Here is a 132,500-nt window from a genome sequence, read left to right as displayed (position 1 = left end):
GTGAAAATTTTGTTTCTTCAATGAACCAACAAAGCCAACAAAGCACCTCATTTGAAAATAGCCAAAGAAAGAGGAAAATAGCTGTGGGAAGTTCAAGTGATGGAATCGAGGCAATTATCAGTGGACTGAAAGATTTTTATGTTGAAAGTGGGAAGAGGATGCAAATGGTAACTGAAGCTTTAGTTCAAGGTACTGCAAATCATAGTGACATAGCTAACGAACTTGAAGCAATGGGTCTTTCTCCTATGGATCAAATTGATGCATTGTCTCTTATTTTGGAAAAAACCACAAAATGTGGGAGTGTTCAGGGCAATCAAATCGGAACTCAAGAAAGTGTTCGTCCAAAGGCTTTTAAGCAACAAAGCAAGCGGATAAGTATATTATGTGGTGCCTTTTGACATGGATGTATTTTATTAATCGTACAATCTTATGTTATGGCTTATAACTTAGCTTTGCACTATAAAGTATTTTGGTTAATGTTAACTAGGATTTTGTAAATTATGGAGATCTACTTTGGAATGCTATACTATAGTTCACTGGCATTTTGTAAACTATCATGGATGAAAGTTTAGTGAATGATGTTTTAAGAGTCAATTAATGGCAAAGATTGACTTGTCACAAGTATCTTCTTATGTACTTGTATTTGTTGAAGTTGCATGTATTGGGCACTATTCTTTTTCTTCTTTTGGGTGATATAGTTTAAACCAAGCTACATTTGCAAATTAAACTCAACTATTTATAAATAGTATGTCCCAACTATAGTATGTCCCAATTCTATTAGCAGGTAATAGAAACAAAACAATTGTCCTTTTTTTTTAAGATACATAATATACATGGCAAAAATATGCTCCAATTAACCCATATCATGAGATTTGTATAATTACTCTATTACACAATGGCAAAAATTTGTAATCCTAGTCTAAGCAAACACAAATATGGTGAACAGTACTGTTTTTATTATCCTGCTTCTTAGTCTGACATTGCATCAAACGCTTCACTAAGTTAGTCTAGCTTAGTCTAGTTTAAGCCAGTCCAACTTAGTCCTTGCAGCTAGTTCAGTCCGAGACAGTCTGGCGCAACAAACGCACCCTTATGGTCTAAGTGGAACTTTTTGGGCTTCTTCAAGTTCTCTATCTCCTCATCTCAGTTAATCTAAATCCCCTCCTAATGGCTTCTCTCCCTCCTTATGTAAGTGAAGGCTTATTTTCTAGGTTTCAAAGGAATATCCCTTCATTGTTTGGTATTCCCCTCGTTTCTCCCTAGCTATCCTATTATTCCCTTTTTGGGGTAAACTAGCTGCACTGTTAAGACCTGCAGATTGTTTCTTCCCGAGGCATGACTTTCCCATGGCGCTAAATCTGGTAGCACGCTTCATGACTTTTGCCCATTGGCTGTTTATGTAGGCTGGGAAGGGAAAGTCAGCATTAAATGATTAACTTGTTGCGCTTAACATGCATTTAATGCAAGAATCTAGTTTAATCCTAACTAAGGGGGTTGGCTTGATAGAGAAAGAAATAAACTAGGCTAGTTCTCTCTCAATGATGCATGCGTGAAATACAAAAGGATATAGGCTTTAGATCTTTGGGCTCCCAAGCAGCCTAAAGTCTTTAATGACCCTGATTCCATGTAGGCCGGATAATCTTCTATAACCATCCACACCACAATTCACTTGGCAAGCCCTGAATATGTGACTTGGGCTTAGCATGATTTGTGGCTAAGGAAGCACGGTGTGATGAATAAGCATGAACATGGCGTGGCATGGCAGGGCATGTTTGTAAATATATTCCTCATCGATCCCGTGCCTTGACGTGTGTTTGAACTTGAATGTAGGCTTTGCATGACAATTGGGCATTCAGACTTAGTTGGGTTGGTGTGTGACATTTTTTGTAGGGGTGGGCACGATCCGGTTCAGCCCAGTTCCACCTTCAAAATGGAACCAAAATCGAAAAATTTCAACGGTTTGATTCAATGTGGTTCCGCTTAATTTATTACTAAAACCATATGGTTCAGTTCATGCCGGTTTACGGTTCTAACCAAAATTATATATATGTTTTTTTTTCTTTCTAATTTTCTACTTCCAATACCAAACACATATTTCAACCACAAATTCAAATAAATTTGAGTTTCCACAACTAGATCTACAAGATTTGTGACTGGAAGATAGAAAGTGTGCTTATAAATATATATCAAAAGATAGAAAGGTTCATATCAAGACCAAAGCGTATAGAAAGGCTCATATCAAGACCAAAGCGTAGATTTTAAACTAAAACTAAAATGTACATAATGCATAATATACTAGAAAATAATAGAGAAAAATAATGTAGGGGGAGAAAAGTGATAAAACAACAAAGGAGGGGGAGAGAAGTGAAGAAAAATATTTGGCTCATGCACATGGTCTTCTTAGAAAATGTCTTATTTATATAAAAATAATAATAAAACAATAATTTATATTAAAAGCGGTTCGGTCCGGTTCTTCCGTTTTTTAATATTTCCAAACCGGAACCGTTTGAAACATTTTGGTTTGGTTTTTGTTCCGATTTTGACTTTTTTGATCAACATAATTTTTTACTGTATTTTTTTGGCACGGTTTAATTCGATTTTTCAGTTTGACGATTTTTATGTCCACCCCTAATTTTTGGGCCCGAACATAGTGTCATAAATAACGAGACTAAACGATTTATTTCACATATTTTTTATTAATATAAAAAAACTCTAGATACATCAACGGTCCAGAATTATCTAGATAATACTCTCTGTCTCCATCTCGAGAGGGAGAGAGGAGAGCAGTGGAGCAGTTGGTCACATCTGAAGGGGACCGCCTAATTGAATTGGTTGTATTACAGAGCAACCGCAACACAAAGAGCCAGCTGCATACATAACGCGTGTTTACACGATCCAATTGTTTATTCCTGTTTCTCGCGAATCCCGCGTCAAAGGTCAGTACGTGAGAGTGAAATACACGTGCGTACGAGAGAGTAGATATCTCATCAATTTTCCTACTCAATTCCACTAGCCAACATTTTGAGAGGCGGAAGGAAAGAACAATGAGCCTGAGAGGACGGTGGTGGGCATATACGAAGGAAATCAGCTACAGTCGGCTCCACGATGTGAATTCCTACGTGGCTCCACATCATTGGCACGTCATACCAGTAAGTTCCTTGTCATGGGACCATCGACGGAGTGGAGCTTCTGCTCCGCCAATGGAATTGGTACACGTGTGGGAATGGCTCCTCATGGCGACGCAGCTCCTTGAGATCATAACCTTCGCAATCATATCGGAGGCTGGCCAATCAGAGCCCGGTAAAAAACCACATGAGGGCCCCACCTCCCTCAAGTTGCAACAGAAAAACAAATTTGACAAGGGTTTCTTATTTTAGAAAGCTTCATTTTAATTCTTTACAAATCTGATTTTTAATGTATTAATTTTATTTTATTATAATTTTTATTTTCATTTCATTTATTATAATATATTTTGTTGTAAACATTTAGATAAATGAATGTTTGTTATACAATAACAATATATTTCGATGTACTTTGTCTTCTTCATTTAGGTACATTAAATTCATTATAATATATTTCAGTGCATACATTTAATGTGACATCCCACATCTCCTAGGGGAGTGATCTTTAAATGTATATTCTCATCCCTATCTAGCACGAGGCCTTTTAGGAGCTCATTGGCTTCAGGTTTTATAGAAGCTCCGAAGTTAAGCGGGAGGTATTAGAGCCAATTCATGGCCGGAAGTGTGCCGACAAGGACGTCGGGCCCCTAAGAGGGGTGGATTGTGACATCCCACATCGCGCAGGAGAGTGATCCTTAAATGTATATTCTCATCCCTACCTAGCACGAGGCCTTTTGGGAGCTCACTGGCTTCGGGTTTCGTAGGAACTCCGAAGTTAAGAGAGAACGATGCCAGAGCACTTTCACGATGGGTGACCTACTGGGAAGTTGCTCATGAGTTCCCAAAAACAAAACTGTGAGGGAATGGTAAGCCCAAAATAGACAACATCGTGCTACAGTGGTGGAACGGGCCCGAGATGTGGTGGACCCGGGCTGGGATGTGACATTTAAGTACACACATTTAGGTACATTAATTCAATATAATACATTTCGATGCATACATTTCGGTACACACATTTAGGTACATTAATTCAATATAATACATTTCGGTACACACATTTAGGTACATTAATTTAATATAATACATTTCGGTGCATATATTTTTGTACATACATTTCAGTACTAACATTTAAATACATTAGTTCAATATAATATATTTCGGTACACACATTTCAATACTAACATTTAAGTACATTAATTGAGTCTTTCAAGTTTGAAGAATGACACGCCCCGATCCTGATATTTCCCCGAATACCAGGATAGGCACGTGCTGGCCGACACCCGAGGGTGACGAAAGCCATTTATTGAGTGCAAATGCTGAAAACAAGGAATAATTAAGACTTATAAATATAAAAGAATAATGAATATGCATTTAAGGAACGTGTTCAGAGCACACATCTAATCTAGAAAATTAAAAGAATTAATATAAAATTTGAATGAACACAGAAGTGGGTCCTACACCGAGAGGACTCGAAGATATTGATGCGGAAGTGCCTGGATGCTGGGATTGTATACCTCGATTCTAAGTCCTGAAGGGGGCGCAAAACAAACATGAGTGGACCAAGTTGATATATATATATAATAAAACAATTATCAACGTACTAACCTCCCAGGTTTTATGAAAACACATATATAATAATAAACATAGGTTTTCTGAAACCTAGCATGCCGTGCAATGTCTCAAATCATAACTCATATATAATAATCACTAGTGAATTGTCCGATAACCCCCAGGCCCCATGCCGGCTCCCCGTCTCTGAGCAGACAGTCAAAGGAAAATACACTTCAGGCCCCATGCCAGCTCCCCGTCCCTGTGCTAAATAGCCAGAGGAAACACACTCCAGGCCCTATGCTAACACCAAACCGTCACCCAGGACGGACCAGAATCTAACCCTACGTCCCGTAGCGGAAATGACCACTAGGTAAGTACAAAACCATTGAACATATATATATTGAAAAACAACTTCATAGTATAAAGTCATCCATCATCTATACTATAAAGAGGTGTTCGAAACATGTTCTAAATATCATATCGTCATCCATCAGATATTCTATAAGAACATGGGTTATAGGAAAAATAGTAATAATTCAAAGTGGCCTCAGTAAGCATGTTATCTTACAAAACGTTTCATAAAACGTAATCATCAAATCATGCTTTTCATGTATGCATTTCTACTATAAAACATGCATTTTAGAAGGGGTCCACTCACCGTACACCGATGCTGCAAAGCTATACCAAAAAGGTATAACGGAATCATCGATAATAATTGCACCTTCCTTTCGTCGTGGAACGGCTGAAGATGGCCGGAAAGTCCCCCGACACTCCCGATGTCGCCGAAGATGGGTGTGCCTACACCCGTGGTGGTTTCGTCCTCACCGGGAAAATACAAAATCTCGCCGGAGTTCCTTTTTTGATTTCTGGGGTCGCGGGAACGAGAGGGAGAGAGGGAGAGAGAGAGAGAGTGTGCAGGACGCGATGATGAAGGGTGATGGGTCATCCTCGCGCAGGGGAGATGGTGTGCGTGTGTGTGTTGCGGTGCAGAGAAGAGAGAGATGAGTGAGAGCCGAGAGGGAGAAAGACAGGACAGACAGAAACGAAGAAGAGGAAGGAAGAGGTTCACAGGGGGGGACAGAGAGAGAAGTGAGAAGAGTGAAGGGGGTGCTGCCACGTGGCAGCTTGTGGGAAAGAAGGGAATCCATTTTCAGATTCTGATTTGTAGACAAAAAGGACCAAATTGCTAGATTTAAAACATTTAGGGGTAATTACACACATATATTTTTATAACTAGGGGGCGGGTGTTACAAAGAATGTTAAATAAAATTAATAAATTAAAAAAAAACTCTTTTTTGATAAAAAAAAATAAATTAATATTTGTATATTAATAAATTTAAATATTTAATGGGAGACATTAAATAAAGGGAACTGTTATTGGCACTCCACAAATCTCATTTTGCACTCCAAACTTTCTATAATTGGAAAGAAAAATACACTTGTGAGGAGTGTAGAATGAGATTTTTGGAGTGCTAATAACAATTCCCTAAATAAAATGCACAATAATTATTTTGAATTAAAGACACATTAAGGGATTGTAATCAATATGTAATCTAACACCAAGTTTATTTTAAATTTCAATATTCTTAAAGGATTCAAGTTAAAAAATCCCTTTCTTATTTCACCAATAAAGGAAAAATACAAAATAATACTAATAAAAAAATAGTTTGATCTAAGTTTAAAATTTTTAGTTTTATTAGATTTAATCTAGTGTCATATTTTTTTAATTTAATTAAATTTCTTAATTTAGGCCCTTTTACTCATATGTTTAATTTGAAATATTTAAATATGAAGATCTAACCAGTTTACTGAAAAATGGTTAAAAGAAAATTCGCATATCAACATATATGATGCTTACATCATATGTTGATTAAATACGTTCAACCTATAATGGAGGTAGAATAGACGAAATTGAATAAAACTTAATCTACCTATCATTCATGAAAATAGTTTACAAAAATTTAATCTTCATACAATTATAAATCCATACTAATATATATGTTGATATCGTATTATCGTAATTAACTTGTGATGGAAGTAGAAGAAAAAAGTTGAGAAATAGTTAACACAATTAACTTGTGATGAAGGTAAAAGAAAGAATTGAGATACAGGTCTGGAGTAGGAAGAATGAGATACAATATTTAATTCTAAAATTAAGTAAAAGATAATCCTATAAATAAGAGGAGAAGAGATAACATGTATCACAATTTAATTAGGGAATTGTTATTGGCTTTCCAAAAATCTCATTTGCATTCCAAACTTTCTATAATTAGAAAAGAAAATACATTAATGAGATTTTTAGAGTGCTAATAGTAGTTCATTTTAATAAAAAAAAGATAATAAAAAGAAGGTGATGTTAGTAATCAGTGAATGAACTAACGTAACAAAGTGAACTAAACTTAATAAGAACTTATATCAAGTTTACTCTAATAAAAAAAATCATGTTGTTTTATTTTTATTTTAAACAAACGATTGGATTTAGATTGGATTTTCTTATTGAGACCCAATATATGAGGAAGTTTTTTTTGTAGGGCTTTCAAATTTGAGTTAATTTTTTACACTATGCATGGTTAGTATGGCATCGGATAAGACCAAAATACAAAAGTCTCATGCTTTTTTAGCACCTACTTCCAACTTTTGTGCGCCAATGTAACATTTCAAACCAATAATGTAGTTTAATTGGATTTTAATTTCTATGGATGCGGTAGTAGCATACATAAGCGTGAAGGTAAGTCTCACTTCATATCTTTGTGAGAGGTATTCAACGGATGAAGAATATATTGTATAAAAAGCATATGAAGAGAGCATGCAAAAGGGTAGGCAAACATGGTTTTCCCAGCCAGATAGGCAAAAACTTGCACAAAGGGAATAAGCAAAGGAGTTAGCAAATTATATCACTCCCCCAAAGAAGTAACATGCTACATTTCATGTAATACAATTTTGCCAACTTGATTTGCATATTCTCTTAGAGATGCGTTAAACAATCGGAACAGATGTATCATTTGACTGTTCACATGAAAGCATTCTCCATATTTTGGTGGTCCCACCAATTTTACATATTCCACTCTTATAAATTGCCTGGCATTCGTGTCATATGTTTCATGTTCGTGTCATACCCGATAGTTTAACAAGTCATGTCGTGTAACCCTCGTTAAAATAAACGGGTAATATGACCCGACCTGTTAATATTATTAGGTAATATGACTCAACTTGTTACCCATTAAGAAAAATATATTTAAATCAATAAATAATGAAAATGAAAAACATAATTTGATCCAAAAATATGTAAAACATAATACTAAATTAGTATATACATACCACATTGTTACATAAATATTACTTCAAAACATAATTAAAAAAAAAACATTTGTCTTTCAAGTTTACATACTCCGAAATAAGAGTCTAATGAAAAAACATTAGTGCATGCTATAAAATACAAATGTTCAAAGATATGCAAAATGAAGAGAGTTGCGTTTCAAGGTTGAGGAACCTTGCATGTTTTTGACAATAAAACCCTTCAATTTTCATCAATCACCAAGGGAAATGGTATTGGAACTTTGGTTTGATATATTGTTTTCAAGCGTTATGTTGATGATGTATTCACTAAGATTTTCCATAATCCATAAACTATAGATCTAAATTTAACCGTTGATTGTCGTTTATATTTACGTTCCATTCTTCTCACCAATTTTTTTTTTCTTTTCGGATTTTCTTTTTTGAAAACATGATCTCTTAGAGAATGCAGGAAGATGAACAGTTCAGATCGTCGATATTACGTTTAGAGCGTTACCATTAGTGAAAATATAGCTCAAAGTTTATAAAGTCTCTAGAAACTATATAACATCAACTCATATTTTTAGTTAACCGTAAATATCGGAATGTCGTATTAACGATCCGAACCGTTCATTTTTCTAATCCACTAAAAGACCACTTTTCAAAAAAGAAAATCTAAAAAATGAAATTTGGTGAGTAGAATAAAGTCTAAATAACAATGGACGGTTCAATTTAAATCTAAGGTTTATGAATTATGGTGTCAGATTTCGGAGTTGACCCCTTCCCACAAGTTATAAAACTTGTCATTATGAGTGATTGTATATATTTTTTTTTTACATTTTCACACTTCTACAATAATTATTATTAATTTTTCACTAAAATAAAAAACACTATTCATGAGATTTGGATGGTTTTAAAAATTTAAACGACCATATATGTAATACCTTGAAAAATTTAAAGATATGAATTAGATAATATAATTATGAATATGTGGAGAAAATCGAAAATAAATCGATTTATGGTTATGAAAATAGAATTGGGAATTTTAAAGTTTTTATTTCTTGAAATTATTATAATTTACGTTGTAAATTTTATCGATACGTGGGAAAAGGAAAAAAAATGCCCTAGTGGTATAATGTAGATATACGAGGATGTATTCTAATATATCTTGTCGTATTTCTTAGCATAATTTGATAGAATTTGATTCTATGAGTGTGTAGGCGAAAACCATTCGTCAAGCGGAATTATAACGAATAAAATAGAAACGGACGAGCATAGGGGCAAAGTGGTCATTTTACTATGAATCTAGAAAGCTCCATAATTTTGGGAGCTTGTCGTGGAAAAGAGGGAAGGAAAAAATAAAAATAAAAGAATAAAAAGAAAGAAAAAAATGAAGGGAGAAGGAGGGGGGAGAAGGAAGAGAGTTGCAGGAGGAAAATGAGGAAGAGGAGGGCGAATCAGGAAGGAGAACAGGGAGGGAAAGGAGGGAGTGGAGAGGCACTCAACCAAACCTCATTTTCCCTTGACCCATCTCCAACCCGTGATCTGTTTCCAAAACCGGTCACATCGAGTTGATTCCGGTGCAATATTCACTATTTTCCCCGGTGAATTGGGACTTCCCTCACCTGCAAACATCATCATGCTCCTCCTCCTTAGTTAATCACCCATAGATTCGAAGCAAGGGTGTCCTTTTCATGGGGTATGGCAACGATGGTGCCGTGGGACTGTTGGGGAAAAATTCTGAAAGAAATCCGATCAATTTCCTCCACCATTAGACTCTTCTTGAGCACTGGAACAAAGCCCAATTATTGGTTGAGGCGTTGGAACGGTTTTGGAGTCGAATTGAAAACACCATTTTTCTAGGGTTCCAACGGGTTTTAGTAAAATTGGAGCTTTTCCCAGCCAAATTGGACTTGGCCCGGCCAAATTGGACTTGGCCATAAGTATAAAGTTTGCTTTACTCTTTGAGATCTTCATTTCTATAATTTTTGAGAATTTTTAGAAATAGTTAAATTTTCTGGTGAGTCGGGGCGACCGACTGTCACCCGCGGCGGCACGTGCGGTGGCGCACGGCCAGGGAGCAGAAATTGTGTTTTTATGTGAGTTTCGTTATTCTAATTATGCTTTTGAGATCTATTTGTTGTGGTTTGAATATTAACACAATTGTGGTATATATTGGATTAATTGAATATATTCGGTTTGAATTTTGGAAATGTGAACTACAAAAGGCTTGATCCCGCTCAAGGGTACGTAGGCAGTCTAATAGAGTTTGGATGTAGTCTTAAATATTCGAGAACTAATATTGAGAGGGAAATTTTGATCTAAGCGAGGGAAATGGTTCTAAATTGGAAGTGAAATTGTATGTTTTGGTAAATGAATAATGGTTATGGATTAGACGTGGGATGAATGAAAATATATGGAGAATGATGACTAATGTTAGTGTATTAAATCATTACTTTAAAGATATGTTTTGACATTTAGAAAAACATGGATAGTTTTGTACGGAACTAAATTGTTCGAAGTAAAGAAATGTAAGTAATGGTAATAAATTAACCATGATTCTAAATTGGGCCTATCATTGAAATTAACTCCCGAAATAAATATATTTTGGGGCGGGGTGTGACAATATAACCATCGTCTAAGCATAGAAGATACAACCATGTAACCATCGCCTAAGTGTAGAAGATGCAATCACGAGCCTTTATATATGTTTTCACATTTTTCAGACTTATACATTAATAATTATGAATTTTATTTATTTTGAACTCCCTTAAAAATACTATTCATGAGGGTTTGTATGGTTTTAAAAATTCAAACGACGACGTACCCATCCTCAAAGCGTAGAGGATGCGATTACGAGTATTTGCATATTTTTTTCACATTTTTCACACTATTAAATTAATTATTATAATTATTTAATATTTTTGGTATTTTTAAATTTCTTGATATTTTTATTTTTAATGTGTTTTATAATTTTTTTTATCTCACTCTTTGCCTATAGTATACTATAAAAATAAATAAATAAATACATAAAACTTAAATTTTTAAAATTTATATAGAAATACAATAATATTTAATCAACAATATATACATATCCATTATATCTATTGTATTTTATAGTAAGTTTTTTTTAGTAGTTTAAAAAATTAAAATCATCAAAATAACAATTTTCTTATCGTGTCGAAATAGATTACCCGTGTGTCACTCTCGTGTAAACTTGTTAAGGACATGTTATTAACAAGTTCTTATCATATGATCCGATAACGACTCGATTAGTTATTGTGTTAACTCAAAATCCGTTATTTTCGTATTATTTACATGTCGTGTTAACGTATCATGTAAAAAACTGCTAGATCTACTTATAATTATCATACTACGACAACCATACTAAAGTTTTGTTTTTAAGAATGACGTTGTCGGGCAACCCTCCTAAATTTGTCGTAAAGTCATTAGAGGGGTGAGCTTCCATCAATAATCATAAGCTGCCAACCCACTGTTTCCTCACAACTCAAAAATAAGAAGGAAATTTTGACCTTATTTTTATATTTGTTATGAAAAATCAAACCAATAAAAATAACCCCAAAAACAGAGAGAGTTAGTATTATAATAAGAGGGAACTTTTTCATAATTTGAAGTATCTACAAACACCTTACCCTCCAATCACTGCCACCCACCTTCAAACTCTCTCTCTCTCTCTTCCTCCCTGTCTCTCTCTCTCTCTAAAGATATTAGCAAAAATTGAGATTCATTTCTTGAAGCTTGCTATAGTTTTCTCTTTCCATTCATAGCTCAAACACTACACTTTTGTTTTGTTTTCTTTCTTCTCTTTTCTTTGTTGCTCAAAGGGCCGCCAAAGAGAAAAGAAAAAGAAAGGAGAAACCTTTCCCAACTTTTACTTCTCACTCCTCTGAAATTCAGAGCCTCTCTCACTCCTCTCCCCAATTGGGGTTTCCCCATTCTTTTCAGTTTCTCTCTCTTTCCAAATTGGGATGTGTTAGAATTGAAGAAGAAGAAGAACAAGAAGTTGCAGGTACAAGTGAGCTTTCCTCTTTCTGAAAACGTTTTCTGGTTCTCGGTCTATGATCTTTGAAGCTTCAATGGGTTCAGATCCCATTAGGGTTATTGGGGTTTTTGGATTAGGTGCAAGTTAGGCTAATTTAAGTTTCTTGATTTGGAAAGATATTTGTTTGGATTTCGAAAAGTTGGGTTCTTTTTAGATTCCTCAGAAAAAAAGTATTCTGATTCCTTTCAAAATGCCCCTTGATTTAACACTCATTTCATCCCTCTGAAACCTCCACCCTCTCTCTATCTCTCTCTGCATTCCCTCTTAAGGGTTCTCCTTCCCCTGCTCTGTTTCTTCAAATCCTTCGAGTTTTTCGGTATGCGAGCGTGAATTGGAGCTCTTTAATTCGATAGTATGAAGTTTGAGATGGAGATTCTGTCCCCTTCGTCCTATTTTTCGACTTCGAATAGGCTTGTCGAAGAGAGCAAGGGCGCGAGATGGACTCCGGCGGAAAACAAAATGTTCGAAAACGCCCTGGCGTTGTACGACAAGGACGCGCCGGACCGATGGCACAAGGTGGCGGAGATGATACCGGGGAAGACGGTGAGGGACGTGATGAAGCAGTACGAGGAATTGGAACTTGATGTTGGCAAGATAGAAGCAGGGCTTATTCCGATTCCGGGATACAGCCCCTCTCCATTCACATTGGAGTGGGTGAACAGACACGGTGGCTATGATGGGTTCAAACAGCAGTCTTATGGGATTGGCGGCAAGAGATCTTCGTCGAATCGCCCTTCGGATCACGAAAGAAAGAAAGGGGTTCCGTGGACCGAAGAAGAACACAAGTAAGTTTCCCCAGTGAAAATTTCAGAACGTAATGTCATTTAGTAAGCATTTAAGTTTCTAACTTCTTCCGAGAACATGATCTCATTGAAGTTTTATGTTTTTCGAGCACGAAATTTAGATATAACTTTGGTATTGCATCTGAAAATTATGTTGGTTAAGAATTTTTTAAAGTGATTTATTTGTCAGACATTGTTTTGACATGATATTTTGATGATTGTTTGCATAGGCTGTTCCTAATGGGACTGAAGAAGTATGGCAAGGGGGACTGGAGGAACATCTCGAGGAATTTTGTGGTGACACGAACACCGACTCAGGTCGCTAGTCATGCACAGAAGTACTTCATCAGGCAGCTTTCCGGGGGGAAGGATAAGCGAAGAGCCAGCATCCATGACATAACAACTGTCAATCTCAACGACATGAGAACTCCGTCTCCAGACAACAAAAGTCCTCTCTCTCCAGAGCTGCCTCAGCATCCGAATTCTGCTGCCACCGCTAGGGCTCCATTTCAGTGGCATCAGCCGCAAGGCGGTGGAGTAAACTTGGGTTTTAATCAAGGGCATGGAAATATGTTCATGTCCTCCCATCCTTATGGGATTAGTTCATACGGACAAAAAATGCAGGGGCAGGATCTGCAGCACAAAGGTGCTGCTAATAACTTGTACTATGGACCGCAAAATTTGGGTTTTCAGATGCAATCCTCGCAGCACTACCCGCACGGATGATCTATCAGTGGCAGTTCTCCTGTCCTCAATCCTCTGCAGCTTCATATGCCATTATGGTCCTTTAGTTCATTAGTGTAGCTTGATCCGACCCTTTTTTTTTCATGGTTTAATGTAAATATGTTGTTCACAACTTTGAGTTAGCCAAGCAGTATTTGAGGGGAACAGGATTCAAGTTTTTTCTTGGAATTTCAAATTATGAAATATGAAACTGAGTTGAAGTATCTCAAACCCTATGGATTTCATGTTCTGCCCCTCTCTGGATTTCATATTCTTTTATGTGATAAGGTAGTGGTGAATTATTGCAGAAGACATCTAAAAGATGAACAAGAGCATGGATGAGAGAGATAATGATTTTACTTTCTAGAGTCCGGTTAGCGAAAAAAAACTTGTGTACGGCAGTCCAATCAGCTAGATGAGTAAGATGCTTTCTCAAAGGAACGGGCCCAACATCTAACCCCACATAGGTCATACTTCCAATGCACACCGGACTTTTGTGAGAGTGGCTAATCAACTTGTCAATGAGGCTGCCTTACTGAATATTTTCTCCCGACTTAAGAATCTTAAAGCAAGACGCTAAGCTGAACGGTTGACTGTTCTCTATCTTATACCTTAAGAATGATTCCTCTAGTGAAGAATGGAACCTGGAAGGAGATAATACACCAGATCAGATGGCAGACATAGAAATTCCAAGTTTTAATGGTAATGAAATAACAGGCACAATCAAGATAAGCATCTTTTGTCAAATTGTGAAAGCATAATTAGAATGAATCTTGTGACCAGGATTAGTACTAATTATGATTAACTTAATACGCACGGGGATCTTCCAAGCTTTAATTTTTCTTTACTCTTTGAATTTTAGTCAAATGTATATGACTTCTAATTTTGCCACTTAATATAATTAGGGAAAAATTAAAATTACAGAAAAGTCTATGAGCATCTCACATTGTGCTTTGACTGCTTGGAATAATATAAAGAGAATGATTCATGCATGCTCATTTTCTCATTTTGCACAATTCTATTTATTTTTGCCATTAATTCTCTTTTATGATTGATATGTCATGGGGTCGAGTCGTAAAAACAATCTTTTTGTAAATCAAGGGCAATGATGAGTATGATAGTCGTTTCCCCAGATCCTTACAAAGTAGGGAGCCTTGTTGGCTTGAGGTTGCTTTTATCATTAGATTAATTCAATCAGAAATAAATAGAAGTTTATCGAGGGAGAAAAGACATTTGCGGAAATCACTTCCCTAATCTAAATCTTTCCTAACTAGCCTTTGGACTGTGCAGTTAAACTAGTTGGTTTCCACCACAAAAATCAAGACCGTGGATGCTGGGTTTTCAATTCAAAGAGGCCAAGTCATAGAGCACTTATGTTTCGAATTCGATGGTAATTGGCAATTCAGACGGCCTACTTTTAACTCTTTTTAGACTGTCTCACTAAACTTTGGTACAAAAATGGGCAAGTTGACTAGGCAAGACTTTCGAAGTCCAAAACTTTGATCAAATGCTGACCAAATACTTACTCTTCCCTGCACTAACTCAAGTATCTTATGCTTCTTCAGTCACTTTTCCGGCATTGTTACTATGAGATCCTCTTCTAATTAGGTAAGAAGATCCCTACTAGGGATGTTGATTAATGATTTAATTACACTAGAAATTACTCGGCTCGTTACATGCAAGAAGTATTATTTCCTTGAAAACACAATTTGATGCGTGAACATAAAGTCTTTTTTTTTTCGTGGTTATGATTTTCACATTCCTTCCTTTCCCTTCCACACTCCTCTAATTGTTTATGTTCATTGATTATCTTTTGATTTGTTCGATCCATTAGACATAAACAACGTGAGGATTGTGGAAATCATTTTGTGATTTTAATAACTCACTTCAGTATATGTGTCAACCTGTAATTTATCGTTAGTGACAAATGACTTGTAACTGTAAGGAGTCAAACAGTCCTCATTATGAATTTATAATAATATATAGCACTAAACAGGATATAGAACATATTTGATTTGGTAAGTGAATCTAATTTTGTGGTTCATGTTTTCTGTGCAGGATTTGGTTTTGATCATGGTGGTTTTGTGATTCTAAGTGTACGGCACCTACCAACTAAATAAATAGGGTAAATTACATAAAACTACCTCAACTATTAGGTCATTAACAATTTCATACCTCGTCTTTGAAAAGTTTCAATGTCATACCTTATCTTCGAATTTGTTACAATGTCATACCTTCGGTCAGTTGTCTGTCAATTCCTCTGTTAAATGTTGACAGGGCCCACTTTCTATTAAAAAAATTAATAAAATATTAACTAAATATTAAAAATTTTAAATTAAAAAAAAACCAAACCCCATATCCCATCACCCCTTCCCTCCCCCCACCGCCGCCCCACGAAACCCTTAAAAATTAGAACCCAGATTGTCTAGATCATCGCACCCCCCAACCCTTCCTTCCCCAGACCACCTCATCTTTCTCGTTGAAGTCGGACCACCTCAACTGGTGGTTTTTTTTTAATTTATTTTTTAATGAGTTCTGAATGGGAGGTGAGGTGAAGAGAGTGGAGGAGAGGGAAGTGGGGGTGGGGTTATGGGTTTGGAATGAAGGTTTTGGGGGCCGCCGGGGGGGGGGGGGGGTGGTGTGTTGGTGATGGGATTTGGGTTTGGCTATTTTTTTTTTAATTTTTTAATTTTTAATATTTTTAATATTTAATTAAATTTTAATAGAAAGTGGGCCTCGCCTCGTGCCACGTTAGCATTTAACAAAGGAATTGACAGATAACTGACGGAATGTATGATATTGCAACAAATTCGAAGATAAGGTATGACATTGAAACTTTTTAAAGACGAGGTATGAAACTGTTAATGACTTAATAGTTGAGGTAGTTTTATGTAATTTACCCAAATAAATGTTAAAAGAGTTTTGATTGTTCTCTATTCAGATTACTAATTAAGTAGCTTTTTATTAGCAAAAAGACTACTTTACCCTTTTCTCTTAGTCAATGTATTATTATAATTTCACACACACACAGGATTTGAGATTCTCTTTTGTTGGAACTAACGAAAGATTTGAAGTAAAATTGAGCACATTAGCATTTTAACATTCATACAGTCGGCCCTACTAAACTTGGTTGTTGTTGTTTGTATTTGAGATTCTCTTTTGGTGGGAATATGATTGACTTGTATGTATTTCCTTTAGCCTTCCTTCTTTTATTTATTTGGAAGAAGAATCTTGCTCCTAATTAAGTGCTACTTTGAACTAGTTATATGCAATGCCATCTAGTAAGACAAGCTAACAATTATTACCTACTATTTAGCTCCATAAAGTCCAATGACACTACAAGCATACTTTTGGAAGTTGAGTTTTCCATCTCTATCCTTAGAATGAGGGAGTATTCAGTAAGGCTGCCGCACTACTGTGGTACAACAACAAATTCAAAGAGTGACGGACATGTGCATTGGGTGAGGGTTAGAATATAGGAGACGAGATGAGCCACATGGTCTGGATGCTCGTTTTGAAGTTTTTTCTCCCTCATAACAAGGTTTTTGTGGAACTGATTTCGGAGTTGGACTAATGATCTATAACCATACACAGGTTCTGTTAGGTGATACTATTTTCCTACCCTTATAAACCCATGAATTGATCAAACTCATTCATATCCGGTGTAGGGTTTCTGTCCATAACATTCACCCCTAATCGAACATAAAACCTCTCGTCTTCATCGTTGAACACCTTGCCTATCCGTCCATCCTATGTGTAACCCCTCGGCGGATTCAATCCACCCCTAATAATAACGTTGTGCACGTCATATAGTAGACATTCCGATGTGTTACTTTTCTCCAACAGATGGTTAAAGAAAAAGGTTGAGAAAATTGAGGGAGAGAAAAAAAATGAAAAACTAAAAACAACTTCTGGTGATTTACTACTTGAAACTTCAACTTTATACAAAAGGAAACTCGCTATTCCAGAGCATACCAGTTAAACAAAATGGCAAAACAATGAACACAGTGCTCTAGTTGCACTGTGGTGTTTTTCATTTTGTTCCAATTTCGAGATAGGCATATAGAGTTATACCCCCACATGTTGGGCTAAATCTTGGGTGTAATAGGGAATATACCCTTTCTATCCGTCTCACTTATTGCGTAACCGTGCCAAATATAATTTTCTCGGTCAATGAGATACTGTTTTATTCAACCCTGCATATGGAGTAAAGAATCTCGACCAACATGGGCAATATAGTCATTTTAGGGTTTTTCACAGTCAAATGACAAAACTAATCACCATTTTTTTCCAACCCCCTATGCAACTTGGAGAGGAAAGCATCCTATACCACTTTATTCCTAGTTTGATTAACATATCAAAAACTAATTCTAACCACATACATATAGTATCTCACTATCCCTACTACTTTCGGCAATCTTGTTTTCTCTCCATTTTCTCAACTTATATTCTGATTCTTCTCTCTCAAATTGCCAGTAGCTAAAATGCACAGCAGAATTCCCTATGGGGGCCTAAGTCCCCCTTTATGCTACAGTTAAACGGGCTCCCTGCTAAGAAAGGGCTCCATAGTCTCTAATTCCTGGTTTATATCAAAAGCAAAGATATGGGTGGACTTTTCAATAGGGTTTGATTCTATGATGCTTCGCTTCAGTGGCCCAATGGAGATATCTGGGAATAGTCTCTTGTGGGGGACCTATTTCTACTTATCAAAGTAAAGAATATGGATGGTCGGAAAGCAGAAGATATATCATATGTGAACAACATTAGTTAATGTAATCACAGATTAAACGATTTCATTTCTGTGTGAGTAATAAGAATCGGATAAACAGTTGAACAAATTAAAACATACCATTGTCAATAATATCAGTTGGGATACAAAGCTTTAGTCGGGAGATATGTGACTGGAAACGTTATCCTTCTCTCTCTTTATTGTAATGAAACCGAATTAAACTGACACTGTACATTGATCGAATTTTGACCGTATGATTTGTATCCGCTCTAAGAAAACTTCACAGTCCACAGTTCGTGCCAAGTCAGCTGGCACGAACTATAATGACAAGGAGCCAGCGGCACGGTATAAGGTAACATAAGAAAAGAATAGGATGAATTCATACATTCAATTAAGTACAGAGACATTTGATACTGAGGAGGAAATTCATTCCTGAACTGTGGTTCTGCCCAAACAGACTCAGGAAACTCAGTTTACTCTTGAGAACGGCCTCAGTCATCCAGTGATTTTAGCGCAAGGACTTTCCCTTATTGTATGTCAACCTGAAGCCAAGAGGATATAAGGGGTCATGGGAAGCTGTCCACCACTTTCAAACCATGAAACTGGTAGTTTTCCCTCGAAGTCATAATCTCCAAAGATAACATCTGTAATTCCCTCTCCTTCGCTACCCGGCAACCAAGCAGCGACAAGAGCATCCATCTTTTCCAAGAGTTGGGGCTCTAAAGTGAAGGGTCTTCCTGATATCAGAATCACCAGTGTGGGGAATCTGTCAGTAACTGAGCTTATAACATCAGCTCCATTGAAGGAGATCACAAGCACTGAATTATCACCCGTTTCACCAACAGTTAAGCAAAAGAGACCTCTTGGCGTGCTAAGGTCTCTGTCGACGGACATAGCTCATAAAAAGTTTCTATATCGTCTCGAACTGCCTTCTAGATAGCTTCCAAGATGGTTGTGCCTTCAAATGTAAAAGACATGTTGGCTCTACGAACTTACCTTGCAACCAACTATGTACTGGTTTGGTACTGAGGTGCTTTTATAAAAAGTGGGTATAAAAAAAAGCTGACCTCAAAAATATGTTTGGTAAACACTTAAAAACAGCTTATTTTCACAGTTTTGGATGAAAAAAAGATGAAAACGTGAAGCAGCAAAAATGAGCTTATTCTTACAACACAGCAAAAACAGTTTTTTTTTTCAAAGCACAGCAATACCAAACCAGCCTTATGTCTAGCAAGGATCTAGTGGAGAAAGGATGCTCAAAAAGATCTGCAACAAACTTCACTCTCAGTATTCTTTCAACAGCATCATCTCTCCTGGACATTGATATCTCCCCATGCTCCACCAGACATACCAAATCCTCCACAAACTGCTCATATCTGAAAGGCACCATCACCTGCATACCTTGTCAATTAGACAAAAGAAGAGCAAATCAATGATTGAAACAAACAATTTAAACTTGGAGTTCAATATCTACCATGTCAACTCCTGCATCAACGACAGATGAAATACAGAAACGATAGTCTGAACTTCGAGGTTTGCAAAGTCGGTCAAGTGCTTCCCAGTCAGAAATCACAAAACCCTGCAGCAGAAAAAACCCTGTTATTTATCTGACGTACCACCTTTTAACGTTAGAGAAACTAGTTTGAAAACAACCATGAAATATCTGAAAGTCGCATCTAACACCAATAAAATTGTGCTGTATTAGTTAGTTTGAATTTCACCATATGATTCTAATGTTAGCAAAGTTGCATCAAACGGATCAGTCGGAAGTACATAATTTACTTCCATTCCAGTTGGAATAGGATGCCATAACAGTAGAAACTCCCCGAGAAATACAGTCCCACAATGGTGCCATATGAATCCTCTCTAAGTCCTCGTAGATGATATGGTATTCCCCTCGTTTAGACCTTTATGTGTACCATATGAATCATCTCCGACAAAATGCTTGGCACATGCAATAGGGTATCCCTTTGGATGTCCTTCGGGTGGGTACCCCTTCAAGCCTGTAACAACAGTCGTCATCTTTCTAACAATTTCAGTGTCTTCACTGAAACTCTCATAGCATCTTCCCCATTTGGGATCTCTGCACAACTGTCGAAACTCATTCAAGTGAATTGCTTTACTAATCCATTCAATTTCATCAGTCATTGTAATTTCAAACATATGTCCCTAATGACCTACAGCAACACAACGATCAAAAGGTAGCGAATGCCATTAGCCCCGACTTCAGGAGCAGTTGCAGCACCAATCCTTTCAGCCAAATCAGCATCTCTGTCACACAGTTCATAAAAGATCAAGGGAAATGCAGGACTAAAACAGCACTCGTATCTATAATTTAGTAATTTAACTCCAATTTTTTCTTTTTCTTTTTCCTTTTTTCCCTTCTTTATGTCATTCTATTTAACGCAATGCCAACACGAATCAACCACTACAAGGAAAAAAATTAAAAGGAGAAAATGAACATAAAATAACCACCAACTAGCTGGTAGTTACGCTCTACAAGCTATTAGAATATGAGCATCCCACCCAAAACCAATTGGCAAGCCTCCGTCAAGGAGAAGGGTGTCGAGACCAATTTCCTCGACCAGGCTCAACCAATGGAAACACCTGATCCAGTGTCCAATTTATCAGGATAATTGAACACAACCCACTTGGATGTTTCAGACTTTATTATTGAAAGAAGGAATGAAGTTTATGGGTCTGATTGAATCATTTATGGGTCCGATTGAATCATTTATGTTTAATATACTCTTGTTATTTGTACTTGTGGTTTAATGCTCGCATTTTCAATTCAATAAAAGTAGTATTACAATATGAATAAACTGCTTTTAACTGTTATTTCTTTACTTAGATAACATGGATAAAAATTATGGTTATTCTCAAAACAAGAGCAATGGTGGAGACTTTTGTCTTGCAGACAGCGCAACCATGCATTCAATACTTCGAGATCGAAAGTATTTCTCGAACTTGGTACTTACAAAAGTAAATGTAACAACAATATCAGGACAATCATATGTAATTGAAGGATCAGGAAAAGCCCAGATTATGTTACCAAATGGAACAATATTGTCCATACAAAATGCGTTGTACGCCACTCGGTCTACTCGAAATTTGTTGAGCTTTAAAGACATACGTCTAAATGGATACCACATTGAAACGAAAAGTGTAGAAAATGTGGAATATTTATGCATTACCTCCAATGATACCCAAAAGCATATATTGGAGAAGTTGCGTAGTTTATTGAGTGGATTTTATACACATATAAAGACAATTGAGGCATATACTATCATGAACCAGAAGTTCATTGATTCAAAGGTTTACATGCTTTGGCATGACCGTCTGGGTTATCCAGGATCTACCATGATGCGTAGAATCATTACCAACTCTAATGGACATCCATTATTGAGCAGACACACTGATGTCTCAAATGATAATCCTTTTAAGGCTTGTTCCTAAGGGAAGTTGGTAACTAGACTATCACAACTAAAGGTTGATGATGAATCCCCATCATTTTTGCAAAGAATTCAAGGGGATATTTGTGGACCTATTCAACCACCTTGTGGACCATTTCAATATTTTATGGTTTTGGTCGATGCATCTACTCGATGGTCACATGCTTGCCTATTGTCTACTTGAAATGTAGCTTTTGCGAGACTTCTTGCTCAAATAATTAAGTTGTGAGCACAGTTCCCAGATCATCCCATTAAGTCAAGTCGACTTGATAACGCTGGTGAATTTACGTCTCAAACCTTTGATGATTACTGCATGGCACTGGGCATTGATGTTGAACATTATGTTCCTTATGTCCATACTCAAAATGGTTTAGCAGAGGCATTTATCAAGCGGCTTTAATTAATAGCTCGCACTCTGCTCATGAAAACGAAATTGCCAGTCTCTGCATGGGGACATGCCATCTTACATGCAGCATCATTGGTTTGACTGAGACCCATAGACAGCCACCAATACTTATCAATACAACTCGTGTTTGGACATTGGCCAAACATTTCACATTTACGAGTTTTTGGTTGTGCTGTTTATGTGCCTATTACATCGCCACAACGAACTAAAATGGGACCTCAGTGCAGACTGGGAATTTATGTGGTTTTGATTCACCATCTATTATTAGATATTTAGAACCTTTGACAGGTGATATGTTTACGACTCTTTTTGCTTATTGTCATTTTGATTAGACAGTCTTCCCGTCGTTAGGGGGATAAAATACCGTTCCATAAGAACGGCAAGAGTTGACATGGGTTGTTCCCACCTTATCTCATTTTGATCCACGAAGCACTCAATGTGAAAATGAAGTGAAAAGGATCGTTCATCTTCAAGGTATTGCTAATCAAATGCTAGATGCATTTAATGATGCTTCGAAAGTGACAAAGTCACATATACCAGCTGCAAATACACCTGTAAGAATTGATGTCCTTGTTGGACAAAAATAAAGTGGCAGCGAATGATTTATCCAGTGCATGCTTGAAGCATGGTAGACCCCCAGGTTCAAAAGATTCAGCCCCTCGAAAGAGAAAGATGAGGGCACAGTTGAACCCAAATGAAATCATTCAGGAAAAGAAAATGAATCATAAATCCACAATTCATGATTTTGTATTTCTAGAAAAAGAAATTGTCCTTGATAAGACACCTGTCCCTGAAGAGAGAAGTACATGAAAGCAAAGAAATATCCATAAATTATGCATATACTAATGAATTGTGGGATCGAAATGAAATAATCATCGACGACATGTTTGCATTTGCAATAGCCACTGAAATTATATTAAGCGATGACATTGAGCCTTGCTCTGTTGATGAATGCAAGCAGAGACATGATTGGCCTAAGTGGAAAGATGCAATCCAGGCAGAATTAAATTCCTTGGAAAGGCAAAATGTTTTTGGACCAGTAGTCCAAACTCCGTCTGGTGTGAACCCCGTAGGTTACAAATGGGTATTCACAAGGAAATGCAACGAGAAAAATGAGATTGCAAGATATAAAACACGACTCGTTGCACAAGGTTTTTCACAAAGACCTGGAATTGATTATGAAGAGACATACTCTCCTGTAATAGATGCAATTACGTTCCGTTACTATAAGTTTGGTGATTTCAGAAAAACTTGACATGTGACTTATGGATGTCATCATCGCGTATCTATATGGAGAATTAGATACTGAGATATATATGAAAGTCCCAGAAGGACTTAAGTTGCCTGAAGCAATTAACAAACCACAAGGTATGTTCTTAATCAAATTAAGGCGATCACTATATGGGCTAAAACAATATGGACGAATGTGGTATAATTGTCTCAGTGAGTATTTGATCTAAGAAGGATATATCAACAATGTCATCTGCCCTTGTGTGTTCATTAAGAAATCAAATATTGGATTTGCTATAGTGGCAGTATATGTCGGTGATATGAACCTAGTTGGAACCCTTGAAGAGCTCAATAAAACTACTGAATATTTGAAAAGCGAATTTGAAATGAAAGACCTTGGGAAAATAAAATATTGTCTCGGCTTGCAGATAGAGCATTGTGCTAATGGAATTTTGGTTCATCAATCAACTTACATGGAAAAAATACTAAAGTGATTTGGCATGTGGTGTGAAAAAATTTGACACTCAAATTAAAACCCTATGATTGTAGTATATGAAAGTAGGGATCGTTTTAGGTTGGGGATTAAAGGGGCTGCTAATCTACACAAATTAAACTCTAAAACACTAAACTAGACTCAAAAACAAAAAAACTAGACTCTTATGACTCAAAACTGACCAAATTGACTCAAAACAGCAAAACTAAGTTAAAAAAACTCAAAACAACTACTAAAGAGTGATTTGGACGAATTATAAACTAACTTGACTCAAAATACTAAATGGGGAAAGATTTAAACGAAATTAACTAAACTAAGACACCAAATACGAACTGAGGGGGGTTTTTGGACGAATTTGACAAAACTAAGTAAATTGCAGCAAACAAAGTAAGTTAAAACGAGATTAAGATGAATTCAAGGGTGAAAAGCTAGTTAGAGGGTTCTTCTCCACACATGAAACATATGCACATAAATTGATTTCTAGTATTGTTTCTTCAAACCATGAATGAAAATGCCTCAAATTAATTGTGGACGCACTAATTAACTTTCAGATTTCCTAAGTTCATTGAAATGAATGGACAACGCATCACAACCAAATTATTCTTATCAAGTTCCCTATATGAACAACATGATAGAGATACATATCAATGAACAACATGATTGAGATACATATAAAAAATCATTACGTTCTATGAAAATCATAAGCATTGATAAGGCAATCGTAACTACGAACTGCATGACACTCCTGCTAAGAATCTACTTAACACTATTGTGACTAGAAATCTCCACTACTTTTAATTATAACTTCATAACGATTAGGTGAAATTCCCTTATAATCTAGCATCAAATCCCTGCATGCAAACTAAGTATGCATCCTCAATCAACACACAAGAATAGGTTCTCAATAACGCAAATAAGTAAATCACATTCATGTTTTACGAAACAATAACTGAAAGTAATCAATTCATATTAAACATATGTCCATGACTTCGAATTCACCTTTAACTAAAACGAAATTAGTTCCACATGTTCATAATAATTGAAAAGCAACAGAAAATAAACATGGAAACGAAATGAGGGAAGAAATAACTCTTAGAACTCCAATGGTTGTGGGTGGCTTGCGCACAAGGTCCTCCTTCTCCAATGGAAGCCACGGCAAAGGCTTTTTCTTCTCCAAAGTTGCGGCAAAGGGTGTAATTTGGTGTTTTTGCGGCTGAAAGGGGGTGTAGAATTATATGTGGGGTGGTAATCGAAATTATGGCTAAAAACATATATTTATAGGCTAGGGTTTGGCAGAATTTCTAGAGGAAAAGGCTTAGGGTTTGCGGCACAAGGCTTGGCCCAATCCAAGGGGGAAAATAACTAGGGTTTCTGGAAGATTTTAGGGTTTCTAGAAGGGTTTGGGGCGCCACCTTTCTAGGGCTTCTAGAAAGAAAATGTTTTGTGCAGAAATTGGGACTTCTAGAAGGGTTTGTGGCGCCACCTTTCTAGGTCTTCTAGAAAGGTGGGTGCGGCACATGTATAAGAGAATGGATAGGCCTTCTAGAAGGGATTTAGGTCCCCTTGTAGCTGATTATTCATTTTCGAAGTCTTGAATTAATTTCTCCATCTCTTTAGCACATTCCTCGCTTCATTTGATATTCAAAAACGTCCATTCCTTGTGCTCCACATGCATGCAATCTAATCCAGCCCAAAATTGCTCTAAAATGCTTCAAAATGCACTTTCTTGCCAACTTTGCCAATTGGACCTACAAACATACGAAAATAGCTTAAATCACTATGATAAACACAAACTAACTATGAAAATGCAAGAAAATAAGCTAACTAAGTCGCATAAATATGCTCTTATCAGCATGGACAAGGCTTATCCACTTAGCACCCCAATGGTCATTCGTTCTTTGGACATTAAGAAAGATCCATTTTGTCCAAGAGAAGATGATGAACTGGTCCTTGGTCCAGAAGTACCATATTTGAGCGCAATAGGTGCTTTATTGTATTTAGCACAATGTACTAGACCATAAATAGCTTTTTCAGTTAACTTGTTAGCCAGTTATAGCTTTGCTCCAACAATTCGTCATTAGAAGAGAGTCAAAGATGTTCTACAATACATTTGTGGGACAACAGATATGAGTCTCTTCTACTCAGACAAGCCCACAAATGACCAGATCCTTGTTGGATAAGTAGATGCTGGTTTTTTCTCCGATCCGCATAAAGCCCGCTCACAAAATGGATATGTGTTCACTAATGGGGATACTGCAATTTCATGGCGATCAACGAAGCAAACGTTAGTTGCTACATCTTCCAATCACTCGGAAATAATTACTTTACATGAAGCAAGTCGTGAATGTTCTTGGTTAAGATCAATGATCCATCACATCCGGAATTTATGTGGTCTACCTTCAAAGACAGACACTCCAACTATCATCCATGAAGATAATGTAGCCTGTGTTGCCGAGATGAAGGAATGATTCATCAAGGGTGATAAGACTAAACACATATCTTCAAGATTTTTCAGTGCACATGAGCTTCAGAAGGCTAAAGTTATTGAAGTTAGACAAATCCGTTCCAATGAAAATTTAGCAGACTTGTTCACCAAATCTCTACCAAAGTGCACATTTCAGAAGTTAGTGCAGGGAATCGGATTACGTCGGCTTACAAATTTGAAGAATGCGGAATCAGGGGAGATACAATTCAGAGGGATCATCCATGATACATGCATGTTGTACTCTTTTTCCTTTGATTAGGATTTTTCCCATTGGATTTTTCCTGTCAAGGTTTTAACGAGGCAACATAAGCATGCTTAACACCATATCAACAATCCAGGTAAAGTTGTACTCTTTTTCCTTCTCTAACTTTTGCCTATTTATAACAAATATATCCACATTTAATTCCCAAAAAAGGGGAAATACAAAAGAATTTTGATATGTTACAAATATTTGAAACACACAAAGGTTTCTTACTCTAATCCTCGAGAGAGCCAAATAAATCTGGTAAATTGTTATTGAACACCATATTATCTATTATTATACAGCGGTTACATGGATCATTATACAACTATTTACTGTTTCGGCTTGATCGATCAACAGCCTGTTCATATTTTAGAAGTTTTAGACCCACACTCTACATCTTGGATGGCTTCTAATTTGCCTCTGGCATCAGCTGGCTTTGAAGTCCACCTGCACCTCCATCTACAGACTAACGTTTTCTAACTGGTTCTGGAATTCCTTGTCACTGACTACTCGATCATCAACTTCATTAGTAACTTCTTCAAGAGTCTTTCTTGGGAGAATCTTCGAGTACCTGTTCAATTTAACAAGTTTTGGATTTGTTAGTCTCAAAAACTCAATGTATATAAGATTCTGCTCTTCCAGCTTCTAAAGAGAGAACAAAATTAATGTTGTGAGTATGTGAGTTATATAAAACGTTTTCTTATATATGAGGTTTGTAGAATAATGAGGTCTGTAAAATGTTTGCTTATTCACCGAATCACCAAGAAGAAAAAACATTATTTTCGTGGAATGTATACTTTCTTTACCTTGGTTGTTGTTCATGATACATTTCTATATCTTCACTAGAATCTTTGTCAAGTTTTGATCTCTTCAACTTGTTTTTTCAGTTCTGCAGTAGCCTCAGTGGTTGGTTTTTTCAATCCGGGAGCAACCTCTGTAGCTTTTGTTGACACATTTACAATTTTTTCAATCGGCTTTTTCACCTCAATAGCTTCATCAGTAGCGTTATGTGCTCCATTATCAGTTTTTCCATCTGAAGAAACCCCAGTTGCTTTATGCGAAACATTTCCACTTTCTTCAGTTGTTTTTTTCAATACTGCAACAGGCTCCGATGCTTTTTGTGATGCGTCTTCACTCGCTTTAACTTGTTTGTTTAAATTAGTAGCAGGATCTGATGTTTCTTGTGACACATCTTTGGTTTCTTTAGCTGGTTTTTTCAATTCTGTTGCAGACTCTATTGATTTTCCGGATCCAATTCCTATTTCTTCAGCTGGCCTTTTCAGTTCTCTCGAAATCTCTGCTGCTTTTTGTGACGCTGATTCGCTTTCTTTAGCTGGTTTTTTCAATTCTACTGCGGACTCTATTGATTTTTCTGATCCAATTTCTTTTTCTTCAGCTGGCCTTTTCAGTTCTCTCGGAGTCTCTACTGCTTTTTGTGACGTTGCTTCACTTTCTTTATCTGTTCTTTTCAATTCTGCTACAGACTCTATTGATTTTTCTGAGCCAATTCCTTTTTCTTCAGCTGGCCTTTTCAGTTCTCTCGGAATCTCTACTACCTTTTGTGACGCTGCTTCGTTTTCTTTTGCTGTTTTTTTCAATTCTGCTGCAGACTCAATTGATTTTTCCGATCCCATTCTTATTTCTTCAGCCGGCCTTTTCAATTCTCCAGGAATCTCTACTGCTTTTTGTGACGCACCTGCAATTTCTTCAGTTTGCCTTTTTAATTCTGTTGGGACCTTAGTTGCTTTTGTTGATACACTCCCAGTTTCTTCTGCAGGTTTTTTCATTTCTGAAGCAGCCTCAGTTGCTTTCAATGGTACACTTCCGGTTTCTTCGGCTGTTTCTTTCATTTTTGTGGATGCGTCTGTTTCTGTTTGAGAAACACTTCGAACTTCTTCCGGTGGTTTTTTCAATTCTGTACTATCCTCTGTTGTTTTCCCCAACACATTTTCGGCTGATTTTTTTGATTCTGCAGCAACCACTGATGTTTTTTGTGGTAGATTTCCAGTTCCTTTAGCTGGTAGTATCGATTCTAGGCCAGTCATTGTTGCTTGTTGTAACACATTACCTATTTCTTCAATTGGATTTTTTATTTTTTCTAGAGCCTCTGTCATTTTCTGTGATCCGCTTTGGATTTCTTCAGATGATTTGTTTGATATTGCACGATCCTCTGTCTCTTTTTGTGATGCACTTCCAACTTCTTCCCCGAAAATTTTCAGCTCTACAGTACCCTCAGTTGCTCTTTGTGATTCACTCCTAACCTTTTCAACCGGTTTTTCCAATTCTGCAGTTGCTCCCATTGAAACGTTCCCAATTTCCTCAGCTGGTTTTTTCAACTCTGCTACTGCCTCTATTTTTTTTCCTTGTACGTTTTCAATTTTTTCAGCTAGTTCTTTTGATTCTTTGGCTGTCTGTGATGATTTTTGCAATACACTTCCAATTTCTTCTGCCGGTTTTTTCAGTTCTGAAGGAACCTTGCTTGCTTTTTGTGAGACACTTCCAATTTCTTCGGATGGATGTTTCAATTTTGCAGGAGCATCACTTGCTTTCTGAGATATACTTCCAACTTCTTCAGATGGTATTTTCAGTTGCACCGGAACCTCTGTTGCTTTTTGTGACACATTTCCAATTTCTTGAGCCGGTTTTTTCACCTCTGCAGGAGCCCTGGCTTCTTTTGTTGATACACTTCCAATTTCATCGCTCGGTTTTTTCAATTCTAAAGCAGCTTCTGTTGTTTTTTGTGATATATTTCCTATTTTTTCAACAGGTTTGTTTATGTCTGCACCAACCTTTGTTGCTTTTGTCGATACATCTTCAACTTCCTCAACAGGTATTTTCGACTGTGTAGCTGCTTTTGTTGCTTTTTGTGATACATTGGATGTAGCTTCAACTGGTTGCTTCAAATCTGCATCAACCTTTGTGGCCTTTTCCGAACTATGTTTGATTGCTTCAGCTGGTTTTATCAATTCTGCAGCAGCTTCTGTTGCCCTTTGTGACACATTTACAATTTCTTCAGTTGGCTTTTTCAACTCAGCAACAACCTCTCTTGCTTTTTGTGTCGCGCTCCCAATTTCTTCGGCTGATTTTTTCAAGTCTAAAGTAGCCTCCTCCGTTGCCTTTTGTGACAAAATTCCTGTTTCTTCAGCTGGTTTTTTAAGTTCTGCAGCAGCTTCTTTTGCTTTTTCCGATACTTTTCCAATTTCCTCAGCTTGTTTTTTCAATTCCGAAGTTGCTTCTCTCACTTTTTGTGATAAATCTCCAATTTCTTCAGCTTGCTCAGTCAGTACGATGTTGGCTTCCTCGGTGGACTTCTCTGGAGGCATACATTGTTTCTGTTATATGAAATGTAAGCATCAGTCAAATCGTTTTAATTTTAATTACAATTTTGATTCCACAAATCATGAGAGAACATGTTACTAGAGAAACAAAAAGTCATAAAATCCGATTGAAAGCATGTATCTTTAGTTGCTTGGAGTTACAAACCTGCGACTTCTTTGAGTCAGTTGTATTTGATCGGTCACTAGTTGATTCGTGAACAGGTTGCATTGCAGTTTGAGGCGTCAACAATGTGCTGTCATGTGGCTTCACTGTGGATGAATCATTTTTCACGTTGCCTCCCACCTCAGATTCCGGGGCACCAATTTGTCTTTCAGGATTGTAATTTGACGAGGATGCTTGATCCCTTGAGATATCTTCCAGTAACACAGATGTCGGAGATAATGATGATGATGAAGAAGAAGTGGATGCAACAGCAACATCTTCAATCACCAGATCTTTCTGCATAGCTGATGCATTAAGATCACCAGAAACTCCACATTCCACGGTACCTTGCTCATCCTTTCTGCCTTGAGTTGGGTTTGAGTTTATTTTCGCATCAAGTTCTTTTTTGTCGTCATTTTCAGTTTCCTGTTGAAGATCTCCCTTAATACGATTTGAATTCTTATTGTCCTTGGTAGGATGCTTAGTGTCCAAGGAAGCTTCACGTTCGGCAGTATTCGCAGAATTTCCCTCCAAATGCCTGCTAGATACTGAAATAGTCCCCTCCTTTGCCTTTGACGGCTCTCCCACAATCTCTTGCTTAATCAATATCTGGTCTCCACCGTCTCTGCCTGCATTCATCTTCTCATCTTTCAAACTATGAATAGCATTGGCTGCTGGCGGGTTCACCTTCTTTGTCGTCTCATCAGGAGGATTCGTTTCCTGTTCAATATCCAAACTGATCAGAGAGAGAGAGAGAGAGAGAGAGAGAGAGAGGTATTTGCATGTAAAAGATTAATTGGAAGTCTTTTAGCAGATAGAAAGATATTTACACGAGTCTACGAGAATATGGGCTCAAACTTGGGTGATTTACTTTGGTTGGAATTTGAACTACTCATTTCTTAATTTCTATTAGAATTTTTTTCAGCCACATTACTCTATCACAACATAAAAGCACCGACCTCTAGTTTTGCAGAAGGATGAGCCACCCGCTGTTCATTCGATTTCATTGTTTCGTCTTGATTTTCAAGTGAAAGTACATTGCATGAGCTAGAAGCCCTTAGCTTTCTAACTTTTTCGACTGCTTGCCCGACATCATCGTAACTCTTTCCATTATAACTCAACGAATGGGCTTGCCCGTCTCCATATATTTCTGTTATTGAAGATGACAACGAGCACACATCATCCAGTTCATCTGGTTGCATCGATGATGATTCAGCAGCATCCTTGCTGTTCTTATTGTTTCCCGAAAATCTGATGCTTGCAAGGTCCTTCTCGCTGAGTCCACGCATGTCCCTCGGTTTTGATTCACTTTCTTCTGTTTTTGATGATTGAGACGACGCTGCCCACATGTACTCTTTTTCAAAGTCGCCATCCAATGTCACGGATTCTCTATCCGTGGGTGAATTGGCCCCGTCTGTCAGCGGAGGTGAACCAACCTCCGAAACCTCAACCTGTAGGTCAGAAGCTATAGAGTATGTAGGAGTATGACAAGCACCCCTTTCAGAATAAAACAAGCGTTCTTCCAACCTGCTTCTTTCGTGCGCAGACGGGCTAGAATCATGCAACGGCTCCTTCGCAGATTTGCTCTTAGGAATCGAACAATCTAGGGGTTTTGGTGGAATACGCCTCAATTTTGATCCTGCATTTTGAGAGGGTCCAGGTCTAGCAAAATGAAAACTCTGTTCATCGTCTTCGGAGTATGAAGTTGAGCTTGACTCGTCGTTGCTGTCATCAGTTACGTGTGGCTGCATCTCTACACTTTTATTTTCCTTCTTGTTCGTTGCTGTTGTATCGATCACCCTCTGAGTTTCTCTGTTTCCTTCATCTTTCGGTTCCACTGAGCTTGTTGCCGGAAGAGGGGATTCAGTTATGCTTTCAGCTGTATCAGCACCGTTGCCAATGTCGGACATGTTCTCGCGTGCTTTTGACAACAGAGCTTCAATAACTTCGTCATGCTTACCCGACAACATTCTTTCGATATGCCTATCGTGAGGTCCTATCTCTGCAGAGAAAAAGAAATATGGATGCAGTTAAGAACCATAACTTGAACCACAGGCAATAAAAAAATTTCGAAAGTGGGAAACACAAAAAGCTCGTCTCACCTAATTGTTTTTTAAATCTGGAGCACCCCAATCCATCCAATGATTTTCTCTTGGGTTCCAATGGATAAGAAGCAGCTCCCAAAGAGAAGCTCTCGTGCCGGCAAAATAGCATTTCCTTCTGGTGAGCTGCCGTGAATTCTTGTTGGAAACTATCCGCCATAAGGTTCGGCTTCTCTTCTTGTGGATCGTACGGAAGATCAAATGGATTTTGCATTGGTAACAAAATGGAAGGGGCTGAACCAGGTGTGTCCAAATCACTAGAAGCTAATTTCGCGTAATCAACGGGGTGGTTTTTCGAAATTAAAATTGGAGCAATCTGACCTGGTATGATAGTATCCAAGTCAATCAGACCTTTCTCAACCTGCATTTTGAACAACTTTCTTGCTCTTCTTCTGGCAATCAAACTTTCCAGCCTTTTGTTCCTTTCTATCTCCGAAAGCCCGAGATCCATGAGATTTCTCTGATCATCGTCTGTCCACTGCACCGCCTTGTTTCCACTCTCTTGTGCCTCTCCTCTACTAGTCCCGTCGCCTTCTAATTTGTCCGGTTGTTCATCTGAGTCATCAGACGACAACAACTGAGATTCTGAAATGTCGGAATCTAGGACCGAATGGTGCTGCTCAACGAGAGCCTGAATACTTTCTTCCGCTGATGCTTTTGCCGCGGAACTCTCTCCCTGATCAAAACCACATTTAGCTTTCTCCTCCACGACTGCTTTCTTGCTTCTGTCAATCAATGCAGTTCCACCAATCAAACCACCATTCAAAGTTTTTGAAATAGAAATGTTTTTCCCCACATTATAATAATCTTGCGCACCAGCTTCTATGCACCTTCTCGAAACATTTGTTCGTCTGCTTTTCTGTCTAGTGAAGGAGCTCCCATCTCGGTTGACAACATCACCACCTCCAACAGGTTGATCGGGTTTTACACACGGCACTTGATCATTACTACTCCGTTTCTCATCCCGTTTGACCTCTTCTAGGAATGTGAGTCCTCCGGAAGAGTAAAACAATCTAACAAGAACAGCAATGCAGACAAGAAACGGAAACCAGAAGACAAAAAGATTGAAAAATACATAAAAGAGGTAGCAGAAGAACAAAGTGGCTGAAATAAATGGATGCTTCTGCACACATAGGCTACTAGTTTTCATGGAAAACTTAACAAATCTCCATACACAAACTAGTACAGCCTCTGCTCCGACAGCCATATCTACCTTTTTGAACAAAATCTCGAAAAAACAGAAACCCCAAAATGTACAAAACTAAGTGAGCAATTTACTACATTCAAACCTAGAACAATTTGGGCAGCACTAGTACTACAAATGCAGAACTGCGTAAACAAAATCCAACCCGCATTATAAAAATTGATGAAAATCTGGTTTCGCTAAAGAAAACAAATTCAAAAGATTCGGATGATATTACATTCAAACTTATCACAACTTTGGCAGCACTAGGATTACAATTTGGGCAGCTCTAGGGCTAGGAAAGGAGAAATGGAGAAACGAAAGCAAACCCGCATTTTAAAAACAAGGGAAAATCGAGTTTCGGAAACGGAATGAAAGATACAGAATTTTTGAGATGGACGACGATTTCAAAACCGTAAGAAAATGAGAGGTAGAAATGAAAGAGCAAAGGAGGGAGGGGGTCAAAGTTTTGCCGATGAATGTATCTCACACAATCTTTGCTTTGTGTGTGTGTTGCTCTGCAGCTCTGGATTTAGGGGTTTTTCCAAATTTAGCAAACTTTTTTTTGCTTGGCTCTTGGTTCCTGTAAGATCCTTCATTTCAGGACATTTTTTCAAGCCTCCATCGCTCAAACCGGAACATGACAGAATAGGGAACGGGTAAAAAACGGTTGTTATTTGACTCATGGTCAATGCCAATCCGTTTGTACAACCCCAGCCCATCAACCATCAAAGCCCGTAAACGAACTCTGTTCTGATACTAAATTGAAAATAAAAGATTTAAGATAACTTTAGAGTTATTTACAATATCATAATTTTCGAATACAATTTCAATATTTTATTATTCTCTATAAGGAGGTGTTTATAAGATTACAAAAGAGGAATACTAGGAAGTAAATCAAAACAATCATTGTCCACAAGATAAGGAAACCTAGACCAAATAAAATAAAATCATATCAAATCAAATCTCTAAAATACTTTTCTTTATATTTTCCAACACCACCCGTCAAATTCATGATGTCATGAGTTGGCCATAAAATAAAGGGAAATTTTATTTAAACCCATTCAACCTCTTTTAACACCCAACTTAAAATTTTAAATGTTAATTGTCTATTTTACCTCATTGCATAATTACTATTAAGTACAAAATGAAATTAATAATAAAACTCAAATTTATCAATAAATCCAAACACTATAATTAAACCATACGTTCATTCTTTGTTTATCCTACGTTCATTCTGGCTAAAACCCTGATGGCTCTCATAGAGAAAAATATGTTTTTCTATTGATGGATGGTGATTTTGAAGTTTTGAATTCTCCAACCAAGGTATGACTCAATTTATGAATTTTTTGTTCGTTTGATTTCAATTATTTAGAGTTTAGAAGATGAGATTGCAGGAACGCCAGGCTACATGGCTCCGGAGACATTTCTTATTGGAAGGGCTAATGTTGAGACGGATGTTTATGCATTTGGTGTTCTTATGCTAGAAGTTGCATGTGGACAAAAGTCTGGTAATCAAAATGAACAGAACAACTACAACAACATCATAGTGTATTGGCTGTGGGATCTTTATAGCAGAGGAAAGATCCTTGAAGCTGTTGACTCTAGAATGGATGGAGACATTGATGAGGATGATATGACATGCGTGCTGATGTTGGGGTTGTTTGTGAATGATGGGTTCACTGGCATTTTCCCAGTTATGATCTCCAAAAGGACAACCCCATAACTATACACATCGCTTTTCGCAGTGATTTTTAACATGCAGGCATATTCTGTAAGTAATAATTGAATTATCAGCTTTTGAGTTGTGGAAAACCATGCAAAGAAATTAGGTCTAACCACATCAAATTTAGCTTCTAAAAATCAAATGTGACACATCCCGGCCCGGGGTCCAGCACATCCTGGGCCCGCTCCACAATTGTAGCACGATATTGTCTATTTTGGGCCCCGACTATGCACTCACGGTTTTGTTTCTGGGAACTTACACGAGAACTTCCCAGTGGGTCACCCATCATAGGATTACTCTAGCGCACTACTCGCTTAACTTCGGAGTTCCGATGGAACCCGAAGCCAATGAGCTCCCAAAATGCCTCATGCTAGGTAGGGATGGAAATATACATATAAGGATCACTCCCCTGGGCGATGTGGGATCTTACAATCCACCCCCTAAAGGGGCTCGACGACCTCGTCGGCACACCACGACCAGGGTTAGGCTCTGATACTAATGTGCCACATCCTGGCCCGAGGTCAACCATATCCCGGGCTCGCTCCATCACTGTAGCACGATATTGTCCGCTTTGGGCCCCAACTATGCCCTCACGGTTTTGTTTCTGGGAACTCACACGAGAACTTCCCAGTGGGTCACCCATCATGAGATTGCTCTAGCGCGCTACTCGCTTAACTTCGGAGTTTCGATGGAACCCGAAGCCAATGAGCTCCCAAAATGCCTCATGCTAGGTAGGGATGAGAATATACATATAAGGATAACTCCCCTGGGCGATGTGAGATCTTACAAAATGGGTGTAAAAATAAATCCACATATTGAATTGGGTTTTTGGGGGTATATTAGGTATCAAATTTGGGTTTAAAGAGATATTAATAGTTTAGTTAAAAATCCAATGGGTGCAAAGAGTAAATTGGGTGTAGAAATAGGTTAGATGGGTTTAAATAGAATTTCCCTAAAAGAAATAAGATCTAATTGAAACTTATTTCTGCTACAACGGATGTGATCGATATTAAGGTTTTACGAGTCTCTTAAAGAGGAATACGACTTGCTGGAATGCACCCACCAATTTTCTAATGGTGAAAAGTACTGCCCTTCGCTTTTAGGAGAGTCAGCATATTGACACCAGACCTTGAGTTGGAAGTAGTGTGGTGGAACGCGATTTTTTCTTTGAATTGTTGAAATTCCAACCCGCCTCAACAAATTTTGTTTCTTTCTTGCACGGATACATATGGAGGTCGAGATTTCACAGCACCGCGACAATTCAATGAGCGAGCCAACTTCGTCTTTGAACTCAAGTCTTCACTTTCCTATCAACGGAAGGGTGCTCGACGTGACCAAACTTTAGAACTCTTTCTTGACAATTGGCTTTTTTTGGTATGATTATGTACCCAAAACTCATTGAAAACTGGAAGCAGTAGAAAAGTGGAGAAAAAGAAAATCAAAACCTCAAAACTCAAAAGTGTAATTGTATCAGTATCAATGTGACTCCATGTTGTGCGGTCATCGGAAATGCTATCATGGTTATATATGCACATTGCCATGCCTTTTTTTCTTCATCTATTCAAATTTGAATAATCAATAAAAGAATTATAGTTTGAAAGTTTCCACTGATGCTGTTAAGATTAGAGATGCATAGCAGATTGTGTTCCTAAGAATTCAACGTGTAGTGTAGTATATTTGGCTATATGTGTAATATGGACAACCAAAAGAGCAACACAGAAGGATTCAATATTAAAACAACTTTTTCTTTTCAAACAGTAATTTTTCATTTTCTTTTCTTTTACAAATTAAATATAGAGTAATCATATGTATATTATTTAGTATTCAAGTAATGTGTACTAAATTTAATACATTGTTCACGTATCTTTTCTAGATATGGAATAACTGGGAAGTAATGAGGAATGCAACATCCCTATATAACATGGTCAAAAAGTTTGTCGAAGATACTAAATAAGGAAGTTCAATTTCGGTAGAGGTCAATGCATTTCCGCAACGAACAATTTCGTCTTGTACTTGTGTGAGTATTTGGGAGACCGATTTGTCATTATCTTTGATCCCTCGCATTGAGAAAGCAAAACCGTCAACTGCAAAATCATATGAATCTGCACATTGTTTTACTGCTCCGGAGCCCTTAACAATATTGTTGCCAGTGGTGTTAAGCGCATTGACAAAGAAAGCTTTGCTTTGTTGTGCATTTGTTAGTGCTAATTTAAGAATGGTTGTGTCAAGATCTTTGAGATTAGATGCTGATCGAGTTGGAATATCTTTCCAAAGAGATTTTACGCATTGCTTGTAGTTGTAGCCGAATTGGTCTTGGGTTTGCTTGCAAACGCTTCTAATTAATGGAGACGCTCTTGCATTTGCAAATGGTGTTGGAGACAATGAAAGACATAAGAGCAATGATGCAATGAAAGTTGCATATCCGATTGAGGAGTCCATTTCTCAAGGGGTATGTTTCTTAAATTGATGAAGTGATTTCAAATATTTGTTTGATTTATGGAATGGATGAATGGAGATCATATTTATAAACAACTCAAGGAACGGGTATGGGTCTAAATTTAGGAGTGCAGAAGGTAAAGAAACCCATTTCTTTTGACGTGTTTAGTTTTCTGGTCCTTTAGTTTTAGTTTTTTCTTTAATGTACTAATTGATAACACACTGGATGCAAACCACCTAACCTATTCTAGTTTACTTAACCAACTCCTCATTTCTAGAAACTCCAACATAACCAAAAGTGATGCATGCTTATCAAAAGGATTTTTTCATTACATCACAAGGATTAATTTAAGTCATTTCATTTGTTTTTTTTTACAGATTCATTTACATCCATATTTACTTATCAATATATATGATGTTAGAAGAATCTAAAAAATCCAAATTGATAGTATTAGAGGAGTTTCTTTTAGCCCATTTCGTCATGTTCGGTTAGCAGCTTCGGAGGATTGAGCCCCATTAAGTGAGGTTACGATAGGAGGCCTATGAGCGTGGGGACATGGACTCCTAACCTGGAAGTTCAGCGCCTCATCCAGCCTTCGGAAAATTTATGGAACCTAAGGGTTGTGGATTATAACATCCAAACCTGGGCTTTACACCATTCGAAGGAATAATCAAAAGGACGTTATAAAAATCAGCTGAGGGAGCATAATCAAGAAATTGTGTTTGATTTCCAGACATATTCCGTTCACACCAATGTTTTAAATATCGCTAGGGCGTTATCGAACGGCGGGTAGGGTTCTAACTAGTGTCCTAAGATTTTTTTTATATCTTAATTAAATTTATTATATGACATACAAATAAGTGCATATATATTTAAAAAAATATAAATAAGTAAAAATTATAATTGTAATGGGGAAACTTAAAATGAAAAATATAAATATAAATAAATTATATAAAGTACTACAATTTATTGAAATCATCAAAGAACTATTGCAAAGAGAGACGACCACATCGCATTCTTGGTTTCCTTTTTCTGTCTGGGAAAGGGTGAGTCAAGACTCAAAGTTAATTAAAAAAAAAAAAACAAACACTTATTCTGCCTAGACCCATGTAGATGCCATACTTGATTTTCTAACCGTTTAGTAATTAATCGTGGTGCTGGCTAGCTGTCTAGACTGCTTTTTAGAACATCGATTCACACTGCTTTCACCATCTATCCTTCGCCTATCTTCATTGATCTTCATATCACATATTTTTCATCAATCTATACAATTAAAAATAAAAGGGTTATCATATAAAATAGTCTATGAGATTTGCATGATCAATAGAAATGGTCCCTAAGATTGAAAATCAATAGAAATGGTCCTTGAGATTGTCCACCATCCAAGATTTTGGTCATTCCGTTAAAAACTCTTTGGGCAATTTTCAAAGCTTTGTAACTCAATTGTTTCTTAACCAAAATCGACCCATAATATATTAAAATGAAGATAGAAAAATGTAGAATAAGATTATACCTATTTGGAAGCCCAATAGTTGCCGGAGATGACTGGAATATAGCCTGAAAAGTGACTGGTCTGCGGGAAAACTGGAAAACTCGCCGGAAACTGGGTAAACTTTAGACGTTCATAACTTCTTCAATACTCAACGAAATTGAGTGATTCAAAAACGAAAATCATACTTCTTGACGAGATGAAAATAATGGTACATTTTTTGAAGGCTAAATCGCCGTGGTTTGGTCGGACAACGGCTCAAAATTGGCTAACCATTTTTGAGTTAGCCAATTTCGAGCAGTTTTCAGCCAAACCACAGCGAGTTAGCAGTCAAAAAAGATTCCATTCTCTTCGTCTTGTCGAGAAGTATGATTTTAGTTTTTGAATCACTCGATTTTGTTGAGTATTGAAGAAGTTATGAACATTTAAAGTTTACATAGTTTCCGGCGAGTTTTCCAGTTTTCCCGCGGACCAGTCACATTTCAAATATATATAATCTTGTTCTACACTTTCTTATCTTCATTTTGATATATTATGGGTCAAATTTGGTTAAGAATCGATTGAGTTACGAAGCTTTGAAAATTGCCCAAAGAGTTTTTAAGGGAAGGACCAAAATCATGGATGATGGACAATCTCAGGGACCATTTCTATTGATTTTCAATCTCAGGGACTATTTCTATTGATCATGCAAATCTCAGGGATTATTTTGTATAATAACCCAAAATAAAATTAAAAACTTTAAACGAATTGGTTATCAAACTAGCTTTTAAGTTTTAATTTTGTACGAAAATGTAGTGAGTGTAACATCCCACATCGTCCAGGGGAGTGGATCCTATAAGCCTTATATGTATATTCCCATCTCTACCTAGTACGAGGCCTTTTGGGAGCTCACTGGCTTCGGGGTTCCGTAGGAACTTCAAAGTTAAGCGAGTTCACGCGAGAGCAATCCCATGATGGGTGACCCACTGGGAAGTTCTCGTCTGAGTTCTCAGAAACAAAACCATGAGGGCGTGGCTGGGGCCCAAAACGGACAATATTGTGCTACAGCGGAGTCGAGCCCGGGATGTGGTGGACCCCGGGCCGAGATGTGACAGTGAGGGCTTATAGAAACCTAATGTATTCCACTATCGGAGTCGAAGCCCATATTGAAAGTTATCAATTTGTTTTTGCTACAATGGATGTGATCGATATTAAGGTTTTACTAGTCTCTAAAAGTGGAATACGACTTGCTGAATGCACCCACCAGTTTTCCAATGGCGGAAAGTACTACCATTTGCTTCTAGGAAGTCAGCATATTGGCACTGGACCTTGAGTTGGAAGAGGTGTGATGGTACACGGTCATTTTCTTTGAGTTGTTGAAATTCCCACCTGCCTAAAAAAATTATGTCTCTTTCTTGCATGGACAGAGATGGAGGTTGAGATTCCCACAGCACCACGACAATTCAAAGAGAGAACCAACTTTGTCTCTGAAATCAAGTCTTCCTTTTGACCCGTGTATCCTATCAACGGAAGGGTGCTCAACGGACCAATCTTTAGATCTCTTTCTTGCCAATTGGCTTTTTCTTTGTGCGATTGTATACCCAAAACTCATTGAAAACTGAAAGCAGTAGAAAAGTGGAGAAAAAGAAAATCCAAACCTGAAAACTCAAAAGTGTAATTGTATCTGTATCAATGTGACTCCATGTTGTGCGGTCATTTGAAATGCTATTATGGTTATATATGCACATTGCCATGCGTTCTTTTCTTCATCTTTTCAAATTTGAATAATCAACAAAGAATTATAGTTTGAAAGTTTCCACTGATGCTGTCAAGATTAAAGATGCATAGCAAATTGTGTTCTTAAGAATTCAACGTGTAGTATATCTAGGTATATGTGTAGTATATATGGACAACCAAAATAACAACATAGAAGGATTCAATATTAAAACAATTTTTTGTTTTCTTACATTAATTTTTCATTCTTTTCTTTTCTTTTACAAATTAAACATACATTAATTATATGTATATTATTTAGTATTTAAGTAATGCGTACTGAATTTAATACATTGTTCACGTATCTTTTCTAGATATGGAATAACTGGGAAGTAACGAGGAACGCAACATCCCTATATAACATGGTCAAAAAGTTTGTCGAAGATACTAAATAAGGAAGTTCAATTTCGGTAGAGGTCAATGCTTTTCCGCAACGAACAATTTCGTCTTGTACTTGTGTGAGTATTTGGGAGACCGATTTGTCATTATCTTTGATCCCTCGTATTGAGAAAGCGAAACCGTCTACTGCAAAATTATATGAATCTGCACATTGTTTTACTGCTCCGGAGCCCTTAACAATATTGTTCCCGGTGGTGTTGAGCGCATTGACAAAGAAAGCTTTGCTTTGTTGTGCATTTGTTAGTGCTAATTTAAGAATGGCTGTGTCAAGATCTTTGAGATTAGATGCTGATCGAGTTGGAATATCTTTCCAAATAGATTTTACGCATTGCTTGTAGTTGTAGCCGAATTGGTCTTGGGTTTGCTTGCAAACGCTTCTAATTAATGGAGACGCTCTTGCATTTGCAAATGGTGTTGGAGATGATGAAAGACATAAGAGCAATGATGCAATGAAAGTTGCATATTCGATTGAGGAGTCCATTTCTCAAGGTGTATGTTTCTTAAATTGAAGAAGTGATTACAAATATTTGTTTGATTTATGGAATGGATGAATGGAGATCATATTTATAAACAACTCAAGGAGCGGGAATGGGTCTAAATTTAGGGATGCAAAAGGTAAAGAAACCCATTTCTTTTGACGTGACTAGTTTTTTGGTTCTTTAGTTTTTATTTTTTCTTTAACGTACTAACTGATAACACACTGGATGCAAAGCACCTAACCTTTTCTAGTTTAATTAACCAACTCCTCATTTCTAGAAACTCCAACATAACCAAAACTGATGCATGCTTATCAAAAGGATTTTTTCATTACATCGCAAGGATTAATTTAAGTCATTTCATTTGTTTTTTAACTGATTCATTTACATCCATATTTACTTATCAATATATATGATGTTAGAAGAATCTAAAAAATTCAGATTGATAGTATTAGAGGAGTTTCTTTAAGCCCATTTCGTCGTGTTTGGTTAGTAGCTTAGGAGGATCGAGCCCTATTAAGCGAGGTTACGATAGGCGGCCTATGAGCGTTGGGACATGGACCCCTAACCTGGAACTCCAACGCCTCATCCGGCCTCCGAAAAGTTTATGGAACCTAAGGGTTGTGGATTATAACATCCAAACTTGGGTTTTACACCATTCGAAGGAATAATCAAAAGGGCGTTCTGATAATCAGTTGAGGGAGCATAATCAAGAAATTTGGTGTTTGATTTCCAGACATATTCCGTTCACACCAATGTTTTAAATATCGCTAGATCGTTATCGAGCGGCGGGTAGGGTTCTAACTAGTTGCCTAAGGTTTTTTTTTATCTTAATTAAATTTATTATATGACATACAAATCAGTGCATATATATATTTAAAAAAAATTAAATAAGTAAAAATTATAATTGTAATGGGGAAACTTAAAATGAAAAATATAAATATAAATAAATTATATAAAGTACTACAATTTATTGAAAACATCAAAGAACTATCGCAAAAAGAGACGACCACATTGCATTATTGGTTTCCTGTTTCTGTCTGGGAAAGGGTGAGTCAAGACTCAAAGTTAATTAAATAAAACAAAACAAACACTTATTTTGCCTAAACCCACGTAGATGCCATACTTGATTTTCTAACCATTTAGTAATTAATCGTGGTGCTGGCTGGCTGTCTAGACTATTTTTTAGAACATCAAGTCACACTGCTTTCACCATCTATCCTTCGCCTATCTTCATTGATCTTCAGATCACATATTATTCATCAATCTATATAATTAAAAATAAAATTAAAAACTTAAAACGAATTGGTTATCAAACTAGCTCTTAAGTTTTAATTTTGTACCAAAATGTAGTGAGGGCTTATAGAAACCTAATGTATTCCACAATCGGAGTTGAAGCCCATATTGAAAGTTATCAATTTGTTTTTGCTACAATAGATGTGATCGATATTAAAGTTTTACTAGTCTTTAAAAGTGGAATACGACTTGTTGGAATGCACCCACCAGTTTTCCAATGGCGGAAAGTACTACCCTTCGCTTCTAGGAAGTTAGCATATTGCCACTGGACCTTGAGTTGGAAGAGGTGTGATGGTGCGCGGTCCTTTTCTTTGAGTTGTTGAAATTCCCACCTGCCTCAACATATCATGTCGCTTTCTTGCACGGACGGAGATGGAGGTCGAGATTCCAACAGCACCCCGACAATTCATTGAGCGAACCAACTTCGTCTCTGAAATCAAGTCTTCCTTTTGACCCGTGTATCCTATCAACGGAAGGGTGCTCAACGGACCAATCTTTAGATCTCTTTCTTGCCAATTGGCTTTTTCTTTGTGAGATTGTATACCCAAAACTCATTGAAAACTGAAAGCAGTTGAAAAATGGAGAAAAAGAAAATCCAAACCTTAAAGTGTAATTGTATCAGTATCAATGTGACTCCATGTTGTGCGGTCATTTGAAATGCTATTATGGTTATATATGCACATTGCCATGCGTTCTTTTCTTCATCTTTTCAAATTTGAATAATCAACAAAGAATTAGAGTTGTAAAGTTTCCACTGATGCTGTCAAAATTAAAGATACATAGCAAATTGTGTTCTTAAGAATTCACACTACAAGAAAAGTGGGCTAAGAACACAATTGATCTGTGTCCTTTTCATTTTCAATGAGCACCAATACATATCTGTGCGTGTTGATTATCATTGAACACAAAACTATTTTTTATGTGCTCTCTAAGCAAAAAGAACACTGGTTTGTGCCGAAAATGAAGTGTATTTGTGCCTACTTGCATGTGTCACCCTTATAAATGTTAGAAATAAGATTTGTTTATTAATTTACGAAAGCACAATAAAAGATTTCGTGCTCTCCGATGTAATATATTTAAATTAAAAGTAGGTTTTCGTGTCCATTGCTTTTACTTTTCCCATTCTCAATTCCTTCACATTTAGTTCACGCATTTCCTCTCTCACCCCCCTCTCTTAAACTCTACTCCTTGTCCTCCTCAGCAGTCTTCCTCTCTCCCCCATCCTCTCTCTCCCTCCTCTTTCATGCAACAAAGCAGCTGTCCACCCGTCACCAACGACCGTCTAATTATACCTCTAGAATCCTCTTGTCGACCTCTGTCTCTCTCTCTGACTCCCTTTCTCTCTACCTTCCCAGATTCGGTCCGTCTCTCTTCCTTTTCCCGATCTGGTGGTTATTGATGAACCAATCCAAGGCATAACTCCCAGATTCGGACCATCTTTATTCTCTACATTCCCAAATCCTAGATTCGGTCTCTCTCTAATTCTCTCTTATTTGATTTGATTTTCAAAAAATATATAGATCTATTTGATTTTCTTTCCTACTATTGTCTTCTTCAAGCTACATCGATCTGGATAGTCAGAAATATGTGGGCAAGCAAAAAAGGAGGGTCGCTGGAGGCCACCCTAGAAACCACCATTGACATCTTCACCATCGAGGTAAATTCTCCTTTTTCCCCAACTTTCCCTTCAATTTTCTTTCACTTTCTCAGTAACCAAATGGACAATTCAATTTTCTTTCACTTTCACCATCGAGGTAAAATCTCAATTTGTAGGTGATTTCAGTTTTTTTTTTTTAATAGTTGACATATTGGGCACAATAACAATAAATGTGCTAACATACATGGGTGGCAGCAGTCATTTAACAACTTTGTAAGAACTTGGCACAAAAGGACCTTTATTTGTGCTTATACTTTTCAGCACAACATACCTTATTGTGCTCTTTGACAAATGGTGACCCCCATAGAGGGCACAAACAATATTTTAGTTGTTGCACTGTTGCTATTGGTTCATGGGTACAATTATTGGTGCTCTTTGGCCTCAAAGGGCACATATAATTTATTGTGCACATTGCCCATAATTATTGTAGGGTCAACGTGTAGTATATCTGGGTATATGTGTAATATATATGGACAACCAAAATAACAACATAGAAGGATCCAATATTAAAACAATTTTTTGTTTTCTTACATTAATTTTTCATTATTTTCTTTTATTTTACAAATTAAAAATACATTAATTATATGTATATTATTTAGTATTTAAGTAATGCGTACTGAATTTAATACATTGTTCACGTAGCTTTTCTAGATATGGAATAACTGGGAAGTAATGAGGAATGCAACATCCCTATATAACATGGTCAAAAAGTTTGTCGAAGATACTAAATAAGGAAGTTCAATTTCGGTAGAGGTCAATGCCTTTTCGCAACGAACAATTTCATCTTGTACTTGTGTGAGTATTTGGGAGACTGATTTGTCATTATCTTTGATCCCTTTCACTGAGAAAGCGAAACCGTCTACCGCAAAATCATATGAATCCGCACATTGTTTTACTGCTCCGGAGCCCTTAACAATATTGTTGCCGGTGGTGTTGAGTTTATTGACAAAGAAAGCTTTGCTTTGTTGTGCATTTGTTAGTGCTAATTTAAGAATGGCTGTGTCAAGATCTTTTAGATTAGATGCTGACCGAGTTGGAATATCTTTCCACATAGATTTAATGCATTGCTTGTAGTTGTAGCCAAATTGGTCTTGGGTTTGCTTGCAAACACTTCTAATTAATGGAGACGCTCGTGCATTTGCAAATGGGGTTGGAAACGATGAGAGACATAAGAGCAAGGATGCAATGAAAGTTGCATATCCGATTGAGGACTCCATTGCTCAAGGTGTATGTTTCTTAAATTGATGCTAAGGTGATTATAAATTATTCGTTTGGTTTAAGCAATGGATGAATAGAGATCATATTATAAACAACTCAAGGAGGGGGTATGGGTCCAAATTTAGGAGCGTAGAAGGTAAAGAAACCCATGTCGTTTAGTTTTCTGGTCCTTTAGTTTTTGTTTTTTTCTCTTACGTACTAACTAATAACACATTGGATGCAAACCACCAAACCTATTCTAGTTTAATTAACCAACTCATCATTTCTAGAAACTCCAATATATCCAAAAGTGATGCATGCTTATGTAAAGTATTTTTTTTTATTCCATTGCAATGATTAATTTAGCCATTTCATTTGTTTTTTGACAAATTCGTCTACATCCATATTTACTTATCAATATATATCATTTTAGAAGAATCTAAAAAATTCAAATTGACAGTGTTAGAGGAGTATCTTTTAGCCCATTTCGTTGTGTTCGTTTAGCAATTTGGGAGGCTCAAGCCTTATTAAGCACGGTTGTGATAGGCGGCCTAGGGGCATGGGGACATGGATCCCTGACCCGGAAGTCCAGCGCCTTGTTCGACCTCCGAAATGTTTATTCAACCTAAGGGTTGTGGGTTATAACATTCAAACCTGGGCCTTACACCGTTCGAAGGAATAATCACAAGGATGATTCGGAAGTCAGCCGAGGGATTATAATCAAGACATTTTGTGTTTGATTTCCAGAAATATTCCTTTCACACCAATGCTTTAAACATCACCAGACCATTATCGAGCGGCCGTTAGGGTCCTAACTATTGGCCATTTCATTTGCTCTTTTTACAAATTCATCTACATTCATATTTACTTCTCGATAAAAATAATATATAGACTTCTGAAGAATCTCAACAAATTTATATTTGCTATAACAAATTTAAGTGTGTCTATCATAAGCGAAAACGGAAAAGTATATATGAAACAATATCCAACAATATGGTTTACTAGACAAAAGTTGGCATATTATTTATTGCTTTTAAGTGCGACGGCATCTGAATGTCTTCATAACCTTTTCCTAACCATTCATTGGCATCTGAAGGTCTTAATAATATATAGACCCTTATCATAAGAATAGTCGTCCCTCTGAAACTCCAGACACAGCCCAGGCAAACAATCAACAAGCCGTCTGCTAATGCCGTTGCCTTGTCTGTCCTCGTACGCTATTAGTGTTTCTCCATTACTCAAAAACTTAATTGGCATGTACCCAAAACATAGTGTCGACAAGTTTTCAATGACAAGAATTTTAGTCCAAGACTGTTGGACCCCATAATCCTTCATAACCCAGAACTCTAATTTCGTTGACAGTTTATCATGCACACATAGAAGGAGACAACCTCCTAACTGTCCCAAGTGTAAGTACTCTGAATACCACTTATGCATTGCTTCTAACAGCCCGGGTGAGAGTGTAGGCGGGGGTAGCAATCGAAATTTTTCTCTTTCAAAATTGAAAGAATATATAGAAAACTCTGACAAGTCATATGGAGCCCAATGCTGAGCTCCGTGCAGAAAAGCGTCAAACGGTAAATGAATTGCTTCGTTTGTAGTTTGAGGAACACTTCCAATGCTTCTCCAAACTCCTGTGCCAAGGGTGTATATCTCAGCCTCACGCTCACCATAGAATTTGTTGTTAGATGAGGTTGTTTGCAACACCTTGTAATCATTGGTCCCAATGCTGTAACCAAGTGCAATAAACCCGCACCGCTGCCTACCATTACTATTAGGTGGAATTGTGATGCACTCACCCAACCCAACACAGGGTTGCACACATACAGGCCATCAGTCTCCAGTCCATACAAACAAAGTAAACCGTTACATGAGTTTATCAACTCGAACCGAAAATTGGGCAGGCTATTATTAGGAGTTAAAGTCGTTTTCTCGACCCCAAAATCAGAACCAGCACCTTCTACTATCTGGGCAAAATCAAGTTTTCTCGCTATCCAATCATTATCAAGGTGCCATTCCTTCATCAAGATCCCAATGGGTGATCTCGGAAGATGGAGACGAGCAAATTGAGGGTCAGAAATTATAGAAAGCCACTCTTTGCAAACGCACTTGCAGTTCAAGACGGTCTTGCAGCACTTGCAGTTACTGTCCATTATTCGCCTGTTCTGGTGACATCGAATTCTTCTACCAAGCGTTAGTGTTTCCGTTGTTCTCTTAACAATCAATCCTTCGATTATAATAATGATCATTAGTTAGCCTTAATTTAACTGATAAAGAAATTTCTTGTGGGAAACTTTTGTGCTCTAGTTTTATCCATGCTTATAAAAGTACCAAATTTTAAATTTTAGTGCTACTTGACTTCTTACGTTTTTCAATTATAGTTTGATATATGCGAATAAATTTTTTTTTTACGTCATTTCATTAAGACTCACGCAGATAATGTGGAGTAAAAAATAATCAAGAAAATTATGGAGGCAACATGTGTACTTTTGGGTGAAAAGGACAAAATTACCCTCGAGCTACACCGGAACTTCCAAGAACAAGCAACGTACAATCACGACTCAATCAAGGTCAAAAGTGATCAAAATAGGTATTTATTCAAAATCTATTTCATCCATCATCGTCAAATCCTCCCCCCAAGGTAACCCTCAATTATTCATTCAAATTAGGATTAATTACCTAAATTAATTTCCTAATTGATTGCAAGATATTATTTTGACATAATATCTTGCAATTACATCCAAAAACCACCATAACTGGCCGGTCCCCTTTTCTCCAAATAGGGGCCGACCACACCCCTATAAATAACTCTCATTTCTCCCAAAAACCTAAGTTCATTCATCTCCAAAAATTATTTAAACACTTTCTTTCTCAAATTCTAATGTTGGCATCGAGGGTTCTTCTGCCAAAGGCCTTCCATTCATCGTGGCCACATGAGGCTGTTGGCCTTGACCTAAGGTGTTAATTGTTTTGCATGTGCATTTTCGTCCAAGAAGAAGAAGACGGAAATTTGCAACCATAAATTGGTGCTTTCATTGATAGTTTGATTCACACGCGTGAAGAAGACTCTCGCATTCAAGGTTTCTCATTTTTTGTTCATTCGTAGATTTTTCGTACGTTCTTATTCCTAGAATTTTTTCATGTAAATTTTTTGTTGAATAAACTTAAAAGAAAAGTACAATGACAAGAAATTTGGAAACCACAACGAAGGAAACTTCCTACGTTCAAAGATCCGGATCAAGTGATGGAGATTGCGATGTAGCCCCACCACGACGATCCACAAAGCTCAACGCGGTGGCAAGAGGAGCAATTTTGCCACCATGGAGCACCACCACCATGGTAGCCACGGGGACCACCGTGGCAGTGGGGAGTGGGCCAGCTTCATGGCAGCAAACCATGGTCTTATGCGCTGCCACTACAGCAGCCCAAACCCAAGACCAAGCCCAAGCTTAGACGCTGGCAGCAGCTGTGCAAGAAGCCTAATAGGCGTCCCAATCTACAGCCCACGCTGCAGGGCAGCCAAGCCAACCCAGCACGAGTAGGCCCAAACCACTACCCAAACAGCGCATGCCCAAGACGCATTGCAGGCCCGAGTTGGGCTGACCATTCCCTCGGCCCAAATCCAATGCGTTCCCAGCATCGCACCCCGCCCACGTGCTCTGCATATGGCATTGCTCACTTCCGCGGTCCAACCCGCTCCCGTGGCTCACTTGGCAATCCCGACCGGTCCAAGACCGGTTCAACAATCACTGATTCAGATTTTTGGACTGATGATTGAACCGGGGACATTTTCACCCCATTGCTCCGTAGATTTGACATTTCCTAACTTAAATCTTGCGCCTGGAGTCCATTACACTTCCGCCACTCAAGGAGATGCATACCGTCCAAGGTATTCCAACCCAAATGACGAACCACACTTGTCACGGCAAGTTATAGAGTTGACAAGCGCCCTCGCATAGCAGACAACCTTGGTGAATCAGCTCTTACAATGTACCGAGATGCAACGTGCTCTAGATGAGGTGTCCCGAAGCATGACAAGGGCAGACGACGAACCTCTCCAGTAGCGTCCCAGCAAATGGCCCATCAACCAGCCACGATCCAAGCATTCTAGTAGTTTACTCTCCCGTTTGGATCCTCAAGATAGCGTATGCTCTCATCTTAGTAGGCGAATGAGCGTGCACTCCCGATTAAGCCTACAGACTAGCATACGTTCATGGTTAAGGCTACACTCTGATTATCAACATGGATAACCTTAGCGAAGTGTTCATTCACAACTAGGCTCGCAAGGAGCATTCTCCACCTCACATCGGAGTAGGTAGCATGGTGGATTGAGAGAAGTAGTCACTCAATCCAGCTCAAGTTCAACCGGTAGCCTGCAAACAGCCCGCTCACTTGCTAGTGACATGCCACATGCTCTGTAGCCACGACATAGCAAAGACAGCATTCCGAAATGGGCTTCCCACCGAACACCTTTTTTTTTGAAAAATTGATCATAGGAAAAGAACTGACCCTGGTAGCTTCGTATGCTTTGGCGAAGAAGCACGCACTATGGGACGAGGCCAAGCAGTCTAACAAAAACAAGTCAGAAAAGAAGCATCCCCCAACCAGAGAAGACTCAGCGCCCGAAACATTCTCCAAGTTCACTGTTACAATTGGCCAAATTCTTCGTAAGCTCAAGAACGAACCTTGGTTTGAACTGCCATCACCTATGAAGAGCGATCTTACTAGGCTAGATCAGACAAAGTATTGCACATTCCATCAAGGACCAGGCCACACTACCAACGACTACTAAAAGTAGAAGCAGTACCTTGAGAAGCTGACAAATAAAGGTCGGTGCGACAAGTATCTTGACAGGTTAACGACACGGCCTACACAAGCAGGGGAAATCTCCATCACCCGCTGAGCCCCATTAGGGCTTTTCCAAATAAGTTCGAAATCTCAAGCAACTCGACGAACAAAACCTCGCAAGCCAAGGATTATCTAGTTTATTATGCAATTTCTACCTTCTTGCACAGTTGATCCATTTCTTTCAAGAAGTTATTCATAAGCCTGGCTTAACTGCTTTCTACAACAACTGCTCAAACCCCTATATGGGTTTGCTCTCCAGTGCGAGAGGATAAACTAATTGCTCTCCAGTGTGAGAGGGTAAACTAATCCCCCGACACCCATCTGGGTATACTCTCCAGTGCTAGAGGATAAACTAATTGCTCTCCAGCGATAGGGTAAACCAATTCCCCGACACCCATATTGGTAAGCTCTTCGGTGCGAGAGGGTAAACCAATTCCCCGACACCCATATCGGTAAGCTCTCCAGTGCGAGAGGGTAAACTAATTCCCCGACACCCATCTGGTAAGCTCTCCAATGCGAGAAAGCCACATAACTCAAAAGACTGATTGTTTGAAGACCAAATAGGCAGCAAATGGTGAGGGGGCAGTAGCCACTTTGCACTTAACAGTTCGCTCATCTGACACTTCATCTTTTGCAGCTTTGATCTTGGCAGCTTCATCCTTGACTGCTTCATCTACTACAGTTGAGAAATCAAACGCAAGCAGTTTCCTCATTTTTGGCAAATAGCTCAAACCATGACCCATAGCACGCCACTTCCTCGGCCTATGCCGATCCAGTCTTTGGCTTTAGTCAAGCCGAGCAGCATAAACAATAGCTCCTGCCATACCACCTCTTTGGTCCATGCCAAGCCAACTCCTGGCCTCTGTCAGTCGACATGCCACACCATCTAGACAGCTACCCCGTGGCAGCACCACCCAAGAAGAAGACAAGGAGAATTAAGTTTTTCTTACATCGATACGACGCGGAGAAGACAAAGAAATCAACAGAAGATAATTCTTTGCACGGGCAAGCAAACAAGAGTGCTAGGGGAGGGGGAACAAATATCCTCTAGTTTTCTCTCTTTCTTGTAGGGATAAATAACTGCCCTCCGAAGTTGATTTAATCCTCTACTTAAGGTAGGCTTAAATAGGCTTTGGAGGCGATTTATTTCCCTTTCCTAGAAGAATATAATTACAATCCAAGTGAGAATCTGCATCAAAGTTGGAGATCTCTACACATGTTGCCCTTTCCTGCGAGCAGCCCAATAGGTGTGGGGGCATTTGTGGAGTAAAAAATAATCAAGAAAATTATGTAGGCGACATGTGTACTTTTGGGTGAAAATGATAAAATTACCCTCGAGCTACACCGGAACCACCATAAGTGGTCGGACCCCTTTACTCCAAATAGAGGCCGGCCACACCCCTATAAATAGTTCCCATTTCTCCCAAAAACCTAAGTTCATTATTCTCCAAAAATTCTCTAAACATTTTCTCTATCAAATTATAACTTTGGCCTCGGAGGTTCTTCGGCCAAAGCCCCCCCTCCCCCCTATTCATCATGGGCGCGTGAGGCTCTTGACCTTGACCTAAGGTGTTAATTATTTTGCAAGTGCATTTTCGTCCAAGAAGAAGAAGGCAGAAATTTGCAACCACAGATAAGTTCGGATGATCGTTTTTATTTTTAATTTTTATTACTTTCTGCTGCTGGTCCGATGGCTAATATGGTTGAGGCATTGTGCCAGTGCGGTAAAAGGGTTGAAGTTGCCACCAGAAGAGCAGAGGCCAAGGCGGAAAATGTCTGGAACCACCGTGAGTTTCTCTCTAAATGAATTCCTATGTTAATTTCTCCCTTGCTATCAAGTTTAATAGAAGAAAAATGCCAATTTGTTAAGTTTTCTTTCTTGGTAGAGCCTACAGAAATTTTGAATTGATTGATCATAATCGATCTTCATTTTGTACAACAAACGAGTAGCCTATGTCAAACAAATTTTGGAATTTTCTCATGACAGTGAGAACGTGCCTGAGTTTCACAGACGCAATGATGGCAAGGCTAAATACCGGAACAAAGGTGCTTACTGCCGGAGGAGAAGAAAAAGTGTTTCAGCAGACATTTGAAAGAATGACAGGAGAAAAGCTCTTACATTCATATGCTTGCTATCTATCAACTTCTCATGGACCTGTGATTGGGATGTTGTACATCTCCGATAAACGAATAGCCTTCTGCAGCGATTTCTCTTACTATTTGTGCCCAGAAAATCCAACTCTCATGCATTACAAGTTAGGTATTCTAGTGGACATAAAATTCGAATTCTTAAGTTTGTCATTCGTCTAACAAGTTAGTTAATCTCACGTAGGTGGTGGTGCCGCTTGATCAGTTAAGAACAGTAAATCCTTCAGCAAACAGTTGGAACCCTTCAGAAAAATATATACAGATTGTCACAAGGGATGGTCATGAATTCTGGTTCATGGGGTTCATATCCTATGACAAAGCCCTCAGGAATCTAAACTGAAGGAACGGTTGTTTGGTATCCATCTTGGATCCAATTTATTTGTTTATGAAACTAAAGAGTATTAAGTAGTTTAGCGATATTAGTTGGATAAAAAAGGATGCTAACTCGAGTTATTGCAAACAGATTGCAGTGTAAAACTTTAACACCCCCGTTAAAGTTTTATGCACACTTTCCCATATTCTGGTTTTGCTCATCTGCTATTTTCTAAAGCTTTTTATGAGAACCAAACGTTCCTAAAGTTAGTTGAAGGTTTATACAGAAGAACATAGTATCTTTAATCAACTCTCTAGCAAGTATCATATCCATTTGGGAAGCATTAATATCTTGGGAAAATATTTCCGCAAACGCTTTCTTCTTCTGCAATCCTTGTTTATTTATGGTCCCTTGATTCTCCTTTCATTTATTTAATCCAAAGATCAGAAATACAAGGGCATATGTAGTGTGTAGAAATCACTCTCCTTAATTTTCACATCAACGGCCCTTGAAAACAAGTAGAGGAAAACCCCAAATAACACAATTCTATATATGGCTTCCATTTTATTTCGAATCAGCTAAACAGTTTTTGATGCAGCACGAGTATAGAAGGATTACAAATGTAAATCTTGAAGAACAAAGGTTTGTGGAATCCGCTAGAGATTGGGATAAAACCGAAAGGTTGTCTGGATTTTTTCTAAGTTGATGCATTACATTGGGAGCCAAATGACTTAAATAAACTTATAAACTGCCTCGGAAAGGCTCAAGGGTTTTGGGAATAAGAACAACATTAATCATACTTAAATAGAAAGATCCGATTTTTATTACAGAATTTAAAATGTAGTTTTAGAAGCCCAAACGGCCCTAAAATACATCAATATATCATAGCAAACCAGTGAGTTTAAACTAGGACGCCGCATTCTTTTCGACAATATATCATGGACTCAAAACGAAGCACAGACACCTAATCTGTAAATTACTGCTGCGCCCTTTCATATTCCTTAGGTCTATTTCGTTTGGCCATTTGTTACATTAGTTTTACTCTCAGCTAGCAATTCAGTTGTTTGATTTATAACAGAATGAACGTATCTCACACAAACTTTGCTTTGTGTGTGTGTTTCTCTGCAGCTCTGGATTTAGGGGTTTTTCCAAATTTAGCAAACTTTTTTTTGCTTGGCTCTTGGTTCCTGTAAGATCCTTCATTTCAGGACATTTTTTCAAGCCTCCATCGCTCAAACCAGAACATGACAAAATTGGGAACGGGTAAAAAACTGTTGTAATTTGACTCATGGTCAATGCCAATCCGTTTGTACAACGCCAGCCCATCAACCATCAAAGCCCATAATCAAACTCTTTTTTGATACTAAGTTGAAAATAAAGGATTTAAGATAACTTTGGAGTTCTCTACAATCTCATAATTCTCGAATACAACTTCAATATTTTATCCTTGTTCATAACGAGGTATTTATAAGATTACAAAAGAGGAATACTAGGAAATAAATCAAAACAATCATTGTCCACAAGACAAGGAAACCTAGACCAAATAAAATTAAATCATATCAAATCAATTCTCTAAAATACTTTTCTTTATATTTTCCAATACCACCCGTCAAATTCATGATGTCATGAGTTAGCCATAAAAGAAATAAGATATAATTGAAACTTATTTTTGCTACAACGGATGTCATCGATATATAGGTTTTACTAGTCTCTTAAAGAGGAATACGATTTGCTGGATTGCACCCATGGTGAAAATTACTGCCCTTCGCTTCTAGGAGGGTCAGCATATTGGCACCAGACCTTGAGTTGGAAGTAGTGTGGTGGAATGCGGTTTTTTCTTTGAATTGTTGAAATTCCCACCCGCCTCAACAGATTCTGTTTCTTTCTTGCACAAATAGAGATGGAGGTCGAGATTCCACAACACCGCGACAATTCAATGAGCGAGCCAACTTCGTCTCTGAACTCAAGTCTTCACTTTCCTATCAACGGAAGGGTGCTCGACGTGACCAAACTTTAGAACTCTTTCTTGACGATCGACTTTTTTTGGTAAGATTGTGTAACCAAAACTCATTGAAAACTATAAGCAGTAGAAAAGTGAAGAAAAAGAAAATCCAAACCTCAAAACTCAAAAGTGTAATTGTATCAATATCAATGTGACTCCGTGTTGTGCGGTCATCGGAAATGCTATCATGGTTATATATGCACATTGCCAAGCGTTATTTTCTTCATCTATTCAAATTTGAATAATCAATAAAAGAATTATAGTTTGAAAGTTTCCACTGATGCTGTGAAGATTAGAGATGCATAGCAAATTGTGTTCTTAAGAATTCAACGTGTAGTATATTTGGGTATACGTGTTATATGGACAACCAAAAAGAGCAACACATAAGGATTCAATATTAAAACAACTTTTTGTTTTCATACAGTAATTTTTCATTTTCTTTTCTTTTACAAATTAAATATAGAGTAATCATATGTATATGATTTAGTATTCAAGTAATGCGTACTAAATTTAATACATTGTTCACGTATCTTTTCTAGATATGGAATAACTGGGAAGTAATGAGGAATGCAACATCCCTATATAACATGGTCAAAAAGTTTGACGAAGATACTAAATAAGGAAGTTCAATTTCGGTAGAGGTCAATGCTTTTCCGCAACGAACAATTTCGTCTTGTACTTGTGTGAGTATTTGGGAGACAGATTTGTCATTATCTTTGATCCCACGTATTGAGAAAGCTAAACCGTCTACTGCAAAATCATATGAATCTGCACATTGTTTTACTGCTCCGGAGCCCTTAACAATATTGTTGCCGGTGGTGTTGAGCGCATTGACAAAGAAAGCTTTGCTTTGTTGTGCATTTGTTAGTGCTAATTTAAGAATGGCTGTGTCAAGATCTTTGAGATTAGATGCTGATCGAGTTGGAATATCTTTCCAAAGAGATTTAACGCATTGCTTGTAGTTGTAGCCGAATTGGTCTTGGGTTTGCTTGCAAACGCTTCTAATTAATGGAGACGCTCTTGCATTTGCAAATGGTGTTGGAGACGATGAAAGACATAAGAGCAATGATGCAATGAAAGTTGCATATCCGATTGAGGAGTCCATTTCTCAAGGTGTATGTTTCTTAAATTGATGAAGTGATTTCAAATATTTGTTTGATTTATGGTATGGATGAACGGAGATCATATTTATAAACAGCTCAAGGAGCGGGTATGGGTCTAAATTTAGGAGTGCAGAAGATAAAGAAACCCATTTCTTTTGACATGACTAGTTTTCTGGTCCTTTAGTTTTTGTTTTTTCTTTAACGTACTAACTGATAACACACTGGATGCAAATCACCTAACCTATTCTAGTTTAATTAACCAACCCCTCATTTCTAGAAACTCCAACATAACCAAAAGTGATGCATGCTTATCAAAAGGATTTTTTCATTACATCGCAAGGATTAATTTAAAGGAAAACTAATGAAAATGATATAAAAACTTCGAGTTTTAACGATAAGGACAAAATAAAGGGTAAAATGAATAGTACCAGGATTGACTTTTTAGTGTAAAAATGTGGTTTTTCGTTAAAGTAAACAGTACCGAGAGCTTTTCGTTAAAATTCCTTTAATTTAAGTCATTTCATTTATTTTTTTTATAGATTCATTTACATCCATATTTACTTATCAATATATATGATGTTAGAAGAATCTAAAAAAATTCAAATGGATAGTATTAGAGGAGTTTCTTTTAGCCCATTTCGTCGTGTTCGGTTAGCAGTTTAGGAGGATCGAGCCCTATAAAGCGAGGTTACGATAGGCGGCCTATGAACGTGGGGACATGGACCCCTAACCTGGAACTCCAGCGCCTCATCCGGCCTCCGGAAAGTTTATGGAACCTAAGGGTTCTGGATTATAACATCCAAACTTGGGCCTTACACCATTCGAAGGAATAATCAAAAGGGCATTCTGATAATCAATTGAGGGAGCATAATCAAGAAATTTTGTGTTTGATTTCCAAACATATTCCGTTCACACCAATGTTTTAAATATCGCTAGGTCGTTATCGAGCGGCGGGTAGGGTTCTAACTAGTGGCCTAAGGTTTATTTTTTATCTTAATTAAATTTATTATATGACATACAAATAAGTGCATATATATATATTTAAAAAAATAAATAAGTAAAAATTATAATTGTAATGGGGAAACTTAAAATGAAAAATAAAAATAAAAATAAATTATATAAACTACTACAATTTATTGAAAACATCTAAGAACTATCGCAAAGAGTAGGGGTGGGCACGGTTTGGTTCGGTGCAGTTTTGAGTGAAACCGAAATTTTTTGCTGTTCGGTTCAGTGCGGTTTCAAACGGTTTCGGTTTGGTTTTTAAGAAAAAAATGTATAATTTGCAATTTAACATATTAATAAGCATTTCCCAGTAGCAATAGGAAAAAGACATTTGTTATATAAACAATTAGTATGTTGCATGCAGTTGTGATGTTAAAACATGTTTGTGCAACAAAAGCGTGTCCCGTACAAGGTATAACATAATACAAGTTGAATAACTTTGAATTCATTAAACGTGAGCGAAACTTTCATACTAGAATATGTGATATCATGCTTCAAATGAGTGGACTTCATTAGATCATTGTTCGACTCTTGATAACAACATCAGTCCACCCTTGTACATATATGTGTGTGTGTGTGTGATGGTATAAAATGACAAATGTCCTTCAAGTTAATGAACGAAAGAAAGTGATGAATGATGATATTCTAGTGTGGTTGAGTCCATACTAAGTGCATGGATTCTAACAAACAACCAATTAAAAGAATTTTAATATGGACATTTAATTAAATGTTGTTTAATATTTGAGGTGCGGTTTTCAAAAGCCAAAACCGAAACCAAACCGTTTTCTATGTTGCGGTTCGGTTTCAAAACCGAAACCGTTCCAAAACCGCAAAACCAAACCATTCGGTGCGGTTCGATATGGTTCGTGTTTCGATTTCGGTTTTCGGTTCTAAGTGCCCACCCCTAGCAAAGAGAGATGACCACATCGCATTCTTGGTTTCCTTTTTTTGTCTGGGAAAGGGTGAGTCAAGACTCAAAGTTAATTAAGAAAAAAAAACAAACAAACAAACACTTATTCTGCCTAGACCCACGTAGATGCCATACTTGATTTTCTAACCGTTGAGTAATTAATCGTGGTGCTGGCTAGCTGTCTAGACTTCTTTTTAGAAGATTCACCATATATCCTTCGCCTATCTTCATACATCTTCAGATCACATATTTTTCATCAATCTATATAATTAAAAAAAAATAAAAAACTTAAAACGAATTGGTTATCAAACTAGCTCTTAACTTTTAATTTTGTACCAAAATGTAATGATGGCTTATAGAAACCTAATGTATTCCACAATCGGAGTCAAAGCCCAGATTGAAAGTTATCAATTTGTTTTTACAACAGCGGATGTGATCGATATTAAGGTTTTACTAGTCTCTAAAAGTGGAATACGATTTGCTGGAATGCACCCACCAGTTTTCCAATGGCAGAAAGTACTACCCTTCGCTTCTAGGAAGTCAGCATATTAGCATCGGACCTTGAGTTGGAAGTGGTGTGGTGGTGCGCGGTCCTTTTCTTTGAGTTGTTGAAATTCCCACCTGCCTCAACAATTTATGTCTCTTTCTTGCACGGACGGAGATGGAGGTCAAGATTCCCACAGTACCACAACAATTCAATGAGCGAACCAACTTCGTCTCTGAAATCAAGTCTTCCTTTTGACCCGTGTATCCTATCAACGGAAGGGTGCTCAACGGACCAATCTTTAGATCTCTTTCTTGCCAATTGGCTTTTTCTTTGTGTGATTGTATACCCAAAACTCATTGAAAACTGAAAGCAGTAGAAAAGTGGAGAAAAAGAAAATCCAAACCTGAAAACTCAAAAGTGTAATTGTATCTGTATCAATGTGACTCCATGTTGTGCGGTCATTTTAAATGCTATTATGGTTATATATGCACATTGCCATGCGTTCTTTTCTTCATCTTTTCAAATTTGAATAATCAACAAAGAATTATAGTTTGAAAGTTTCCACTGATGCTGTCAAGATTAAAGATGCATAGCAAATTGTGTTATTAAGAATTCAACGTGTAGTATATCTGGGTATATGTGTAGTATGTATGGACAACCAAAATAACAACATAGAAGGATTCAATATTAAAACAATTTTTTGTTTTCTTACATTAATTGTTCATTCTTTTCTTTTCTTTTACAAATTAAACATACATTAATTATATGTATATTATTTAGTAATTAAGTAATGCGTACTTAATTTAATACATTGTTCACGTATCTTTTCTAGATATGGAATAACTGGGAAGTAATGAGGAATGCAATATCCTTATATAACATGGTCAAAAAGTTTGTTGAAGATACTAAATAAGGAAGTTCAATTTCAGTAGAGGTCAATGCCTTTTGGCAACGAACAATTTCATCTTGTACTTGTGTGAGTATTTGGGATACAGATTTGTCATTATCTTTGATCCCTTGTACTGAGAAAGCGAAACCGTCTACCGCAAAATCATATGAATCTGCACATTGTTTTACTGCTCCGGAGCCCTTAACAATATTGTTGCCAGTGGTGTTGAGTGCATTGACAAAGAAAGCTTTGCTTTGTTGTGCATTTGTTAGTGCTAATTTAAGAATGGCTGTGTCAAGATCTTTGAGATTAGATGCTGATCGAGTTGGAATATCTTTCCAAAGAGATTTTATGCATTGCTTGTAGTTGTAGCCAAATTGGTCTTGGGTTTGCTTGCAAACACTTCTAATTAATGGAAACGCTCGTGCATTTGCAAATGGTGTTGGAAACGATGAGAGACATAAGAGCAAGGATGCAATGAAAGTTACATATCCAATTGAGGACTCCATTGCTCAAGGTGTATGTTTCTTAAATTGAAGCTAAAGTGATTATAAATTATTCGTTTGGTTTAAGCAATGGATGAATGGAGATCATATTATAAACAACTCAAGAAGGGGGTATGGGTCTAAATTTAGGAGGGCCGAAGGTAAAGAAACCCATGTCTTTTGACGTGTTTAGTTTTCTGGTCCTTTCGTTTTTGTTTTTTCTCTTACGTACTAACTAATAACGCATTGGATGCAAACCACCAAACCTATTCTAGTTTAATTAACCAACTCATCCTTTCGAGAAACTCCAACATATCCAAAAGTGATGCATGCTTATGAAAAGTAATTTTTTTTTATTCCATTGCAATAATTAATTTAGCCATTTGATTTGTTTTTTGACAAATTCATCTACATCCATATTTACTTATCAATATATATGTTGTTAGAAGAATCTAAAAAATTCAAATTGATAGTGTTTGAGGAGTATCTTTTAACCCATTTCGTCATGTTCAATTAGCAATTTGGGAGGCTCGAGCCCTATTAAGCACGGTTGCGATAGGTGGCCTAGGGGCATGGGGACATGGATCCTTGACCCGGAAGTCCAGCGCCTTGTTCGACCTCCGAAAAGTTTGTCCAACCTAAGGGTTGTGGGTTATAACATTCAAACTTGAGCTTTGCGCCGTTTGAAGGAATAATGATTCGGAAATGAGCCGAGGGAGTATAATCAAGACATTTTGTGTTTGATTTCCAGAAACATTCCGTTCACACCAATGCTTTAAACATTGCTAGACCATTATCGAGCGGCAGTTAGGGTCTTAACTGTTGACCTAGGTTTTTTTTTTTTTTAATATCTTTATTAGATTTATTATCTGACATATAAATAGGTGCATATTTATACTTAAAATAAATAAATAAACTATACTTGTAATTGTAACATCCCACATCGTCCAGGGGAGTGGATCCTGTATGCCTTATATGTATATTTCCATCTCTTCCTAGCACGAGGCCTTTTGGGAGCTCATTGGCTTCGGGTTCCATCGGAACTCCGAAGTTAAGCGAGTTCGCGCGAGAGCAATCCCATGATGGCTGATCCACTGGGAAGTTCTCGTGTGAGTTCCCAGAAATAAAACTGTTAAAGCGTGGTCGGGGCCCAAAGCGGTCAATATCGTGCTATGACGGAGTCGAGCTAGGGATGTGGTGGGGGCTCGGGCCGGGATGTGACAATTTGGTATCAGAGCCAATCCCTGGCCGAGAGTGTGCCGACGAGGACGTCGGACCAGTAAGGGGGGTGGATTGTTACATCCCACATCGCCCAGGGGAGTGGATCCTGTAAGCCTTATATGTATATTCTCACCTCTTCCTAGCACAAGGCCTTTTGGGAGCTCACTGGCTTCGGGTTCCATCGGAACTCCGAAGTTAAGCGATTTCGCGCGAGAGCAATCCCATGATGGGTGACCCACTGAGAAGTTCTCGTATGAGTTCCTAGAAATAAAACCATGAGGGCGTGGTCGGGGCCCCAAAGCGGACAATATCGTGCTACAGCGGAATCGAGCTCGGACCGGGATGTGACATAATGAAAAAACTTAAAATGCAAAAAATAAATGTAAATAAATTATAAAGTACTACAAATTATTGAAAACATCAAAGAACTATCGCAAAGAGAGACGAACATATCACATTGGATGCAAACCACCAAACCTATTCTAGTTTAATTTGTTTTGAACTGAAACCAATTTCTCCTATCTAGAACATGACAAAAAGTGAAGCATGCTGAACAAAAGGATTTTATTTTATTTTATTACATCGGAAGGATTAATTTAGGCTATTTCATTTGCTTTTTACAAATTCCTCTACATTCATATTTACTTCTCGATAAAAATAATATATGGACTTCTGAAGAATCTCCACAAATTTATATTTTCTATAACAAATTTAAGTGTGTCTATCATATAAGCGAAAACGGAAAAGTATATATGAAACAATATCCAACAATATGCTTTAGTAGACAAAAGTTGGCATATTGTTTATCGGCATTTCTTTCTCTCTTTTTGTTGTTGTATACCGAGACAGACCCTTATCATCAGGATAGTCGTCCCTCTGAAACTTCAGGCACAGCCCAGGCAAACAATCCGTATGTCCATTATTCGCCTGTTCTGGTGACATCGAATTCTTCTACCAAGCGTTAGTGTTTTTGTTGTTCCCTTGTTTCTTTACGCAGTTCTCTTAAGAATCAATCCTTCGATTATAATAATGATCATTAGCTAGCCTTAATTTAACTGATAAAGAAATTTCTTTTGGGAAACTTTTGTACTCTAGTTTTATCCATGCTTATAAAAGTACCAAATTTTAAATTTTAGTGCTACTTGACTTCTTACATGTAAAAACCTTTTCAATTATAGTTTGACATATGTGAATCTCACGCAGATAATGTGGAGTAAAAAATAATAAAGAAAATTATGGAGGCGACACGTATACTTTTGGGTGAACATGGCAAAATTACCCTCAAGCTACACCGGAACTTCCACGCGCAAGTAACGGACCATAACGACTCAATCAAGGTCAATAGTGATCAAAATAGATATTTATTCAAAATCTATTTCATCCATACTCATCAAATCCTCCCCACAAGGTAACCCTCAATTATTCATTCAAATTAGGATTAATTACCTAAATTAATTGATTAATTTCCTAATTAATTAATTAATTTTCTAATTGATTGCAAGATATTATTTTGATATAATATCTTGTAATTACATCCAAAAACCACCATAAGTGGCCAGACCCCTTTTCTCAAAATAGGTGTCGGCCACTCCCCTATAAATAGCTCTCATTTCTCCCAAAAACCTAAGTTCATTCTTCTCCAAAAATTCTCTAAACACTTTCTTTCTCAAATTCTAACTTTGGCATCAGAGGTTCTTTGGCCAAAGCCCCCCCATTCATCGTGGGCGTGTGAGGCTCTTGGCCTTGACTTAAAGTGTTAATTGTTTTGTAGGTGCATTTTTGGCCAAGAAGAAGAAGGCGGAAATTTGCAACCACAAATTGGTGCTTTCATTGAGAGTTTGATTCACAAGCTCCAAGAAGACTCTCGCATTCAAGGTTTCTCAATTTTTTGTTCATTCGTAGATTTTTCATACGTTCTTATTCCTAGAATTTTTTCATATAAAAAATTCTTTGAATAAATGTAAAAGAAAAGTACAATGACAACAAATTTGGAAACCACAATGAACGAAACTTCTTACGTTCAAAGATTCGGATCAAGTGATGGAGATTGTGATGTAGCCCCACCACGACGATCCACAAGGCTCAATGCGGTGGCCAAAGGTGCAACTTGGCCACCACGGAGCACCACCACTATGGTAGCCACAGGGACCACCGTGCCAGTGAGGAGTGGGCCAGGTCCATGGCAGCAGACCATAGCCTTATGCGCTGCCACTACAGCAGCCCAAACCCAGGACCAAGCCCAGGCCTAGGCGATAGCAGCAGCTGCACAAGTATCCCAGCAGGTGGCTCAATCTGCAACCCATGTTGCAGGGCAGCCAAGCCATGCCCAGCATGAGCAAGCCCAAGGCGCATTGCAGGCCTGAGCTGCGTTGACCATTCCCTCGGCCTAAATCTAATGCGCTATCAGCGCTGCACTGCGCCCACATGCCCCGCACCGCGCCCACGTGCCCCGCACATGGCATTGCCCACTTCCGAGACCCAACCCACTCCCGTGGCTCACTTGGCGATCCTGACTATTCCAAAACCGGTTAAACAGTCCTGGATTCAGATTTCTAGACCAACAATTAAACTGGGGACATTTTACCCTATTTCTCCGCAGATTTGACATTTCCCAACTCAAATCTTGCGCCCAATGTCCACTACACTTCCGCTACTCAAGGAGACACATACTGTCTAAGCTCTCCCAACCCGAATAACGAACCACACTTGTCTCGACAAGTCATAGAGTTGACAAGCATCCACGCACAACAAACAACTTTGGTGAATCAGCTCTTGCAATGCACCAAGATGCAACATGCTCTAGACGAGGTTTCCCAAAGCATGACAAGGGCAGACGACGAACCTCTCTAGCAGCGTCCAGGCAAACGGCATCTCAACTAACTACGATCCCGCGTTCTAGCAGTTGACGCTCTCGTATGGATCCTCGAGATAGCGTATACTTTCATCTTAGCATGAGAATAAGCGTGCACTCCCAATCAAGCCCACGAATGAGCATACGTTCACGGTTGAGGCCACACTCAGATTATCAACATGGACAACCTTCTAGGCGAAGTGTTTATTCACAACTAAGCTCGCAAAGAGCATTCTCCACCTCACATTGGAGTAGGCAGCACGGTGGATGGAGAGAAGCAGTCACTCAATCTGGCTCAAGTTCAACCGATAGCCTGCAATTAGCCCGCTCGCTTGCCAGGGACATGCCATATGCACCGCAACCACGACATAGACGAGTCGAGCATAAGGAAGAGCGGCCTAGACCAATAGGTCACCACCGGGGGCAGCCGAAAGTTCCACTACCCTAGTAGAGGCAAATTCAAGAAAAAGTTGAGACGTTCCTGACTGAACGATTACGCGATTTCCAGTGCAACAAGGCTACTGATGATACGCTTCAACGAAACATGACCAACATAAGCAGGTCACCATTCACGGATAAGATTGAACAGACAGATCCACATTGCGGTTTCACTATGCCTCACTTCACTCTGTACAAGGGAGATGAAGATCTGGACCAACATCTTAAGCACTACTGTAGTACCATGATCCACTACAGGAACAACAACGCGATTTTGTGCAAATTTTTTGCCACAATCTACAAGGCGAGGTGCAAGACTGGTTTCACACACTGTCGCCACAAGGAATATTTGTTTAACCGCTCAATCAAAAGGACATCCGATCATCTTTTCAGCATCGTAAAAGGCCATTGGGAGACAGTTCGCGACTATATCAAAAGGTTCAAAGCGGAGAAGGCCAAGATTGTTGGCTATATCGAAGACATAGAATTGACAACATTCAAAAATGAGCTTATCACCGAACACCTTTTATTCAAAAAATTGATCATGGGATAAGAACTGACCATGGCAGCTTCGTATGCTTTGGCGGAGAAGCACGCATTATGGGACGAGGCCAAGGAGTCTAACAAAAATGAGTCAGTAAAGAAGCATCCCTCGACCAGTGAAGACTCAGCGCTCGAAACATTCACCAAGTTCACAGTTCCAATCGACCAAATTCTAAGTAAGCACAAGAATGAACCTTGGTTCGAATTGCCGCCACCCATGAAGGGCGATCTTACCAGGCTGGATCAGACAAAATATTGTGCATTCCATCAAGGACCAAGTCACACAACCAACGGCTGCCAGAAGTGGAAGCAGTACCTTGAGAAGCTAACAAATGAGGGCCAGTGCGACGAGTATCTTGGCAGGTCAATGACACAGCCTACATAAGCAAAAGAAATCTCCATCACCCCCTGAACCCCGTTAGTGTTTTTCCAAATAAGTTTAGGAGCTCGACGAACAAGACCTCACAAGTCGAGGATTATCCAGTTTCTTATGCAATTTCTACCTTCCAGCACGGTTGATCCGTTTCTTTATTCTCAATGAAGATTCAAGAAGTTATTCATAAGCCTCGCTCAACTGCTGTCAACAACAACTGCTCAAACCCCTATATGGGTATGCTCTTCAGTGTGAGAGGATAAACTAATCGATCTCCAGTGTGAGAGGGTAAACTAATCCCCCGACACCCATCTGGGTATACTCTCTAGTGCTAGAGGATAAGCTAATTGCTCTCTAGCGATAGGGTCAACCAATTCCCAAACACCCATATTGGTAAGCTCTCCAGTGCGAGAAAGCCACATAATTCAAAATGCTGATTGCTTGAAGACCAAATAGGCAGCAAATGGTGAGGGGGAGTAGCCACTTTGTACTCAACAGTTCGCTCATCTGACACTTCATCTTTAGCAGCTTCGATCTTGGCAGCTCCATCATTTACTGCTTCATCTATTGCAGTTGAGAAATCAAACTCAAGCAATTTCCTCATTTTTGGCAAATAGCCCAAACTGTGGCCCATACCACACCACTTCCTCGGCCCATAATGAGCCAGTCCTTGGCTTTATTCAAGCCGAGCAGCATAAACAATGGCCCCTGCCATACCACCTCTTTGGTCCATGCCAAGCCGACTCCTGGCCTCTGTCAATCGACATGCCACACCATCTCGACAGCTGCCCCGTGGTAGCACCACCCAAGAAGAAGACAAGGAGAATTAAGTTTTTCTTACATCAGTGCGACGCGAAGAAGACAAAGAAATCAACAGAAGATAGTTCTTTGCACGGGCAAGCAAACAAGAGTGCTAGGTGAGGGGGAACAAATATCCTCTAGTTTTCTCTCTTTCTTGTAGGGATAAATAACTGCCCTCCGAAGTTGATTTAATCCTCTACTTAAGGTAGGCTTAAATAGGCTTTGGAGGCGATTTTTTTCCCTTTGCTAGATGAATCTAATTCCAAGTCCAAGTGAGGATCTGCATCAAAGTTGGAGATCTCTACACATGCTGCCCTTTCCTGCGAGCAGCCTAGTAGATGTGGGGGCATTTGTGGAGTAAAAAATAATCAAGAAAAATATGGAGGCGACACATGTACTTTTGGGTGAAATTGACAAAATTACGCTCGAGCTACACCAGAACCACCATAAGTGGCTGGACCCCTTTACTCCAAATAGGGGCCGGCCACACCCCTATAAGTAGTTCCCATTTCTCCCAAAAACCTAAGTTCATTATTCTCTAAAAATTCTCTAAACATTCTCTTTATGAAATTCTAACTTTGGCCTCAGAGGTTCTTCGGCCAAAGCCCCCCCTCCCCCCCATTCATCGTGGGCGCGTGAGGCTTTTGACCTTGACCTAAGGTGTTAATTATTTTGCAAGTGCATTTTCGTCCAAGAAGAAGAATGCAAAAATTTGCAACCACAGATATGTTCGGATGATCGTTTTTATTTTTTATTTTTATTACTTTCTGCTGCTGGTCCGATGGCTAATATGGTTGAGGCATTGTGCCAGTGCGGTAAAAGGGTTGAAGTTGCCACCAGAAGAGCAGAGGCCAAGGCAGACAATGTCTGGAACCACCATGAGTTTCTCTCTAAATGAATTCCTATGTTAATTTCTCCCTTGCTATCAAGTTTAATAGAAGAAAAATGCCAATTTGTTAAGTTTTCTTTCTTGGTAGAGCCTACAGAAATTTTGAATTGATTGATCTTAATCGATCTTCATTTCGTGACAGTGAGAACGTGCCCGAGTTTCACAGACGTAATGATGGCAAAGCTAAATATCGGAACAAAGGTGCTTACTGCCGAAGCAGAAGAAAAAGTGTTTCAGTAGACATTTGAAAAAATGATAGGAAAAAAGCTCTTACATTCATATGCTTGCTATCTATCAACTTTTCCTGGAGCTGTGATTGGGATGTTGTACATCTCCGATAACGAATAGCCTTCTGCAGCGATTTCTCTTACTATTTGTGCCCAGGAAATCCAACTCTCATGCATTACAAGTTAGATATTCTAGTGGACATAAAATTCGAATTCTTCAGTTTTTCATTCGTCTAACAAGTTAGTTAATCTCACGTAGGTGGTGGTGCCGCTTGATCTGTTAAGAACAGTAAATCCTTCAGCAAACAATTGGAACCCTTCAGAAAAATAAATACAGATTGTCACAAGGGATGGTCATGAATTCTGGTTCATGGGGTTCATATCTTATGAGAAAGCCCTCAGGAATCTAAACTGAAGGAACGGTTGTTTGGTATCCATCTTGGATCCAATTTATTTGTTTATGAAACTAATGAGTATTAAGTAGTTTAGCGATATTAGTTGGATCCAAAAGGATGCTAACTCGAGTTATTTCAAATAGATTGCAGTGTAAAACTTTAACACCCCATTAAAGTTTTATGCACACTTTCCCATTTTCTGGTTTTGCTCATCTGCTATTTTCTAAAGCTTTTTATGAGAACCAAATGTTCCTAAAGTTAGTTGAAGCTTTATACATAAGACACAGAAGAACAGAGTATCTTTAATCAACTCTCTAGCAAGTATCATATCCATTTGGGAAGCATTAATATCTTGGGAAAATATTTTGCAAACGCTTTCTCCTTCTGCAATCCTTGTTTATTTATGGTCCCTTGATTCTCCCTTCATTTATTTAATCCAAAGATCAGAAATACAAGGGCATATGTAGTGTGTAGAAATCACTCTCCTTAATTTTTACATCAACGGCCCTTGAAAACAAGCAGAGGAAAACCCCAAATAACACAATTCTATATATGGCTTCCATTTTATTTCGAATCAGCTAAACAGTTTTTGATGCAGCACGAGCATAGAAGGATTACAAATGTAAATCTTGAAGAACAAAGGTTTGAGGAATCCACTAGAGATTGGGATAAAACCGAAAGGTTGTCTGGATTTTTTCTAAGTTGATGCATTACATTGGGAGCCAAATGACTTAAATAGACTTAAAAAACAGCCTCGGAAAGGCTCAAGGGTTTTGGGAATAAGAACAACATTAATCATACTTAAATAGAAAGATCCGATTTATATTACAGAATTTAAAATGTAGTTTTGGAAGCCCAAACGACCCTAAATCCATCAATATATCATAGCAAACCAGTGAGTTTAAACTAGGACGCCCTGCTCTTTTCGACAAGGTATCATGGACCCAAAACGGAGCACAGACGCCTAATCTGTAAACTACTGTTGCGCCCTTTCATATTCCTTAGGTCTATTTCATTCGGCCATTTGTTACATTAGTTTTACTCTCAGCTAGCAATTCAGTTGTTTGATTTATAATAGAATGAACGTATCTCACACAAACTTTGCTTTGTGTGTGTGTTTGAAAATAAAGGATTTAAGATAACTTTGGAGTTCTCTACAATCTCATAATTCTCGAATAAAACTTAAATATTTTATTCTTCTCCAAAGGGAGGTATTTATAAGATTACAAAAGAGGAATACTAGGAAATAAATCAAAACAATCATTGTCCACAAGACAAGGAAACCTAGACCAAATTAAATTAAATCATATCAAATCAATTCTCTAAAATACTTTTCTTTATATTTTCCAACACCACCCGTCAAATTCATGAAGTCATGAGTTAGCCATAAAAGAAATAAGATCTAATTGAAACTTATTTATGCTACAACGGATGTCATCGATATTAAGGTTTTAGTAGTCTCTTAAAGAGGAATACGATTTGCTGGATTGCACCCACCAATTTTCCAATGGTGAAAAGTACTGCCCTTCGCTTCTAGGAGAGTCAGCATATTGGCACCAAACCTTGAGGTGGAAGTAGTGTGGTGGAATGCAGTTTTTTCTTTGAATTGTTGAAATTCCCACCAGCCTCAACAAATTCGGTTTCTTTCTTGCACAAATAGAGATAGAGGTTGAGATTCCACAACACCGCGACAATTCAATGAGCGAGCCAACTTCGTCTCTGAACTCAAGTCTTCACTTTGACCCGTGTATCCTATCAACGGAAGGGTGCTCGACGTGACCAAACTTTAGAACTCTTTCTTGACAATTGGCCTTTTTTGGTATGGTTGTGTACCCAAAACTCATTGAAAACTTAAAGCAATAAAAAAGTGGAGAAAAAGAAAATCCAAACCTCAAAACTCAAAAGTGTATTTGTATCAATATCAATGTGACATCATGTTGTGTGGTCATCAGAAATGCTATCATGGTTATATATGCACATTGCCATCGGAAATGCTATTATGGTTTGAAATTTTCTAATTAATTTCCTAATTAATTGATTGCACTATGGTAGCTACGGGGACCACCGTGACAGTGAGGAGTGGGCCAGCTCGATGGCAGCAGACCATAGCCTTATGCGCTGCCACTACAGCATCCTAAACCCAGGACCAAGCCCAGGCCTAGGCGCTAGCAGCAGCTGCATAAGTATCCCAGCAGGTGGCCCAATCTGCAGTTCATGTTGCAGGGCAGCCAAGCCATGCCCAGGACGAGCAAGCCCAGCCTAGCACGAGCAAGCCCAAGACGCATTGCAGGCCTGAGCTGCGCTGACCATTCCTTCGGCCAAAATCAAATAAGCTTTCAGCGCCGCACCGCGCCCACGCGCCCCGCACATGGCATGACCCACTTTCGAGACCCAACCCACTCCCGTGGCTCACTTGGTGATCCTGACTAGTCCAAGACCGGTTCAACAGTCATGGATTCAGATTTCTAGACCAACGTTTAAACTGGGGACATTTTCACCCCATTTCTCCGCAGATTTGACATTTCCCAACTCAAATTTTGCGCCCAAAGTCCACTACACTTCCGCTACTCAAGGAGACGCATACCGTTTAAGCTCTTCCAACCTGAATGGCGAACCACACTTGTCTCGACAAGTAAAAGAGTTGACAAGCGTCCTCGCACAACATACGACTTTGGTGAATCAGCTTTTGCAATGCACCAAGATGCAACGTCTTTTAGACAACGTTTCCCGAAGCATGACAAAGGCAGGCGACGAACCTCTCCAGCAACGTCCAGGCAAAATGTCTCTCAACCAACCACGATACGGGCGTTCTAGCAGTCGACGCTCCCGCATGGATCCTAGAATGAGCATACGTTCACGGTTGAGGCCACACTCTGATTATCAACATGGACAACCTTCCAGGCAAAGTGTTTATTCACAACTACGCTCGCAAAGAGCATTCTTCACCTCACATTGGAGTAGGCAGCACGGCGGATGGAGAGAAGTAGTCACTCAATCTGGCTCAAGTTCAACCGGTAGCCTGCAATTAGCCCGCTTGCTTGCCATGGACATGCCATATGCACCGCAACCACGACATAGACGAGTCGAGCATAAAGAAGAGCGGCCTAGACCAATAGGTCATGACCGGGGGCAGCCGAAAGTTCCACTACCCCATCAAAGGTAAATTCAAGAAGAAGTTGAGAGGCTCCTGACTGAACGATTACACGATTTCCAGTGCAACGAGGCTACTGACGATGCGTTTCAACGAAACATGTCCAACATAAGCAAGTCACCATTCACGGATAAGATTGAACAGACAGATCCACCTCGCGGGTTCACTATGCCTCACTTTACTCCGTACAAGGGAGATGAAGATCCGGACCAACATCTCAAGGACTATTGTTGTAGTACCATGATCCTCTACAGGAACAACAACGCACTTTTGTGCAAATTTTTTGCCACAACTCTACAAGGCGAGGTGCAAGACTGGTTTCACACACTGCCGCCACAGTCGATTCGAAGTTTCAATGAACTTTCCTTAGTTTTCACTAAGGAATATTCGTCTAACCGCTCAACCAAAAGGACATCCGATCATCTCTTCAGCATCGTAAAAGGCCATTAGGAGACAATTCGTGATTATATCAAGAGGTTCAAAGCAGAGAAGACCAAGATTGTTGGCTATATCAAAGGCATATCAATGACAACATTAAAAAATGGGCTTTTCATCGAACACCCAATATTAGAAAAATTGATCATGGGAGAAGAACTGACCATGGCAACTTCGTATGCTTTGGAGGAGAAGCAAGCATTATGGGACGAGGCCAAGCAGTCCAACAAAAATGAGTCAGTAAAGAAGCATCCCTCGACCAGAGAAGACTCAGCGCTCGAAACATTCACCAAGTTTACAGTTCCAATCGGCCAAATTCTAAGTAAGCTCAAGAACACCACCTATGAAGGGCGATCTTATCAGGCTGGATCAGACAAAATATTGTGCATTCCATCAAGGACCAAGCCACACTACCAACGGCTGCCAGAAATGGAAGCAGTACCTTGGGAAGCTGACAAATGAGGGCCGATGCGACGAGTATCTTGACAGGTCAACGACACAGCCTCCATAAGCAAAGGAAATCTCCATCACCCCCTGAACCCCGTTAGTGTTTTTCCTAATAAGTTTAGTAGGTCGACGAACAAGACCTCACAAATCGAGGATTATCCAATTTGTTATGCAATTTATACCTTCCAGCACGGTTGATCCATTTCTTTATTCTCAATGAAGATTCAAGAAGTTATTCATAAGCCTGGCTCAACTGCTGTTTACAACAATTGCTCAAACCCCTATCTGGGTCTGCTTTCCAGTGCGAGATGATAAATTAATTACTCTCCAATGCGAGAAGGGAAACTAATTCGCCGACACCCATCTGGGTTTGCTCTCCATTGCGAGAGGATAAACTAATTCCCTGACACCTATCTGGGTTTGCTCTCCAGTGCGAGAGGATAAACTAATTGCTCTCCAGTGTGAGAAGGTAAACTAATTGCTCTTCAGTGCGAGAGGGTAAACTAATTACTCTTCAATGTGAGAGGGTGAACTAATTGCTCTCCAGTACGAGAGGGTAAACTAATTCCCCGACACCCATCTAGGTAAGCTCTCCAGTGCGAGAAGGCCACATAGCTTAAAAGATCGAATGCTTGAAGACCAACTAGGCATCAAATGGTCAGGGGGCAACAACCACTTTAGACTCAACAGTTCGCTTATCTGACACTTCATCTTTAGTTGCTTCGATCTTGACAACTCTATCTTTGACTGCTCCATCTACGACAGCTGAGAAATCAAACTCAAACAGTTTCCTCATTTTTGGTAAGCAGCCCATGCCACGCCACTTTCTCGGCCCATGTCGAGCCAGACCTTGGCTTCAGCCAAGCCGAGCAGCATAAGCATTGACCCCTACCACACCACCTCTTTGCCCCATGCCAAGTCAACTCCTGGCCTCTGCCAGCTGACGTGCCGCACCACCCGACAGCTGTCAAGTGGCAACACCACCCAAGAAGAAAACAAGAAAAATTAAGTTTTTCTTACATTGGTGGAGCGCGAAGAAGACAAAGAAATCAATGGAAGACGGTTCTTTGCACGTACAAGCAAAGAAGAGTGCTAGGGGAGGGGGAACAAATATCCTCTAGTTTTCTCTCTTTCTTGTAGGGATAAATAATTACCCTCCGAAGTTGATTTAATCCCCTACTTAAGGTAGGCTTAAATAGGCTTTGGAGGCGATTTATTTCCCTTTCCTAGTAGAATCTAATTCCATGTCCAAGTGAGAATCTGCATCAAAGCTAGAGATCTCTACACCTGTTGCCCTTTCTTGCGAACAGCCCAGCAGATGTGGCGTATTTGTGGAGTAAGAAATAATCAAGAAAGTTATGGAGGCGACACGTGTACTTTAGGGTGAAAATGACAAAATTACCTTCAAGCTACACCGAAACTTCCACAAACAAGTAGCGGACAATCACGACTCAATCAAGGTAAAAAGTGATCAAAATAGGTATTTATTCAAAATCTATTTCATTCATCCTCATCAAATCCTCCACACAAGGTAACCCTAATTTATTCATTTAAATTAGGATTAATTACCTAAATTAATTGATTAATTTCCTAATTAATTAATTAATTTTCTAATTGATTGCAACATATTATTTTGACATAATATCTTACAATTACACCCAAAAACCACCATAAGTGGCCGGATCCCTTTTCTCCAAATAGGGGCAGGCCACACCCCTATAAATAGCTCCCATTTCTGCCAAAAACATAGGTTCATTCTTGTCCAAAAATTCTCTATACACTTTCTCTCTCAAATTCTAACTTTGGCATCGGAGGTTCTTTGGCCAAAGCCCCTATAGTGTGGTGGAACGCGGTTTTTTCTTTGAATTGTTCAAATTCCGCCTCAACAAATTCTATTTCTTTCTTGCACGAATGGAGATGGAGGTCGAGATTCCACAGCACCACAACAATTCAATGAGCGAGCCAACTTCGTCTCTGAACTCAAGTCTTCACTTTGACCCGTGTATCCTATCAACGGAAGGGTGCTAGACGTGACAAAACTTTAGAACTCTTTCTTGACAATTGGCTTTTTTTTTTGGTATGATTGTGTACCCAAAACTAATTCAAATTTGAAAGCAGAAGAAAAGTGGAGAAAAAGAAGATGTAAACCACAAAACTCAAAAGTGTAATTGTATCAGTATCAATGTGACCCCATGTTGTGCGGTCATCGGAAATGCTATCATGGTTATATATGCACATTGCCATGCGTTTTTTTCTTCATCTATTCAAATTTGAATAATCAATAAAAGAATTATAGTTTGAACGTTTCCACTGATGTTGTCAAGATTAAAGATGCATGGAAAATTGTGTTCTTAAGAATTCAACGTATCGTATATTTGGGTATATGTCTAATATGGACAACCAAAAGAGCAACACAGAAGGATTCAATATTAAAACAACTTTTGGTTTTCTTACAGTAATTTTTCATTTTCTTTTCTTTTACAAATTAAATATAGAGTAATCATATGTATATGATTTAGTATTCAAGTAATGCGTACTAAATTTAATACATTGTTCACGTATCTTTTCTAGATATGGAATAACTGGGAAGTAATGAGGAATGCAACATCCCTATATAACATGGTCAAAAAGTTTGTCGAAGATACTAAATAAGGAAGTTCAATTTCGGTAGAGGTCAATGCTTTTCCGCAACGAACAATTTCGTCTTGTACTTGTGTGAGTATTTGGGAGACCGATTTGTCATTATCTTTGATCCCTCGTATTGAGAAAGCGAAACCATCTACTGCAAAATCATATGAATCTGCACATTGTTTTACTGCTTCGGAGCCCTTAACAATATTGTTGCCAGTGGTGTTGAGCGCATTGACAAAGAAATCTTTGCTTTGTTGTGCATTTGTTAGTGCTAATTTAAGAATGGCTGTGTCAAGATCTTTGAGATTAGATGTTGATCGAGTTGGAATATCTTTCCAAAGAGATTTTACGCATTGCTTGTAGTTGTAGCCGAATTGGTCTTGGGTTTGCTTGCAAACGCTTCTAATTAATGGAGATGCTCTTGCATTTGCAAATGGTGTTGGAGATGATGAAAGACATAAGAGCAATGATGCAATGAAAGTTGCATATCCGATTGAGGAGTCCATTTCTCAAGGTGTATGTTTCTTAAATTGAAGAAGTGATTACAAATATTTGTTTGATTTATGGAATGGATGAACGGAGATCATATTTATAAACAACTCAAGGAGCGGGAATGGGTCTAAATTTAGGGGTGCAGAAGGTAAAGAAACCCATTTCTTTTGACGTGACTAGTTTTTTGGTTCTTTAGTTTTTATTTGTTCTTTAACATACTAACTGATAACACACTGGATGCAAACCACCTAACCTTTTCTAGTTTAATTAACCAACTCCTCATTTCTAGAAACTCCAACATAACCAAAAGTGATGCATGCTTATCAAAAGGATTTTTTTCATTACATCGCAAGGATTAATTTAAGTCATTTCATTTGTTTTTTAACTGATTCATTTACATCCATATTTACTTATCAATATATATGATGTTAGAAGAATCTAAAAAATTCAGATTGATAGTATTAGAGGAGTTTTTTTTAGCCCATTTCGTCGTGTTTGGTTAGTAGCTTAGGAGGATCGAGCCCTATTAAGCGAGGTTACGATAGGCGGCCTATGAGTTTTGGGACATGGACCCCTAACCTGGAACTCCAGTGCCTCATCCGGCCTCCGGAAAGTTTATGGAACCTAAGGGTGTGGATTATAACATCCAAACTTGAGCTTTACACCATTCGAAGGAATAATTAAAAGGGCGTTCTGATAATCAGTTGAGGGAGCATAATCAAGAAATTTGGTGTTTGATTTCCAGACACATTCCGTTCACACCAATGTTTAAAATATCGCTAGATTGTTATCGAGCGGTGGGTAGGGTTCTAACTTGTTGCCTAAGGTTTTTTTTTTATCTTAATTAAATTTATTATATGACATACAACTAAGTGCATATATATATTTAAAAAAAATTAAATAAGTAAAAATTATAATTGTAATGGGGAAACTTAAAACGAAAAATATAAATATAAATATAAATAAATTATATAAAGTACTACAATTTATTGAAAACATCAAAGAACTATCGCAAAAAGAGACGACCACATCGCATTATTGGTTTCCTTTTTCTGTCTGGGAAAGGGTGAGTCAAGACTCAAAGTTAATTAAAAAAAACAAAACAAACACTTATTCTGCCTAAACCCACGTAGATGCCATACTTGATTTTCTAACCATTTAGTAATTAATCGTGGTGCTGGCTAGCTGTCTAGACTACTTTCTAGAACATCGATTCACATTGCTTTCACCATCTATCCTTCGCCTATCTTGATTGATCTTCAGATCACATATTTTTCATCAGTCTATATAATTAAAAATAAAATTAAAAACTTAAAACGGATTGGTTATCAAACTTGCTCTTAAGTTTTAATTTTGTACCAAAATGTAGTGAGGGCTTATAGAAACCTAATGTATTCCACAATCGGAGTTAAAGCCCATATTGAAAGTTATCAATTTGTTTTTGATACAACAGATGTGATCGATATTAAAGTTTTACTAGTCTCTAAAAGTGGAATACGACTTGTTGGAATGCACCCACGAGTTTTCCAATGGCGGAAAGTACTAACCTTCGCTCCTAGGAAGTTAGCATATTGCCATCGGACCTTGAGTTGGAAGTGGTGTGGTGGTGCACGGTCATTTTCTTTGAGTTGTTGAAATTCCCACCTGCCTCAACATATCATGTCGCTTTCTTGCACGGACGGAGATGGAGGTCGAGATTCCCACAGCACCACGACAATTCATTGAGCGAACCAACTTCGTCTCTGAAATCAAGTTTTCCTTTCGACCCGTGTATCCTATCAACGGAAGGGTGCTCAACGGACCAATCTTTAAATCTCTTTCTTGCCAATTGGCTTTTTCTTTGTGAGATTGTATACCCAAAACTCATGGAAAACTGAAAGCAGTAGAAAAGTGGAGAAAAAAAAAATCCAAACCTCAAAACTCAAAAGTGTAATTGTATCAGTATCAATGTGACTCCATGTTGTGCGGCCATTTGAAATGTTATTATGGTTATATATGCACATTGCCATGCGTTCTTTTCTTCATTTTTCAAATTTGAATAATCAACAAAGAATTAGAGTTTGAAAGTTTCCACTGATGTTGTCAAGATTAAAGATACATAGCAAATTGTGTTCTTAAGAATTCACACTACAAGAAAAGTGGGCTAAGAACACAATTGATCTGTGTCCTTTTCATTTTCAATGAGCACCAATACATATATGTGCGTGTTGATTATCATTGAACACAAAACTATTTTTTATGTGCTCTCTAAGCAAAAAGAACACTGGTTTGTGCCGAAAATGTAGTGTATTTGTGCCTACTTGGATGTGTCACCCTTATAAATGTTAGAAATAAGATTTGTTTATTAATTTACGAAGCACAATAAAAGATTTCGTGCTCTCCGATGTAATATATTTAAATTAAAAGTAGGTTTTCGTGTCCATTGCTTTTACTTTTTCCCATTCTCAATTCCTTTACATTTAGTTCACACATTTCCTCTCTCACCCCCCCTCTCTTAAACTCTACTCCTTGTCCTCCTCAGCAGTCTTCCTCTCTCCCCCATCCTCTCTCTCCCTCCTCTTTCATGCAACAAAGCCGCTGTCCACCCGTCACCAACGACCGTCCAATTATACCTCTAGAATCCTCTTGTCGACCTCTGTCTCTTTGTCCGACTCCCTTTCTGTCTCTACCTTCCCAGATTCGGACCATCTTTATTCTCTACATTCCCAAATCCTAGATTCGGTCTCTCTCTCTCTCTTATTTGAATTGATTGTCAAAAAATATATAGATCTATTTGATTTTCTTTCCTACTATTGTCTTCTTCAAGCTACATCGATCTGGATAGTCAGAAAGATGTGGGCAAGCAAAAAAGGAGGGTCGCTGGAGGCCACCATAGAAACCACCATTGGCATCTTCACCATCGAGGTAAATTCTCCTTTTTCCCCAACTTTCCCTTCAATTTTCTTTCACTTTCTCAGTAACCAAATGGACAATTCAATTTTCTTTCACTTTCACCATCGAGGTAAAATCTCAATTTGTAGGTGATTTTAGTTTTTTTTTTTAAATAGTTGACATATTGGGCACAATAACAATAAATGTGCTAACATACATGGGTGGCATCAGTCATTTGACAACTTTGTAAGAACTTGGCACAAAAGGACCTTTATTTGTGCTTACACTTTTCAGCACAACATACCTTATTGTGCTCTTTGACAAATGGTGACGCCCATTGAGGGCACATACAATATTTTAGTTGTTGCACTGTTGCTATTGGTTCATGGGCACAATTGTTGGTGCTCTTTGGCCTCAAAGGGCACATATAATTTATTGTGCGCAGTGCCCATAATTATTGTACGGTCAACGTGTAGTATATCTGGGTATATGTGTAGTATATATGGACAACCAAAATAACAACATAGAAGGATCCAATATTAAAACAATTTTTTGTTTTCTTACATTAATTTTCCATTCTTTTCTTTTCTTTTACAAATTAAACATACATTAATTATATGTATATTATTTAGTATTTAAGTAATGCGTACTGGATTTAATACATTGTTCACGTATCTTTTCTAGATATGGAATAACTGGGAAGTAATGAGGAATGCAACATCCCTATATAACATGGTCAAAATGTTTGTCGAAGATACTAAATAAGGAAGTTCAATTTCGGTAGAGGTCAATGCCTTTTCGCAACGAACAATTTCATCTTGTACTTGTGTGAGTATTTGAGAGACTGATTTGTCATTATCTTTGATCCCTCTCACTGAGAAAGCGAAACCGTCTACCGCAAAATCATATGAATCTGCACATTGTTTTACTGCTCCGGAGCCCTTAACAATATTGTTGCCGGTGGTGTTGAGTTTATTGACAAAGAAAGCTTTGCTTTGTTGTGCATTTGTTAGTGCTAATTTAAGAATGGCTATGTCAAGATCTTTGAGATTAGATGCTGACCGAGTTGGAATATCTTTCCACAGAGATTTTATGCATTGCTTGTAGTTGTAGCCAAATTGGTCTTGGGTTTTCTTGCAAACACTTCTAATTAATGGAGACGCTCATGCATTTGCAAATGGGGTTGGAAACGATGAGAGACATAAGAGCAAGGATGCAATGAAAGTTGCATATCCGATTGAGGACTCCATTGCTCAAGGTGTATGTTTCTTAAATTGATGCTAAGGTGATTATAAATTATTCGTTTGGTTTAAGCAATGGATGAATGGAGATCATATTATAAACAACTCAAGGAGGGGGTATGGGTCTAAATTTAGGAGTGCAGAAGGTAAAGAAACCCATGCCTTTTGACGTGTTTAGTTTTCTGGTCCTTTAGTTTTTGTTTTTTCTCTTACGTACTAACTAATAACGCATTGGATGCAAACCACCAAACCTATTATAGTTTAATTAACCAACTCATCATTTCTTGAAACTCCAATATATCCAAAAGTGATGCATGCTTATGAAAAGTATTTTTTTTTTATTCCATTGCAATGATTAATTTAGCCATTTCATTTGTTTTTTGACAAATTCGTCTACATCCATATTTACTTATCAATATATATCATGTTAGAAGAATCTAAAAAAAATCAAATTGACAGTGTTAGAGGAGTATCTTTTAGCCCATTTCGTTGTGTTCGGTTAGCAATTTGGGAGGCTAAAGCCTTATTAAGCACGGTTGCGATAGGCGGCCTAGGGGAATGGGGACATGGATCCCTGACCCGGAAGTCCAGCGCCTTGTTCGACCTCCGAAATGTTTATCCAACCTAAAGGTTGTGGGTTATAACATTCAAACCTGGGCCTTGCACCGTTCGAAGGAATAATCACAAGGATGATTCGGAAATCAGCCGAGGGAGTATAATCAAGACATTTTGTGTTTGATTTCCAGAAATATTCCTTTCAGACCAATGCTTTAAACATCACCAGACCATTATCGAGCGGCCGTAAGGGTCCGAACTATTGGCCATTTCATTTGCTTTTTACAAATTCATCTACATTCATCTACATTCATATTTACTTCTCGATAAAAATAGATATTTATTCAAAATCTATTTCATCCATCCTCATCAAATCCTCCCCACAAGGTAACCCTCAATTATTCATTCAAATTAGGATTAATTACCTAAATTAATTGATTAATTTTCTAATTGATTGCAAGATATTATTTTGACATAATATCTTGCAATTACATCCAAAAACCACCATAAGTAGCCAGACCCCTTTTCTCCAAATAGGTGTCAGCCACTCCCCTATAAATAGCTCTCATTTCTCCCAAAAACCTAAGTTCATTCTTCTCCAAAAATTCTCTAAACACTTTCTTTCTCAAATTCTAACTTTGGCATCAGAGGTTCTTCGGCCAAAGCCCCCCCCATTCATCGTGGGCATGTGAGGCTCTTGGCCTTGACTTAAAGTGTTAATTGTTTTGTAGGTGCATTTTCGTCCAAGAAGAAGAAGGCGGAAATTTGTAACCACAAATTGGTGTTTTCATTAAGAGTTTGATTCACAAGCTCAAAGAAGACTCTCGTATTCAAGGTTTCTCATTTTTTTGTTCATTCGTAGATTTTTCGTACGTTCTTATTCCTAGAATTTTTTCATATAAAAAATTCTTTGAATAAACGTAAAAGAAAAGTACAATGACAAAAAATTTGGAAACCACAATGAACGAAACTTCTTACGTTCAAAGATTCGGATCAAGTGATGGAGATTGCGATGTAGCCCTACCACAACGATCCATAAGGTTCAATGCGATGGCAAAAGGAGCAAGTTTGCCACCACGGAGCACCACCATTATGGTAGCCACAGGGACAACCGTGGCAGTGAGGAGTGGGCCAGCTCCATGGCAGCAGACCATAGCCTTATGTGCTGCCACTACAGTAGCCCAAACCCAGGACCAAGCCCAGGCCCAAACGCTAGTAGCAGCTGCACAAGTATCCCAGCAGGTGGCCCAATCTGCAGGCCATGTTGCAGGGCAGCCAAGCGATGCCTAGCACGAGCAAGCCCAAGGCGCATTGCAGGCCTGAGCTGCGTTCTCAGCGCTGCACCACGCCCACGTGCCCCACACATGGCACGACCTACTTCTGAGACCCAACCCACTCCCGTGGCTCACTTGGCGATCCTGACTAGTCCAAGACCGGTTCAACAGTCCTGGATTCAGATTTTTAGACCGACGATTAAACTGGGGACATTTTCACCCCATTTCTCCACAGATTTGACATTTCCCAACTCAAATCTTGCGCCCGAAGTCCACTACAGTTCCGCTACTCAAGGAGACGCATATCGTCTAAGCTCTCCCAATCTGAATGACGAACCACACTTGTCTCGACAAGTCATAGAGTTGACAAGCGTCCTCACATAGTAGACGACTTTCGTGAATCAGCTTTTGCAATGCACCGAGATGCAACGTGCTCTAGACGAGGTTTCCCGAAGCATGACAAGGGCAGGCGACGAACCTCTCCAGCAGCTTCCAGGCAAACGGCCTCTCAACTAACTACGATCCCGGCGTTCTAACAGTTGATGCTCCTGCATGGATCCTCGAGATAGCGTATACTCTCATCTTAGCACGCGGATGAGCGTGCACTCCCAATTAAGCCCACGAATGAGCATACGTTCACGGTTGAGGCCACACTCAGATTATCAACATGGACAACCTTCCAGGCGAAGTGTTTATTCACAACTAGGCTCACAAAGAGCATTCTCCACTTCACATTGGAGTAGGCAACACGGCGGATGGAGAGAAACAGTCACTCAATCTGGCTCAAGTTCAACCGATAGCCTGCAATTAGCCCGCTTGCTTGCCAGAGACGTGCCATATGCACCGCAGCCATGAATAGACGAGTCGAGCATAAGGAAGAGCGGCCTAGACCAATAGGTCACGACCGGGGGCAGCCAAAAGTTCCACTGCTCCAGTAGAGGCAAATTCAAGAAGAAGTTGAGAGGCTCTTCACTGAACGATTACGCGATTTCCAGTGCAACGAGGCTACTGACGATGCGCTTCAACGAAATATGACCAACATAAACAGGTCACCATTCACGGATAAGATTGAACAGACAGATCCACCTCGCGGGTTCATTATGCCTCACTTCACTTCGTACAAGGGAGATGAAGATCCGAACTAACATCTCAAGCACTACTGTAATACCATGATCCTCTACAGGAACAACAACACACTTTTGTGCAAATTTTTTGCCACAACTCTACAGGGCGAGGTGCAAGACTGGTTTCACACACTGCCGCCATAGTCGATTCGGAGTTTCAATGAACTTTCCTTAGTTTTCACTAAGGAATATTCGTCTAACCGCTCAATCAAAAAGACATCTGATCATCTCTTCAGCATCGTAAAAGGCTATTGGGAGACAATTCGCGACTATATCAAGAGGTTCAAAGTGAAGAAGGCCAAGATTGTTGGCTATATCGAAGACATAGCAATGACAACATTCAAAAATGGGCTTCTCACCGAACACCCTTTATTTGAAAATTTGATCATGGGAAAAGAATTAACCATGGCAGCTTCGTATACTTTGGCGGAGAAGCACGCATTATGGGACGAGGCCAAGCAGTCTCACAAAAATGAGTCAGTAAAGAAGCATCCCTCAACTAAAGAAGACTCAGCGCTCGAAATATTCACCAAGTTCACAGTTCCAATAGATCAAATTCTAAGTAAGCTCAAGAACGAACCTTGGTTCGAACTGCCGCCACCCATGAAGGGCGATCTTACCAGGCTGGATCAGACAAAATATTGTGCATTCCATCAAGGACCAAGCCACACTACCAACGGCTGCCAGAAATAGAAGCAGTACCTTGAGAAGCTGACAAATGAGGGCCGGTGCGACGAGTATCTTGACAGGTCAACGACATAGCCTACATAAGCAAATGAAATCTCCAATACCCCCTGAACCCCGTTAGTGTTTTTCCAAATAAGTTTAATAGCTCGACGAACAAGACCTCACAAGTCGAGGATTATCCAATTTGTTATGCAATTTCTACCTTCCAGCACGGTTGATCCATTTCTTTATTCTCAATGAAGATTCAAGAAGTTATTCATAAGCCTGGCTCAACTACTGTCTACAACAACTGCTCAAACCCCTATCCGGGTCTGCTCTCCAATGCGAGAGGGGAAACTAATTCCCCGACACCCATCTGGGTTTGCTCTCCAGTGTGAGAAGGTAAACTAATTGCTCTTCAGTGCGAAAAGGCCACATAGCTCAAAAGATTGAATGCTTGAAGACCAACTAGGCATCAAATGGTCAGGGGGCAACAGCCACTTTAGACTCAACAGTTCGCTTATCCGACAATTCATCTTTAGTTGCTTCGATCTTGACAACTTCATCCTTGACTGCTCCATCTACGGCAGCTGAGAAATCGAACTCAAACAGTTTCCTCATTTTTGGTAAGCAGCCCATGCCACGCCACTTCCTCGGCCCATGTCGAGCCAGTCCTTGGCTTCAGGCAAGCTGAGCAGCACAAGCAATGGCCCCTACCATACCACCTTCTTGCCCCATGCTAAGTCGACTCCTGGCCCCTGCCAACCGACATGCCGCACCACCCCGACAGCTGCCCCGTGGCAACACCACCCAAGAAGAAGACAAGGAGAATTAAGCTTTTCTTACATCGGTGTAGCGCGGAGAAGACAAAAAAATCAACGGAAGACGGTTCTTTGCACGGGTAAGCAAAGAAGAGTGTTAGGGGAGGGGGAACAAATATCCTCTAGTTTTCTCTCTTTCTTGTAGGGATAAATAATTGCCCTCCGAACTTGATTTAATCCCCTACTTAAGCTAGGCTTAAATAGGCTTTGGAGGCGATTTATTTCCCTTTCCTAGAATTATCTAATTCCAAGTCCAAGTGAGAATCTGCATCAAAGCTGGAGATCTCTACACCTGTTACCCTTTCCTACGAGCAGCCCAGCAGATGTGGGGTATTTGTGGAGTAAAAAATTATCAAGAAAGTTATGGAGGCGACACGTGTACTTTTGGGTGAAAATGACAAAATTACCCTCAAGCTACACTGGAACTTCCACAGGAAAGTAGCGGACAATCACGACTCAATCAAGGTCAAAGTGATCAAAATAGGTATTTCTTCAAAATCTATTTCATTCATCCTCATCAAATCCTCCACACAAGGTAACCCTCATTTATTCATTCAAATTAGGATTAATTACCTAAATTAATATCCTAATTGATTGCAACATATTATTTTGACATAATATCTTACATTTACACCAAAAAACCACCATAAGTGGCCGGATCCCTTTTCTCCAAATAAGGGCCGGCCACACCCCTATAAATAGCTCCCATTTCTGCCAAAAACCTATGTTCATTCTTCTTCAAAAATTCTCTATACACTTTCTCTCTCAAATTCTAACTTTGACATCGGAGGTTCTTCGGCCACAACCCCTATAGTGTGCTGGAACGCGGTTTTTTCTTTGAATTGTTCAAATTCCGCCTCAACAAATTCTATTTCTTTCTTGCACAAATAAAGATGCAGGTCGAGATTCCACAACACCACGATAATTCAATGTGTGAGCCAACTTTGTCTCTGAACTCAAGTCTTCATTTTGACCCGTGTATCCTATCAACGGAAGGGTGCTCGATGTGACCAAACTTTAGAACTCTTTCTTGACAATTGGCTTTTTTTGGGTATGATTGTGTACCCAAAACTCATTAAAAAATGAAAGCAGAAGAAAAGTAGAGAAAAAGAAAATCCAAACCACAAAACTCAAAGTGTAATTGTATCAGTATCAATGTGACTCCATGTTGTGCGGTCATCGGAAATGCTATCATGGTTATATATGCACATTGCCATGCGTTTTTTTTTGTTCATCTATTCAAATTTGAATAATCAATAAAAGAATTATAGTTTGAAAGTTTCCACTGATGCTGTCAAGATTAAAGATGCATAGCAAATTGTGTTCTTAAGAATTCAATGTGTCGTCTATTTGGGTATATGTCTAATATGGACAACCAAAAGAGCAACACATAAGGATTCAATATTAAAACAACTTTTTGTTTTCTTACAGTAATTTTTCATTTTCTTTTCTTTTACAAATTAAATATAGAGTAATCATATGTATATGATTTAGTATTCAAGTAATGCGTACTAAATTTAATACATTGTTCACGTATCTTTTCTAGATATGGAATAACTGGGAAGTAATGAGGAAAGCAACATCCCTATATAACATGGTCAAAAAGTTTGTCGAATATACTAAATAAGGAAGTTCAATTTCGGTCGAGGTCAATGCTTTTCCGCAACGAACAATTTCATCTTGTACTTGTGTGAGTATTTGGGAGACCGATTTGTCATTATCTTTCATCCCTCGCATTGAGAAAGTGAAGCCGTCTAGTGCAAAATCATATGAATCTGCACATTGTTTTACTGCTCCGGAGCCCTTAACAATATTGTTGCCGGTGGTGTTGAGCGCATTGACAAAGAAAGCTTTGCTTTGTTGTGCGTTTGTTAGTGCTAATTTAAGAATGGCTATGTCAAGATCTTTGAGATTAGATGCTGATTGAGTTAGAATATCTTTCCAAAGAGATTTTACGCATTGCTTGTAGTTGTAGCCGAATTGGTCTTGGGTTTGCTTGCAAACGCTTCTAATTAATGGAGACGCTCTTGCATTTGCAAATGGTGTTGGAGACGATGAAAGACATAAGAGCAATGATGCAATGAAAGTTGCATATCCGATTGAGGAGTCCATTTCTCAAGGTGTATGTTTCTTAAATTGAAGAAGTGATTACAAATATTTGTTTGATTTATGGAATGGATGAACGGAGATCATATTTATAAACAACTCAAGGAGCGGGTAGGTAAAGAAACCCATTTCTTTTGAAGTGACTAGTTTTTGGGTTCTTTAGTTTTTATTTTTTCTTTAACGTATTAACTGATAACACACTGGATGCAAACCACCTAACCTTTTCTAGTTTAATTAACCAACTCCTCATTTCTAGAAACTCCAACATAACCAAAAGTGATGCATGCTTATCAAAAGGATATTTTCATTACATCGCAAGGATTAATTTAAGTCATTTCATTTGCTTTTTTACTGATTCATTTACATCCATATTTACTTATCAATATATATGATGTTAGGTTTTAAGGTTTAGGGTAGAATCTAAAAAATTCAGATTGATAGTATTAGAGGAGTTTCTTTTAGCCCATTTCGTCGTGTTTGGTTAGTAGCTTAGGAGGATCGAGCCATATTAAGCGAGGTTACGATAGGTGGCCTATGAGCGTGGGGACATGGACCCCTAACCTGGAACTCCAGCACCTCATCCGGCCCTCGACAAGTTTATGGAACCTAAGGGTTGTGGATTATAACATCCAAACTTGGGCTTTACACCATTCGAAGGAATAATCAAAAGGGCGTTCTGAAAATCAGTTGAGGGAGCATAATCAAGAAATTTAGTGTTTGATTTCCAGACATATTCCGTTCACACCAATGTTTTAAATATCGCTAGATCGTTATCGAGCGGCGGGTAGGGTTCTAATTAGTTGCCTAAGGTTTTTTTTTATCTTAATTAAATTTATTATATGACATACAAATAAGTGCATATATATATTTAAAAAAAATTAAATAAATAAAAATTATAATTGTAATGGGGAAACTTAAAATGAAAAATATAAATATAAATAAATTATATAAAGTATTACAATTTATTGAAAACATCAAAGAACTATGGCAAAAAGAGACGACCACATCGCATTATTGGTTTCCTTTTTCTGTCTGGGAAAGGGTGAGTCAAGACTCAAAGTTAATTAAAAAAAAAAAAAACACTTATTCTGCCTAAACCCACGTTGATGCCATACTTGATTTTCTAATCATTTAGTAATTAATCTTGGTGCTGGCTAGCTGTCTAGACTACTTTTTAGAACATCGATTCACACTGCTTTCACCATCTATCCTTCGCCTATCTTCATTGATCTTCAGTTCACATATTTTTCATCAATCTAAATAATTAAAAATAAAATAAAAAACTTAAAACCAATTGGTTATCAAACTAGCTCTTAATTTTTAATTTTGTACCAAAATGCAGTGAGGGCTTATAGAAACCTAATGTAACTATCGGAGTTGAAGCCCATATTGAAAGTTATCAATTTGTTTTTGCTACAACAGATGTGATCGATATTAAAGTTTTACTAGTCTCTAAAAGTGGAATACGACTTGTTGGAATGCACCCACTAGTTTTCCAATGGCGGAAAGTACTACCCTTCGCTTCTAGGAAGTTAGCATATTGCCACCAGACCTTGAGTTGGAAATGGTGTGGTGGTGGGCAGTCCTTTTCTTTGAGTTGTTGAAATTCCCACCTGCCTCAACATATCATGTTGCTTTCTTGCACGGATGGAGATGGAGGTCGAGATTCCCACAGCACCACGACAATTCATTGAGCGAACCAACTTCGTCTCTGAAATCAAGTCTTCCTTTTGACCCATGTATCCTATCAACAGAAGGTGCTCAACGGACCAATCTTTAGATCTCTTTCTTGCCAATTGGCTTTTTCTTTGTGAGATTGTATCCCCAAAACTCATTGAAAACTGAAAGCAGTAGAAAAGTGGAGAAAAAGAAAATCCAAACCTCAAAGTGTAATTGTATCAGTATCAATGTGACTCCATGTTATGCGGTCATTTGAAATGCTATTATGGTTATATATGCACATTGCCATGCGTTCTTTTCTTCATCTTTTCAAATTTGAATAATCAACAAAGAATTAAAGTTTGAAAGTTTCCACTGATGCTGTCAAGATTAAAGATACATAGCAAATTGTATTCTTAAGAATTCACACTACAAAAAAAGTGGGCTAAGAACACAATTGATCTGTGTCCTTTTCATTTTCATTGAGCACTAATACATATCTGTGCGTGTTGAGTATCATTGAACACAAAACTATTTTATATGTGCTCTTTAAGCAAAAGAACAATGGTTTGTGCTGAAAATGAAGTGTATTTGTGCCTACTTGCATGTATCACACTTATAAATGTTAGAAATAAGATTTGTTTATTAATTTACGAAAGCACAATAAAAGATAGGGTCTGTTATCCACACACCCCAAATTACTTCTCACACACCCTTGTTAATTTCTATCCGTTGATCTTCTTTAATTCATCCAATCCGACGACCGAAAATTAGAAGAGTGTGTGAATATCACACCCCTAAAAGATTTCGTGCTCTCCGATTTAATATATTTAAATTAAAAGTACGTTTTCCTGTCCATTGCTTTTACTTTTTCCCATTCTCAATTCCTTTATATTTAGTTCAGCCTTTCCTCTCTCACCCCCTCTTAAACTCTACTCATTGTCCTCCTCAGCAATCTTCCTCTCTCCCCCATCCTCTTTCTCCCTCCTCTTTCATGCAACAAAGCTGTTGTCCACCCGTCACCAACGACCGTCTAATTATACCTCTAGAATCCTCTTGTCGACCTATGTCTCTCTCTCCGACTCCCTTTCTCTCTCTACCTTCCCAGATTCGGTCCGTCTCTCTTCCTTTTCCCGATCTGGTGGTTTTTGATGAACAATCCAAGGCATAACTCCCAGATTCGGACCATCTTGATTTGATTTTCAAAAAATATATAGATCTATTTGATTTTCTTTCCTACTATTGTCTTCTTCAAACTACATCGATCTGGATAGTCAGAAAGAAGTGGGCAAGCAAAAAATGAGGGTCGCCGGAGGCAACCCTAGAAACCACCATTGGCATCTTCAACATCGAGTAAATTCTCCTTTTTCCCAAACTTTCCCTTCAATTTTCTTTCACTTTCTCAGTAACCAAATGGACAATTCAATTTTCTTTCACGTTCACTGCAGGTTCACTTATGTTGATGCACAAAACCGGAGGTCTTGGAACAACGTAAATCCGACTGTGAATCTGCATGAAATGTAAATGACACAAGATGTATCGTGGTTCACCCCAAGGTTTGGGCTACGTCCACACTGATTGTATTATATTTCTCTGAGAAGTGAGGGGGAGAGAGAGCTCTGAAAGTGTGAGAGCTTTGCTCTAGATAGGAGAGGCCTTCGGTTTGTGAAGGTGAAGATGCCCTTTTATAGAATAAGGGCTCCTCCCCTAATTACATATTTGCCCCTTCCTTTATTACATAATTACATTTAAGTCCCTCGAGTATTTATACGAGGTCTAAATACGAGGCCCTAAATATGGTATAAACAGTAGTCCCCCAAGTTTTCAGTCAAGAGAGTCTTTTGGCTGGAGACTTGAAATTCAGTCCATGTGTGGGCCAAAGTAACTAGATGATGTCTTGAACTGATGCTCGATATGAGGCAGTGCTCAATCTGAAATGACGCTCAACTAGAAGTAGCACACGTTGCGAGGCTGCTCGGCTCGTGGCTTATGTTGCCTTGGTTGGCTCGGCTTGCGGCGTTTGAAAGTGAGGGAGTCCCTTTTATAGAATAAGGGCTCGCTCCTCAATACATGAATGATGGGCTAGAGTTGATGCTCTTTAATGATGGTGAGGGAGTCCCTTTTATAGAATAAAGGCTCGTTCCTCAGTACATAAATGATGGGCTAGAGTTGATGCTCGCGGCGAGGCGGTAGCTTAGTAGGCGGAGATACTCTCTAATGATGGTGAGGGAGTCCTTTTTATAGAATAAAGGTTCGTTCCTCAGTACATAAATGATGGGCTAGAGTTGATGCTCGCGGCGAGGCGGTTGCTCAGTAGGTGATGATGCTCTCTAATGATGGTGAATGAGTCCCTTTTATAGAGTAAGGGCTCGCTCCTCAATACATGAATAATGTGCTAGAGTTGATGCTCTCTAATGACGGTGAAGGAGTCCCTTTTATAGAGTAAGGACTCGCTCCTCAATACATAAATGATGAGCTAAGTCCTCCAAGTATTTTTCATGAGGCCTAGTTGAGGCCCAATATATGGTACATAATGTAGTCCCCCAAGTCTTCGGTCAATAGAGTCTTTTGACTGAAAACTTCAAATTGAATTCATGTGTGGGCCGAAGTGGCGGTTATTCGGAGGCGGTATTTGTATACCTTGCACTGAAGCTTTGTTAGGTGAAGCTTTGCAAATGAAGCTTTGAAGCTGGAGCTCTGTAAATGAAGCTTTTGAAGCTAGAGCTATTATAAATGAAGCTTTTGAAGCTAGAGCTCTGTAAATTAAGCTTTTGAAGCTAGAGCTTTGTAAATGAAACTTTTGAAGCTGATTGACATGAGTGATGCTCATGAATGTTTATGTTGATTGACATGAGTGATGCTTATGGATGTTGTCATGAGTGATGCTCATGAATGTTAACATGAGTGATGCTCATGAATGTTGACATGAATGATGGTCATGAATGTTTATGTATGATTGTCATGAGTGATGCTCATGAATGTTTATGTATGAATGACATGAGTAATGCTCATGTATAATTTGGAGTACTAGACGTACTTTTGATCACCTGGTTGGTGGCATGAAGGAGAGTACGGGTTGTACATTTCATCACTTGGTTGGTGGCATGAATGGCTAGTTGTCAAATAATATTAGAGTACGGGTTGTACATTTCATCACCTAATTGGTGGTAATAGCGGTAGGTTGCTGAATAATTTTGGAGTACTGGGCGTACTTTTGATCACCTGGTTGATGCTATTTTGGGCTTATATGCCTTCGCCCTCCACAACATGCCAGCCTATTTATTTTGGGCTTTTTTTTTTTTTTTACCCTCTGATGGGGTTTAATACATATTACCCTCTGATGTGGTTTATACAGATGTTTCCGAAAGATACGTGAAATAAATTACATCATACAAAAACAAGAAAAGTAAACCACATCACATCATTCTGGTGGGGTGTTTATTCATTGCTTTTGCTTTCTCTTTTCTTTTCTGTTTTTGTAATTATCTCACTGGGTAGCCATGCTTTCTGCTTTGCTTTTTTCCACCGTAGATCTCATGTTGAAAGGGTAGCCACGCTTTCTGCTTTGCTCTTTTGCTTTTCTTTCTCTTTCCTTGCGCTGCTTTGCTTTGCTTTTACTTTCTTTTTCCTTTCACAAGCTGGTGTACTCCATCTAGAGTTGCGGAGTTGAAAGTGGTTACTCCATCAACAACATTGAGGCTGTCAGTGATGATTGTGTTATGCATGCCATCTCCAGTAATCATCAAGTTCTTTTTTTTATTTTTCTTTTAGCTTTTCTGTTGTCCCCTATGTGCTTCTGTTGGGCCTTACAGTCCGATCTCACCACCGACAGACTTGAGGTTCCTCGAAGGTCTCCGCAGCTCGTCGAGGAGCAGTACGCCCATGTCCACACTTTCCTGTTACCTACAAAAATGACCGGACAATCATCTTTGGTTACCTGAACATCGATTTCGACAAAATCGATGGGGAATCTGGCGGCGGTGTTGAAGGACATGATGGAGTTTTCTTTAATGGCTTTCATTCTCCGATCGGACGACTATAGCGCGTTCATTCCGTTCCCTCTGTGTCCGATCACTAGAAACCTGGGTATCCTCGGTGCCGCCCGATTCATCTCCGTACCTTTGGCAAAGCTGGAGGAGTAGAGCGCAGCATATTCCCCCTCCCATCTTCTCATCTGCTCTGGATCTTGGAGGTTGTTTTTCCTTATGTATGCCCAGAACTGCTTCACAATCTCAGTCCTCGGCAAGGATGGTTCACCAACAACAGCCTCACGCTCAGGTGAGACATCACAGACTTTGTTAAGACCCCCTGGCCCCCCTCTTCTCTTGGTTTCAGAAGACGGAGCACTCTCTTTGGGGGTTTCTGGGGCGGATGTGGGAGCATTTTGAGGGAAAGCCTCGGTCTTCACAGGCAGAGGCTGCGGCTGCGACTGAGGAGGCTGAGGGCGTAGTTGCTGATGTGGCGGCGTCCTCGGTGGCTTTCCGAAAGTGGGCAATGTTCCTCTCCTGCGTCCCCGACAATTGGCACGGCGTGACCTTGAACTTGGTGATGGAAGGAGCGGGCAGGGGAAAAGGCAAATACGAGGAATTGACGCGTTTTATAGCGACTGAGCAACTGACCTGGGAAGATCGCTGTTGTGGGGCTGCCACCGCCATTTTTCGGTAGTCCTTGTCAAGTGGGAATTTCCAAAAGCTCATTGACTAGAGAAGGGTCAGGAAGGCTTTCAACAATAGCCTTAGTGCCAAATTGTTCAAGACCTGATGTTTCTTGGAAATGAGTCGGCGGTTCTGAACTTGGTGTCTTAGGTGTCGGAAAAGATTCTGGAGTATGCACCGAATGCACATGTGAGGGTTCCTGCCCACCACGCTCTTTCTTTATGGTCTCCATAAGTGCAGATTCTGCAAAACCATTAGCTCTTTGGTCTATTGGAATATGGACCTTCACTTCAACAATGCATTTATCATTCACGAGATAACCTGCAGTCTTGTCACAAAGTTCACTGAGCATCATGAATGATTTGAAGCCCCATTCACTACTGTGTTCTTTGAACTTCCAGTGTGAAAGATGAGTTTATCTGTTTTTGTGGAGTGGAGTGAGAGAGGAGGTGGCTCCGTGGGTTTTTTGGAAAAGTTTTGGGTTCTTGGTTTCTGCAGATCCACGGCAGAGGTGAAAAATTAAGAGAGAACCGACGTAATTTTTTTGTGTCGTTTCCCACAGACGGCGCCAAATGTTGATGCACAAAACCGGAGGTCTTGGAACAACGTAAATCCGACCGTGAATCTGCATGAAATGTAAATGACACAAGATGTATCGTGGTTCACCCCAAGATTTGGGCTACGTCCACACTGATTGTATTATATTTATCTGAGAAGTGAGGGAGAGAGAGAGCTCTAAAAGTGTGAGAGCTTTGCTCTAGATAGGAGAGGCATTCGGTTTGTGAGGGTGAAGATGCCCTTTTATAGAATAAGGGCTCCTCCCCTAATTACATATTTGCCCATTCCTTTATTACATAATTATATTTAAGTCCCTCGAGTATTTATACGAGGTCTAAATACGAGGCCCTAAATATGGTATAAACAACTTAAAACCTTAATATTTGATGTTCTTATTCTTGAGAGAACCGATATTCACTTAAAACCTTTATAATTTTAGTTTTATTTTAGTTGGGGATAGAACATGTAAAATTATAGTTGTTTTTATATATAGAATATCTTTGTAAATTGTAATATTATAGATGCTTGTGGTTGTGGGCTGTTTTAATTTTATGAAAAAATAATTTTTTTTGTTTAGCCTCAAATCTCAATTTGTCGGTGATTTCAGTTTTTAATTTTTTTTTAAAATAGTTGACATATTGGGCACAATAACAATAAATGTGCTAACATACATGGGTGGCAGCAGTCATTTGACAACTTTGTAAGAACTTGGCACAAAATGACCTTTATTTGTGCTTACACTTTTCAGCACAGCACACCTTATTGTGCTCTTTGACAAATGGTGATGCTCATAGAGGGCACATACAATATTTTAGTTGATGCACCGTAGCTATTGGTTCATGGACACAATTGTTGGTGCTTGTTGGCCTCAAACGGCATATATAATTTATTGTGCGCAGTGCCCATAATTATTGTAGGTCAACATTTAGTATATCTAGGTATATGTGTAGTATATATGGACAACCAAAATAACAACATAGAAGGATCCAATATTAAAACAATTTTTTGTTTTCTTACATTAATTTTTCATTCTTTTCTTTTCTTCTACAAATTAAACATACATTAATTATATGTATATTATTTAGTATTTAAGTAATGCGTACTGAATTTAATACATTGTTCACGTATCTTTTCTAGATATGGAATAACTGGGAAGTAATGAGGAATGCAACATCCCTATATAACATGGTCAAAAAGTTTGTCGAAGATTCTAAATAAGGAAGTTCAATTTCGGTAGAGGTCAATGCCTTTTCGCAACGAACAATTTCATCTTGTACTTGTATGAGTATTTCGGAGACTGATTTGTCATTATCTTTGATCCCTCTCATTGAGAAAGCGAAACCGTCTACCGCAAAATCATATGAATCCGCACATTGTTTTACTGCTCCAGAGCCCTTAACAATATTGTTTCCGGGGGTGTTGAGTTTATTGACAAAGAAAGCTTTGCTTTGTTGTGCATTTGTTAGTGCTAATTTAAGAATGGCTGTGTCAAGATCTTTGAGATTAGATGCTGACCGAGTTGGAATATCTTTCCACAGAGATTTTATGCATTGCTTGTAGTTGTAGCCAAATTGGTCTTGGGTTTGCTTGCAAACACTTCTAATTAATGGAGACGCTCGTGCATTTGCAAATGGTGTTGGAAACGATGAGAGACATAAGAGCAAGGATGCAATGAAAGTTGCATATCCGATTGAGGACTCCATTGCTCAAGTTGTATATTTCTTAAGTTGATGCTAAAGTGATTATAAATTATTCGTTTGGTTTAAGCAATGGATGAATGGAGATCATATTATAAACAACTCGAGGAGGGGGTATGGGTCTAAATTTAGGAGCACAGAAGATAAAGAAACCCATGTCTTTTGACGTGTTTAGTTTTCTGGTCCTTTAGTTTTTGTTTTTTCTCTTACGTACTAACTAATAACGCATTGGAATCAAACCACCAAACCTATTCTAGTTTAATTAACCAACTCATCATTTCTAGAAACTCCAATATATCCAAAAGTGATGCATGCTTATGAAAAGTGTTTTTTTGTTTTTTTATTCCATTGCAATGATTAATTTAGCCATTTCATTTGTTTTTTGACAAATTCATCTACATCCATATTTACTTATCAATGTATATCATGTTAGAAGAATCTAAAAAATTCAAATTGACAATGTTAGAGGAGTATCTTTTAGCCCATGAGTTGTGTTCGGTTAGCAATTTGGGAGGCTCAAGCCCTATTAACACGGTTGCGATGGATGGCCTAGGGGCATGGGGACATGGATCCCTGACCCGGAAGTCTAGCGCCTTGTTCGACCTCCGAAAAGTTTATCCAACCAAAGGGTTGTGGGTTATAACATTCAAACCTGGACCTTGCACCGTTCGAAGGAATAATGACAAGGATGATTCGGAAATCAGCCGAGGGACTATAATCAAGACATTTTGTGTTTGATTTCCATAAATATTCCTTTCACACCAATGCTTTAAACATCGCCAGACCATTATCGAGCGGCCGTTAGGGTCCTAACTATTGGCCATTTCATTTGCTTTTTACAAATTCATCTACATTCATATTTACTTCTCGATAAAAATAATATATAGACTTCTGAAGAATCTCAACAAATTTATATTTGCTATAACAAATTTAAGTGTGTCTATCATAAGCGAAAACGGAAAAGTATATATGAAACAATATCCAACAATATGCTTTACAAGACAAAAGTTGGCATATTATTTATTGCTTTTAAGTGCGACGGCATCTGAAGGTCTTCATAACCTTTTCCAAACCATTCATCGGCATCTGAAGGTCTTAATAATATATAGACCCTTATCATAAGAATAGTCGTCCCTCTGAAACTCCAGGCACAGCCCAGGCAAACAATCCTTATGTCCATTATTCGCCTGTTCTGGTGACATCGAATTCTTCTGCCAAGCTTTAGTGTTTTCGTTGTTCCCTTGTTTCTTTACGCAGTTCTCTTAACAATCAATCCTTCGATTATAATAATGATCATTAGTTAGCCTTAATTTAACTGATAAAGAAATTTCTTGTGGGAAACTTTGGTGCTCTAGTTTTATCCATGCTTATAAAAGTACCAAATTTTAAATTTTAGTGCTACTTGACTTCTTACGTTTCTCAACTATAGTTTGATATATGCGAATAATTTTTTTTTTTTTACGTCATTTCATTAAGTCTCACGCAGATAATGTGGAGTAAAAAATAATCAAGAAAATTATGGAGGCGACACGTGTACTTTTGGGTGAAAATGACAAAATTACCCTTGAGCTACACCGGAACTTCCAGGAACAAGCAACGGACATTCACGACTCAATTAAGGTCAAAAGTGATCAAAATAAGTATTTATTCAAAATCTATTTCATCCATCCTCGTCAAGTCCTCCCCACCAGGTAACCCTCGATTATTCATTCAAATTAGGATTAATTACCTAAATTAATTTCCTAATTGATTGCAAGATATTATTTTGACATAATATCTTGCAATTACACCCAAAAACCACCATAACTGGCCGGTCCCCTTTTCTCCAAATAGGGGCCGACCACACCCCTATAAATAACTCTCATTTCTCCCAAAACCTAAGTTCATTCATCTCCAAAAATTCTTTAAACACTTTCTTTCTCAAATTCTAATGTTGGCATCGAAGGTTCTTCTGCCAAAACCCCCCCCCATTCATCGTGGCCGCGTGAGGCTCTTGGCCTTGACCTAAGGTGTTAATTGTTTTGCATGTGCATTTTCGTCCAAGAAGAAGAAGGCGGAAATTTGCAACCACAAATTGGTGCTTTCATTGACAGTTTGATTCACACGCGTGAAGAAAACTCTCGCATTCAAGGTTTCTCATTTTTTGTTCATTCGTAGATTTTTCGTACATTCTTATTCCTAGAATTTTTTCATGTAAATTTTTTGTTGAATAAACTTAAAAGAAAAGTACAATGACAAGAAATTTGGAAACCACAAAGAAGGAAACTTCCTACGTTCAAAGATCCGGATCAAGTGATGGAGATTACGATGTAGCCCCACCACGACGATCCACGAAGCTCAACGCGATGGCAAGATGAGCAATTTTGCCACCATGGAGCACCACCACCATGGCAGCCACGGGGACCACCATGGCAGCCACGAGGACCACCGTGGCAGTGGGGAGTGGGCCAGCTTCATGGCAGCAAACCATGGTTTTATGCGCTGCCACTACAGCAGCCCAAACCCAAGACCAAACCCAAGCTTAGGCGCTGGCAGCAGCTGCGCAAGTAGCCTAACAGGCGTCCCAATCTACAGCCCACGCTACAAGGCAGTCGATCCAACCCCAGCGCGAGCAGGCCCAAACCACTACCCAAGCAGCACAGGCCTATGACGCATTGCAGGCCCGAGTTGGGCTGACCATTCCCTCGGCCCAAATCCAATGCATTCCCAGCACCGCACCCCGCCCACATGCCCTACATATGGCATTGCTCACTTCCGCGGCCCAACCCGCTTCCGTGGCTCACTTGGCGATCCTGACCGGTTCAACAATCCTGGATTCAGATTTTTGGACCGATGATTGAACTGGGGACATTTTCACCCCATTTCTTCGTAGATTTAACATTTCCTAACTCAAATCTTGCGCTTGGAGTCCATTACACTTTCGCCACTCAAGGAGACGCATATCGTCCAAGGTATTCCAACTCGAATGATGAACCACACTTGTCACGACAAGTTATAGAGTTGACAAGCGCCCTCGCATAGCAGACAACCTTGGTGAATCAGCTCTTACAATCTACCGAGATGCAACGTGCTCTAGACGAGGTGTCCCGAAGCATGACAAGGGCAGATGACGAACCTCTCCAGCAGCGTCCCGACAAATGGCCCATCAACCAGCCACGATCCAAGCATTCTAGTAGTTTACTCTCCCACCTGGATCCTCGAGATAGCGTATGCTCTCATCTTAGTAGGCGAATGAGCGTGCACTCCTGATTAAGCCTACAGACTAGCATACGTTCATGGTTAAGGCTACACTCTCATTATCAACATGGATAACCTTAGCGACGTGTTCATTCACAACTAGGCTCGTAAGGAGCATTATCCCCCTCACGTCGGAGTAGGTAGCATGGCGGATTGAGAGAAGTAGTCACTCAATCCCGCTCAAGTTCAACCGTCAGCCTGCAAAGAGCCTGCTCACTTGCCAGTGACGTGCCACATGCACTGCAGCCACGACATAGACGAGTCGAGCAAAGGGAAGAGCAGCTTAGACTAATAGGTCACAATCGGGGGCAGCCGAAAGTTCCATTGCCCCAGCAGAGGCAAATTCAAGAAGAAGTTGAGAGGCTCATGACTGAATGATTGCGCGGTTTCCAGCGCAACAAGGCTACTAACGATGCGCTTTGACGAGACATGACTAACATAAAAAGGTCACCATTCACGGATGAGATTGAGCAAACAAATCCACCTCGCGTTTTCATTATGCCTCACTTCACTCCGTATAAGGGTGACTAAGATCCAGACCAACATCTTAAGCACTACCGCAGTACCATGATCTTCTACAAGAACAATGACGCGCTTATGTGCAAAAATTTTACCACAACTCTACAAGGCGACGCGCAAGACTGGTTTCACACCCTGCTGCCATAGTCGATCCAGAGTTTCAATGAACTTTCCTTAGTTTTCACTTAGGAATATTCATCTAACCGCTCAATCAAAATAACATCTGATCATCTTTTCAGCATCGTAAAAGGCTATTGGGAGACAATTCAAAACTATATCAAGAGTTTCAAAGCAGAGAAGGCCCAGATTGTTGGTTGCAACTAAGACATAGCAACAACATCGTTCAGAAATGGGCTTCCCACCGAACACCTTTTTTTTTTCAAAAAATTAATCATGGGAGAATAACTGACCCTAGTAGCTTCATATGCTTTGGCGGAGAAGCACGCACTATGGGACGAGGCCAAGCAACCTAACAAAAACAAGTCAGAAAAGAAGCATCCCCCAACTAGAGAAGACTCAGTGCCCGAAACATTCGCCAAGTTCACAGTTACAATTGGCCAAATTCTCTGTAAGCTCAAGAATGAACCTTGGTTTGAACTGCCGCCACCTATGAAGAGCGATCTTACCAGGCTAGATCAGACAAAGTATTGCGCATTCCATTAAGGACCAGGCCACACTACCAACGACTGCCAGAAGTAGAAGCAGTACCTTGAGAAGCTGACAAATAAAGGCCGGTGCGACAAGTATCTTGACAGGTTAACGACACGGCCTACACAAGCAGGGGAAATCTCCATCACCCCCTGAGACCCGTTAGGGTTTTTCCAAATAAGTTCGAAGTCTCAAGCAGCTCGACGAACAAAACCTCGCAAGCCGAGGATTACCCAGTTTGTTATGCAATTTCTACCTTCCTGCACAGTTGATCCATTTCTTTATTCTCAATGAAGATTCAAGAAGTTATTCATAAGCCTGGCACAATTGTTGTCTACAACAACTGCTCAAACCCCTATATGGGTTTGCTTTTCAGTGCGAGAGAATAAACTAATTTCTCTCCAGTGTGAGAGGGTAAACTAATCCCCCGACACCCATCTGGGTATACTCTCCAGTGCTAGAGGATAAACTAATTGCTCTCCAGCGATAGGGTCAACTAATTCCCCGACACCCATATTGGTAAGCTTTCCAGTGCGAGAGGGTAAACCAATTCCCCGACACCTATATAAGTGCGAGAGGGTAAACTAATTCCCCGACACCTATATAAGTGCGAGAGGGTAAACTAATTCCCCGACACCCATATGGTAAGCTCTCCAGTGCGAGAAAGCCACATAACTCAAAAGATCGATTGCTTGAAGACCAAATAGGCAGCAAATGGTGAGGAGGAGTAGCCACTTTGCACTCAACAGTTTGCTCATCTGACACTTCATCTTTAGCAGCTTCGATCTTGGCAGCTCCATCATTTACTGTTTCATCTACTACAGTTGAGAAATCAAACTCAAGCAGTTTCCTCATTTTTGGCAAACAGCCCAAACCGTGGCCCATGCCACGCCACTTCCTTGGCCCATGCCGGCCAGTCCTTGGCTTTAGTCAAGCCGAGCAGCATAAACAATGGCCCATGCCATACCACCTCTTTGGTCCATGCCAAGCCGACTCCTGGCCTCTGTCAATCGACATGTCACACCATCTCGACAGCTACCCCATAGCAGCACCACCCAAGAAGAAGACAAGGAGAATTAAGTTTTTCTTACATCGGTGTGACGCGGAAAAGACAAAGAAATCAACAGAAGATAGTTCTTTGTACGGACAAGCAAACAAGAGTGTTAGGGGAGGGGGAACAAATATCCTCTAGCTTTCTCTCTTTCTTGTAGGGATAAATAACTGCCCTCCGAAGTTGATTTAATACTCTACTTAAGGTAGGCTTAAATAGGCTTTGGAGGCGATTTATTTCCCTTTCCTAGATGAATCTAATTCCAAGTCCAAGTGAGAATCTGCATCAAAGTTGGAGATCTCTACACATGCTGCCCTTTCCTGCGAGCAGCCCAGTAGGTGTGGGGGCATTTGTGGAGTAAAAAATAATCAAGAAAATTATGAAGGCGACACGTGTACTTTTGGGTGAAAATGACAAAATTACCCTCGATCTACACCGGAACCACCATAAGTGGCCGGACCGCCTTACTCCAAATAGGGACCGGCCACACCTCTATAAATAGTTCCCATTTCTCCCAAAAACCGAAGTTCATTATTCTCCAAAAATTCTCTAAACATTTTCTCTATCAAATTCTAACTTTGGCCTCAGAGGTTCTTCAACCAAAGCCCCCCCTCCCCCCATTCATCGTGAGCGCATGAGGCTCTTGACCTTGACCTAAGGTGTTAATTATTTTGCAAGTGCATTTTCGTCCAAGAAGAAGAAGGCGGAAATTTGCAACCACAAATAAGTTCGAATGATCGTTTTTATTTTTAATTTTTATTACTTTCTGCTGCTAGTCCGATGGCTAATATGGTTGAGGCATTGTGCCAGTGCGGTAAAAGGGTTGAAGTTGCCACCAGAAGAGCAGAGGCCAAGGCGGACAATGTCTGGAACCACCGTGAGTTTCTCTCTAAATGAATTCCTATGTTAATTTCTCCCTTGCTATCAAGTTTAATAGAAGAAAAATGCCAATTTGTTAAGTTTTCTTTCTTGGTAGAGCCTACAGAAATTTTGAATTGATTGATCTTAATCGATCTTCATTCGTGACAGTGAGAACGTGCCCGAGTTTCACAGTGAGAACGTGCCCGAGTTTCACAGACGTAATGATGGCAAGGCTAAATACCGGCACAAAGGTGCTTACTGCCGAAGCAGAAGAAAAAGTGTTTCAGCAAACATTCGAAAAAATGACAGGAGAAAAGCTCTTACATTCATATGCTTGCTATCTATCAACTTCTCATGGACCTGTGATTGGGATGCTGTACATCTCCGATAATGAATAGCCTTCTGCAGCAATTTCTCTTACTATTTGTGCCCAGGAAATCAAACTCTCATGCATTACAAGGTAGATATTCTAGTGGACATAAAATTCGAATTCTTAAGTTTTTCAATCGTCTAACAAGTTTGTTAATCTCACGTAGGCGGTGGTGCGGCTTGATCAGTTAAGAACAGTAAATCCTTCAACAAACAGATGGAACCCTTCAGAAAAATATATACAGATTGTCACAAGGGATGGTCATGAATTTTGGTTCATGGGGTTCATATCCTATGACAAAGCCCTCAGGAATCTAAACTGAAGGAACGGTTGTTTGGTATCCATCTTGGATCCAATTTTTTTGTTTATGAAACTAATGAGTATTAAGTAGTTTAGCGATATTAGTTAGATCCAAAAGGATGCTAACTCGAGTTATTTCAAACAGATTGCAGTGTAAAACTTTAACACCCCCGTTAAATTTTTATGCACACTTTCCCATATTCTGGTTTTGCTCATCTGCTATTTTCTAAAGCTTTTTATGAGAACCAAACGTTCCTAAAGTTAGTTGAAGCTTTATACATAAGACACAAAAGAACAGAGTATCTTTAATCAACTCTCTAGCAAGTATCATATCGATTTGGGAAGCATTAATATCTTGGGAAAATATTTCCGCAAACGCTTTCTCCTTCTGCAATCCTTGTTTATTTATGGTCCATTGATTCTCCTTTCATTTATTTAATCCACAGATCAGAAATACAAGGGCATATGTAGTGTGTAGAAATCACTCTCCTTAATTTTTACATCAACGACCCTTGAAAACAAGCAGAGGAAAACCCCAAATAACACAATTCTATATATGGCTTCCATTTTATTTCGAATCAGCTAAACAGTTTTTGATGCAGCACGAGCATAGAAGGATTACGAATATAAATCTTGAAGAACAAAGGTTTGTGGGATCCACTAGAGATTGGGATAAAACCGAAAGGTTGTCTAGATTTTTTCTAAGTTGATGCATTACATTGGGAGCCAAATGACTTAAATAGACTTAAAAACAGCCTCGGAAAGGCTCAAGGGTTTTGGGAATAAGAACAACATAAATCATACTTAAATAGAAAGATCCGATTTTTATTACAGAATTTAAAATGTAGTTTTGGAAGCCCAAACGGCCCTAAAATCCATCAATATATCATAGCAAACCAGTGAGTTTAAACTAGGACGCCCCGCTCTTTTCGACAAGGTATTATGGACCCAAAACGGAGCACAGACGCCTAATCTGTAAACTACTGCTGCGCCCTTTCATATTCTTTAGGTCTATTTCGTTCGGCCATTTGTTACATTAGTTTTACTCTCAGCTAGCAATTCAGTTGTTTGATTTATAACAGAATGAACGTATCTCACACAAACTTTGCTTTGTGTGTGTGTTTGAAAATAAAGGATTTAAGATAACTTTGGAGTTCTCTACAATCTCATAATTCTCGAATAAAACTTAAATATTTTATTCTTCTCCATAAGGAGGTATTTATAAGATTACAAAAGAGGAATACTAGGAAATAAATCAAAACAATCATTGTCCACAAGACAAGGAAACCTAGACCAAATAAAATTAAATCATATCAAATCAAATCTCTAAAATACCTTTCTTTATATTTTCCAACACCACCCGTCAAATTCATGAAGTCATGAGTTAGCCCTAAAAGAAATAAGATCTAATTGAAACTTATTTATGCTACAACGGATGTCATCGATATTAAGGTTTTACTAGTCTCTTAAAGAGGAATACGATTTGCTGGATTGCACCCACCAATTTTCCAATGGTGAAAAGTACTGCCCTTCGCTTCTAGGAGAGTCAGCATATTGGCACCAAACCTTGAGTTGGAAGTAGTGTGGTGGAATGCAGTTTTTTCTTTGAATTGTTGAAATACCTACCCGCCTCAACAAATTATGTTTCTTTCTTGCACAAATAGAGATGGAGGTCGAGATTCCACAACACCGTGACAATTCAATGAGCGAGCCAACTTCGTGTCTGAACTCAAGTCTTCACTTTGACCAGTGTATCCTATCAACGGAAGGGTGCTCGACGTGACCAAACTTTAGAACTCTTTCTTGACAATTGGCCTTTTTTGGTATGGTTGTGTACCCAAAACTCATTGAAAACTGAAAGCAGTAAAAAAGTGGAGAAAAAGAAAATCCAAACCTCAAAACTCAAAAGTGTAATTGTATCAATATCAATGTGACTCCATGTTGTGCGGTCATCGGAAATGCTATCATGGTTATATATGCACATTGCCATGCGTTTTTTTCTTCATCTATTCAAATTTGAATCAATAAAAGAATTATAGTTTGAAAGTTTCCATTGATGTTGTCAAGATTAAAGATGCATAGCAAATTGTGTTCTTAAGAATTCAACGTGTGGTATATTTGGGTATATGTCTAATATGGACAACCAAAAGAGCAACACAGAAGGATTCAATATTAAAACAACTTTTGGTTTTCTTACAGTAATTTTTCATTTTCTTTTCTTTTACAAATTAAATATAGAGTAATCATATGTATATGATTTAGTATTCAAGTAATGCGTACTAAATTTAATACATTGTTCACGTATCTTTTCTAGATATGGAATAACTGGGAAGTAATGAGGAATGCAACATCCCTATACAACATGGTCAAAAAGTTTGTCGAAGATACTAAATAAGGAAGTTCAATTTCGGTAGAGGTCAATGCTTTTCCGCAACGAACAATTTCATCTTGTACTTGTGTGAGTATTTGGGAGACCGATTTGTCATTATCTTTCATCCCTTGTATTGAGAAAGTGAAACCATCTACTGCAAAATCATATGAATCTGCACATTGTTTTACTGCTCCGGAGCCCTTAACAATATTGTTGTCGGTGGTGTTGAGCGCATTGACAAAGAAAGCTTTGCTTTGTTGTGCGTTTGTTAGTGCTAATTTAAGAATGGCTGTGTCGAGATCTTTGAGATTAGATGTTGATCGAGTTGAAATATCTTTCCAAAGAGATTTTACGCATTGCTTGTAGTTGTAGCCAAATTGGTCTTGGGTTTGCTTGCAAACGCTTCTAATTAATGGGGATGCTCTTGCATTTGCAAATGGTGTTGGAGACGATGAAAGACATAAGAGCAATGATGCAATGAAAGTTGCATATCCGATTGAGGAGTCCATTTCTCAAGGTGTATGTTTCTTAAATTGAAGAAGTGATTACAAATATTTGTTTGATTTATGGAATGGATGAACGGAGATCATATTTATAAACAACTCAAGGAGCGGGAATGGGTCTAAATTTAGGGGTGCAGAAGGTAAAGAAACCCATTTCTTTTGACGTGACTAGTTTTTTGGTTCTTTAGTTATTATTTTTTCTTTAACGTACTAACTGATAACACACTGGATGCAAACCACCTAATCTTTTCTAGTTTAATTGTCCAACTCCTCATTTCTAGAAACTCCAACATAACCAAAAGTGATGCATGCTTATCAAAATGATTTTTTCATTACATCGCAAGGATTAATTTAAGTCATTTCATTTGTTTTTTAACTGATTCTTTTACATCCATATTTACTTATCAATATATATGGTGTTAGAAGAATCTAAAAAATTCAGATTGATAGTATTAGAGGAGTTTCTTTTAGCCCATTTCGTCGTGTTTGGTTAGTAGCTTAGGAGGATCGAGCCCTATTAAGCGAGGTTCCGATAGGCGGCCTATGAGCGTGGGGACATGGACCCCTAATCTGGAACTCCAGTGCCTCATCCGGCCTCCGGAAAGTTTATGGAACCTCAGGGTTGTGGATTATAACATCCAAACTTGGGCTTTACAACATTCGAAGGAATAATCAAAAGGGCATTCTGATAATCAGTTGAGGGAGCATAATCAAGAAATTTTGTGTTTGATTTCCAGACATATTCCTTTCACACCAATGTTTTAAATACCGCTAGATCGTTATCGAGTGCCGGGTAGGGTTCTAACTAGTTGCCTAATGTTTTTTTTTATCTTAATTAAATTTATTATATGACATACAAATAAGTGCATATATATATTTAAAAAAAATAAATAAGTAAAAATTATAATTGTAATAGGGAAACTTAAAATGAAAATATAAATATAAATAAATTATATAAAGTAAACATCAAAGAACTATCGCAAAAAGAGACAACCACATCGCATTATTGGTTTCCTTTTTCTGTTTGGGAAAGCGTGAGTCAAGACTCAAAGTTAATTAAAAAAAACAAAACAAACACTTATTCTGCCTAAACCCACGTAGATGCCATACTTGATTTTCTAACCATTTAGTAATTAATCGTGGTGCTGGCTAGCTATCTAAACTACTTTTTAGAACATCGATTCACACTGCTTTCATCAATCTATATAATTAAAAATAAAATAAAAAACTTAAAACAAATTGGTTATCAAACTAGCTCTTAAGTTTTAATTTTGTACCAAAATGTAGTGAGGGTTTATAGAAACCTAATGTAACTATCGGAGTTGAAGCCCATATTGAAAGTTATCAATTTGTTTTTGCTACAACAGATGTGATCGATATTAAAGTTTTACTAGTCTCTAAAAGTAGAATACGACTTGTTGGAATGCACCCACCAGTTTTCCAATGGCGGAAAGCACTACCCTTCGCTTCTAGGAAGTTAGCATATTGCCACCGGACCTTGAGTTGGAAGTGGTGTGGTGATGCGCGGTCCTTTTCTTTGAGTTGTTGAAATTCCCACCTGCCTCAACATATCATGTCGCTTTCTTGCACGGACGGAGATGGAGATCGAGATTCCCACAGCACCACGACAATTCATTGAGCGAACCAACTTCACCTCTGAAATCAAGTCTTCCTTTTGACTCGTGTATCCTATCAACGGAAGGGTGCTCAACGGACCAATCTTTAGATCTCTTTCTTGCCAATTGGCTTTTTCTTTGTGAGATTGTATACCCAAAACTCATTGAAAACTGAAAGCAGTAGAAAAGTGGAGAAAAAGAAAATCCAAACCTCAAAGTGTAATTGTATCAGTATCAATGTGACTCCATGTTGTGCGGTCATTTGAAATGCTATTATGGTTATATATGCACATTGCCATGAGTTCTTTTCTTCATCTTTTCAAATTTGAATAATCAACAAAGAATTAGAGTTTGAAAGTTTCCACTGATGCTGTCAAGATTAAAGATACATAGCAAATTGTATTCTTAAGAATTCACACTACAAGAAAAGTGGGCTAAGAACACAATTGATCTGTGTCCTTTTCATTTTCATTGAGCACCAATACATATCTGTGCGTGTTGAGTATCATTGAACACAAAATTATTTTATATGTGCTCTCTAAGCAAAAAGAACACTGGTTTGTGCCGAAAATGAAGTGTATTTGTGCCTACTTGCATGTGTCACCCTTATAAATGTTGAAAATAAGATTTGTTTATTAATTTACAAAAGCACAATAAAAGATTTCGTGCTCTCCGATGTAATATATTTAAATTAAAAGTAAGTTTTCGTGTCATTGCTTTTACTTTTTCCCATTCTCAATTCCTTTACATTTAGTTCACGCCTTTCCTCTCTCACCCCCTCTCTTAAACTCTACTCCTTGTCTTCCTCAGCAGTCTTCCTTTCTCCCCCATCTTTAGATCTCTTTCATGCAACAAAGCCGTTGTCCACCCGTCACCAATGACCGTCTAATTATACCTCTAGAATCCTCTTGTCGACCTCTGTCTCTCTCCGACTCCCTTTCTCTCTCTACCTTCCCAGATTCTGTCCATCTCTCTTCCTTTTCCCGATCTAGTGGTTTTTGATGAACCAATCCAAGGCATAACTCCCAGATTCGGACCATCTTTATTCTCTACATTCCCAAATCCTAGATTCGGTCTCTCTCTCTAATTCTCTCTTATTTGATTTGATTTTCAAAAAATATATAGATCTACTTGATTTTCTTTCCTACTATTGTCTTCTTCAAGCTACATCGATCTGGATAGTCAGAAAGAAGTGGGCAAGCAAAAAATGAGGGTCGCCGGAGGCAACCCTAGAAACCACCATTGGCATCTTCAACATCGAGGTAAATTCTCCTTTTTCCCAAACTTTCCCTTCAATTTTCTTTCACTTTCTCAGTAACCAAATGGACAATTCAATTTTCTTTCACTTTCACTGTGTAGGTTCACTTAAAACCTTAATATTTGATGTTCTTATTCTTGAGAGAACCGATATTCACTTAAAACCTTTATAATTTTAGTTTTATTTTAGTTGGGGATATAACATGTAAAATTATAGTTGTTTTTATATATAGAATATCTTTGTAAATTGTAATATTATAGATGCTTGTGGTTGTGGGCTGTTTTAATTTTATGAAAAATTAATTTTTTTGTTTAGCCTCAAATCTCAATTAGTAGGTGATTTCAGTTTTTAATTTTTTTTTTTAAATAGTTGACATATTGGGCACAATAACAATAAATGTGCTAACATACATGGGTGGCAGCAGTCATTTGACAACTTTGTAAGAACTTGGCACAAAAGGACCTTTATTTGTGCTTACACTTTTCAGCACAGCATACCTTATTATGCTCTTTGACAAATGGTGACGCCCATATAGGGCACATACAATATTTTAGTTGCTGCACTACTGCTATTGGTTCATGGACACAAATGTTGGTGCTCATTGGCCTCAAACGACATATATAATTTATTGTGCGCAGTGCCCATAATTATTGTAGGTCAACGTGTAGTATATCTAGGTATATGTGTAGTATATATGGACAACCAAAATAACAACATAGAAGGATCCAATATTAAAACAATTTTTTGTTTTCTTACATTAATTTTTCATTCTTTTCTTTTCTTTTACAAATTAAACATACATTAATTATATGTATATTATTTAGTATTTAAGTAATGCGTACTGAATTTAATACATTGTTCACGTATCTTTTCTAGATATGGAATAACTGGGAAGTAATGAGGAATGCAACATCCCTATAAAACATGGTCAAAAAGTTTGTCGAAGATTCTAAATAAGGAATTTCAATTTCGGTAGAGGTCAATGCCTTTTCGCAACGAACAATTTCATCTTGTACTTGTGTGAGTATTTCGGAGACTGATTTGTCATTATCTTTGATCCCTCTCATTGAGAAAGCGAAACCGTCTACCGCAAAATCATATGAATCCGCACATTGTTTTATTGCTTCGGAGCCCTTAACAATATTGTTGCCGGTGGTGTTGAGTTTATTGACAAAGAAAGCTTTGCTTTGTTGTGCATTTGTTAGTGCTAATTTAAGAATGGTTGTGTCAAGATCTTTGAGATTAGATGCTGACCGAGTTGGAATATCTTTCCACAGAGATTTTATGCATTGCTTGTAGTTGTAGCCAAATTGGTCTTGGGTTTGCTTGCAAACACTTCTAATTAATGGAGACGCTCGTGCATTTGCAAATGGTGTTGGAAACGATGAGAGACATAAGAGCAAGGATGCAATGAAAGTTGCATATCCGATTGAGGACTCCATTACTCAAGGTGTATGTTTCTTAAATTGATGCTAAGGTGATTATAAATTATTCGTTTGGTTTAAGCAATGGATGAATGGAGATCATATTATAAACAACTCAAGGAGGGGGTATGGGTCTAAATTTAGGAGCGCAGAAGGTAAAGAAATCCATGTCTTTTGACGTGTTTAGTTTTCTGGTCCTTTAGTTTTTGTTTTTTCTCTTACGTACTAACTAATAACGCATTGGATGCAAACCACCAAACCTATTCTAGTTTAATTAACCAACTCATCATTTCTAGAAACTCCAATATATCCAAAAGTGATGCATGCTTATGAAAAGTTTTTTTTTTCGTTTTTTTATTCCATTGCAATGATTAATTTAGCCATTTCATTTCTTTTTTGACAAATTCATCTACATCCATATTTACTTATCAATATATATCATGTTCGAAGAATCTAAAAAATTCAAATTGACAATGTTAGAGGAGTATCTTTTAGCCCATTTCGTTGTGTTCGGTTAGCAATTTGGGAGGCTCAAGCCCTATTAACACGGTTGCGATAGGCGGCCTAGGGGCATGGGGACATGGATCCTTGACCCGGAAGTCTAGCGCCTTGTTCGACCTCCGAAAAGTTTATCCAACCTAAGGGTTGTGGGTTATAACATTCAAACCTGGGCCTTGCACCGTTCAAAGGAATAATCACAAGGATGATTCGGAAATCAGCCGAGGGAGTATAATCAAGACATTTTGTGTTTGATTTCCAAAAATATTCCTTTCACACAAATGCTTTAAACATCGCCAGACCATTATCGAGCGGCCGTTAGGGTCCTAACTATTGGCCATTTCATTTGCTTTTTACAAATTCATCTACATTCATATTTACTTCTCGATAAAAATAATATATAGACTTCTGAAGAATCTCAACAAATTTAAGTGTGTCTATCATAAGCGAAAACGGAAAAGTATATATGAAACAATATTCAACAATATGGTTTACTAGACAAAAGTTGGCATATTATTTATTGCTTTAAAGTGCGACGGCATCTGAAGGTCTTCATAACCTTTTCCTAACCATTAATCGGCATCTGAAGGTCTTAATAATATATAGACCCTTATCATAAGAATAGTCGTCCCTCTGAAACTCCAGGCACAGCCCAGGCAAACAATCCTTATGTCCATTATTCGCCTGTTCTGGTGACATCGAATTCTTCTGCCAAGCTTTAGTGTTTTCGTTGTTCCCTTGTTTCTTTACGCAGTTCTCTTAACAATCAATCCTTCGATTATAATAATGATCATTAGTTAGCCTTAATTTAACTGATAAAGAAATTTCTTGTGGGAAACTTTTGTGCTCTAGTTTTATCCATGCTTATAAAAGTACCAAATTTTAAATTTTAGTGCTACTTGACTTCTTACGTTTCTCAACTATAGTTTGATATATGCGAATAATTTTTTTTTTTTTTACGTCATTTCATTAAGTCTCACGCAGATAATGTGGAGTAAAAAATAATCAAGAAAATTATGGAGGCGACACGTGTACTTTTGGGTGAAAATGACAAAATTACCCTTGAGCTACACCGGAACTTCCAGGAACAAGCAACGGACATTCACGACTCAATTAAGGTCAAAAGTGATCAAAATAAGTATTTATTCAAAATCTATTTCATCCATCCTCGTCAAGTCCTCCCCACAAGGTAACCCTCGATTATTCATTCAAATTAGGATTAATTACCTAAATTAATTTCCTAATTGATTGCAAGATATTATTTTGACATAATATCTTGCAATTACACCCAAAAACCACCATAACTGGCCGGTCCCCTTTTCTCCAAATAGGGGCCGACCACACCCCTATAAATAACTCTCATATTTCCCAAAAGCCTAAGTTCATTCATCTCCAAAAATTCTTTAAACACTTTCTTTCTCAAATTCTAATGTTGGCATCGAAGGTTCTTCTGCGAAAACCCCCCCATTCATCGTGGCCGCGTGAGGCTCTTGCCCTTGACCTAAGGTGTTAATTGTTTTGCATGTGCATTTTCGTCCAAGAAGAAGAAGGCGGAAATTTGCAACCACAAATTGGTACTTTCATTGACAGTTTGATTCACACGCGTGAAGAAAACTCTCGCATTCAAGGTTTCTCATTTTTTGTTCATTCGTAGATTTCTCGTAGGTTCTTATTCCTAGAATTTTTTCATGTAAATTTTTTGTTGAATAAACTTAAAAGAAAAGTACAATGACAAGAAATTTGGAAACCACAAAGAAGGAAACTTCCTACGTTCAAAGATCCGGATCAAGTGATGGAGATTACGATGTAGCCCCACCACGACGATCCACAAAGCTCAACGCGATGGCAAGATGAGCAATTTTGCCACCATGGCAGCCACGGGGACCACCGTGGCAGTGGGGAGTGGGCCAGGTTCATGGCAGCAAACCATGGTTTTATGCGCTGCCACTACAGCAACCCAAACCCAAGACCAAACCCAAGCTTAGGCGCTGGCAGCAGCTGCGCAAGTAGCCTAACAGGCGTCCCAATCTACAGCCCACGCTACAGGGCAGTCGATCCAACCCCAGCGCGAGCAGGCCCAAACCACTACCCAAGCAGTGCAGGCCTATGACGCATTGCAGGCCCGAGTTGGGCTGACCATTCCCTCGGCCCAAATCCAATGCATTCCCAGCACCGCACCCCGCCCACGTGCCCTGCATATGGCATTGCTCACTTCCGCGGCCCAACCCGCTCCCGTGGCTTACTTGGCGATCCCGACCGGTTCAACAACCCCAGATTCAGATTTTTGGACTGATGATTGAACTGGGGACATTTTCACCCCATTTCTCCGTAGATTTGACATTTCCTAACTCAAATCTTGCGCTTGGAGTCCATTAGACTTCCACCACTCAAGGAGACGCATATTGTCCAAGGTATTCCAACCCGAAAGACGAACCACACTTGTCACAGCAAGTTATATTGTTGAAAAGCGCCCTCGCATAGCAGACAACCTTGGTGAATCAGCTCTTACAATCTACCGAGATGCAACGTGCTCTAGACGAGGTGTCCCGAAGCATGACAAGGGTAGATGACGAACCTCTCCAGCAGCGCCCGACAAATGGCCCATCAACCAGCCACTATCCAAGCATTCTAGTAGTTTACTCTCCCGCCTGGATCCTCGAGATAGCATATGCTCTCATCTTAGTAGGCGAATGAGCGTGCACTCCCGATTAAGCCTACAGACTAGCATACGTTCATGGTTAAGGCTACACTCTAATTATCAACATGGATAACCTTAGCCAAGTGTTCATTCACAACTAGGCTCGCAATGAGTATTCTCCCCCTCACATCGGAGTAGGTAGCATGGCAGATTGAGAGAAGTAGTCACTCAATCCAGTTCAAGTTCAACCGTCAGCCTGCAAACAGCCCGCTCACTTGCCAGTGACGTGCCACATGCACTACAGCCACGACACAGACGAGTCGAGCAAAGGGAAGAGCAGCTTAGACTAATAGGTCACAATCGGGGGCAGCCGAAAGTTCCATTGCCCCAGCAGAGGCAAATTCAAGAAGAAGTTGAGCGGCTCATGATTGAATGATTGCGTGATTTCCAGCGCAACAAGGTTACTAACGATGCGCTTTGACGAGACATGACTAACATAAGCAGGTCACCATTCACGGATGAGATTGAGCAAACAAATCCACCTCGCGTGTTCAGTATGCCTCACTTCACTCCGTATAAGGGTGACTAAGATCCAGACCAACATCTCAAGCACTACTGCAGCACCATGATCTTCTACAAGAACAACGACGCGCTTATGTGCAAAACTTTTGCCACAACTCTACAAGGCAACGCGCAAGACTGGTTTCACACCCTGCTGCCATAGTTGATCCAGAGTTTCAATAAACTTTCCTTAGTTTTCACTTAGGAATATTCATCTAACCGCTCAATCAAAATGACATCTGATCATCTTTTTAGCATCATAAAAGGCTATTGGGAGACAAGATTGTTGGTTGCAACGAAGACATAGCAACGACATCATTCAGAAATGGGCTTCCCACAGAACACATTTTTTTTCAAAAAATTGATCATGGGAGAAGAACTGACCCTGGTAGCTTCATATGCTTTGGCGGAGAAACACGCACTATGGGACGAGGCCAAGCAGCCTAACAAAAACAAGTCAGAAAAGAAGCATCCCCCAACTAGAGAAAACTCAGTGCCCGAAACATTCGCCAAGTTCACAGTTACAATTGGCCAAATTCTCTGTAAGCTCAAGAATGAACCTTGGTTTGAACTGCCGCCACCTATGAAGAGCGATCTTACCAGGCTAAATCAGATAAAGTATTGCGCATTCCATCAAGGACCAAGCCACACTACCAATGACTGCTAGAAGTAGAAGCAGTACCTTGAGAAGCTGACAAATAAAGGCCGGTGGGACAAGTATCTTGACAGGTTAACGACACGGCCTACACAAGCAGGGAAAATCTCCATCACCTCCTAAGCCCCGTTAGGGTTTTTCCAAATAAGTTCGAAGTCTCAAGTAGCTCGACGAACAAAACCTCGCAAGCCGAGGATTACCCAGTTTGTTATGCAATTTCTACCTTCCTGCACAGTTGATCCATTTCTTTATTCTCAATGAAGATTCAAGAAGTTATTCATAAGCCTGGCACAATTGCTGTCTACAACAACTGCTCAAACCCCTATATGGGTCTGCTCTTCAGTACGAGAGGATAAACTAATTGCTCTCCAGTGTGAGAGGGTAAACTAATCCCCCGACACCCATCTGGGTATACTCTCCAGTGCTAGAGGATAAACTAATTGCTCTCCAGCGATAGGGTCAACCAATTCCCCGACATCTATATTGGTAAGCTCTCCAGTGCGAGAGGGTAAACCAATTCCCCGACACCCATATAAGTGCGAGAGGGTAAACTAATTCCCCGACACCCATCTGGTAAGCTCTCCAGTGCGAGAAAGCCACATAACTCAAAAGACCGATTGCTTGAAGACCAAATAGGCAGCAAATGGTGAGGAGGAGTAGCCACTTTGCACTCAATAGTTCGCTCATCTGACACTTCATCTTTAGCAGCTTCGATCTTGGCAGCTCCATCATTTACTGCTTCATCTACTACAGTTGAGAAATCAAACTCAAGCAGTTTCCTCATTTTTGGCAAACAGCTCAAACCGTGGCTCATACCACGCCACTTCCTCGGCCCATGTCGAGCCAGTCCTTGGCTTTAGTCAAGCCGAGCAGCATAAACAATGGCCCCTACCATACCACCTCTTTGGTCCATGCCAAGCCAACTCCTGGCCTCTATCAATCGACATGCCACACCATCTCGACAGCTGCCCCGTGGCAGCACCACCCAAGAAAAAGACAAGGAGAATTTTGTTTTTCTTACATCGGTGCGATGCGGAGAAGACAAAGAAATCAACAGAAGATAGTTTTTTGTACGGACAAGCAAACAAGAGTGCTAAATACTGGAACAAAGGTGCTTACTGCCGGAGGAGAAGAAAAAGTGTTTTAGCAGACATTTGAAAGAATGACAGGAGAAAAGCTCTTACATTCATATGCTTGCTATCTATCAACTTCTCATGGACCTGTGATTGGGATGTTGTACATCTCCGATAAACGAATAGCCTTCTGCAGCGATTTCTCTTACTATTTGTGCCCAGAAAATCCAACTCTCATGCATTACAAGTTAGGTATTCTAGTGGACATAAAATTCGAATTCTTAAGTTTGTCATTCGTCTAACAAGTTAGTTAATCTCACGTAGGTGGTGGTGCCGCTTGATCAGTTAAGAACAGTAAATCCTTCAGCAAACAGTTGGAACCCTTCAGAAAAATATATACAGATTGTCACAAGGGATGGTCATGAATTCTGGTTCATGGGGTTCATATCCTATGACAAAGCCCTCAGGAATCTAAACTGAAGGAACGGTTGTTTGGTATCCATCTTGGATCCAATTTATTTGTTTATGAAACTAAAGAGTATTAAGTAGTTTAGCGATATTAGTTGGATCAAAAAGGATGCTAACTCGAGTTATTGCAAACAGATTGCAGTGTAAAACTTTAACACCCCCGTTAAAGTTTTATGCACACTTTCCCATATTCTGGTTTTGCTCATCTGCTATTTTCTAAAGCTTTTTATGAGAACCAAACATTCCTAAAGTTAGTTGAAGCTTTATACAGAAGAACAGAGTATCTTTAATCAACTCTCTAGCAAGTATCATATCCATTTGGGAAGCATTAATATCTTGGGAAAATATTTCCGCAAACGCTTTCTTCTTCTGCAATCCTTGTTTATTTATGGTCCCTTGATTCTCCTTTCATTTATTTAATCCAAAGATCAGAAATACAAGGGCATATGTAGTGTGTAGAAATCACTCTCCTTAATTTTCACATCAACGGCCCTTGAAAACAAGCAGAGGAAAACCCCAAATAACACAATTCTATATATGGCTTCCATTTTATTTCGAATCAGCTAAACAGTTTTTGATGCAGCACGAGCATAGAAGGATTACAAATGTAAATCTTGAAGAACAAAGGTTTGTGGAATCCGCTAGAGATTGGGATAAAACCGAAAGGTTGTCTGGATTTTTTCTAAGTTGATGCATTACATTGGGAGCCAAATGACTTTAAATAGACTTATAAACAGCCTCGGAAAGGCTCAAGGGTTTTGGGAATAAGAACAACATTAATCATACTTAAATAGAAAGATCGGATTTTTATTACAAAATTTAAAATGTAGTTTTGGAAGCCCAAACGGCCCTAAAATCCATCAATATATCATAGCAAACCAGTGAATTTAAACTAGGACGCCCCGCTCTTTTCGACAAGGTATCCTGGACCCAAAACGGAGCACAGACGCCTAATCTGTAAACTACTGCTGCGCCCTTTCATATTCCTTAGGTCTATTTCGTTCGGCTATTTGTTACATTAGTTTTACTCTCAGCTAACAATTCAGTTGTTTGATTTATAACAAAATGAACGTATCTCACACAAACTTTGCTTTGTGTGTGTGTTTGAAAATAAAGGATTTAAGATAACTTTGGAGTTCTCTACAATCTCATAATTCTCAAATAAAACTTAAATATTTTATTCTTCTCCATAAGGAGGTATTTATAAGATTACAAAAAAGGAATACTAGGAAATAAATCAAAACAATCATTGTCCACAAGACAAGGAAACCTAGACCAAATAAAATTAAATCATATCAAATCAAATCTCTAAAATACCTTTGTTTATATTTTCCAACACCACCTGTCAAATTCATGCAGTCATAAGTTAGCCATAAAAGAAATAAGATCTAATTGAAACTTATTTATGCTACAACGGATGTCATCGATATTAAGGTTTTACTAGTCTCTTAAAGAGGAATACAATTTGCTGGATTGCACCCACCAATTTTCCAATGGTGAAAAGTACTGCCCTTTGCTTCTAGGAGAGTCAGCATATTGGCACCAAACCTTGAGTTGGAAGTAGTGTGGTGGAATGCAGTTTTTTCTTTGAATTGTTGAAATTCCCACCCGCCTCAACAAATTATGTTTCTTTCTTGCACAAATAGAGATGGAGGTCGAGATTCCACAACACCACGACAATTCAATGAGCGAGCCAACTTCGTCTCTGAACTCAAGTCTTCACTTTGACCAGTGTATCCTATCAACGAAAGGGTGCTCGACGTGACCAAACTTTAGAACTCTTTCTTGACAATTGGCCTTTTTTGGTATGGTTGTGTACCCAAAACTCATTGAAAACTGAAAGCAGTAAAAAAGTGGAGAAAAAGAAAATCCAAACCTCAAAACTCAAAAGTGTAATTGTATCAGTATCAATGTGACACCATGTTGTGCGGTTATCGGAAATGCTATCATGGTTATATATGCACATTGCCATGTGTTTTTTTCTTCATCTATTCAAATTTGAATAAAAGATTATAGTTTGAAAGTTTCCATTGATGCTGTCAAGATTAAAGAAGCTATCAAGATTAAAGATGCATAGCAAATTGTGTTCTTAAGAATTCAACATGTGGTATATTTGGGTATATGTCTAATATACAACCAAAAGGGCAACACAGAAGGATTCAATATTAAAACAACTTTTTGTTTTCTTACAGTAATTTTTCATTTTATTTTCTTTTACCAATAAATATAGCGTAATCATATGTATATGATTTAGTATTCAAGTAATGCGTACTAAATTTAATACATTGTTCACGTATCTTTTCTAGATATGGAATAACTGGGAAGTAATGAGGAATGATACATCCCTATATAACATGGTCAAAAAGTTTGTCGAAGATACTAAATAAGGAATTTCAATTTCGGTAGAGGTCAATGCTTTTCCGCAACGAACAATTCGTCTTGTACTTGTGTGAGTATTTGGGAGACCGATTTGTCATTATCTTTGATCCCTCGCATTGAGAAAGCAAAACCGTCTACTGCAAAATCATATGAATCTGCACATTGTTTTACTGCTCCGGAGCCCTTAACAATATTGTTGCCGGTGGTGTTAAGCGCATTGACAAAGAAAGCTTTGCTTTGTTGTGCATTTGTTAGTGCTAATTTAAGAATGGATGTGTCAAGATCTTTGAGATTAGATGCTGATCGAGTTAGAATATCTTTCCAAAGAGATTTTACGCATTGCTTGTAGTTGTAGCCGAATTGGTCTTGGGTTTGCTTGCAAACACTTCTAATTAATGGAGACGCTCTTGCATTTGCAAATGGTGTTGGAGACGATGAAAGACATAAGAGCAATGATGCAATGAAAGTTGCATATCCGATTGAGGAGTCCATTTCTCAAGGTGTATGTTTCTTAAATTGATGAAAAGTGATTACAAATATTTGTTTGATTTATGGAATGGATGAACGGAGATCATATTTATAAACAACTCAAGGAGCGGGTATGGGTCTAAATTTAGGAGTGCAGAAGGTAAAGAAACCCATTTCTTTTGACTTTAGTTTTCTGGTCTTTTAGTTTTTGTTTTTTCTTTAACGTACTAACTAATAACACACTGGATGCAAACCACCTAACCTATTCTAGTTTAATTAACCAACTCCTCATTTCTAGAAACTCCAACATAACCAAAACTGATGCATGGTTATCAAAAGGATTTTTTCATTACATCGCAAGGATTAATTTCAGTCATTTCATTTGTTTTTTTTACAAATTCATTTACATCCATATTTACTTATCAATATATATGATGTTAGAAGAATCTAAAAAATTCAAATTGGTGGTATTAGAGGTGTTTCTTTTAGCCCATTTCGTCATGTTCGGTTAGCAGCTTAGGAGGATCGAGCCCTATTAAGCAAGGTTACGATAGGCGGCCTATGAACATGGGGACATGGACCCCTAACCTGGAAGTCTAGCGCCTCATCCGGCCTCCGGAAAGTTTATGGAACCTAAGGGTTGTGGATTATAACATCCAAACTTGGGCCTTACACCATTCAAATGAATAATCAAAAGGGCATTCTGATAATCAGCTGAGGGAGCATAATCAAGAAATTTTGTGTTTGATTTCCAAACATATTCCATTCACACCAATGTGTTAAATATCGCTAGGTCGTTATCGAGCGGCGGGTAGGGTTCTAACCAGTGGCCTAAGGTTTTTTTTTATCTTAATTAAATTTATTATATGACATACAAATAAGTGCATATATATATTTAAAAAAAATAAATAAGTAAAAATTATAATTGTAATGGGGAAACTTAAAATGAAAAATATAAATATAAATAAATTATATAAAGTACTACAATTTATTGAAAACATCAAAGAACTATCGCAAAGAGAGACGACCACATCGCATTCTTGGTTTCCTTTTTTTGGTCTAGGAAAGGATGAGTCAAGACTCAAAGTTAATTAAAACAAAACTAACACTTATTCTGCCTAGACCCACGTAGATGCCATACTTGATTTTCTAACCGTTTAGTAATTAATCGTGGTGCTGGCTAGCTGTCTAGACTGCTTTTTAGAACATCGATTCATACTGCTTTCACCATCTATCCTTCGCCTATCTTCATTAATCTTCAAATCACATATTTTTCATCAATCTATATAATTAAAAATAAAATTAAAAACTTAAAACGAATTGGTTATCAACCTAGCTCTTAAGTTTTAATTTTGTACCAAAATGTAGTGAGGGCTTATAGAAACGTAATGTATTCCACTATCGGAGTCGAAGCCCATATTGAAAGTTATCAATCTGTTTTTGCTACAATAGATGTGATCGATATTAAGGTTTTTCTAGTCTTTAAAAGTGGAATACGACTTGCTGGAATGCACCCACCAGTTTTCCAATGGCAAAAAGTACTACCCTTCATTTCTAAGAAGTCAGCATATTGGCATCAAACCTTTAGTTGGAAGTGGTGTGGTGGTGAGAGGTCCTTTTCTTTGAGTTGTTGAAATTCCCACCTGCCTCAACAAATTATGTCTCTTTCTTGCACGGATGGAGATGGAGGTCGAGACTCCTACAGCACCACAACAATTCAATGAGCAAACCAACTTCGTCTTTGAAATCAAGTTTTCCTTTTGACCCGTGTATCCTATCAATAGAAGGGTGCTCAACGGACCAATCTTTAGATCTCTTTCTTGCCAATTGGCTTTTTCTGTGTGATTGTATACCCAAAACTCATTGAAAACTGAAAGCAGTAAAAAAGTGGAGAAAAAGAAAATCCAAACCTCAAAACTCAAAGGTGTAATTGTATCAGTATCCATGTGACTCCATTTTGTGCGGTCATTTGAAATGCTATTATGGTTATATACGCACATTGCCATGCGTTCTTTTCTTCATGTTTTCAAATTTGAATAATCAACAAAGAATTATAGTTTGAAAGTTTCCACTGATGCTGTCAAGATTAAAGATGCATAGCAAATTGTGTTCTTAAGAATTCAACGTGTAGTATATCTGGGTATATGTGTAGTATATATGGACAACCAAAATAACAACATAGAAGGATTCAATGTTAAAACAATTTTTTGTTTTCTTACATTAATTTTTCATTCTTTTCTTTGCTTTTACAAATTAAACATACATTAATTATATGTATATTATTTAGTATTTAAGTAATGCGTACTGAATTTAATACATTGTTCACGTATCTTTTCTAGATATGGAATAACTGGGAAGTAATGAGGAATGCAACATCCCTATATAACATGATCAAAAAGTTTGTCGAAGATACTAAATAAGGAAGTTCAATTTCGGTAGAGGTCAATGCCTTTTCGCAACGAACAATTTCATCTTGTACTTGTGTGAGTATTTGGGAGACTGATTTGTCATTATCTTTGATCCCTCTCACTGAGAAAGCGAAACCGTCTACCGCAAAATCATATGAATCTGCACATTGTTTTATTGCTCCGGAGCCCTTAACAATATTGTTGCAGGTGGTGTTGAGTGCATTGATAAAGAAAGCTTTGCTTTGTTGTGCATTTGTTAGTGCTAATTTAAGAATGGCTGTGTTAAGATCTTTGAGATTAGATGCTGATCGAGTTGGAATATCTTTCCAAAGAGATTTTATGCATTGCTTGTAGTTGTAGCCAAATTGGTCTTGGGTTTGCTTGCAAACACTTCTAATTAATGGAGACGCTCGTGCATTTGCAAATGGTGTTGGAAACGATGAGAGACAAATGAGCAAGGATGCAATGAAAGTTGCATATCCGATTGAGGACTCCATTGCTCAAGGTGTATGTTTCTTAAATTGATGCTAAAGTGATTATAAATTATTGGTTTGGTTTGAGCAATGGATGAATGGAGATCATATTATAAACAACTCAAGGAAGGGGTATGGGTCTAAATTTAGGAGCACAGAAGGTAAAGAAACCCATGTCTTTTGACGTGTTTAGTTTTCTGGTCCTTTAGTTTTTGTTTTTTCTCTTACGTACTAACTAATAATGCATTGGATGCAAACCACCAAACCTATTCTAGTTTAATTAACCAACTCATCCTGTCTAGAAACTCCAATATATCCAAAGGTGATGCATGCTTATGAAAAGTAACTTTTTATTTGTTCCATTGCAATGATTAATTTAGCCATTGTGGAGCCAAAAATAATCACAAGGCGACATGTGGATTTTTGGTAATATGACAAAGTTACCCTTGAGACACACCGATTGTCCTACGCACGAGCCGTGGACAATCATTCTTTAATCAAGCCAAGAGTGTCCAAAAAAGGTAACCAATTCCAAATTATCTCATCCATCCTCAATTTAGGTAATTACTTCATAACCTACAAATTATTCCATATAAATGGAGATTAATTCCTAATTAATCCATTAATCACCAATTAAATCACCCATTTTCACACAAAAAACCTCTAAGGGCCGGCCACCTCCATTCCCTATATATATGACCCTATTTTTTCTAACAAAGGAGGTCCGCACTCTTGCAAAACTCCCAAAAACTCTCCAAATATTTTTCTCTCTAAATTCTAACTTTGGCATCGGAGGTTCTTCGACCAAAGCCCCCCCATTCATCGTGGGCGCGTGAGGCTCTTGGCCTTAACCTAAGGTGTTAATTGTTTTGTAGGTGCAATTTTGTCCAAGAAGAAGAAGGCAGAAATTTGCATCCACAGCCATTTCATTTGTTTTTTTTTTCTTTGACAAATTCAGCTACAACCATATTTACTTATCAATATATATGTTGTTAGAAGAATCTAAAAAATTCAAATTGATAGTGTTATAGGAGTATCTTTTAACCCATTTCGTCGTGTTCGGTTAGCAATTTGGGAGGCTCGAGTCCTATTAAGCATGGTTGCGATAGGCGGCCTAGGGGCATGGGGACATGGATCCTTGACCCGGAAGTCCAACACCTTGTTCGACCTTCGAAAAGTTTATCCAACCTAAGGGTTGTGGGTTTTAACATTCAAACCTGAGCTTTGTGCCGTTCGAAGGAATAATGATTCGGAAATGAGCTGAGGGAGTATAATCAAGACATTTTGTGCTTGATTTCCAAAAACATTCCGTTCACACCAATGCTTTAAACATCGCTAGACCATTATCAAGCGGCCGTTAGGGTCCTAACTGTTGACCTAGGTTTTTTTTTTAATATCTTTATTAGATTTATTGTATGACATATAAATAGGTGCATATTTATACTTAAAATAAGTAAATAAACTATACTTGTAATTGTAACATCCCACATCGCCCAGAGAAGTGAATCCTGTAAGCCTTATATGTATATTTCTATCTCTTCCTAGCACGATGCATTTTGGGAGCTCACTAGCTTCGGGTTCCATCGGAACTCCGAAGTTAAGCGAGTTCGCACGAGAGCTATCCTATGATGGTTGACCCACTGGAAAGTTCTTGTGTGAGTTCCTAGAAATAAAACTGTGAGGGCGTGGTCGGGGCCCAAAGCGGACAATATCGTGCTACGGCGGAGTCGAGCCTGGGATGTGATGGGGGCCCAGGCCGGGATGTGACAATTTGGTATCAGAGGGAGTGTGTAGACAAGGAAGTCGGGCCTGTAAGGGGGGGTGGATTGTAACATCCTACATCGCCCAGGGGAGTGGATCCTATAAGCCTTATATGTATATTCCTATCTCTTCCTAGCACGAGGCCTTTTGGGAGCTCACTGGCTTCGGGTTTTATCGGAACTCTGAAGTTAAGCGAGTTCGCGCGAGAGCAATCTCATGATGGGTGACCCACTGGGAAGTTCTCGTATGAGTTCCTAGAAATAAAACCGTGAGGGCAAAGCGGATAATATCGTGTTACAGCGGAGTCGATCCCGGGATGTGGTGGGGCCCGAGCCTGGATGTGACATAATGGAGAAACTTAAAATGCAAAAAATAAATGTAAATAAATTATAAAGTACTACAAATTATTGAAAACATCAAAGAACAATCTCAAAGAGAGACCTCGCATTGGATGCAAACCACCAAACCTATTCTAGTTTAATTTGTTTTGAACTGAAACCAGCTTCTCCTTTCTAGAACATGACAAAAAGTGAAGCATGCTTAACAAAAGTATTTTATTTTATTTTATTACATCGGAAGGATTAATTTAGGCCATTTCATTTGCTTTTTACAAATTCCTCTACATTCATATTTACTTCTCGATAAAAATAATATATGGACTTCTGAAGAATCTCCACAAATTTATATTTGCTATAAGAAATTTAAGTGTGTCTATCATATAGGCGAAAACGGAAAAGTATATATGAAACAATATCCAACAATATGCTTTAGTAGACAAAAGTTGGCATATTGTTTATCGGCATTTCTTTCTCTCTTTTTGTTGTTGTATACCGAGACAGACCCTTATCATAAGGATAGTCGTCCCTCTGAAACTCCAGGCACAGCCCAGGCAAACAATCCTTATGTCCATTATTCGCCTGTTCTGGTGACATCGAATTCTTCTACCAAGCGTTAGTGTTTTTGTTGTTCCCTTGTTTCTTTACGCAGTTCTCTTAAGAATCAATCCTTCGATTATAATAATGATCATTAGCTAGCCTTAATTTAACTGATAAAGAAATTTCTTTTGGGAAACTTTTGTGCTCTAGTTGTATCCATGCTTATAAAAGTACCAAATTTTAAATTTTAGTGCTACTTGACTTTTTACATGTAAAAACCTTTTCAATTATAGTTTGATATATGTGAATCTCACGCAAATAATGTGGAGTAAAAAATAATCAAGAAAATTATGGAGGCGACACTTGTACTTTTGGGTGAAAATGACAAAATTACCCACGAGCTACACTGGAACTTCCACGCGCAAGTAGCGGACCATAACGACTCAATCAAGGTCAATAGTGATCAAAATAGATATTTATTCAAAATCTATTTCATCCATTCTCATCAAATCCTCCCCACAAGGTAACCCTCAATTATTCATTCAAATTTGGATTAATTACCTAAATTAATTGATTAATTTCCTAATTAATTGATTAATTTTCTAATTAATTAAATAATTTTCTAATTAATTAAATAATTTTCTAATTGATTGCAAGATATTATTTTGACATAATATCTTGCAATTACATCCAAAAACCACCATAAGTGGCCAAACCCTTTTTCTCCAAATAGGTGTCGGCTACTTCCCTATAAATAGCTCTCATTTCTCCCAAAAACCTAAGTTCATTCTTCTCCAAAAATTCTCTAAACACTTTCTTTCTCAAATTCTAACTTTGGCATCAGAGGTTCTTCGGCCAAAGCCCCTCATTCATCGTGGGCGTGTGAGGCTCTTGGCCTTGACTTAAAGTGTTAATTGTTTTGCAGGTGCATTTTCGTCCAAGAATAAGAAGGCAGAAATTTGCAACCACAAATTGGTGTTTTCATTGAGAGTTTGATTCACACGCAGCACCACTATGGTAGCTACGGGGACCACCGTGGCAGTGAGGAGTGGGCCAGCTCGATGGTAGCAGACCATAGCCTTATGCGCTGCCACTACAACAGCCCAAACCCAGGACCAAGTATAGGCCTAAGCGCTAGCAGCAGCCGCACAAGTATCACAGCAGGTGGCCCAATCTCCAGCCCATGTTGCAGGGCAGCCAAGCCATGCCCAGCACGAGCAAGCCTAAGACGCATTGCAGGCCTGAGCTGCGCTGACCATTCCTTTGGCCTAAATCTAAAGCGCTCTCACCGCCGCACCTCGCCCACGCGCCCCACACATGACACGACCCACTTTCGAGACCCAACCCACTCCCGTGGCTCACTTGGTGTTCCTGACTAGTCCAAGATCGGTTCAACAGTCTTGGATTCAGATTTCTAGACCAACGATTAAACTGGGGATATTTTCATCCCATTTATCCGCAGATTTGACATTTCCCAACTCAAATCTTGCGCCCAAAGTCCACTACACTTCCGCTACTCAAGGAGACGCATACCGTCTAAGCTCTTCCCACCCGAATGACGAACCACACTTGTCTCGACAAGTAAAAGAGTTGACAAGCATCCTCGCACAACATACGACTTTGGTGAATCAGCTCTTGCAATGCACCGAGATGCAACGTGCTTTAGACGAGGTTTCCCGAAGCATGACAAAGGCAGACGACGAACCTCTCCAGCAGCGTCCAGGCAAATAGCCTCTCAACCAGCCATGATCCGGGCGTTCTAGCAGTTAACGCTCCCGCATGGATCCTCGAGATAGCATATACTCTCATCTTAGCACGCGGATGAGCGTACACTCCCAATCAAGCCCACAAATGAGCATACGTTCACGGTTGAGGCCACACTCTGATTATCAACATGGACAACCTTCTAGGCGAAGTGTTTATTCACAACTAGGCTCGCAAAGAGCATTTTTCACCTCACATTGGAGTAGGCAAAATGGCGGATGGAGAGAAGTAGTCCCTCAATCTGGCTCAAGTTCAACCGGTAGCCTGCAATTAGCCCGCTCACTTGCCATGAACGTGCCACATGCACCGCAGCCACGACATAGACGAGTCGAGCATAAGAAAGAGCGGCCTAGACCAATAGGTCACGACCAAGGGCAGCCGAAAGTTCCATAGCCCCATCAGAGGCAAATTCAAGAAGAAGTTGAGAGGCTCTTAATTGAACGATTACGCGATTTCCAGTGCAACGAGGCTACTGACGATGCTTTTCAACGAAACATGACCAACATAAGCAGGTCATCATTCATGCATAAGATTGAACAGACAGATCCACCTCGCGGGTTCCATATGCCTCACTTTACTCCATACAAGGGAGGTGAAGATCCGGACCAACATCTCAAGCACTACTGTAGTACCATGATCCTCTACAGGAACAACAACGCGCTTTTGTGCAAATTTTTTGCAACAACTCTACAAGGCGAGGTGCAAGACCGGTTTCACACATTGCCGCCACAGTCGATTCGGAGTTTCAACGAACTTTCCTTAGTTTTCACTAAGGAATATTCGTCTAACCGCTCAATCAAAAGGACATCCGATCATCTCTTCAGCATCGTAAAAGGCCATTAGGAGACAATTCGCGACTATATCAAGAGGTTCAAAGCAGAGAAGGCCAAGATTATTGGCTATATCGAAGGCATAGCAACGACAACATTCAAAAATAGGCTTCTCATCGAACACCCTTTATTCGAAAAATTGATCATGGGAGAAGAACTGACCATGGCAGCTTTGTATGCTTTGGCGGAGAAGCACGCATTATGGGACGAGGTCAAGCAGTCTAACAAAAATGAGTCAGTAAAGAAGCATCCTTCGACCAGAGAAGACTCAGCACTCGAAACATTCACCAAGTTCACAGTTCTAAGTAAGCTCAAGAACACCACCTATGAAGAGCAATCTTACCAGGCTGGATCAGACAAAATATTGTGCATTCCATCAAGGACCAAGCCACACTACCAACGGCTGCCAGAAATAGAAGCAGAACCTTGAGAAGCTGACAAATGAGGGCTGGTGCGACGAGTATCTTGACAAGTCAACGACACAACCTACATAAGCAAAGGAAATCTCCATCACCCCCTGAACCCCGTTAGTGTTTTTCCAAATAAGTTTAGTAGCTCGATGAACAAAACCTCACAAGTCGAGGATTATCCAATTTGTTATGCAATTTCTACCTTCCAGCACGGTTGATCCATTTCTTTATTCTCAATGAAGATTCAAGAAGTTATTCATAAGCTTGGCTCAACTGCTGTCTACAACAACTGCTCAAACCCCTATCTGGGTCTGCTCTCCAGTGCGAGAGGATAAATTAATTACTATCCAATGCGAGAGGGGAAACTAATTCCCCGACACCCATCTGGGTTTGCTCTCCATTGCGAGAGGATAAACTAATTCCCCGACACCCATCTGGGTTTGCTCTCCAGTGCGAGAGGATAAACTAATTGCTCTCCAGTGTGCGAAGGTAAACTAATTGCTCTCCAGTGCGAGAGGGTAAACTAATTGTTCTTCAATGCTAGAGGGTGAACTAATTGCTCTCCAGTACGAGAGGGTAAACTAATTCCCCGACACCCATCTGGGTAAGCTCTCCAGTGCGAGAAGGCCACATAACTCAAAAAATCGAATGCTTGAATACCAACTAGGCATCAAATGGTCAGGGCGCAACAACCACTGTAGACTTAACAGTTCGCTTATCCGACACTTCATCTTTAGTTGCTCCGATCTTGACAACTCTATCCTTGACTGCTCCATGTACGACAGCTGAGAAATCAAACTCAAACAGTTTCCTCATTTTTGGCAAGCAGCTCATGCCACGCCACTTCCTCGCCCCATGTCAAGCCAGTCCTTGGCTTCAGCCAAGCCGAGCAGCACAAGCAATGACCCCTACCACACCACCTCTTTGCCCCATGCCAAGTCAACTCCTGGCCCCTGCTAGCCGACGTTTCGCACCACCCCGACAACTGTCCCGTGGCAACACCACCCAAGAAGAAGACAAGGAAAATTAAGTTTTTCTTACATCGGTGCAGCGCTGAGAAGACAAAGAAATCAACGGAAGACTGTTCTTTACACGTGCAAGCAAAGAAGAGTGCTAGGGGAGGGGGAACAAATATCCTCTAGTTTTCTCTCTTTCTTATAGGGATAAATAATTGCCCTCCGAAGTTGATTTAATCTCCTACTTAAGGTAGGCTTAAATAGGCTTTGGAGGTGATTTATTTCCCTTTCCTAGAAGAATCTAATTCCAAGTCCAAGTGAGAATCTGCATCAAAGCTGGAGATCTTTACACCTGTTGCCCTTTCCTATGACCAGCCCAACAGATGTGCGGTATTTGTGGAGTAAGAAATAATCAAGAAAGTTATGGAGGCGACACGTGTACTTTTGGGTGAAAATGACAAAATTACCCTCAAGCTACACCGAAACTTCCACAAACAAGTAGCGGACAATCACGACTCAATCAAGGTCAAAAGTGATCAAAATAGGTATTTATTCAAAATCTATATCATTCATCCACATCACATCCTCCACACAAGGTAACCCTCATTTATTCATTCAAATTAGGATTAATTACCTAAATTAATTGATTAATTTCCTAATTAATTAATTAATTTCCTAATTGATTGCAACATATTATTTTGACATAATATCTTTCAATTACACCCAAAAACCACCATAAGTGGCCGGATCCCTTTTCTCCAAATAGGGGGGCCGGCCACACCCCTATAAATAGCTCCCATTTCTGCCAAAAACCTAAGTTCATTCTTCTCCAAAAATTCTCTATACACTTTCTCTCTCAAATTCTAACTTTGGCATCAGAGGTTCTTTGGCCAAAGCCCCTATAGTGTGGTGGAACGCGGTTTTTTCTTTGAATTGTTCAAATTCCGCCTCAACAAATTCTATTTCTTTCTTGCACGAATAGAGATGGAGGTCGAGATTCCACAGCACCACAACAATTCAATGAGCGAGCCAACTTCATCTCTGAACTCAAGTCTTCACTTTGACCTGTGTATCCTATCAATGGAAGGGTGCTCGACGTGACCAAACTTTAGAACTCTTTCTTGACAATTGGCTTTTTTTGGGTATGATTGGGTACCCAAAACTAATTGAAATTTGAAAGCAGAAGAAAAGTGGAGAAAAAGAAAATGCAAACCACAAAACTCAAAAGTGTAATTGTATCGGTATCAATGTGACTCCATGTTGTGCGGTCATCAGAAATGCTATCATGGTTATATATGCACATTGCCATGCATTTTTTTCTTCATCTATTCAAATTTGAATAATCAATAAAAGAATTATAGTTTGAAAGTTTCCACTGATGTTGTCAAGATTAAAGATGCATAGCAAATTGTGTTCTTAAGAATTCAACGTGTGGTATATTTGGGTATATGTCTAATATGGACAACCAAAAGAGCAACACAGAAGGATTCAATATTAAAACAACTTTTGGTTTTCTTACAGTAATTTTTTATTTTCTTTTCTTTTACAAATTAAATATAGAGTAATCATATGTATATGATTTAGTATTCAAGTAATGCGTACTAAATTTAATACATTGTTCACGTATCTTTTCTAGATATGGAATAACTGGGAAGTAATGAGGAATGCAACATCCCTATATAACATGGTCAAAAAGTTTGTCGAAGATACTAAATAAGGAAGTTCAATTTCAGTAGAGGTTAATGCTTTTCCGCAACGAACAATTTCGTCTTGTACTTGTGTGAGTATTTGGGAGACCGATTTGTCATTATCTTTCATCCCTCGTATTGAGAAAATGAAACCATCTACTGCAAAATCATATGAATCTGCACATTGTTTTACTGCTCCAGAGCCCTTAACAATATTGTTGTCGGTGGTGTTGAGCGCATTGACAAAGAAAGCTTTGCTTTGTTGTGCGTTTGTTAGTGCTAATTTAAGAATGGCTGTGTCAAGATCTTTGAGATTAGATTCTGATCGAGTTGGAATATCTTTCCAAAGAGATTTTACGCATTGCTTGTAGTTGTAGCCGAATTGGTCTTGGGTTTGCTTGCAAACGCTTCTAATTAATGGAGACGCTCTTGCATTTGCAAATGGTGTTGGAGACGATGAAAGACATAAGAGCAATGATGCAATGAAAGTTGCATATCCGGTTGAGGAGTCCATTTCTCAAGGTGTATGTTTCTTAAATTGAAAAAGTGATTACAAATATTTGTTTGATTTATGGAATGGATGAACGGAGATCATATTTATAAACAACTCAAGGAGCGGGAATGGGTCTAAATTTAGGGGTGCAGAGGTAAAGAAACCCATTTCTTTTGGCGTGACTAGTTTTTTGGTTCTTTAGTTTTTATTTTTTCTTTAACGTACTAACTGATAACACACTGGATGCAAACCACCTAACCTTTTCTAGTTTAATTAACCAACTCCTCATTTCTAGAAACTCCAACATAACCAAAAGTGATGCATGCTTATCAAAAGGATTTTTTCTTTACATCGCAAGGATTAATTTAAGTCATTTCATTTGTTTTTTAACTGATTCTTTTACATCCATATTTACTTATCAATATATATGATGTTAGAAGAATCTAAAAAATTCAGATTGATGGTATTAGAGGAGTTTCTTTTAGCCCATTTCGTCGTGTTTGGTTAGTAGCTTAGGAGGATCGAGCCCTATTAAGCGAGGTTACGATAGGCGGCCTATGAGCGTGGGGACATGGACCCCTAACCTGGAACTCCAGTGTCTCATCCGGCCTCCGGAAAGTTTATGGAACCTAAGGGTTGTGGATTATAACATCCAAACTTGGGCTTTACAGCATTCGAAGGAATAATCAAAAGGGCGTTCTGATAATCAGTTGAGGGAGCATAATCAATAAATTTTGTGTTTGATTTCCAGACATATTCCGTTGACACCAATGTTTTAAATATCGCTAGATCGTTATCGAGCGGCGGGTAGGGTTCTAACTAGTTGCCTAAGGTTTTTTTTTATCTTAATTAAATTTATTATATGACATACAAATAAGTGCATATATATATTTAAAAAAATTAAATAAGTGAAAATTATAATTGTAATGGGGAAACTTAAAATGGAAAATATAAATATAAATAAATTGTATAATGTAAACATCAAAGAACTATCGCAAAAAGAGACGACCTCATCGCATTATTGGTTTCCTTTTTCTGTCTGGGAAAGGGTGAGTCAAGACTCAAAGTTAATTAAACAAAACAAAACAAACATTTATTCTGCCTAAACCCACGTAGGTGCCATACTTGATTTTCTAACCATTTAGTAATTAATCGTGGTGCTGGCTAGCTGTCTAGACTACTTTTTAGAACATCGATTCACACTGCTTTCATCAATCTATATAATTAAAAATAAAATTAAAAACTTAAAACGAATTGGTTATCAAACTAGCTCTTAAGTTTTAATTTTGTACCAAAATGTAGTGAGGGCTTATAGAAACCTAATGTAACTATCGGAGTTGAAGCCCATATTGAAAGTTATCAATTTGTTTTTGCTACAACAGATGTGATTGATATTAAAGTTTTACTAGTCTCTAAAAGTGGAATACGACTTGTTGGAATGCACCCACTAGTTTTCCAATGGCAGAAAGTACTACCCTTCGCTTCTAGGAAGTTAGCATATTGCCACCGGACCTTGAGTTGGAAGTGGTGTGGTGATGCGCGGTCCTTTTCTTTGAGTTGTTGAAATTCCCACCTGCCTCAACATATCATGTCGCTTTCTTGCACGGACGGAGATGGAGGTCGAGATTCCCACAGCACCACGACAATTCATTGAGCGAACCAACTTCATCTCTGAAATCAAGTCTTCCTTTTGACTCATGTATCCTATCAACGGAAGGGTGCTCAACGGACCAATCTTTAGATCTCTTTCTTGCCAATTGGCTTTTTCTTTGTGAGATTGTATACCCAAAACTCATTGAAAACTGAAAGCAGTAGAAAAGTGGAGAAAAAGAAAATCCAAACCTCAAAGTGTAATTGTATCAGTATCAATGTGACTCCATGTTGTGCAGTCATTTGAAATGCTATTATGGTTATATATGCACATTGCCATGCGTTCTTTTCTTCATCTTTTCAAATTTGAATAATCAACAAAGAATTAGAGTTTGAAAGTTTCCACTGATGTTGTCAAGATTAAAGATACATAGCAAATTGTATTCTTAAGAATTCACACTACAAGAAAAGTGGGCTAAGAACACAATTGATCTGTGTCCTTTTCATTTTCATTGAGCACCAATACATATCTGTGCGTGTTGAGTATCATTGAACACAAAACTATTTTATATGTGCTCTCTAAGCAAAAAGAACATTGGTTTGTGCCAAAAATGAAGTGTATTTGTGCCTACTTGCATGTGTCACCCTTATAAATGTTAGAAATAAGATTTGTTTGTTAATTTACGAAAGCACAATAAAAGATTTCGTGCTCTCCGATGTAATATATTTAAATTAAAAGTAAGTTTTCATGTCATTGCTTTTACTTTTTCCCATTCTCAATTCCTTTACATTTAGGGCGCGTTTACGTAAAGGTAATGAGAATCAAGAAACGGAATTGAATTCCGATTACGGCTTACACCGGTGTTTACTAACGTGAGAGGAATCAAAAATCGTGTGGGACCCAGTTGAATTCCGGAATCACACTCCGAAATTTCCCGAAGTCGGATTCTCTAGCAACAGGTGGTAATTGAATTCCTTGTATTGTTGTCCTCCAGGAATCATACTTTTGTTCCTAAATTACCCTCTTAATTCGTCTTCTGCAAATCCACCCAAATTGGGAGGTCGCATGGGTGGTGGGAGGACATGTGAATATGGGAGGCAGTGGGAGGATCTGTGAATATCGGAGGTTGTGGGGGCTGGGGAAGAAGAGGATATGAAGGATTGGGGAGCGTGGAGGACCTGTGAGTATGATGGGTGGTGGGAAGGGTTGTGCGGGCTGGGAAAGAAGAAGGCAGCAAGGATGAAACGAAGAGGCATGGGAGACTGGGGGTGCTCTGGAAGTCGAAGAAAAGATGGGGATGAGAGGAAACGGAGAGGCATGGGAGATCAATTGGGGGTGCTCTGGAAGAAGGTAAAGAAAAGATGGGGATGAGAGGAAACGGAGAGGCGTGGGAGGTCGACCGGGGGTGCTCTGGAATAAGGTGTAGGAAAGATAGAGATAGGAGGATGGGAGGAAGAAAAGTCAAGTTTGTAAAGATAAATTTAATTTTATATAAATAAACTTAATTTTCAATAATTATAGCATAAAAATCATTTATTCACAACAAGGACAATTTAGTATTTACATTACTTGGAACAAAGGCATTTTAGTAATCATACTGGTTTACATTCCGATTCTGCTGAATTAGTAAACAGCTTTATGGAATTCTATTCCGATTCCAGACAGTTTTAGTAAACAACTTCAACAGGAATCCGATTCTGATTCCGCCTCATTTCATTTCCTCCCTAATCCAATTCCTCCTCAATTCAATTCCTTCCAATTTGATTACGGATTAGTAAACGCGCCATTAGTTCACGCCTTTCCTCTCTCACCCTCTCTCTTAAACTCTACTCCTTGTCCTCCTCAGCAGTCTTCCTTTCTCCCCTATCCTCTCTTTCCCTCCTCTTTCATACAACAAAGTCGTTGTCCACCCATCACCAACGACCGTCTAATTATACCTCTAGAATCCTCTTGTCGACCTCTGTCTCTCTCTCCGACTCCCTTTCTCTCTCTACCTTCCCAGATTCGGTCCATCTCTCTTCCTTTTCCCGATCTGATGGTTTTTTATGAACCAATCCAAGGCATAACTCCCAGATTCGGACCATCTTTATTCTCTACATTCCCAAATCCTAGATTCGGTCTCTCTCTCTAATTCTCTCTTATTTGATTTGATTTTCAAAAAATATATAGATCTACTTGATTTTCTTTCCTACTATTGTCTTCTTCAAGCTACATCGATCTAGATAGTCAGAAAGATGTGGGCAAGCAAAAAAGGAGGGTCACCGGAGGCCACCCTAGAAACTACCATTGGCATCT

At 38.7% G+C, this 132,500-nt stretch overlaps 18 protein-coding genes and 5 pseudogenes across 21 annotated transcripts; 6 read left to right on the top strand and 17 right to left on the bottom strand.

Moving 5' to 3' along the window:
• The first annotated feature begins 11,580 nt into the window (after positions 1–11,580).
• Positions 11,581–13,745, top strand: LOC126616791 (transcription factor DIVARICATA-like). Its single transcript, XM_050284909.1, has 2 exons — positions 11,581–12,794; positions 13,022–13,745. The coding sequence occupies exons 1-2, from the start codon at positions 12,364–12,366 to the stop codon at positions 13,515–13,517; spliced, it is 927 nt and encodes a 308-aa protein (XP_050140866.1). The 5' UTR covers positions 11,581–12,363; the 3' UTR covers positions 13,518–13,745.
• A 4,677-nt stretch (positions 13,746–18,422) lies between these two features.
• On the bottom strand, positions 18,423–27,382 carry LOC126615496 (uncharacterized; annotated as a pseudogene).
• On the bottom strand, positions 26,787–29,593 carry LOC126617463 (uncharacterized). The gene is made up of 2 exons (XM_050285519.1): positions 27,360–29,593; positions 26,787–27,124 (listed from the first exon to the last, which is right to left on the bottom strand). Exon 1 carries the CDS (start codon positions 28,851–28,853, stop codon positions 27,408–27,410), a length of 1,446 nt encoding a protein of 481 aa, XP_050141476.1. The 5' UTR covers positions 28,854–29,593; the 3' UTR covers positions 26,787–27,124; positions 27,360–27,407.
• On the top strand, positions 28,970–30,957 carry LOC126617464 (uncharacterized). 4 transcript variants are annotated; one of them, XM_050285523.1, is made up of 4 exons: positions 28,983–29,131; positions 29,321–29,383; positions 29,825–29,899; positions 30,093–30,957. In XM_050285523.1, the coding sequence occupies exons 1-4, from the start codon at positions 29,070–29,072 to the stop codon at positions 30,148–30,150; spliced, it is 258 nt and encodes an 85-aa protein (XP_050141480.1). In that variant the 5' UTR covers positions 28,983–29,069; the 3' UTR covers positions 30,151–30,957. The 4 variants fall into 4 exon arrangements, with proteins under 4 accessions (XP_050141479.1, XP_050141477.1, XP_050141480.1 ...); XM_050285522.1 differs by lacking the exon at positions 29,825–29,899 and having other exon boundaries at positions 28,970–29,131; XM_050285520.1 differs by lacking the exon at positions 29,825–29,899 and having other exon boundaries at positions 28,970–29,383.
• Positions 30,203–33,794, bottom strand: LOC126615495 (uncharacterized). Its single transcript, XM_050283309.1, has 4 exons — positions 32,136–33,794; positions 30,993–32,035; positions 30,322–30,753; positions 30,203–30,235 (listed from the first exon to the last, which is right to left on the bottom strand). Exons 1-4 carry the CDS (start codon positions 33,340–33,342, stop codon positions 30,203–30,205), a joined length of 2,715 nt encoding a protein of 904 aa, XP_050139266.1. The 5' UTR covers positions 33,343–33,794.
• A 3,119-nt stretch (positions 33,795–36,913) lies between these two features.
• Positions 36,914–37,483, bottom strand: LOC126616007 (uncharacterized). Its single transcript, XM_050283963.1, has one exon. It carries the CDS (start codon positions 37,481–37,483, stop codon positions 36,914–36,916), a length of 570 nt encoding a protein of 189 aa, XP_050139920.1.
• Positions 37,484–41,032: 3,549 nt separating this feature from the next.
• On the bottom strand, positions 41,033–41,602 carry LOC126615998 (uncharacterized). Its single transcript, XM_050283954.1, has one exon. It carries the CDS (start codon positions 41,600–41,602, stop codon positions 41,033–41,035), a length of 570 nt encoding a protein of 189 aa, XP_050139911.1.
• Positions 41,603–45,197: 3,595 nt separating this feature from the next.
• Positions 45,198–45,767, bottom strand: LOC126616000 (uncharacterized). Its single transcript, XM_050283957.1, has one exon. It carries the CDS (start codon positions 45,765–45,767, stop codon positions 45,198–45,200), a length of 570 nt encoding a protein of 189 aa, XP_050139914.1.
• A 539-nt stretch (positions 45,768–46,306) lies between these two features.
• Positions 46,307–53,083, top strand: LOC126615494 (GLABRA2 expression modulator-like). Its single transcript, XM_050283308.1, has 6 exons — positions 46,307–46,361; positions 46,861–46,936; positions 47,894–47,940; positions 52,281–52,382; positions 52,583–52,863; positions 52,928–53,083. Exons 1-6 carry the CDS (start codon positions 46,307–46,309, stop codon positions 53,081–53,083), a joined length of 717 nt encoding a protein of 238 aa, XP_050139265.1.
• Positions 53,084–55,593: 2,510 nt separating this feature from the next.
• LOC126615997 (uncharacterized) lies at positions 55,594–56,163 on the bottom strand. The gene has a single exon (XM_050283953.1). The coding sequence runs from the start codon at positions 56,161–56,163 to the stop codon at positions 55,594–55,596; it is 570 nt and encodes a 189-aa protein (XP_050139910.1).
• Positions 56,164–59,391: 3,228 nt separating this feature from the next.
• On the bottom strand, positions 59,392–59,961 carry LOC126615999 (uncharacterized). The gene has a single exon (XM_050283955.1). The coding sequence runs from the start codon at positions 59,959–59,961 to the stop codon at positions 59,392–59,394; it is 570 nt and encodes a 189-aa protein (XP_050139912.1).
• Positions 59,962–60,509: 548 nt separating this feature from the next.
• Positions 60,510–67,695, top strand: LOC126615493 (GLABRA2 expression modulator-like; annotated as a pseudogene).
• Positions 67,696–70,925: 3,230 nt separating this feature from the next.
• On the top strand, positions 70,926–71,723 carry LOC126615492 (uncharacterized). Its single transcript, XM_050283307.1, has 2 exons — positions 70,926–71,132; positions 71,277–71,723. The coding sequence occupies exons 1-2, from the start codon at positions 70,926–70,928 to the stop codon at positions 71,721–71,723; spliced, it is 654 nt and encodes a 217-aa protein (XP_050139264.1).
• Positions 71,724–74,275: 2,552 nt separating this feature from the next.
• LOC126616004 (uncharacterized) lies at positions 74,276–74,845 on the bottom strand. Its single transcript, XM_050283960.1, has one exon. It carries the CDS (start codon positions 74,843–74,845, stop codon positions 74,276–74,278), a length of 570 nt encoding a protein of 189 aa, XP_050139917.1.
• Positions 74,846–78,382: 3,537 nt separating this feature from the next.
• On the bottom strand, positions 78,383–78,952 carry LOC126616006 (uncharacterized; annotated as a pseudogene).
• Positions 78,953–84,925: 5,973 nt separating this feature from the next.
• On the bottom strand, positions 84,926–85,495 carry LOC126616002 (uncharacterized). Its single transcript, XM_050283959.1, has one exon. It carries the CDS (start codon positions 85,493–85,495, stop codon positions 84,926–84,928), a length of 570 nt encoding a protein of 189 aa, XP_050139916.1.
• A 7,999-nt stretch (positions 85,496–93,494) lies between these two features.
• On the bottom strand, positions 93,495–94,064 carry LOC126616010 (uncharacterized). Its single transcript, XM_050283965.1, has one exon. It carries the CDS (start codon positions 94,062–94,064, stop codon positions 93,495–93,497), a length of 570 nt encoding a protein of 189 aa, XP_050139922.1.
• Positions 94,065–94,598: 534 nt separating this feature from the next.
• Positions 94,599–101,066, top strand: LOC126615491 (GEM-like protein 2; annotated as a pseudogene).
• A 2,288-nt stretch (positions 101,067–103,354) lies between these two features.
• Positions 103,355–103,924, bottom strand: LOC126616005 (uncharacterized). Its single transcript, XM_050283961.1, has one exon. The coding sequence runs from the start codon at positions 103,922–103,924 to the stop codon at positions 103,355–103,357; it is 570 nt and encodes a 189-aa protein (XP_050139918.1).
• Positions 103,925–107,664: 3,740 nt separating this feature from the next.
• LOC126616009 (uncharacterized) lies at positions 107,665–108,234 on the bottom strand. The gene has a single exon (XM_050283964.1). The coding sequence runs from the start codon at positions 108,232–108,234 to the stop codon at positions 107,665–107,667; it is 570 nt and encodes a 189-aa protein (XP_050139921.1).
• An 8,177-nt stretch (positions 108,235–116,411) lies between these two features.
• LOC126616008 (uncharacterized) lies at positions 116,412–116,980 on the bottom strand (annotated as a pseudogene).
• Positions 116,981–119,291: 2,311 nt separating this feature from the next.
• Positions 119,292–119,861, bottom strand: LOC126615995 (uncharacterized). The gene has a single exon (XM_050283952.1). It carries the CDS (start codon positions 119,859–119,861, stop codon positions 119,292–119,294), a length of 570 nt encoding a protein of 189 aa, XP_050139909.1.
• An 8,204-nt stretch (positions 119,862–128,065) lies between these two features.
• On the bottom strand, positions 128,066–128,635 carry LOC126616001 (uncharacterized). The gene has a single exon (XM_050283958.1). The coding sequence runs from the start codon at positions 128,633–128,635 to the stop codon at positions 128,066–128,068; it is 570 nt and encodes a 189-aa protein (XP_050139915.1).
• Between the last annotated feature and the right edge of the window lie 3,865 nt (positions 128,636–132,500).

Source organism: Malus sylvestris, chromosome 3, assembly GCF_916048215.2.
Source record: "Malus sylvestris chromosome 3, drMalSylv7.2, whole genome shotgun sequence".
NCBI lineage: Eukaryota > Viridiplantae > Streptophyta > Magnoliopsida > Rosales > Rosaceae > Malus > Malus sylvestris.
The sequence above is the reverse complement of the archived record's forward strand: the minus strand, read 5'-3'. Positions and strand labels throughout refer to the sequence as shown.

Excerpts from the sequence above, each read along its gene's own strand:
- LOC126616001 (XM_050283958.1), bottom strand. The coding sequence starts at position 128,635 with ATGGACTCCTCAACCGGATATGCAACTTTCATTGCATCATTGCTCTTA.
- LOC126617463 (XM_050285519.1), bottom strand. The coding sequence starts at position 28,853 with ATGGGAGCAACTGCAGAATTGGAAAAACCGGTTGAAAAGGTTAGGAGT.
- LOC126615997 (XM_050283953.1), bottom strand. The coding sequence starts at position 56,163 with ATGGACTCCTCAATCGGATATGCAACTTTCATTGCATCATTGCTCTTA.
- LOC126616009 (XM_050283964.1), bottom strand. The coding sequence starts at position 108,234 with ATGGAGTCCTCAATCGGATATGCAACTTTCATTGCATCCTTGCTCTTA.
- LOC126617464 (XM_050285520.1), top strand. The coding sequence starts at position 28,970 with ATGATTTTTGCAATACACTTCCAATTTCTTCTGCCGGTTTTTTCAGTT. Across the intron at positions 29,384-30,092 it reads ATCTTCAACTTCCTCAACAG|GTTGCATTGCAGTTTGAGGC; the intron begins GTATTTTCGACT and ends ATTCGTGAACAG.
- LOC126615998 (XM_050283954.1), bottom strand. The coding sequence starts at position 41,602 with ATGGACTCCTCAATCGAATATGCAACTTTCATTGCATCATTGCTCTTA.
- LOC126616005 (XM_050283961.1), bottom strand. The coding sequence starts at position 103,924 with ATGGACTCCTCAATCGGATATGCAACTTTCATTGCATCATTGCTCTTA.
- LOC126616791 (XM_050284909.1), top strand. The coding sequence starts at position 12,364 with ATGAAGTTTGAGATGGAGATTCTGTCCCCTTCGTCCTATTTTTCGACT. Across the intron at positions 12,795-13,021 it reads TGGACCGAAGAAGAACACAA|GCTGTTCCTAATGGGACTGA; the intron begins GTAAGTTTCCCC and ends TTGTTTGCATAG.
- LOC126615494 (XM_050283308.1), top strand. The coding sequence starts at position 46,307 with ATGGGGACATGGATCCCTGACCCGGAAGTCCAGCGCCTTGTTCGACCT. Across the intron at positions 46,362-46,860 it reads CCTTGTTCGACCTCCGAAAT|ACCCTTATCATAAGAATAGT; the intron begins GTTTATTCAACC and ends AATAATATATAG. Across the intron at positions 52,383-52,582 it reads GGAAAATGTCTGGAACCACC|TGAGAACGTGCCTGAGTTTC; the intron begins GTGAGTTTCTCT and ends TTCTCATGACAG.
- LOC126616002 (XM_050283959.1), bottom strand. The coding sequence starts at position 85,495 with ATGGACTCCTCAATCGGATATGCAACTTTCATTGCATCATTGCTCTTA.
- LOC126616004 (XM_050283960.1), bottom strand. The coding sequence starts at position 74,845 with ATGGACTCCTCAATCGGATATGCAACTTTCATTGCATCATTGCTCTTA.
- LOC126616000 (XM_050283957.1), bottom strand. The coding sequence starts at position 45,767 with ATGGAGTCCTCAATCGGATATGCAACTTTCATTGCATCCTTGCTCTTA.
- LOC126615995 (XM_050283952.1), bottom strand. The coding sequence starts at position 119,861 with ATGGAGTCCTCAATCGGATATGCAACTTTCATTGCATCCTTGCTCATT.
- LOC126615492 (XM_050283307.1), top strand. The coding sequence starts at position 70,926 with ATGTCCAACATAAGCAAGTCACCATTCACGGATAAGATTGAACAGACA. Across the intron at positions 71,133-71,276 it reads CCACAACTCTACAAGGCGAG|GAGACAATTCGTGATTATAT; the intron begins GTGCAAGACTGG and ends AAAGGCCATTAG.
- LOC126615495 (XM_050283309.1), bottom strand. The coding sequence starts at position 33,342 with ATGGCTGTCGGAGCAGAGGCTGTACTAGTTTGTGTATGGAGATTTGTT. Across the intron at positions 30,754-30,992 it reads ATCCTTCTGCAAAACTAGAG|GAAACGAATCCTCCTGATGA; the intron begins GTCGGTGCTTTT and ends GATATTGAACAG. Across the intron at positions 30,236-30,321 it reads CAGCTATGCAGAAAGATCTG|GGATCAAGCATCCTCGTCAA; the intron begins GTGATTGAAGAT and ends AGATATCTCAAG.
- LOC126615999 (XM_050283955.1), bottom strand. The coding sequence starts at position 59,961 with ATGGAGTCCTCAATTGGATATGTAACTTTCATTGCATCCTTGCTCTTA.
- LOC126616007 (XM_050283963.1), bottom strand. The coding sequence starts at position 37,483 with ATGGACTCCTCAATCGGATATGCAACTTTCATTGCATCATTGCTCTTA.
- LOC126616010 (XM_050283965.1), bottom strand. The coding sequence starts at position 94,064 with ATGGAGTCCTCAATCGGATATGCAACTTTCATTGCATCCTTGCTCTTA.